This window comes from Drosophila obscura, unplaced genomic scaffold (genome assembly GCF_018151105.1).
Source record: "Drosophila obscura isolate BZ-5 IFL unplaced genomic scaffold, ASM1815110v1 contig_9, whole genome shotgun sequence".
In the NCBI taxonomy this organism is placed as follows: domain Eukaryota; kingdom Metazoa; phylum Arthropoda; class Insecta; order Diptera; family Drosophilidae; genus Drosophila; species Drosophila obscura.
In genome coordinates this window covers 2,709,327-2,853,505 of record NW_024542883.1, presented here as the reverse complement: position 1 = coordinate 2,853,505, position 144,179 = coordinate 2,709,327, and the positions used below count along the sequence as shown (strand labels likewise).

Below are 144,179 nucleotides of genomic sequence, written 5' to 3'. Positions count from 1 at the left end.
ACCGGGTGGACTTCGAACCTGAAGTCGACAACACACGTTACCGTCGTGGATACGTCCACGAACATAAAAATATATTGGGTGGATATATTTTCGACGGAACTGTGTTATTCTGCACAACTCAATTCAAGGTCAAGGAATTAGTGACAAAAAATCACGCAGGAGAGAATATTACCATCAAAATAAAGCATGTTGGTTCCGTTGAAGCAGCTGACAACCAGCAATTCCAAGTCCTGAATCTTATCTTACGAAGAGCAATGGAAGGGCTTAATCTACAGCTTGTATCCCGTAACTATTTTGATCCTAAGGCGAAGGTACGTCACATTACAAAAAAAAATTCAGTTACTTGAATTGCTTAATAATTTAATAACTTAATAACTTACCTATCGGCTGCCTGGCCTAATTTGCCCAAGGGCCGGTTTAAGCATAGACGTGAAGAAATTTCCTCACTGCAAAATTGTTCATAATTGTATTATTTAGCAAAATGGAACAAAAATATCAGGAAATATCTTTACTACCGGAAAAAAGAGAGTGACTAATGTTCAAAAGCTATTTAATGTTATTTTTTTATATGTGCTATAGATTAAACTTGATAATTACCGCATGGAATTGTGGCCTGGATATCATACATCGATTCGTCAACACGAGTCTGACATATTATTGTGTGCCGAGATCGCTCATAAGGTAATGAGAACGGATACCTTGTATAATATTTTATCTGAGGCGATTCGAGATAACGACGATTATCAAGACGCTTTTAAACGACAAGTTATGGGTGAGTTTTTGTATTTACATATATATGTAAGTGTGCATACAGACGTTCAAGACGTAAAAAGGTTTAAGAACTGTATAAAAGCAAAGACTACGATGCTGCATGAGGAACAAATGACCATTCAATTTTCGTTTGACGCTACATGGTACGGGTGCGCGGGGATATTTCTTCAATTCTCTTTTAGGCTCCCAAATGCTACTGTCTTCGTCAATGCTTAATAAGTCTTTGGCGCTGCACAGTTGGGGACTCAGCCGAAAAGAGGTTACACAAGTCAACAAATTTTATGAGCGCTTTGGATTAAATGAAAATACGCATCTAATAGAGAATTTTCCTGAGCTTTCAAAAATTGAATTTTGAAGATAAATATAGTTAACGAGATCTGATCACTCTAGGTCAGTGATGCCCAGGCCCATTGCCCTTCGAGCCCTTTTGTTTTTGTAATTGCCCTCAGCATAGGAAAACAAGAATTGGTTACTGTGCATACACAGTTTGTGCTTTGTACCAGCATACCGAAAGCCCAACACATGCAAACAACTTTGTTTGTATGCGATCCGTCCAGCAAAAACCCGTTTTGTCTCTTCTCTGATTGGTGTTACCCGACTTTTGTTATGAAGCGAATTACAACGTTCCATCTCGTTCTTATTTATTTCTTATTTTCCTGAGCAAATAAAGATGTACGGTGGATCATGAAGTACCTGTCTTTTTGATCCAAATCATTTACCGTCGAGCTATTTTTTAAGGATTAAAAACCGAAAATGGTCGAAAGCATCCCCATACTGGACGATTTGTTGGACATGGTCGAGTTTCAGAAATCTCGGAACCCTATCGCGCGATTATTCATAACAAATACTAATTTAAAATGTGTGTACCAGAGAGCTGCAACGAGTAATTGTTTTTCGGGCAAACTCGAACACTTACTCAGAGTTTTTGTGACTCTGATTCAGCAGCATGAAGTGATTGGTTTGCGCCGGTTTGAAACGAACGGGTAAAGCCCAATCACTCAAGGAATATATCATACGTGATTGCATATGAGCGTTCGTTTTGGTTCAGTCTGAACGTCTGATCGAACATGCTTTTCACAATCAAGCTTGTTCGAGACTGACTGTCCGTTTGTGCTCGTGCGCCACCCAACCCAAGTATCATCTGATAAAGAAAATGACGCTTTCTTTTTTGAATATTTAATAAATCAACCTGTTTCAAAAATCATAGAAATGCCTGAAGAGGAAATAGAAAGATATTGCAAGGAAAAAGTGAATATGAATGCAAATTTTAATTTGATGGAGTGGTGGCAAAACAATCAAAAGAAATACCCCTATTTATCAAAACTAGCTTTTGAAATTCACTCAATGCCAGCTAGCAGTGCAGCGGCTGAGCGCTCGTTTTCTTTGGCGGGCAACATTATAACAGAAAAACGTAATAGACTAGATCCAGGTTCGGTTGACAGCTTACTTTTCTTAAATTCCTTTCTTAAAAATTTTAATTCCTAAATGTACATATATAATTTAAATTTCTATATATATCTAGATATTTTGATCTCATAAAATTTTGTATATGTTAATTTCTGTTATTTTCTATAATTTGGTTTTTTAGTTTTGCTTTGTATATTTTTATAATATAAATGAAATAAAATGTTTATTTTCTAACTCCATTCCCATTTAAAATTTATTTTGATTTTTAATCAACTCGAGTTTTTTGGCTTCACTCCCAGTAAATTCATGTGCAAGAAACCCAAGGTCAAATATGTTATTTCTCTTTTCGGGACTTCGTCCACTTCGGTAACAATCATACATGCGTCCCATACCCGAAGGTTTTATCAAGCCTTTGAACGAAAACGCATCGAACCGGTGAACGGAAAATACCCGAAACTTCATTGTGTGTTCGAACCTGCCCGAACCCGAAAACTTGGCTTCGACTGAGTAAACCCGAACGAACATATTTCTGCTGAGCGTTTGAGTTGAGAATAATTTTTTGAAGGGGTATCGAACAGGCTCGACCATACTCATTGCCGTTCTCTGGTGTGTATCAAAGTCAGCATCTTACGCACTTTCTTTTTCTGATTGTCCAATATTTTCATTTGAAGTCGTGTATATTTAAAAATTTATTCTTTTCCATAGGTATGATATGTCTTACTGATTACAACAATAAAACATATCGCATCGATGATGTCGACTTTGGAGCATCGCCCATATCTAAATTTAACACTAAAGATGGAGATATATCGTATGTAGAATACTACAAAAAGGTAATTCAGTTTTTATAATGCTATAATATTAATATCGGTGCGAAAATAGATATATGTAGATATACTAGGCTGGGCCAAAATGTGACCATACATTTTTTTTTTCAAGTGTATTTTATTTAATAAAATTATACAATTTTTTGCAAATTTTTAGCTTAATGTTTGGGGGCTGCTACCACGAAAAGAAAATAAAAATTTTTACAAAACATTAAAAATATTAAAAACGAGAAGGAACTGCGCGAGTCGCTTCTGGGGACGTGACTCTACTTATACCCGTACTCATATGAGCATATGATTTTTTTGAATTTTAGAATTAAAAAAAAAAAAATTTACATATTACATATTTTTGCTACATCTGTTATCTACATACATCTACATATATTATGTATATTCTACATCGAACATGAAGATTGTACATGTACCATTTAGATTCGACATCTCCTCCGCTAGAGGTTGCTCGCGCACTGAACGCGGCAGAGTGTGCGAGCGAGAAAGAAAATGAGTTGCGTTGTCGTTGGAAGGAGTTGGCAGGGGAAGCAACTGAAAATTAATTTCGTCATTCAGGCTATAATTATGATCCGATCTAATTCAGATTCGGCAATCTGGTAGATATGGGCATTCTCTAAGATACTGCGTTTTTAGTTTTATCGTATCTTTAAAAATGTTTCTGCCACAGGTTTTCGTCCTTTGTGGTGGCGGAAGAGGGCAGGGCGAAATTTTGAAATACACTTGTAGCAGTGTGATATCACATGAGTCTGGAAACCAAATTTGGTTGCCCTAGCTCTTATAGTCTTTGAGATCTAGGCGCTCAACAAGACGGACAGACTGAAACACAGACAGAGACTCGGCTATCGATTCTGCTGAGATTGATTCGCAGTGCTCGGATTCGGTTTTTTAGTGATTCGGATGATTCGAATCTTACTGAAGGCATGATTCGTAATGATCGAACGCATTGAAGGGGCATGAGTATACTGTGATTTTATGAATCATGTGGATTCGTGCAGGGCTCTAAAAAGCAACAATATCCGAGTCGATATAGCCATGCCCGTCTCTCCGTCTACATTTTAGAGACTATAAGAGCTAGAGCAACCAAATTTTGTTTCCAGACTCATGTGATATCACACTGCTACAAGTGTATTTCAAAATTTCGCCCCGCCCCTTCCGCCCCACAAAAGACGAAAATCTGTGGCAGCCACAATTTTAAAGATACTACGATAATACTAAAAACGCAGTATCGTAGAGAATGACCATATCTACCAGATTGCCGAATCTGAATCAGATAGGATCATAATTATAGCCAGAATGAAAATATTAGATTTCAGTTGCTTTCCCCGCCTCCTACAGCAAGAGACCCGCTATTCATTCTCTTTCTCGCTTGCACACACTCTGCCCTGTGCAATGCTCGACCTTTGCGGATATGTAGAATCTACATTGTGTATGTATAATCTACATTTCATATGTGTAATCGACATTGTTGATGTAGATGAAGATAACAACTGTAGCAAACAAATGTAAAATATTTTAAAACTCTACTTAAATCATAAGTTCACAAATTGAATATACTGACTGAGTACGGGTATAAGAGTAGAGTCGCGTCCACAGAAGGGACTCACACGTTCCTTCTCGTTATCTCTTGTTTCAAGACATTTATGAATTAATTAGTTAATAAGTTAAGCTATCAAGATCCGAATTTGTTTTATTTTTAAAAACTATTTTTTAATTAAAAAAAGCATTCCATAGATTTAATATTTTTTTGTGCTATGGCTGTATATGGAACATCGGCTATATCTTTTGTTTATTTTTAGAAATCATTTACTATTCTACCATTTCTATTTTTTAGAGATATAATATCACAATTCGTGACCATAAGCAGCCATTGGTAGTGTCACGACCTACGGAGAAAAACATTCGTGGAGGCACGGATCAGCTTATTATGCTTGTTCCTGAATTGGCTCGAGCTACTGGAATGACTGATGCCATGCGTGCAAATTTTCAGTATGTCTTTAATGCTGATCACAACTTGTGATGTTAACATTATTGATTTCTTAAATATTCTTAAATTAGATTAATGAAAGCAATGAGCGAGTATACCAGATTAACTCCGGATCGTCGTATTGAACGTCTGCGTGTATTAAACCAGCGCTTGCAATCGTCGAAAGAGAGCATGGATGTGCTAAAATCGTGGAATATTGAACTTGATTCAGCTTTGGTGGAAATCCCAGCACGCGTTTTACCTCCTGAGAAAATTGTCTTTGGCGATCAAAAGCGTTTCTTATGCGATAGCCGAGCTGATTGGACTCAAGAATTCCGAAAAAACTTAATGTACTCGCATGTGGATATAAAGAGGTGGTATGTGATAACTCCACAGCGTAGTTTCCGGGAAACTGAAGAGTTTGTCAAGCTCTGCATCCGTGCTGCCAGTGGGATGAAAATGATTATTTCCGAGCCTCGATAGTATGTATTAATTAAAACTATATATTATTATAAATAGGAATACATTTAGTTCCGTATTTAATTTCAGCGATAAAATCCCTGATGATCGCAATGGGACATACTCGCAATCGATCGATAATGCAGTAGCCAAAGATCCACAAATTATAATGCTCGTGCTCAAGGCTCCAAACGAAGAGAAGTATGAGTAAATTGATTTCATAAAATGTGTGTATTAATTGGTTTTCATCATAAACAGGTATAGCTGTATTAAAAAGCGCACTTGTGTTGATCGACCGGTACCATCACAAGTTGTTACGCTGAAAACCATTGCTCCAAGAAAAGAGAAATCGAGTGGCCTCATGTCCATAGCCACAAAAGTGGTTATTCAGATGAACGCAAAACTGATGGGCGCGCCCTGGATGATAGAGTTACCTGTTCGCGGATTAATGACCGTTGGGTTTGATGTGTGTCATTCGTCAAAGAACAAAAACAAGTCATATGGTGCTCTTGTAGCTACGATGGATATGAAATCATCAACCCGCTACTATTCTTCAGTAACCGAACACATGAAAGGCCAGGAGTTGTCGGATCAGATGTCAATAAATATGACATGTGCCCTAAAAGCGTTCCGGGATCATCATGGTACTTTACCAGAGCGAATTCTGTTCTTCCGTGATGGTGTCGGTGATGGTCAACTTCATCAAGTTGTCAACACTGAAGTGAAGTTTTTGAAAACTAAACTAGATGAGATTTATAAATCTGCAGGCAAAGAAGACGGCTGTAGAATGGCATTTATTGTTGTAGCTAAGCGGATTAATACTCGGTACTTTGCCAACAAACGCAATCCCGTGCCAGGTACAGTAGTCGATGATGTCATAACGCTTCCTGAGCGATATGACTTCTTTTTAGTGTCGCAGGCTGTGCGTCAGGGAACGGTATCGCCTACTAACTACAATGTTATACACGATAACATGGGACTAAGTGCCGATAAACTGCAAATGTTGGCCTACAAAATGACCCACATGTATTATAATTATTCTGGGACTTGTCGTGTGCCTTCCGTGTGTCAATACGCTCACAAGTTGGCATTTCTTGTAGCCGAAAGTATTAATCGGTCTCCATCATCTGGTTTAGAAAATCAACTTTATTTTCTTTAAACGCTTTGTATGAGCAATACTATATTTAAAAAAAAAAAACAATACTTAATTATGTTTTACTTATGTAAAGTCAAATTTTTAATGTAATTGTTTGACAAATATAATTAAAAACCGATTTGTACACTTCTACCTCGTCGTACAATAAAAACAATTTAAAGAAATGAAATACATTTGTTGTTTTTAAATACATACACCCATAGACTTGCGCTAACATTTAGTGCTCCATGTAAACAGTGAATAACTTTGACATTTGTGAGCCAATTTGCATATTGGACACAGTAAAACATTCTTCGTTTTTTAATGCGTTTTCCATGACTTTTTCGAGAATGAAAAAAGGTCTGAACGGTTACTAGTTTCAACAAAACGGTGCTCCATGCCAAACTACACATCAAACAATGCAGATACTCCAACAAAAATTCCCTGGACGAATGGTATCCAAAAATGAAAATATTGAAAAGCCCAATCCATCCGCACTTATTTTTTTGGGGTTATTTGAAAAGTAAAGTTTAGGCCAGCAATTGTTATACCATTGTCGACCTCATGGCAAATATTCATGCCGGAATCATCGCTATACCGCCCGAGATGATAGAAAACGCTGCAAGAAAGGTACATTTTACTTTGTCCAATAAACTTGATTGATTTTGTTTTCTAAAATTAGTCTGAACAAATTCTGAAGGACCAAATTAAATAAAAAGACCTTATACGTACATGCAAATCGGTTCACAAATATCAAAGTTATTCAAGGTTTACATGGAAAGATGAAAGTAGTCTTCATACTAAATAAATATATGTGCATATCTAATTTTTTCTATTTTAATATAAATAACGGTAATGCAGCAATACTTTAGTACTCAATAAATCCAAGTAAAATTGGTATATCTTCATTTTTTTTTTTAATTTATAAAATATATGATGAATTCTTTGTATGACTTAGTATTTGAAGTTAACTGTTTATTTCTCTTGACATAATTTCACTATTTTCTTATTTTTACTCATCAAACCAAGCAAATTTTTTCCGATAGATTTTTTTTACATACTTAAGTAGCTTACATCTGGAAAGCTTTTTTCAGAGATAGCACTTCTTTTTTTTTTAGTTAACTCTAGTATCTTACGTCTGGTTGTAAAGAGCTTTAATGTTTTGAAAAGATAATTAAAACAGCTAGAAGTTAAGCCTAAACACTTTGTGATTTCAGCTTACCGTCTGGGAAATATAAAGCATTGAAATGCAAAAACTATGATTTTTTTGCGGTATTTTTAACGAAATTTTGACTTTAAAAACTCGGGAAAAGTCGAAAAAAATTATATCCTGTGACCTCTGTTTGTTTGTGCATAGGCGCATTTATTAGGCGTCGTTTAAGGTATTGTTCATTAAAATCTATGGAGAAACTGGAGCTTAAATTCGATAACCAAACCTAAAAAATGAACAAAAAATACCTTTTGGAAGGTTGCGGGCCGAAGTAGGACCCGATGGCAAAACATGGCATGGCCGATGGCAAGACCATAAAGCACGGTGGCGGATGCATTATGTGTTGTGGTGTATTTTCCTGGCATGGTGTGGGTCTGCTTTACCGAATCAATGGCATAATGGATCGTTTCATGTATGCTGATATTCTGAAAAATCAAATGGAACCATTTACATTTGAGAATATGCCTGTGAAATGGATATTTCAACACGATGGCGACCCAAAGCACACATCTTGCGTCATTAAAAAGTGCTTGAAGGACGAATCCATCGAAGTTCTGAAGTGGCCGGCTCAAAGCCCTGACCTAAATCCAATGATGTTAAGGTCATGATATCCAGAAAAAAAGTTGCAAATCTTAACGATTTGTGGACAGGTGTCAAAGAAGCTTGGAACTCCATACCGAGAGATGTCAGAAGCTTGTGGAAAGTATGGGATGGAGATCAAAAGCCGTTATTGAAAATCGTGGATATTAAACTAAATATTAAATTTGTCAAACAATTATAGCTTTTGAGCTTATTTTCTATGAACTATTGGAAACATTTTGAGATTGTGCTATTTCTGTGACAACCCATATATCGTTATTTTTTAATTTTTATCTCTTGTTTCAAGACATTTATGAATTAGTTAGTTAATAAGTTAAGCTATGAAGATCCAAATTTGTTTTATTTTTAAAAACAATTTTTTAATTAAAACGAGAAGGAACGTGTGAGTCGCTTCTGGGGACGCGACTCTACTTATACCCGTACTCAGTCAGTATATACATTTTTGAGCTTATGATTTTTAAGAATTTTACATTTCACATTTTTTTGCTACATATGATATCTACATCTACATATACAATGTATATTCTACATCTAACATGTAGATTTTACATGTGCCAATTAGATTCTACATTTCCTCCGCTAGGGGTTGCTCGCGCACTGAACGCGGCAGAATGTGCGAGCGAGAAGGAAAATGAGATGCGTTGTCAGTGTAGGGAGGGGGAGGGGAAGCAACAGAAAATGTATTTCTTCATTCTGGCTATAATTATGGTCCGATACGATTCAGATTCGGCAATCTGGTAGATATTCTCTACGATACTGCGCTTTCAGTTTTTGCGTATCTTTAAAATTCTGCCTGCCCCAGATTTTCGTCCTTTGTGGTGGCGGAAGGGGGCGGGGCGAAATTTTGAAATACACTTGTAGCAGTGTGATATCACATGAGTCTGGAAACCAAATTTGGTTTCTCTAGCTTTTATAGTCTCTGAGATCCAGGCGCTCATCAAGACGGACGGACGGACAGACGGACATGGCTATATAGACTCGGCTATTGATGCTGATCAAGAATATATATACTTTATGGGGTCGGAAACATTTCCTTCTCTGCCTTGCACACATCCACTTTTACCACAAATCTAATATACCCCTTAACTCTTTTTTGAGTACGGGTATAAAAAGCATTCCATAAATTTAATATTTTTTGTGCTATTTATATGACCAAGGCTGTATATGGAACATCGGCTATATTTTTTGTTTATTTTTGGAAATCATTTTACTATTCTACCATTTCTATTTTTTAGAGATATAATATCACAATTCGTGTCCATAAGCAGCCATTGGTATTATGCTTGTTCCTGAATTGGCTCGAGCTACTGGAATGACTGATTTTCAGTATGTCTTTAATGCTGATCCCAACTTTTGATGTTAACATTATTGATTTCTTAAATATTCTTAAATTAGATTGATGAAAGCAATGAGCGAGTATACCAGATTAGCTCCGGATCGTCGTATTGAACGTCTGCGGGTATTAAACCAGCGCTTGCAATCGTCGAAAGAGAGCATGGATGTGCTAAAATCGTGGAATATTAAACTTGATTCAGCTTTGGTGGAAATCCCAGCACGCGTTTTACCTCCTGAGAAAATTGTCTTTGGCGATCAAAAGCGTTTCTTATGCGATAGCCGAGCTGATTGGACTCAAGAATTCCGAAAAAACTTAATGTACTCGCATGTGGATATAAAGAGGTGGTATGTGATAACTCCACAGCGTAGTTTCCGGGAAACTGAAGAGTTTGTCAAGCTCTGCATCCGTGCTGCCAGTGGGATGAAAATGATTATTTCCGAGCCTCGATAGTATGTATTAATTAAAACTATATATTATTATAAATAGGAATACATTTAGTTCCGTATTTAATTTCAGCGATAAAATCCCTGATGATCGCAATGGGACATACTCGCAATCGATCGATAATGCAGTAGCCAAAGATCCACAAATTATAATGCTCGTGCTCAAGGCTCCAAACGAAGAGAAGTATGAGTAAATTGATTTCATAAAATGTGTGTATTAATTGGTTTTCATCATAAACAGGTATAGCTGTATTAAAAAGCGCACTTGTGTTGATCGACCGGTACCATCACAAGTTGTTACGCTGAAAACCATTGCTCCAAGAAAAGAGAAATCGAGTGGCCTCATGTCCATAGCCACAAAAGTGGTTATTCAGATGAACGCAAAACTGATGGGCGCGCCCTGGATGATAGAGTTACCTGTTCGCGGATTAATGACCGTTGGGTTTGATGTGTGTCATTCGTCAAAGAACAAAAACAAGTCATATGGTGCTCTTGTAGCTACGATGGCTATGAAATCATCAACCCGCTACTATTCTTCAGTAACCGAACACATGAAAGGCCAGGAGTTGTCGGATCAGATGTCAATAAATATGACATGTGCCCTAAAAGCGTTCCGGGATCATCATGGTACTTTACCAGAGCGAATTCTGTTCTTCCGTGATGGTGTCGGTGATGGTCAACTTCATCAAGTTGTCAACACTGAAGTGAAGTTTTTGAAAACTAAACTAGATGAGATTTATAAATCTGCAGGCAAAGAAGACGGCTGTAGAATGGCATTTATTGTTGTAGCTAAGCGGATTAATACTCGGTACTTTGCCAACAAACGCAATCCCGTGCCAGGTACAGTAGTCGATGATGTCATAACGCTTCCTGAGCGATATGACTTCTTTTTAGTGTCGCAGGCTGTGCGTCAGGGAACGGTATCGCCTACTAACTACAATGTTATACACGATAACATGGGACTAAGTGCCGATAAACTGCAAATGTTGGCCTACAAAATGACCCACATGTATTATAATTATTCTGGGACTTGTCGTGTGCCTTCCGTGTGTCAATACGCTCACAAGTTGGCATTTCTTGTAGCCGAAAGTATTAATCGGTCTCCATCATCTGGTTTAGAAAATCAACTTTATTTTCTTTAAACGCTTTGTATGAGCAATACTATATTTAAAAAAAAAAACAATACTTAATTATGTTTTACTTATGTAAAGTCAAATTTTTAATGTAATTGTTTGACAAATATAATTAAAAACCGATTTGTACACTTCTACCTCGTCGTACAATAAAAACAATTTAAAGAAATGAAATACATTTGTTGTTTTTAAATACATACACCCATAGACTTGCGCTAACATTTAGTGCTCCATGTAAACAGTGAATAACTTTGACATTTGTGAGCCAATTTGCATATTGGACACAGTAAAACATTCTTCGTTTTTTAATGCGTTTTCCATGACTTTTTCGAGAATGAAAAAAGGTCTGAACGGTTACTAGTTTCAACAAAACGGTGCTCCATGCCAAACTACACATCAAACAATGCAGATACTCCAACAAAAATTCCCTGGACGACTGGTATCCAAAAATGAAAATATTGAAAAGCCCAATCCATCCGCACTTATTTTTTTGGGGTTATTTGAAAAGTAAAGTTTAGGCCAGCAATTGTTATACCATTGTCGACCTCATGGCAAATATTCATGCCGGAATCATCGCTATACCGCCCGAGATGATAGAAAACGCTGCAAGAAAGGTACATTTTACTTTGTCCAATAAACTTGATTGATTTTGTTTTCTAAAATTAGTCTGAACAAATTCTGAAGGACCAAATTAAATAAAAAGACCTTATACGTACATGCAAATCGGTTCACAAATATCAAAGTTATTCAAGGTTTACATGGAAAGATGAAAGTAGTCTTCATACTAAATAAATATATGTGCATATCTAATTTTTTCTATTTTAATATAAATAACGGTAATGCAGCAATACTTTAGTACTCAATAAATCCAAGTAAAATTGGTATATCTTCATTTTTTTTTTAAATTTATAAAATATATGATGAATTCTTTGTATGACTTAGTATTTGAAGTTAACTGTTTATTTCTCTTGACATAATTTCACTATTTTCTTATTTTTACTCATCAAACCAAGCAAATTTTTTCCGATAGATTTTTTTTACATACTTAAGTAGCTTACATCTGGAAAGCTTTTTTCAGAGATAGCACTTCTTTTTTTTTTAGTTAACTCTAGTATCTTACGTCTGGTTGTAAAGAACTTTAATGTTTTGAAAAGATAATTAAAACAGCTAAAAGTTAAGCCTAAACACTTTGTGATTTCAGCTTACCGTCTGGGAAATATAAAGCATTGAAATGCAAAAACTATGATTTTTTTGCGGTATTTTTAACGAAATTTTGACTTTAAAAACTCGGGAAAAGTCGAAAAAAATTATATCCTGTGACCTCTGTTTGTTTGTGCATAGGCGCATTTATTAGGCGTCGTTTAAGGTATTGTTCATTAAAATCTATGGAGAAACTGGAGCTTAAATTCGATAACCAAACCTAAAAAATGAACAAAAAATACCTTTTGGAAGGTTGCGGGCCGAAGTAGGACCCGATGGCAAAACATGGCATGGCCGATGGCAAGACCGTAAAGCACGGTGGCGGATGCATTATGTGTTGTGGTGTATTTTCCTGGCATGGTGTGGGTCTGCTTTACCGAATCAATGGCATAATGGATCGTTTCATGTATGCTGATATTCTGAAAAATCAAATGGAACCATTTACATTTGAGAATATGCCTGTGAAATGGATATTTCAACACGATGGCGACCCAAAGCACACATCTTGCGTCATTAAAAAGTGCTTGAAGGACGAATCCATCGAAGTTCTAAAGTGTCCGGCTTAAAGCCCTGACCTAAATCCAATGATGTTAAGGTCATGATATCCAGAAAAAAAGTTGCAAATCTTAACGATTTGTGGACAGGTGTCAAAGAAGCTTGGAACTCCATACCGAGAGATGTCAGAAGCTTGTGGAAAGTATGGGATGGAGATCAAAAGCCGTTATTGAAAATCGTGGATATTAAACTAAATATTAAATTTGTCAAACAATTATAGCTTTTGAGCTTATTTTCTATGAACTATTGGAAACATTTTGAGATTGTGCTATTTCTGTGACAACCCATATATCGTTATTTTTTAATTTTTATCTCTTGTTTCAAGACATTTATGAATTAGTTAGTTAATAAGTTAAGCTATGAAGATCCAAATTTGTTTTATTTTTAAAAACAATTTTTTAATTAAAACGAGAAGGAACGTGTGAGTCGCTTCTGGGGACGCGACTCTACTTATACCCGTACTCAGTCAGTATATACATTTTTGAGCTTATGATTTTTAAGAATTTTACATTTCACATTTTTTTGCTACATATGATATCTACATCTACATATACAATGTATGTACAATGTAGAATGCAAAGCGAGAACACGTGTTCAATTTTTCAGCGCCGTTGCGTCAAGTTAACTTTTCGTCAAAACAAAAGTGCTTTTAAAAGTGGTCAGGCGTTCGAAAGAGTTCTCCTAATTTAATTATTTAAAATTAATTTTAAAGTTGAAGGTAGTTACTTTAGTGGTTGTTCTTGTAAAATTAATCTGATTGATTACATTTTTTTTGTGTATTTTAGATCGATTAAACCTTTTTTGTGTATTTTGTAAACGTATTTTTCATGTTTAGTTGGAGTTTTAGTTGTAATCCCACAAAATTCCACAATTCGTTTGTGTGTTACTGTGTGTTTGTCTGATTCTTAAGGTACAATAATCGTTAAAATTAGCTGCAGAAATTTGCAGATGTGTATATAATCGTAAATATACTGACGACGTCTGACGTTTTTCAAGGTTATGTTTTTGCGTATTTTGCTTTTGCTCTATCTTCGTCTTTCGTGTTTGTTGCTTTCTTACTTACTTATTTGTACCATTCTTATTCATTCATTTCATTGGAATTTACTCTCATAAATGTGTGTTTGCACGCCTATATATTTTTAATCTATGGTGCACACACCGCCCACAGTGCACAAAGTTTTAATCCATGGTGCAGAATTGGAAAATATCTCGAATTGCAATAAACACGGATTTAATAAACAGACTACTTTTGTCTTCCGATCCCTTTATTGCAGGACTAAGGAAATTACCATGCAAATATAATTCAAATTTAATGAAGTCTGCATTAGATTTGTTAGAAGAATCGGATTAATTATTATTTCTTCCCTTTTTTTTTTTTGATTATTTAATTTTTACCACGCCCATTTCTTTTGTTATGACTCCTATTTTGTTTGCATAAAAGTATGTTATTGTTATAATAAAATTACTAATATTTGAATCAATTGCAATTGCAATTGTTGCTATGGAAGCTATATGATATAGTATCCCGATTTTGACTACACTCGCTCGGGTTACATAAAGTTCTTATTTGTGCAGAAATATAATATTTAATTGCATTAAAATATAACAAAAAAAGTTTTTCATACAAACACTCGATTTCATACAAATGGTTTATATGGCAGCTATAGGATATAGTAGTCCGATCCGGCTGATTTTTATACGTCAATTTACAAAAAATAAAATAAAATTTTGTGCAAACTTTCAAGCCTCTACCTTAACTTTGAGTCTTTTTGGCCGCTCTCCCATAGAACGCCGCCCACTGTGCACTGTTCGGTAGGCACCCATCCCATTTGTTTAGGATTATTCCAATACCAGTGGAGCACGAAAAAGAATTAATAAAGGTAGATTTGAGCTCAAGATATTTAGTATATAATTTTGAAATTGATTCATATCATTCGATGACTGAGGCTACCTTGAATAAATGCCAAAAATGGCAGACAAATAAAAGAGTATGTGAAGGTAATTGGCCTTGGAGCAGCGCCAATGATAATGCTTGTGAGATAACTCCGTTCAAACCAAAAGGTCATTCAAATTGTGTTTATAGAAAAGTAGCAGAGACCAGGTCATTTTGGGTCGAATTAGAAAAGAAAGGTAGTTGGCTCTTCAAAGTTCCAGTAAACACTAAGAAGAATTAAAGTAGCAAGAAGACTGCAATCAATAGCTCTTCCCTACCCACTGTAAATTATCTAAAGTTATCATCAGTAATTATGATTCTAATAAATATAAGAAGGTAAAATAAAATTACTCTACCAAACCTTGCCACCTTCGGGCCTTTGCAGAATGTTCAAACATGAACATGTCGATGTACGAGTACATTAAGAAAAGATTCTGTACACAATCTATATATTTATAAATTTAAATGTAGTAGTACATACAGTCGATAATTTACGACCGTTTGAAAGAAAGGGCAAAGATGTGTGGTAATAAATACGCGACAAGCAATACACAAGTGGAGTTCCCACTGATCAAATGTAGAGCTAAGCATTAATGTTGTATGCAATGCGTTGCATGCACTCAAACAACCCCCACGGTAACTGTAGCCGTTCCATGGGTCTAGCGATAAGAATAGAATATCAATTGTACCACATACATTGTTTGTAAACTGATATAAGGCTCTGATTTTAGGAATAAAATAGTTTGAATTCGGACTTAAAATGGACTATTCATCGTTTTTAATTTTAAGACATATTTATTTAGGAATCAACTTTATAGTACAAAGTTTTTTGATTCGGAAAACTTCGTTCTAGCTGCTACATAAACACATAACATAACTAATATATGTTTTTATTCTACTACCGAAAAATATCAATCCAATGTGTACATTGTTTAATGAATTAATATTGTTTAATTTAAAATAGACACATAGTTTCTTGGAGAAAGATTCTTAGAAATCTTTGTAGATTCCGATTCTGGTGGACGCTTATATCTTTTTTTTTTTGTCCCTACCTAGTATACTTACAGTGGTGCTCATAGACTTAAGCCACAAGACTTCAACCAAGAATTTAAACGAAAATTAAGAAAAGTTGTTATTTCACAGCTCCAATTTTTTGTGTCACATTAGTTCTATATATCAGTGTTCTAATAGAAGAATAACAAAGTTATAAAAATATATAATCAACGAAAAACTAAAAAAATCTGAGACCATCTCCAAAATGTCCTGCTCACATACTTAAGCCACCTGGAAAAAATGGTTGAAAAAGTTAAAATTTGCCCAATATTCCTTATTCTTTTAATAAATTTACTTTAATATTGAGTGGGATGACCTTTCTGCTTAAGAACAGCGGAGCAACGCTTTGGCATTGAATCCACAAGACGTGCGCACTGTTGAGGGGTGATTTTCCTCCATTCTTCTTGCAAAATTCGTCACAAATCGTTTTTATTTGCTGGTTTTTTTTGGCCAACGACTTGTTTAAGAATTCCCCACAAGTTCTCTATAGGGTTCAAATCGGGGCTCTGCGGTGGCCATTGCAAAACATTGATTGCCTCTTGGTTAAGCCACGACTTGACTATCTTGCTGGTGTGTTTCGGGTCATTGTCCTGTTGAAATATCCAGGCAAGTGGCAAATTATCGGCATATTCTCCAGATAAATTGCTAATAAGGATGTCCCTGTACATTTCGCCGTTCATAATGCCTTCTATCTTCACTAGGCGACCTACGCCCGATGCGGTGAAACAGCCCCAGACCATAATCGAAGCGCCACCATGTTTAACGGTCTTCTTCGTGTATTTGGGGTCCAATTGTTTGTTGGGAGGACGTCGTACATATGGTTTACCATCACTCCCAAAGACATTAAACTTGGATTCGTCGCTCCAAACAATCATGTTCCAAAAATTGGGACGCTTTTTAACATTTTTAATGGACAGCAATGGTTTTTTTTGGGCAATGCGTCCATATAACCTGAATTCATTTAGCCGTCTTCTTATGGTCTGAGCTGACACATTCACGCCATAATCTGCCACCATTTGACCTCTGATTTGCGTCGAAGTCAAGAACGGATCGGCTTTACTGATTTTGGCAATCCGTCTATCGTCGTTTAAAGTGGTTTTTCTGGGCTTTTCACGTGGAATATTTTCCCAGGTTCCATGTTTCTTATAAAATGCAATGGCATTTCTGACTTTGCCACGCGAAAAATGTAAGGTCTTACAAATTTGTAAAATACTTGTGCTTTTTTCGTAATATTCCCAAATTAGCTTTCTTTCGGCCGGATTTGTATTTTTATTTTTAGCCATAGCGGTCAAATTGTTTTGGGAAACGTATTTAGTATTCAATATTTTAGTTTAGAAAATAACTAGCACAACTTTCCCGGAAAAAAACACAAGTTTGACGATCTTAGCTCAAGGTGGCCTAAGTATATGAGCGCAATACTCCTTTTTGACATTTAGTCAATTTTTTGAGAACCCCCGAATTCCTACTTGTCATTTTTTACTGTGATCAGCTGCTTAAATAACAGTGTTGCAATATGTAAAAATTTCAGGCCGAAATAAATACTGTAATGTCCTATTTCAGGCTGAGGTATGCATCAGTCTGTCCAGGGTCCTGAATTACAAGTTATTTATAATTCACGAGGACTTTATCGGGAAAACCAGCAACTTTGCCAGAAACTGAAATAGAAATCACAACACTTTTGGTTCTTTTAATTTCAATGTGTTTCTTTATTCTTCCGTATTCTTCCGTATGATTATTCTACCCGGTTATGTTATGTTTTAATTGTGCTACGACGCGTATGGTGGTTTGACTGACTGCCGCCCTACGATGGCTGGTGGACTGCCTCCGACGATGGCTGGTGGACTGCCCTTTTCTTCATGCAAGGCAGTGCCATTTATAGATCGGCCGGCCTTCGATTTTCCCATGAATGTCTTACAGATATCTTATTTCTACTCCAGAATGTGGGAAGGGTTCTTACATAAATATATATTGCCGAATTATAGTCTGCGCGTGCAGACGGGCTGATCGGTAACAGAAGGTTACCTAATCATTAGCCCTGCAGTCAGTGTCCAATATCCCCGGTAAGGAGAGTCGGAGACTGCTGACTGGCTTGCGCATGTGGGGGTTTTGCCCGGTAATCGAGGGTTACCTAAGCAATCGCCTCCCAAAAAGTGTCCAATGTCCCAGGTAAGGTGATCGGTGTGCACCAGTACCGTGGGAAAGGAATTTCGTTGGCACTTCGGGAATATATATTGTTAGGATATTTATTTATTTATTTATTTAATATTATTTTAGGTACTTATTGCGTAAGCCCCTTCTGCTGGTCTCCTGTGTTTTGGCGTGTGCTGAGTTTGCATTTTTGCTGGGTGTTGATCGCTTCACCTGGGAGTAGCGTTGGCTGCTTCATCTGCTTGTGACGAACCATGGGATCCATGGTTCGTTACAATACATATGTTCAAAAAAGTTATTAAGAAAACAGTTTATGGTAGTGGAGTCGGTCGGAAGCGTCTCCTCACCGCCGAGGAGCTGGAGACCGTGATGGTCGGAATCGAGTATGTGCTCAACTCGCGCCCGCTAGGCCCAGTCCCAAGCGACGGAGACGCGCTGACTCCCGGTAACCTGCTGACCGCTCATCGCACCCCCAGCACCCCCGACCAGGAGGGTTTTAGTTGCTTAAGGCGATGGCGTCTTGTCTCGTTAGCCAGGCGAATGTTTTGGCAGCGATAAAGCTCTCTCTCGCTCTTGGTTTAATAAGATATTATAACATAGAGAAAAATAGGTCGAAAAAGAACCTTGACATCGAGCGCACGTCCCTTTTATTTAACCCTAATTTCGTAGTAATAAACATATATTCATTTGTAGCCACCAAACTCAGTTTTCGTTGTTTATTAAATTTAGAAAAACTATTCTACTATTCTATTCTAAAGCTGTAGTTCGATCAAAAATTTAGAAATGTCGGCTGAATTTACCGATAAAACCCGCGAAACAGACATTTTACAACGCGTGCCACTTTCCATAATATACAAATAAACATCTTTCGACGAAACTTAGACTTAAATGTCAAAACTCATATAAAAAAGTGTGCAAACTTTTACATTTTTTTCAAAAGCACATCTGATTATGTTTACATTTTGTATGGGCAAAAATTAAGCTTTGAAATTTAATTTAAAACAAAACGACCGATCGCTAAATAATTTCTGCACGTAATTTCTTTATAAATCGAACATTTACCGAATTTTATAAGTGAAATGTGTTTTTTCCAAGTAGGATATTATTATTGGTACAGCATCAAGAAAGTTGAGCTAATTATCTGTTTATTAAAGTTTTTCGTAAATTAAGGTCAGTTATACAGTCATAATTTTATGAAAAAGGCGAATGGAGTAAAGTTGTCGGAGAATATGCCAATATTATCCTTAATCTGCGTACAAAAGTATTTGCGAAATATCCAATATTGGGGAAATTAGAATACTGTTCAAAAAATGTTTAAAAACAAAACAACAAATAAAGAATTTGGCTTAAAATACAGCGACTAGTAGTTGATGGAATATAACGGCTAAACTGTCTCTTAAGTTCAGCCCCCGTAGTATTGAGCAAATATTAAGTTTGGATTAAATATGGAAAAATGGTACGCAAACCTATGCTGCTACCAAGGCATAAAAACGCTCGTAAGCTATTTGCAGAAACGTTCAATTTTGTCTCTTACAGTATTACCGTTAAGCGAAAAAAACTGGGAGGAAAAGTGGATTTTTCAATCCACGTATCCAAAGCGACAAAGCAGTTCTTTGAGGAACGAAAAATGTATCTTGGCCTGCATGTTGTCCCGTTTTAAACCCAATCGAGAATGTTTTGGGAATACTCTCGGACAAAAATAATATACATATTTTCACCTTAAATTAAAAATTAAATTTCCTGAGTTTTTAAAGTCAAAATTTCGTAAAAAATACCGCACAAAATCAGAATTTTTGCATTTGAAGCCTTAATATTTCCCAAACGGCAAGCTGAGATCACTAAGTGCTTGGGTTTGTATAGCTGAATTTCTTAGGTTTTCAGAATGGCAAAGTTCAGAACAACCAAATGAAAGAAAAAAGCTTTAAAAAAACACAAGACCATAAATTCTTAAAAAAAGTTGACAGAAAATAAACATAATTCTTTAAAAAGGAAAACGACTACGTAGATCTAACGGTATCACAACGGAGCTTATTTAATTGTGCTAAGAAGCGGGCCGAGCGGATTATCTTTTCAGGTTGGGGAGGCGGAACGATAATGAAGGCAGCAGCCTAAACTTCGTAGCCGTCCTATTCCGTACTAATAACACACAATACTTCTCCAATTTCGTTACCAGTGAATCTGGCAGGCGATTTAATTTAACCTAACCTCAGTTTTTTCCCCATAACTAAGATATAATAAATACAAATACAACAGTTAGTTGTAATAAATATAGCAATATAGCATATAATTTTAGTAATTCACTCTTACTTGGCGTACTAATAACACACAATACTTCTCCAATTTCGTTACCAGTGAACCTGGCAGGCGACTTAATTTAACCTAACCTCAGTTTTTTCCGCATAACTAAGATATAATAAATACTAAAACAATTAGTTGTAATAAATATAGCAATATGACATATAATTTTAATAATTCACTCTTACTTGGCGTTTTCTATTTATCTTACATAATATATAAATTTCTTAGAGGCCGAACACATCGGCTACCTTTTTTTAAGCCTTAACACTAAATTTAAAAATTGGCTTAAATTTATTACGGTCCAAACGGTATTTGTTCTAAAGGAAAGCCAGGGTTAATGGTGTGTTTTTGATATGCTTTAAAAATAAAAAATGGAATTTATATTATTTTTTTACGCATTTACCTTCATATCCTTACCATCATCTTATTACGACGTTCTTTATGAGAATTTAAAAAATATTTGAATCGGTTGTGATCTTAAGCATTAGTTTCATCTTCTCGTAGAGATATTAAAGTCTTGAGATTGAGTTCATCACAACAATCGTTCGAAACCTACATTTAAATAAATTACAAACCAAAATATGAACATATAATAAAATGTATGGATGACTTAAATATAAATCGTATGTAAAAATAAAATAACTATCCTAGGGGCTCAAAATATTGATCCCTTCTAAGAAGTGTAAGTCTTTGCAGTGTGCAGTAAAAAACGAAAAATCCTTGACCCCTTAAACTATACCTGGTCGAAATAAATACGGGGACAATATAATAGTTATCTTTTAAAACTATTAAAAATTGTTGAGCATTTGTATAAAAATTTTAAATGTGCGTGCATATCAAAGTTTGAATTTAGGTGCAGAAATTATTTGGCGGTTGGATATGGTTCTTTTTTAATAGAATTTCAAAGTTTCGTCGAAAGATGCTCGGGTTGTAAAATGTCTGTTTCGCGGTTTTCACAGCTAAATTCACCTTTTATCCTCCTCGTCGTTCATAATACAAAAAAAATTCCCGCCTGCGTCGCATTACCTTTCACGTTTTACGAATGGCATTGCGACATTGACATTTACGAATTACATTGCACATCCTTACAATTCTTCTTTTTTTCTTATTACATGGAATAAGAGTACGATACCGGGATTTTGGCTAGAAAGTATCAGCTATGGAAACCGTACACATACTTTCACATTCTGGGAATGTTTTATCTGTTAAAAAATATTGTCGAGTTGATCCATAAAAACGAGCATTAAGAAGATATTGAAAGGGTTCGTAAAAGCACCATATTAGACCCCAGTCTTCAGAGTTTAAATCTCTTTATCAACGAAGAAATGGAGACTTGGTACTCTTTTTCGTTGTTGCGAGTTGGGGGGCGTCTACTTAATGCTCCTATGTCGTACAATGCCAAGTTTCCGCTGTTGACAAAACGCTCGCAGTTTGTGCAGACCAATAATGTATGTTCGCTAACTGCATCAAACGAATTTTCATGCCGGCCCACGAACACTTGAGAGCATCTTTAGGCAGCGTGTTTGGATAGGAGGACAGGAGGTTTGCCGGCGATAGTCAGGTCGTGTATTCGCTGCTTTAAATGCCAATTGCCAAATTTGTTTGTCTGTTATTTGTCTGTTTTGCGTCCAAAGCGGTTCATCTATAAATTGTCTTCGATCTGACCACTTACTCCTTTTTAGCTTTTCAAAGGTTCGTTGGTCATCGATGATGTCCAACAAAAGTGAACTGCGACAACGCGACAAATTTTGTCGGACGAGGATCGGGGCAAAACCGGACGCCATCCGCGAGTTTGCGGCAAAAATCGGGTGCGAGTTTCCCTTCCTGCAGCCTCGACCACCGCACATGGGCGGACTCTGGGATGCCGGAGTGAAGTCGGACAAAAACCTCCTGCTGAGGTCGGTCGGAAGCGTCTCCTCACCGCCGAGGAGCTGGAGACCGTAATGGTCGGAATCGAGTATGTGCTCAACTCGCGCCCGCTAGGCCCAGTCCCAAGCGACGGAGACGCGCTGACTCCCGGGAACCTGCTGACCGCTCATCGCACCCCCAGCACCCCCGACCAGGAGGGTTTAAGTTGCTTAAGGCGATGGCGTCTTGTCTCGTTAGCCAGGCGAATGTTTTGGCAGCGATAAAGCTCTCTCTCGCTCTTAGCTTAATAAGATATTATAACATAAAGAGAAAATTAGATCGAAAAAGAACCTTGACATCGAGCGCACGTCCCTTTTATTTAACCCTAATTTCGTAGTAGGTTAGGTTAGGTTGAAGCGGCTGTCGGGATTGTCAGAGACGCGACACACCTAGGCCGGTTTCGGCCCGTTGTGATACCGCATATTACGTTCCCTTCTTCCTCGTGAGACCCTATGTTATCCATTATCCCATCCGGATGCCCTTATGAAGCCTGCGATCCGTCTGGGACTGATTGTAGACATGTCCGAAATGTCAATTAGAAAAGGAGAGTTATGTAATTGGATGGTTTTTTCAAAGAAACAGCAACAATTTGTAACTTGGTTTTTTTTTTTTAATTTTTAAATTTTTGACTTTTTTTGTGGAGACTCTTTTATTAGTCTCTGGTCCGTTCTGCTGTCGACAATCGAATGAATGTCAGAAGTTGAACACCTGGACTTCTTCCTTTTTCTTCTTCTCTCTCTCCTTTTCTCCATTCCTTCTTATGTCATCGGTGTCTCCGTTTTGGCTTTATGTATGTCTATTGTTTAGGCAACTCTAGTCAATTGTTTAGGCAACTCTAGCCAACAACTTTACAGTGGGGTCTTCTTATAGTGTCCTCGTTGGACATTAGCTTAGAAGGTATTGGCTGGAGACATCTCGGGAAGAGTGTAGCATGTAACTCCTCCCCCCTGGATTGAAGAGACGGCCAGAGGGAACGAATGGTCGGAACGAAAACTTGAACTTTCCTTTAGTTTCAATACGATGTTGTTTCTTTTGAAGATTATGATTAGCGATTCTCCCAATGTGATAGTGTCGAGACCAATATGAATATATAAATAGATAAATATATATTTTTAATTAATAATATTTATTTGGTTAGTTTAATGTTTAAATGTAAGAATTCATTAATGTTCAGGGAACCTAATATGATATGGGTTAGTAAGTGTATGTTTACATCGATCTTCTGTGTAATAATTCTGTATATGTTTTGTATGTTTATATGATTATGTATTATTTTTTTTTTTGTTCAATCGTTTAACTTTTGATTTGTGTAATTTTTGTTTTTTATTCGTTATTAATGTCGGTCCTTTGTCTTCTAATACTAAGTGTTTGGTAAATCTGGGAGTCAATTTGTTTCTTCGGTTTTCTTTCCTGAAAATTATGTCATTTTCTTGTGTCGGTATCGGTTCATTCCTTTCATTATTTAGTTTCTGTGTTCTATTATTTTTTTTTGTCTGATTATCCTGCTGGACCTTATTGTAAAGTTTTTCCCTAAATTCATTTAGTTCGCTAAGGAATTCGTGTTCGTTATTGAATTTAATTTCCCTGTTGAATGTATGTGTCCGTCCGGTAAATAATTCGTATGGTGTCATTTTTGTTGCTGAGTGAATCGCATTATTATAGGTAATAAACGTTTCATTAAGTATATCTTCATGATCTATAGTTAGCTTCTTGTTTTTCTTGTTGGCTAAAATAATCCTATAAATTTCTGTTAATGAGGAATGTAGTCTCTCTACTGGAGAATTACTCGATGATTGTTGAAATGAATTAACATGAAGCTGTATATTATATTGGTCACAGAAATCCCTAAAGATTTTTCCAGAAAATTCTGCACCTTGGTCACAGAGAAGTTTTTCTGGAATTCCGTGTGTAGTAAGAAAATTCCTAAGTGCTCTTGTTACATTTGGACAGTCCCTGGCAGGTATAGTGTATCCAGTAGCAAACTTTGAAAATTTATCTATTACTGTTAACATAATTTTTCCGTTAATAAAATAAAGGTCAATGTGAACTATTGCTAACGGGTATGGAGGCGATTCAGTTTCCTGATATTTGATTTTTTGAGGTCTTCTGTCGTATTTGAGTGTTTGACAAAGCTCACAATTATTAATTATTTGTGAGATTTTTTGTTTCATTTGCGGGAAATAAATTGTTCTTTTAATATGATTATATGTTTCTTCAATGCCTCTGTGATTAGAATTTGTGTGATATTTCTTTATTTCTAATTCTTGTTCCTCAGTTGAACTTATATCTTTCAGCATATATTTACATCGAACTAATTTATACAAATCTGTACTTGCGAAATATTTTGTATATGCTTCTTTAATTAACTCAAATTCCATATCAGAAACTAATATTGCGTAAATTCTGTTAGCTTTTAAAATGTCTTTTAATATCTTTACAAATTTTTCTATGGTATAATTTTGTTCTGTAAATATTCTTCGTATTTTGTTTTTAAAAGGTGTCACAAATTCTACTTTTGAATTTTGATCAGTCTTAAAAATTATTTGGATGTTGAACTCGTTCAATGGGCTATCAGATACTTTTATTTCGTTTAATTTTTTTGCTGTATCTGATCTATGCATATTAATGTCTATTGATACACGACTTAATGCGTCGGCGACTGTGTTTTGTGACCCTTTCGTATATTCTATTTCATAATCGTATTCTAGAAGTTTTAGTTTCCAACGAACTAATTTCGAGTTTGGTTCTTTAAAATTCATTAACCATGTTAATGGTCTATGATCCGTCCTTATAGTAAACTTTTGGCCGAAAAGATATGGTCTGAAGTATTTAGTAGCCCATATTATAGCTAGCATTTCCTTTTCTACCGTGGAATAATTTAATTCAGTATCTGACAAGGTCCTGCTAGCAAAAGACACCGGTCTATCTGATCCTATGCCACCCTGTGACAATACGGCACCAATGGCTACGTTACTAGCATCCGTAGTCAATATAAATGGTTTAGTGAAATCTGGGTAACGCAGGATTGGGTCATTGCATAGCAAGGTCTTACATTTTTTGAAAGCTCTTTCATATTCCTCATCGATTTTTACTGCTGCTTTTCCTTTTAATTTTTGGGTCAGTGGTTTTGTTATCTTCGCAAAGTCCTGAATAAATTTTCTGTAATAACCCAGTAGGCCAAGAAATGACTTTATTTCCTTTCTTGTTTTTGGCATTGGAAATGCTTTTATGGTTTCGATTTTTTTTGGGTTGGGTTTAACACCTTCATTCGAAACAATGTGTCCCAGATATTCTATATCTTTTTTAAAGAACTCGGACTTATTTGGTTGGAGTTTAAACCCGGCTTTGGATAATTTTTCGAATATCTGCCCTAAGTGTGTATTATGTTCCTGTAACGAAGGTGAAAAAACTATTATATCGTCTAGATAAACCAGACAGCATTTTCCATTTAGATCTGCTAGGACATTATCCATTACTCTTTGGAACGTGGCTGGGGCGTTAGTCAAGCCGAATGGCATACGAATGAATTCGAAATGTCCGCCTTCTGCTGAGAAAGCGGTTTTTATCGTATCTGTAGGTTCCATTTCCACTTGATGGTACCCGCTAGCTAGATCTAGTGCCGTAAAATATTTTGCTCTACCGATCTTATCTAAAACTTCATTAATGTTAGGCATTGGGTATTTGTCTTTAACAGTTTTTTCGTTTAATTTTCTGTAATCTACCACTAATCTCCACTTCTTTTTGTTTGATGCATCCATCTTTTTTGATACTAGAAACACGGGAGCGCTCCAGGGACTGTGACTATGTTTGATAATATTTTGGTCTAACAGTTTATTTATATGATTTTTTATTTCTTGGGATTCAATTCGACTATATCTAAAAGGTTTTGTATATATTGGAATTTCGTCTGTGGTTTTAATCTTATGTTTGACTAGATTTGTGAATGAGAGATGATCGTTTTCTTCATAAAACAATTTTGGGAATTGTTTGCAAAGATTTTTTAGTTTCTTCCCTGTTCTGTCCTTAACAGTTTAAAGTTATCATTTTTGTCACCATTGTTTGGTGCTATTATATTTGGTAGGGGATTTGATTCCAAGTAATCAGATTCAAGGAATTCGTCTACTTTTGATTGTGAATCTAGAAATAATTTTTGCTTCTGTTCTGAATAGTTCACTACTTCCATTAGACTATGTCCATTCTCTGCTCTATATAACCCTCCGTTGATGATTAAATTTTCGCTAATTTTTATGCTGTCGCAGATAAACACACCATTAGGAATACTAACTGACAATCGAACAAGAGTCTTTGATTCTTCATCGATTATATGTAGTTCAGTAGCTGAATTAAATTGTTGATGTAAAGTGATTTCGAAATTTTTTGTTCGTAAAGTTTGTTTTGGAATGTTAACGATGGCTCCCACTTGTTTTAAAATATCCATTCCGATTAATCCATGAAAATATTCATGAAAGTGGAATAGCATTAATTGGAATTGTTGTGTCATTAAATTCGTTAAAAAGTGGAATGTAAGTTTTCTTACGTATATAATGTGTATTGAGAATTGTTTTTATGGTTACTGGAATATTGAGTTCTATATGATCATGGTTCGGTATTAATGATGGGTCAATAAATGAAATAGATGCGCCAGTATCTATTAAAAATCGAAGTGGTTCTTTGGATTGGCAAAGTTTTATTAAAATATATGGTAGATTAGGGCCATGATCATTTTTGTTTATGTATCCTGTCTGGGATGTGAGGCTTTTTCGCGAAAATTTGCGCCATCATCTATATTGTGAAGGTGTTCAGTTGCTTGCTGTGCATGTCCTAAAGTTTGAATATTATTTATATTATACCTAAATCTATTGTTAGGGTTACTTCCCTGTGGTGCAACTCCTTGATTGGGCATAATTGTTGGTCTATTTCTATTTTCTTGTAGGTTTGTACTATATCTATTGTAGTTGTGAGGTGAGTAACGGTTGTCATAGTTCTTGTGGTTGTAGTCTACATATTTTCTTTGCGAATTTCCTCGATAATATCTATCCTGTTCGTATTCTCCATTGGAATATCTTGAATATCTTTCGTTTGGACTAAAATTGTTTACGCGTCGCGTCATGTTATTCTCCTGTCTAATGTTATTGCCCTGCAGAAATATATTTCTTTCTTGAATAGCCCATTCATAGGCTTCTTGTAGATTAGTAGGCTTCATAGCTCGAATTGTTCCACCCAGCTGTCCCCTCATGCCTGATAAAAAAGTCTTTAAGCAGCTTCCTGCGAATATGGATTTCTTTGTCTTAATAATGTCAGGGTCAGTCTCTTTAGCGTCCGTGTATTTAAATAAGGTTGACTTAATTTCTGTAATTTGGTCGAATAGTTTTTGTACTGACAATTGCTTTTGGACTAGTCCGTGTAGTTCAATCAAAAGTGTTTGTTCATCTCTTTTGTCAGAGCAGTGTATGATCAAGGCTTCCTTGATCTCATTCCAATTGAGTCCAGCTTCTGATGCCGTAAGGGCGTCATTATCTTTTCCCACTATCTTATTTCTAATTGATCTTAACAAAAATTTCCCGTACGGCTTATTTTCAGTACCCGTGATGAGCGACACGATTTCTTCGACATTTTCCAAAAATTCATTAAGTTTTTTGGCGTCACCGTCATATTCGGGTAGGAATCTAATTGCGTCCAGAATACGTAAGGCTGAACATACATCTGCTGGATTATTTGGCACAGAGTTTGAGAAATCCATGGTGGAATAGTTTGCTTGTGGTCGTACAATTAGTTGATTTGGTTCCCTTATGGTTGGCGAACTGTTATTTAGCTTAGTTCTACTTCTAGTGTTAATGTTCATTTGGTGTTGTTTAATTGGTGTTTTGTATTGTTACATATAATTAATTCTATTAAGTGATACTTATGCATGTATGTGTGATGTGTTGATATTCTCTTTTCTTTTGTGGATGTGAAATTTGAGCTTTGTAGTTATATCAGGTTTGCAGTCTAGTTGTGCTGGAACCACCTCGCATGTAAATGAATTCAGCCAGCCACAGTCGGAACCGTATAGCTACCCAGTTTCAACACGCAACTTGCAGTTCGAGCCAACTTGGTTGGACGGCGTCTAGTTGTGCTGGAACCACCTCGCATGTAAATGAATTGAGCCAGCCACAGTCGGAACCGTATAGCTACCCAGTTTCAACACGCAACTTGCAGTTCGAGCCAACTTGTTTGGACGGCGTCTAGTTGTGCTGGAACCACCTCGCATGTAAATGAATTGAGCCAGCCACAGTCGGAACGGTATAGCTACTCAGCTTCATCACGCAACTTGCAGTTCGAGCCAACCTTGTTTGACCGCATCTACTGGTCGGAATGGATTTCGAGTAGTTTTACCTAATATTACAATATTATAAATTTAACATTAGTTTCTCAATTTATGTAATAATTATATTCAAAATTTTTTATTTTTTTATTTTAATTTTTTATTTATTTATTTTTTTTGTTGCATATTAATATACGTTAATTATTAACCGATTTTATTGTGGCTGGACAGACACACCTCAGTGACCGGTTCAGTCCAGTGTGTCTGTCTGAACCGTCGGTTGTTCTTGCCAGAGTGTTGCCGTCGTCCAATGTTCGCCCTGAACATGTTGGATTGGACTACACTCACAGCATTTTTTTTTTTTTTTTTTTTTGTGTATATTTTTACGAATTTCGTACTATATCCATATCTTTTGTTTTTTATAAATTGTTTTATTTTGTGTAATATTATGTTGAAATTTGTACTTAATACGCCGTTCGCACTGAACTGAACGAATCAATTGTACTTTTTCTTTGAATTCTTCTTTTTCTCTTTTCCTTTCTTCTTTAATTTTACCATTTTTCCTTCTTTGTGAGTGAGACAAAAAAAATGACGTCACCTAGTTCACGGCGTACCAAATCGAAGGCGTGCATGTGTGAGGGAGACAGATAGTGACGACACGCAGTCTACGAAGTCCTAAATTCGAGACCGTACCGCACTTTTCGAACCAGCAATATGGTTAGCGTGTGAGACCGAAAGAGACGGAAATACTCACACATATAAGCTTGCACACAATTTTCTAAGCATTCTTCTCAATTTAGTTAGTTTTTTAGTTTTTAGTTTAAATTATGGTATATTTCACATCCACTAATAAAATTATATAGTTTTTGTTCCACTTACGCAACTTTTGATTCCTTTTGGTTCTTTGTTTCACATATGTACATATATATGTATCTAAATTCTAGAATATATGTGGTACCGAGTTAGGAGCAAGATTCGAGCCTTTTCGGCTGCGCCAGTTATGTAATTGGATGGTTTTTTCAAAGAAACAGCAACAATTTGTAACTTGGTTTTTTTTTTTTTAATTTTTAAATTTTTGACTTTTTTTGTGGAGACTCTTTTATTAGTCTCTGGTCCGTTCTGCTGTCGACAATCGAATGAATGTCAGAAGTTGAACACCTGGACTTCTTCCTTTTTCTTCTTCTCTCTCTCCTTTTCTCCATTCCTTCTTATGTCATCGGTGTCTCCGTTTTGGCTTTATGTATGTCTATTGTTTAGGCAACTCTAGTCAATTGTTTAGGCAACTCTAGCCAACAACTTTAAAGTGGGGTCTTCTTATAGTGTCCTCGTTGGACATTAGCTTAGAAGGTATTGGCTGGAGACATCTCGGGAAGAGTGTAGCATGTAACTGGAGCGCTCAAGTATTGCAGTCTCCTTCTACTGAGAGCCGGACAGGAGCAGAACAGGTGTTCCACAGTCTCCTCCTCGTCGTCATTTCTACAGCTTCGACAGAAGTCGTTATATGGGGCGCCCAGCCTGCTTGCATGTGTGCCTATTAGCCAGTGTCCCGTGAGGGAGCGTATGACTGAGCTGCACCTACTCCTACTGAGTTTGCAAAGCTCATCGGTGCGCTTCCTATTAATTTTAGGCCATGTTTGCCGAGTTATGCGACATAGTGACACGGTTTGCCATCTGTCATTTATTAATCGCTTAAAATGTTATTTTATTTTGAGCTTGCAGGTGGCCATTGGCATATGAATATCCTCCTTATCATGGAGAAGGGGGATTGTTGTGCCAGCTCTGGCCAGCTCGTCCGCTATGCAGTTGCCTTCAATGTCCTGGTGGCCCGGGACCCATATTAGGCTGATGACGAACTGATAAGCCATCTCATGAAGAGATTTGCGACAGTTTGCCACGGTGGCCGAGCTTGTTGTTATCGCATTCAGCGATTTGATCGCAGCTTGGCTGTCACTGTAGATATTTATATGAGTTGCCGCAGGGGCTGTTTCCTGAAGACAGCTCAAAGCCTCCTTGATCGCTATGACTTCTGCTTGGAAGACACTGCAGTGATCCGGGAGCCTGAAGGACTGTCTTATGTTCAGCTGTTCGGAGTAGATTCCTCCTCCGACCTTGTTGTCCAGCTTTGAGCCATCAGTAAAGATTCGAATGGCTCCCTTTGGACCAGGTGGTCCCTCAAGCCAGATGTTTCTGTGAGGGATGATTGTTTCGAAGGGGGTATCTGTATACTCCCTCGGAACGCAGTAGTCCGTTTTTGTGGGGACGATTTTGTTTCCATTTAGGATGGACGCATGACCGGTGTGATGTGACACCCATTGGTCAGAGTCTCTAAGACGGATTGCTGCCATTTCTGCCTGCTCCTTACCTGCAAGGTCAAGGCTCTGCAAGCATAGGATAGCATTTAGCGCATCCGTTGGTGTTGTGCTTAGAGCTCCACTGATGCATAGGGCTGCAGTGCGCTGCACCTTGCCCAGTTGTATAGTGATGGTCCCCTTCGATAGGGCAGTCCACCACACTGCGACTCCGTAGAGTAGTATTGGTCTGACTATTGCCAGGTAAATCCATTGGACTATTCTTGGGTTCATGCCCCATTTTAGCCCAATGGCTTTCTTGCAAGTGTAGAGGGCTATCGTAGCCTTCTTCACTCTGTCTTTGATGCTCAGGTTCCAGCTAAGTTTTTTGTCAATTACCAACCCTAAGTAACTGGCACTGTCGCTGAAGGAGAGCCTACATCCGTTTAGTATTGGGGGGTTGAGGGACGGGATTTTGTATTTGGTTGTAAACAATACAAGTTCCGTTTTAGAGGGATTGATTCCCAGTCCACGCGACTCTGTCCATTCTGAGAGTCGCGCGAGCTTTGCTGTCATTAGATCGCAGAGTGTTTGAGGGAATTTTCCCGAGAAAATAATGGCAACGTCGTCCGCGTATGCTACCACCTTGCAGCCCCCCCCCCCCACTGTCCTGCATGTGAGAAATTGATCTATGAGCATCACCAAGTGACGATCCACTCCCAGGTCAGTCAGGGCCTCTGTGATGGCTCCTGGTATGACGTTGTTAAAAGCTCCCTCAATGTCTAGGAAAGCGATTAAGGAGTATTCGTTGACGTGTAGAGATTTCTCTACCGCCGAGATTACTTCATGGAGTGCCGTTTCCGTGGATTTTCCTTTTCGGTAGGCATGTTGTGCGCCAGACAGCCACTGAGGATTTATGGTTGTCCTCAGCTGCAGACCGACTAGTCTCTCAAAGGTTTTGAGAAGAAAGGACGATAGACTTATTGGTCTAAAGTCTTTTGGGGTTGTGTGTTAGGGTTTCCCTGCTTTGGGGATAAAGACTATTTTAGCCTTTAGCCAAGCTCGGGGGATTTTTCCCACTGTCAGTATCTTCCTGAAGATACTTTGCAGCCAGTTGATGGCCATGTCCCCGGCTTTTTGTAACTGAGCCGGAATGACTTGGTCCGGGCCAGGCGATTTGAAGGATTTAAAGCTGTTTACTGCCCAGCTAATATTCCGTTTTGTGAGGATGTGCACCATCGAGGTTTCCGGGCCTTCACTTGGGGTGTCTGCCGGCTCGATGGTCGTACACCCAGGAAAATGAGTATCGAGTAGAATGTGTAGGGAGTCCTCACTAGAGTTTGTCCACGTACCATCCGTTCTCTTGAGATATCCCACCGAGGGGGATGTTTTTGACAGGATCTTGCGTAGCCTTGCGGCTTCTGACGTGTCTTCAATTTCGGAGCAAAATTTTTGCCAAGAGGCCCTTTTTGCTCTCCTTGTTTCTTTTTTGTATAGGGTTAGCTTACTTTTGTAATTTTCCCAGTGCGCTTCCTCGCTGCTGCTTTTGGCTCTGTTAAAGAGAGTCCTGCAGTCTTTCCGGAGGGTATCTATATGTTTAGACCACCAGGGGGGTTTCTTGGTTTGGTTGAGGGGCAAGCTGCCATGAAGGCCTTATTGCAAGCTTCCGTGAAATTGTCCACAAGACGATTAAGATCGTCTTGTGTGTCCGGGCATTTTGGGCTAGGGGGGGGGGAGTAATTCCTTCATTTTTGCACTATACATATCCCAGTTGGCTTTCCTTGGATTTATATAGCTAGTGGGTATGGTGCTTTCGAGCGATAGGATTGTCTTGATGTACCTGTGGTCGGAGAAGGAGTGGTCCTCTAGGACTCTCCAACTTTCCATTATGTCTGACAGTTTGTGAGACAATAGAGTGAGGTCAATAACCTCTTGACGGTTTTTTATGATAAAAGTGGGGTCATTACCCCGATTACCGATAACTAGGTTGGAGTTCAGGATGAAGCTGAAAAGTGACTCACCCCTTACATTTGTATCCGAGCTCCCCCATTGGGTGTGATGAGCGTTGGCATCGCAGCCTATTAGTAGGCTTGTATCCGACCTCTCGCTGTGGCTGGCAATCTTGCGAACGAGGTCACTGGGAGGATCACTTTCCTCGTGAGCCATGTAGGACGACACCAGGTTCAGGCGTGTCCCTTGTAGCTCTGGGCTAGCTGCCGTATTGTCGCCATTGCTAAAATTGTGGAGCAGAAAGATATTTAGGTGCTTTCTTGCTAATATGCAGGTTCTAATTTTACCTTCAGTTTGGGCTACAATCAGCTTAAAGTCCTTCGTCGCTAATCCACAGACCCTGCCTCCTACCAGGGCTCTTGGATTAGGACTATGTCCCCTCCGCTTGCGACTAAGCGGAGTATCAGGGCAGCGGATGCTGCTTTACAGTGGTGGAGATTTATCTGCAGAAGCCTCAGAGACTTCATTAGAAACGTTCTCTACCACTGTTATGTCGGCGTCAGAGTCGTCGAGTATCTCGTCCCGACACAACGCCTCAAAATCGAGCATCAGCTCCGTCTCCGAGGAGTAGCTCTCCAGGGCCGGCTCCGGGTCTACTTCGGGTGCCTCGATCTCCAAGGCAACGTCCTGCTCAACTGGGTTGTTTACAGAACGCGCCTCGGTCGCTGCGTCCGACTTATAGACCTTCATGGTCACCGAGCTGAACCCGAAGTTAAGCTCTCCCCTGGCTGCCTCGATCGGGGCTAGCGATTCTTTGTTCAGCACAACCACCGCCTGATTTGTGGGGCCCTTTGATGCCTCCACTTTGACCACCCTCCAATCTGAGGTTGGCAGTGTGGGGTTGCATCTCTGCAACATCGTGAGGATCCGCTCGGGCTCCTTGAAAGTGGCCGGTACCCATATACGGGCCCTTGGCCTACTGGGCACCTCGCTCCAGTCCACAGCGACGAGCTTTGCCCCGGCGTAGACCTCACCGATTTGCGCCACCGCAGCTTTGTATAGCTTTACGGAGCGCTCATCCTCGCAGGCTACCACCTTGATGCTTCCCTGGAACCATCCCATGTCTTTGCAGACTGGGGGTGGCCCGGGATCCTTCTCTAGAAGCTCGAAGCAGCGGTCGGCCAGTGCCGCTTCCACCCACTTCCACTGGCTTCTGGGTATTTTCCCCTCCGCGCTGCCTTTGTCGAGAACGCCTATCAGCGTCCTCTCCTTGGCAATCTGCGCGAAGGATACATTCGGTATAACCCTGGATCGCTTCGCGACAGGTCCGGGCGTCTCTTGAGAGCGCTGCCTCTTCGGTTGGGCGGCCACCTTCTGTGGCTCCACACTGAAGTTTGGCAACACTACCGAGGCCCATTCCACTTTCTTCAGCCAGTCTGCTGTTGGACTGACTTCCTGGCTTGCGTTCTGCCGACGGAGTATGTGCCCAGCACTCCTCTTTTCGGCATAACTGAATTTTTTGGTTTGGACGCTGGTTGATGGTAAGCCATCACCCGCCGCTTCACCAGAAGGTTGAGCAGACGCAATATTGCTTAGCTGCCCTACCATGGTATCAGTTTTGGGTGTTGTCTTTCCACCCATCCCAGGCGTGGGATGGGACCCACCCGGATTCATACCCGCGTCCTTCACCGTGCAGGTCTTTCCTGCTTCTGAGCGGATTTGGCCAGGCCTTTGGGTCGTTGCCTTCTCTCGCTTGGGATTGCTCCCTGTAGGCATTTGGGGAGTGCCTCTCTCGTTTTTGTTTTTGTTGTTGTTTATATTATTGAATTTGTCCATATAATTCCCACGAGCTGCAGAGAAGGGGAACGGTCCACCCCGGCAGAGCTCTGCGTTACCCGGGTAAATTTCGTAGTAATATACATATACTAATATGTAGCCACCAAACTCAGCTTTCGTTGTTTATTAAATTTAGAAAAACTATTCTACTATTCTATTCTAAAGCTGTAGTTCGATCAAAAATTTAGAAATGTCGGCTGAATTTACCGATAAAACCCGCGAAACAGACATTTTACAACGCGTGCCACTTTCCATAATATAAAAATAAACATCTTTCGACGAAACTTAGACTTAAATGTCATTTTTTTCAAAAGCACATCTGATTATGTTTACATTTTGTATGGGAAAAAATTAAGCTTTGAAATTTAATTTAAAACAAAACGACCGATCGCTAAATAATTTCTGCACGTAAATTCTTTATAAATCGAACATTTACCGAATTTTATAAGTGAAATGTGTTTTTTCCAAGTAGGAAATTATTATTGGTACAGCATCAAGAAAGTTGAGCTAATTATCTGTTTATTAAAGTTTTTCGTAAATTAAGGTCAGTTATACAGTCATAATTTTATGAAAAAGGCGAATGGAGTAAAGTTGTCGGAGAATATGCCAATATTATCCTTAATCTGCGCACAAAAGTATTTGCGAAATATCCAATATTGGGGAAATTAGAATACTGTTCAAAAAATGTTTAAAAACAAAACAACAAATAAAGAATTTGGCTTCAAATACAGCGACTAGTAGTTGATGGAATATAACGGCTAAACTGTCTCTTAAGTTCAGCCCCCGTAGTATTGAGCAAATATTAAGTTTGGATTAAATATGGAAAAATGGTACCTATGCTGCTACCAAGGCATAAAACCGCTCGTATGCTATTTGCAGAAACGTTCAATTTTGTCTCTTCAGTGATGAATTACAGTATTACCGTTAAGCGAAAAAAAATGGGAGGAAAAGTGGATTTTTCAATCCACGTATCCAAAGCGACAAAGCAGTTCTTTGAGGAACGAAAAATGTATCTTGGCCTGCATGTTGTCCCGTTTTAAACCCAATCGAGAATGTTTTGGGAATACTCTCGGACAAAAATAATATAAATATTTACAACCAACTGAAAGAAAAAAGCTTTAAAACGAGAAGGAACGTGTGAGTCGTACTTAGTCAGTATATATGTACATTTTTGAGCTTATGATTTTTTAGAATTGAAAAATAAAAAAAAAAAATTTTACATTTTACATTTTTTTGCTTCATCTGTTATCTACAGCTACATCTACAATGTATATTCTACATCTAACATGTAGATTGTACATGTACCATTTAGATTCTCATCTCCTCCGCTAGGGGTTGCTCGCGCACTGAACGCGGCAGAGTGTGCGAGCGAAAAAGAGAATCAGTAGCGTCAGCAGCGCTGGAGAAGGAGAGGGAACCAACAGAAAATTTCATCATTTTGGCTATAATTATGATCCGATCTAGTTCAGAGTCGGCAATCTGGTAGATATGGGCATTCTCTACGATACTGCGTTTTTAGTTTTATCGTATCTTTAAAAATGTGCCTGCCACAGATTTTCGTCCTTTGTGGTGGCGGAAGGGGGCGGGGCAAAATTTTGAAATACACTTGTAGCAGTGTGATATCACATGAGTCTGGAAACCAAATTTGGTTTCTCTAGCTCTTATAGTCTCTCAGATCTAGGCGCTCATCAAGACGGACAGACGGACGGACAGACGAGCATGGCTATATCGACTCGGCTATTGATGCTGATCAAGAATATATATACTTTATGGGGTCGGAAACGTTTCCTTCTCTGCGTTGCACACATCCACTTTTACAACAAATCTAATATACCCCTTAACTCTTTTTTGAGTACGGGTATAAAAACACAAGACCATAAATTCTTAAAAAAAGTTGACAGAAAATAAACATAATTCTTTAAAAAGGAAAACGACTACGTAGATCTAACGGTATCACAACGGAGCTTATTTAATTGTGCTAAGAAGCGGGCCGAGCGGATTATCTTTTCAGGTTGGGGAGGCGGAACGATAATGAAGGCAGCAGCCTAAACTTCGTAGCCGTCCTATTCCGTACTAATAACACACAATACTTCTCCAATTTCGTTACCAGTGAACCTGGCAGGCGACTTAATTTAACCTAACCTCAGTTTTTTCCCCATAACTAAGATATAATAAATACTAAAACAGTTAGTCGTAATAAATATAGCAATATAACATATAATTTTAATAATTCACTCTTACTTGGCGTTTTCTATTTATCTTACATAATATATAAATTTCTTAGAGGCCGAACACATCGGCTACCTTTTTTTAAGCCTTAACACTAAATTTTAAAATTGGCTTTAATTTACGGTCCAAACGGTATTTGTTCTAAAGGAAAGCCAGGGTTAATGGTGTGTTTTTTATATGCCTTAAAAATAAAAAATGGAATTTATATTATTTTTTTACGCATTTACCTTCATATCCTTACCATCATCTTATTACGACGTTCTTTATGAGAATTTAAAAAATATTTGAATCGGTTGTGATCTTAAGCATTAGTTTCATCTTCTCGTAGAGATATTAAAGTCTTGAGATTGAGTTCATCACAACAATCGTTCGAAACCTACATTTAAATAAATTACAAACCAAAATATGAACATATAATAAAATGTATGGATGACTTAAATATAAATCGTATGTAAAAATAAAATAACTATCCTAGGGGCTCAAAATATTGATCCCTTCTAAGAAGTGTAAGTCTTTGCAGTGTGCAGTAAAAAACGAAAAATCCTTGACCCCTTAAACTATACCTGGTCGAAATAAATACGGGGACAATATAATAGTTATCTTTTAAAACTATTAAAAATTGTTGAGCATTTGTATAAAAATTTTAAATGTGCGTGCATATCAAAGTTTGAATTTAGGTGCAGAAATTATTTGGCGGTTGGATATGGTTCTTTTTTAATAGAATTTCAAAGTTTCGTCGAAAGATGCTCGGGTTGTAAAATGTCTGTTTCGCGGTTTTCACAGCTAAATTCACCTTTTATCCTCCTCGTCGTTCATAATACAAAAAAAATTCCCGCCTGCGTCACATTACCTTTCACGTTTTACGAATGACATTGCGACATTGACATTTACGAATTACATTGCACATCCTTACAATTCTTCTTTTTTTTCTTATTACATGGAATAAGAGTACGATACCGGGATTTTGGCTAGAAAGTATCAGCTATGGAAACCGTACACATACTTTCACATTCTGGGAATGTTTTATCTGTTAAAAAATATTGTCGAGTTGATCCATAAAAACGAGCATTAAGAAGATATTGAAAGGGTTCGTAAAAGCACCATATTAGACCACAGTCTTCAGAGTTTAAATCTCTTTATCAATGAAGAAATGGAGACTTGGTACTCTTTTTCGTTGTTGCGAGTTGGGGGGCGACTACTTAACGCTCCTATGTCATACAATACCAAGTTTCCGCTGTTGACAAAACGCTCGCAGTTTGTGCAGACCAATGTATGTTCGCTAACTGCATCAAACGAATTTTCATGCCGGCCCACGAGCACTTGAGAGCATCTTTAGGCAGAGTGTTTGGATAGGAGGACTGGAGGTTTGCCGGCGATAGTCAGGTCGTTCATTCGCTGCTTTAAATGCCAATTGCCAAATTTGTTTGTCTGTTATTTGTCTGTTTTTCGTCCAAAGCGGTTCATCTATAAATTGTCTCCGATCTGACCACTTACTCCTTTTTAGCTTTTCAAAGGTTCGTTGGTCATCGATGATGTCCAACAAGAGTGAACTGCGACAACGCGACAAATTTTGTCGGACGAGGATCGGGGCAAAATCGGACACCATCCGCGAGTTTGCTGCAAAAATCGGGTGCGAGTTTCCCTTCCTTCAGCCTCGACCACCGCACATGGGCGGACTCTGGGATGCCGGAGTGAAGTCGGACAAAAACCTCCTACTGAGGTCGGTCGGAAGCGTCTCCTCACCGCCGAGGAGCTGGAGACCGTGATGGTCGGAATCGAGTATGTGCTCAACTCGCGCCCGCTAGGCCCAGTCCCAAGCGACGGAGACGCGCTGACTCCCGGGAACCTGCTGACCGCTCATCGCACCCCCAGCACCCCCGACGAGGAGGGTTTGAGTTGCTTAAGGCGATGGCGGCTTGTCTCGTTAGCCAGGCGAATGTTTTGGCAGCGATAAAGCTCTCTCTCGCTCTTGGCTTAATAAGATATTATAACAGAGAAAAATAGGTCGAAAAAGAACCTTGACATCGAGCGCACGTCCCTTTTATTTAACCCTAATTTCGTAGTAATATACATATACTAATATGTAGCCACCAAACTCAGTTTTCGTTGTCTATTAAATTTAGAAAAACTATTCTACTATTCTATTCTAAAGCTGTAGTTCGATCAAAAATTTAGAAATGTCGGCTGAATTTACCGATAAAACCCGCGAAACAGACATTTTACAACGCGTGCCACTTTCCATAATATAAAAATAAACATCTTTTGACGAAACTTAGACTTAAATGTCATTTTTTTCAAAAGCACATCTGATTATGTTTACATTTTGTATGGGAAAAAATTAAGCTTTGAAATTTAATTTAAAACAAAACGACCGATCGCTAAATAATTTCTGCACGTAAATTCTTTATAAATCGAACATTTACCGAATTTTATAAGTGAAATGTGTTTTTTCCAAGTAGGAAATTATTATTGGTACAGCATCAAGAAAGTTGAGCTAATTATCTGTTTATTAAAGTTTTTCGTAAATTAAGGTCAGTTATACAGTCATAATTTTATGAAAAAGGCGAATGGAGTAAAGTTGTCGGAGAATATGCCAATATTATCCTTAATCTGCGCACAAAAGTATTTGCGAAATATCCAATATTGGGGAAATTAGAATACTGTTCAAAAAATGTTTAAAAACAAAACAACAAATAAAGAATTTGGCTTCAAATACAGCGACTAGTAGTTGATGGAATATAACGGCTAAACTGTCTCTTAAGTTCAGCCCCCGTAGTATTGAGCAAATATTAAGTTTGGATTAAATATGGAAAAATGGTACCTATGCTGCTACCAAGGCATAAAACCGCTCGTATGCTATTTGCAGAAACGTTCAATTTTGTCTCTTCAGTGATGAATTACAGTATTACCGTTAAGCGAAAAAAAATGGGAGGAAAAGTGGATTTTTCAATTCACGTATCCAAAGCGACAAAGCAGTTCTTTGAGGAACGAAAAATGTATCTTGGCCTGCATGTTGTCTCGTTTTAAACCCAATCGAGAATGTTTTGGGAATACTCTCGACAAAAATAATATAAATATTTTCACCTTAAATTAAAAATTAAATTTCCTGAGTTTTTAAAGTCAAAATTTCGTAAAAAATACCGCACAAAATCAGAATTTTTGCATTTGAAGCCTTAATATTTCCCAAACGGCAAGCTGGGATCACAAAGTGCTTGGGTTTGTATAGCTGAATTTCTTAGGTTTTCAGAATGGCAAAGTTCAGAACAACCAAATGAAAGAAAAAAGCTTTAAAACGAGAAGGAACGTGTGAGTCGCTTCTGGGGACGCGACTCTACCTTATACCCGTACTTAGTCAGTATATATGTACATTTTTGAGCTTATGATTTTTTAGAATTGAAAAAAAAAAAAAATTTTACATTTTACATTTTTTTGCTACATCTGTTATCTACAGCTACATCTACAATGTATATTCTACATCTAGCATGTAGATTGTACATGTACCATTTAGATTCTCATCTCCTCCGCTAGGGGTTGCTCGCGCACTGAACGCGGCAGAGTGTGCGAGCGAGAAAGAGAATCAGTAGCGTCAGCAGCGCTGGAGAAGGAGAGGGAACCAACAGAAAATTTCATCATTTTGGCTATAATTATGATCCGATCTAGTTCAGAGTCGGCAATCTGGTAGATATGGGCATTCTCTACGATACTGCGTTTTTAGTTTTATCGTATCTTTAAAAATGTGCCTGCCACAGATTTTCGTCCTTTGTGGTGGCGGAAGGGGGCGGGAAAAATTTTGAATACACTTGTAGCAGTGTGATATCACATGAGTCTGGAAACCAAATTTGGTTTCTCTAGCTCTTATAGTCTCTCAGATCTAGGCGCTCATCAAGACGGACAGACGGACGGACAGACGAGCATGGCTATATCGACTCGGCTATTGATGCTGATCAAGAATATATATACTTTATGGGGTCGGAAACGTTTCCTTCTCTGCGTTGCACACATCCACTTTTACAACAAATCTAATATACCCCTTAACTCTTTTTTGAGTACGGGTATAAAAACACAAGACCATAAATTCTTAAAAAAAGTTGACAGAAAATAAACATAATTCTTTAAAAAGGAAAACGACTACGTAGATCTAACGGTATCACAACGGAGCTTATTTAATTGTGCTAAGAAGCGGGCCGAGCGGATTATCTTTTCAGGTTGGGGAGGCGGAACGATAATGAAGGCAGCAGCCTAAACTTCGTAGCCGTCCTATTCCGTACTAATAACACACAATACTTCTCCAATTTCGTTACCAGTGAACCTGGCAGGCAACTTAATTTAACCTAACCTCAGTTTTTTCCCCATAACTAAGATATAATAAATACTAAAACAGTTAGTCGTAATAAATATAGCAATATAACATATAATTTTAATAATTCACTCTTACTTGGCGTTTTCTATTTATCTTACATAATATATAAATTTCTTAGAGGCCGAACACATCGGCTACCTTTTTTTAAGCCTTAACACTAAATTTTAAAATTGGCTTAAATTTATTACGGTCCAAACGGTATTTGTTCTAAAGGAAAGCCAGGGTTAATGGTGTGTTTTTTATATGCCTTAAAAATAAAAAATGGAATTTATATTATTTTTTTACGCATTTACCTTCATATCCTTAACATCATCTTATTACGACGTTCTTTATGAGAATTTAAAAAATATTTGAATCGGTTGTGATCTTAAGCATTAGTTTCATCTTCTCGTAGAGATATTAAAGTCTTGAGATTGAGTTCATCACAACAATCGTTCGAAACCTACATTTAAATAAATTACAAACCAAAATATGAACATATAATAAAATGTATGGATGACTTAAATATAAATCGTATGTAAAAATAAAATAACTATCCTAGGGGCTCAAAATATTGATCCCTTCTAAGAAGTGTAAGTCTTTGCAGTGTGCAGTAAAAAACGAAAAATCCTTGACCCCTTAAACTATACCTGGTCGAAATAAATACGGGGACAATATAATAGTTATCTTTTAAAACTATTAAAAATTTTTGAGCATTTGTATAAAAATTTTAAATGTGCGTGCATATCAAAGTTTGAATTTAGGTGCAGAAATTATTTGGCGGTTGGATATGGTTCTTTTTTAATAGAATTTCAAAGTTTCGTCGAAAGATGCTCGGGTTGTAAAATGTCTGTTTCGCGGTTTTCACAGCTAAATTCACCTTTTATCCTCCTCGTCGTTCATAATACAAAAAAAATTCCCGCCTGCGTCACATTACCTTTCACGTTTTACGAATGACATTGCGACATTGACATTTACGAATTACATTGCACATCCTTACAATTCTTCTTTTTTTCTTATTACATGGAATAAGAGTACGATACCGGGATTTTGGCTAGAAAGTATCAGCTATGGAAACCGTACACATACTTTCACATTCTGGGAATGTTTTATCTGTTAAAAAATATTGTCGAGTTGATCCATAAAAACGAGCATTAAGAAGATATTGAAAGGGTTCGTAAAAGCACCATATTAGACCACAGTCTTCAGAGTTTAAATCTCTTTATCAATGAAGAAATGGAGACTTGGTACTCTTTTTCGTTGTTGCGAGTTGGGGGGCGACTACTTAACGCTCCTATGTCATACAATACCAAGTTTCCGCTGTTGACAAAACGCTCGCAGTTTGTGCAGACCAATGTATGTTCGCTAACTGCATCAAACGAATTTTCATGCCGGCCCACGAGCACTTGAGAGCATCTTTAGGCAGAGTGTTTGGATAGGAGGACTGGAGGTTTGCCGGCGATAGTCAGGTCGTTCATTCGCTGCTTTAAATGCCAATTGCCAAATTTGTTTGTCTGTTATTTGTCTGTTTTTCGTCCAAAGCGGTTCATCTATAAATTGTCTCCGATCTGACCACTTACTCCTTTTTAGCTTTTCAAAGGTTCGTTGGTCATCGATGATGTCCAACAAGAGTGAACTGCGACAACGCGACAAATTTTGTCGGACGAGGATCGGGGCAAAATCGGACACCATCCGCGAGTTTGCTGCAAAAATCGGGTGCGAGTTTCCCTTCCTTCAGCCTCGACCACCGCACATGGGCGGACTCTGGGATGCCGGAGTGAAGTCGGACAAAAACCTCCTACTGAGGTCGGTCGGAAGCGTCTCCTCACCGCCGAGGAGCTGGAGACCGTGATGGTCGGAATCGAGTATGTGCTCAACTCGCGCCCGCTAGGCCCAGTCCCAAGCGACGGAGACGCGCTGACTCCCGGGAACCTGCTGACCGCTCATCGCACCCCCAGCACCCCCGACGAGGAGGGTTTGAGTTGCTTAAGGCGATGGCGGCTTGTCTCGTTAGCCAGGCGAATGTTTTGGCAGCGATAAAGCTCTCTCTCGCTCTTGGCTTAATAAGATATTATAACAGAGAAAAATAGGTCGAAAAAGAACCTTGACATCGAGCGCACGTCCCTTTTATTTAACCCTAATTTCGTAGTAATATACATATACTAATATGTAGCCACCAAACTCAGTTTTCGTTGTCTATTAAATTTAGAAAAACTATTCTACTATTCTATTCTAAAGCTGTAGTTCGATCAAAAATTTAGAAATGTCGGCTGAATTTACCGATAAAACCCGCGAAACAGACATTTTACAACGCGTGCCACTTTCCATAATATAAAAATAAACATCTTTTGACGAAACTTAGACTTAAATGTCATTTTTTTCAAAAGCACATCTGATTATGTTTACATTTTGTATGGGAAAAAATTAAGCTTTGAAATTTAATTTAAAACAAAACGACCGATCGCTAAATAATTTCTGCACGTAAATTCTTTATAAATCGAACATTTACCGAATTTTATAAGTGAAATGTGTTTTTTCCAAGTAGGAAATTATTATTGGTACAGCATCAAGAAAGTTGAGCTAATTATCTGTTTATTAAAGTTTTTCGTAAATTAAGGTCAGTTATACAGTCATAATTTTATGAAAAAGGCGAATGGAGTAAAGTTGTCGGAGAATATGCCAATATTATCCTTAATCTGCGCACAAAAGTATTTGCGAAATATCCAATATTGGGGAAATTAGAATACTGTTCAAAAAATGTTTAAAAACAAAACAACAAATAAAGAATTTGGCTTCAAATACAGCGACTAGTAGTTGATGGAATATAACGGCTAAACTGTCTCTTAAGTTCAGCCCCCGTAGTATTGAGCAAATATTAAGTTTGGATTAAATATGGAAAAATGGTACCTATGCTGCTACCAAGGCATAAAACCGCTCGTATGCTATTTGCAGAAACGTTCAATTTTGTCTCTTCAGTGATGAATTACAGTATTACCGTTAAGCGAAAAAAAATGGGAGGAAAAGTGGATTTTTCAATTCACGTATCCAAAGCGACAAAGCAGTTCTTTGAGGAACGAAAAATGTATCTTGGCCTGCATGTTGTCTCGTTTTAAACCCAATCGAGAATGTTTTGGGAATACTCTCGGACAAAAATAATATAAATATTTTCACCTTAAATTAAAAATTAAATTTCCTGAGTTTTTATAGTCAAAATTTCGTAAAAAATACCGCACAAAATCAGAATTTTTGCATTTGAAGCCTTAATATTTCCCAAACGGCAAGCTGGGATCACAAAGTGCTTGGGTTTGTATAGCTGAATTTCTTAGGTTTTCAGAATGGCAAAGTTCAGAACAACCAAATGAAAGAAAAAAGCTTTAAAACGAGAAGGAACGTGTGAGTCGCTTCTGGGGACGCGACTCTACTACCCGTACTTAGTCAGTATATATGTACATTTTTGAGCTTATGATTTTTTAGAATTGAAAAAAAAAAAAATTTTACATTTTACATTTTTTTGCTACATCTGTTATCTACAGCTACATCTACAATGTATATTCTACATCTAGCATGTAGATTGTACATGTACCATTTAGATTCTCATCTCCTCCGCTAGGGGGTTGCTCGCGCACTGAACGCGGCAGAGTGTGCGAGCGAGAAAGAGAATCAGTAGCGTCAGCAGCGCTGGAGAGGAGAGGGAACCAACAGAAAATTTCATCATTTTGGCTATAATTATGATCCGATCTAGTTCAGAGTCGGCAATCTGGTAGATATGGGCATTCTCTACGATACTGCGTTTTTAGTTTTATCGTATCTTTAAAAATGTGCCTGCCACAGATTTTCGTCCTTTGTGGTGGCGGAAGGGGGCGGGGCAAAATTTTGAAATACACTTGTAGCAGTGTGATATCACATGAGTCTGGAAACCAAATTTGGTTTCTCTAGGTCTTATAGTCTCTCAGATCTAGGCGCTCATCAAGACGGACGGACGGACAGACGGACGGACAGACGAGCATGGCTATATCGACTCGGCTATTGATGCTGATCAAGAATATATATACTTTATGGGGTCGGAAACGTTTCCTTCTCTGCGTTGCACACATCCACTTTTACAACAAATCTAATATACCCCTTAACTCTTTTTTGAGTACGGGTATAAAAACACAAGACCATAAATTCTTAAAAAAAGTTGACAGAAAATAAACATAATTCTTTAAAAAGGAAAACGACTACGTAGATCTAACGGTATCACAACGGAGCTTATTTAATTGTGCTAAGAAGCGGGCCGAGCGGATTATCTTTTCAGGTTGGGGAGGCGGAACGATAATGAAGGCAGCAGCCTAAACTTCGTAGCCGTCCTATTCCGTACTAATAACACACAATACTTCTCCAATTTCGTTACCAGTGAACCTGGCAGGCAACTTAATTTAACCTAACCTCAGTTTTTTCCCCATAACTAAGATATAATAAATACTAAAACAGTTAGTCGTAATAAATATAGCAATATAACATATAATTTTAATAATTCACTCTTACTTGGCGTTTTCTATTTATCTTACATAATATATAAATTTCTTAGAGGCCGAACACATCGGCTACCTTTTTTTAAGCATTAACACTAAATTTTAAAATTGGCTTAAATTTATTACGGTCCAAACGGTATTTGTTCTAAAGGAAAGCCAGGGTTAATGGTGTGTTTTTTATATGCCTTAAAAATAAAAAATGGAATTTATATTATTTTTTTACGCATTTACCTTCATATCCTTACCATCATCTTATTACGACGTTCTTTATGAGAATTTAAAAAATATTTGAATCGGTTGTGATCTTAAGCATTAGTTTCATCTTCTCGTAGAGATATTAAAGTCTTGAGATTGAGTTCATCACAACAATCGTTCGAAACCTACATTTAAATAAATTACAAACCAAAATATGAACATATAATAAAATGTATGGATGACTTAAATATAAATCGTATGTAAAAATAAAATAACTATCCTAGGGGCTCAAAATATTGATCCCTTCTAAGAAGTGTAAGTCTTTGCAGTGTGCAGTAAAAAACGAAAAATCCTTGACCCCTTAAACTATACCTGGTCGAAATAAATACGGGGACAATATAATAGTTATCTTTTAAAACTATTAAAAATTGTTGAGCATTTGTATAAAAATTTTAAATGTGCGTGCATATCAAAGTTTGAATTTAGGTGCAGAAATTATTTGGCGGTTGGATATGGTTCTTTTTTAATAGAATTTCAAAGTTTCGTCGAAAGATGCTCGGGTTGTAAAATGTCTGTTTCGCGGTTTTCACAGCTAAATTCACCTTTTATCCTCCTCGTCGTTCATAATACAAAAAAAATTCCCGCCTGCGTCACATTACCTTTCACGTTTTACGAATGACATTGCGACATTGACATTTACGAATTACATTGCACATCCTTACAATTCTTCTTTTTTTCTTATTACATGGAATAAGAGTACGATACCGGGATTTTGGCTAGAAAGTATCAGCTATGGAAACCGTACACATACTTTCACATTCTGGGAATGTTTTATCTGTTAAAAAATATTGTCGAGTTGATCCATAAAAACGAGCATTAAGAAGATATTGAAAGGGTTCGTAAAAGCACCATATTAGACCACAGTCTTCAGAGTTTAAATCTCTTTATCAATGAAGAAATGGAGACTTGGTACTCTTTTTCGTTGTTGCGAGTTGGGGGGCGACTACTTAACGCTCCTATGTCATACAATACCAAGTTTCCGCTGTTGACAAAACGCTCGCAGTTTGTGCAGACCAATGTATGTTCGCTAACTGCATCAAACGAATTTTCATGCCGGCCCACGAACACTTGAGAGCATCTTTAGGCAGAGTGTTTGGATAGGAGGACTGGAGGTTTGCCGGCGATAGTCAGGTCGTTCATTCGCTGCTTTAAATGCCAATTGCCAAATTTGTTTGTCTGTTATTTGTCTGTTTTTCGTCCAAAGCGGTTCATCTATAAATTGTCTCCGATCTGACCACTTACTCCTTTTTAGCTTTTCAAAGGTTCGTTGGTCATCGATGATGTCCAACAAGAGTGAACTGCGACAACGCGACAAATTTTGTCGGACGAGGATCGGGGCAAAATCGGACACCATCCGCGAGTTTGCTGCAAAAATCGGGTGCGAGTTTCCCTTCCTTCAGCCTCGACCACCGCACATGGGCGGACTCTGGGATGCCGGAGTGAAGTCGGACAAAAACCTCCTGCTGAGGACGGTCGGAAGCGTCTCCTCACCGCCGAGGAGCTGGAGACCGTGATGGTCGGAATCGAGTATGTGCTCAACTCGCGCCCGCTAGGCCCAGTCCCAAGCGACGGAGACGCGCTGACTCCCGGGAACCTGCTGACCGCTCATCGCACCCCCAGCACCCCCGACCAGGAGGGTTTGAGTTGCTTAAGGCGATGGCGGCTTGTCTCGTTAGCCAGGCGAATGTTTTGGCAGCGATAAAGCTCTCTCTCGCTCTTGGCTTAATAAGATATTATAACAGAGAAAAATAGGTCGAAAAAGAACCTTGACATCGAGCGCACGTCCCTTTTATTTAACCCTAATTTCGTAGTAATATACATATACTAATATGTAGCCACCAAACTCAGTTTTCGTTGTCTATTAAATTTAGAAAAACTATTCTACTATTCTATTCTAAAGCTGTAGTTCGATCAAAAATTTAGAAATGTCGGCTGAATTTACCGATAAAACCCGCGAAACAGACATTTTACAACGCGTGCCACTTTCCATAATATAAAAATAAACATCTTTTGACGAAACTTAGACTTAAATGTCATTTTTTTCAAAAGCACATCTGATTATGTTTACATTTTGTATGGGAAAAAATTAAGCTTTGAAATTTAATTTAAAACAAAACGACCGATCGCTAAATAATTTCTGCACGTAAATTCTTTATAAATCGAACATTTACCGAATTTTATAAGTGAAATGTGTTTTTTCCAAGTAGGAAATTATTATTGGTACAGCATCAAGAAAGTTGAGCTAATTATCTGTTTATTAAAGTTTTTCGTAAATTAAGGTCAGTTATACAGTCATAATTTTATGAAAAAGGCGAATGGAGTAAAGTTGTCGGAGAATATGCCAATATTATCCTTAATCTGCGCACAAAAGTATTTGCGAAATATCCAATATTGGGGAAATTAGAATACTGTTCAAAAAATGTTTAAAAACAAAACAACAAATAAAGAATTTGGCTTCAAATACAGCGACTAGTAGTTGATGGAATATAACGGCTAAACTGTCTCTTAAGTTCAGCCCCCGTAGTATTGAGCAAATATTAAGTTTGGATTAAATATGGAAAAATGGTACCTATGCTGCTACCAAGGCATAAAACCGCTCGTATGCTATTTGCAGAAACGTTCAATTTTGTCTCTTCAGTGATGAATTACAGTATTACCGTTAAGCGAAAAAAATGGGAGGAAAAGTGGATTTTTCAATTCACGTATCCAAAGCGACAAAGCAGTTCTTTGAGGAACGAAAAATGTATCTTGGCCTGCATGTTGTCCCGTTTTAAACCCAATCGAGAATGTTTTGGGAATACTCTCGGACAAAAATAATATAAATATTTTCACCTTAAATTAAAAATTAAATTTCCTGAGTTTTTATAGTCAAAATTTCGTAAAAAATACCGCACAAAATCAGAATTTTTGCATTTGAAGCCTTAATATTTCCCAAACGGCAAGCTGGGATCACAAAGTGCTTGGGTTTGTATAGCTGAATTTCTTAGGTTTTCAGAATGGCAAAGTTCAGAACAACCAAATGAAAGAAAAAAGCTTTAAAACGAGAAGGAACGTGTGAGTCGCTTCTGGGGACGCGACTCTACTTATACCCGTACTTAGTCAGTATATATGTACATTTTTGAGCTTATGATTTTTTAGAATTGAAAAAAAAAAAAAAATTTTACATTTTACATTTTTTTGCTACATCTGTTATCTACAGCTACATCTACAATGTATATTCTACATCTAACATGTAGATTGTACATGTACCATTTAGATTCTCATCTCCTCCGCTAGGGGTTGCTCGCGCACTGAACGCGGCAGAGTGTGCGAGCGAGAAAGAGAATCAGTAGCGTCAGCAGCGCTGGAGAAGGAGAGGGAACCAACAGAAAATTTCATCATTTTGGCTATAATTATGATCCGATCTAGTTCAGAGTCGGCAATCTGGTAGATATGGGCATTCTCTACGATACTGCGTTTTTAGTTTTATCGTATCTTTAAAAATGTGCCTGCCACAGATTTTCGTCCTTTGTGGTGGCGGAAGGGGGCGGGAAAAATTTTGAAATACACTTGTAGCAGTGTGATATCACATGAGTCTGGAAACCAAATTTGGTTTCTCTAGCTCTTATAGTCTCTCAGATCTAGGCGCTCATCAAGACGGACAGACGGACGGACAGACGAGCATGGCTATATCGACTCGGCTATTGATGCTGATCAAGAATATATATACTTTATGGGGTCGGAAACGTTTCCTTCTCTGCGTTGCACACATCCACTTTTACAACAAATCTAATATACCCCTTAACTCTTTTTTGAGTACGGGTATAAAAACACAAGACCATAAATTCTTAAAAAAAGTTGACAGAAAATAAACATAATTCTTTAAAAAGGAAAACGACTACGTAGATCTAACGGTATCACAACGGAGCTTATTTAATTGTGCTAAGAAGCGGGCCGAGCGGATTATCTTTTCAGGTTGGGGAGGCGGAACGATAATGAAGGCAGCAGCCTAAACTTCGTAGCCGTCCTATTCCGTACTAATAACACACAATACTTCTCCAATTTCGTTACCAGTGAACCTGGCAGGCAACTTAATTTAACCTAACCTCAGTTTTTTCCCCATAACTAAGATATAATAAATACTAAAACAGTTAGTCGTAATAAATATAGCAATATAACATATAATTTTAATAATTCACTCTTACTTGGCGTTTTCTATTTATCTTACATAATATATAAATTTCTTAGAGGCCGAACACATCGGCTACCTTTTTTTAAGCCTTAACACTAAATTTTAAAATTGGCTTAAATTTATTACGGTCCAAACGGTATTTGTTCTAAAGGAAAGCCAGGGTTAATGGTGTGTTTTTTATATGCCTTAAAAATAAAAAATGGAATTTATATTATTTTTTTACGCATTTACCTTCATATCCTTACCATCATCTTATTACGACGTTCTTTATGAGAATTTAAAAAATATTTGAATCGGTTGTGATCTTAAGCATTAGTTTCATCTTCTCGTAGAGATATTAAAGTCTTGAGATTGAGTTCATCACAACAATCGTTCGAAACCTACATTTAAATAAATTACAAACCAAAATATGAACATATAATAAAATGTATGGATGACTTAAATATAAATCGTATGTAAAAATAAAATAACTATCCTAGGGGCTCAAAATATTGATCCCTTCTAAGAAGTGTAAGTCTTTGCAGTGTGCAGTAAAAAACGAAAAATCCTTGACCCCTTAAACTATACCTGGTCGAAATAAATACGGGGACAATATAATAGTTATCTTTTAAAACTATTAAAAATTGTTGAGCATTTGTATAAAAATTTTAAATGTGCGTGCATATCAAAGTTTGAATTTAGGTGCAGAAATTATTTGGCGGTTGGATATGGTTCTTTTTTAATAGAATTTCAAAGTTTCGTCGAAAGATGCTCGGGTTGTAAAATGTCTGTTTCGCGGTTTTCACAGCTAAATTCACCTTTTATCCTCCTCGTCGTTCATAATACAAAAAAAATTCCCGCCTGCGTCGCATTACCTTTCACGTTTTACGAATGACATTGCGACATTGACATTTACGAATTACATTGCACATCCTTACAATTCTTCTTTTTTTCTTATTACATGGAATAAGAGTACGATACCGGGATTTTGGCTAGAAAGTATCAGCTATGGAAACCGTACACATACTTTCACATTCTGGGAATGTTTTATCTGTTAAAAAATATTGTCGAGTTGATCCATAAAAACGAGCATTAAGAAGATATTGAAAGGGTTCGTAAAAGCACCATATTAGACCACAGTCTTCAGAGTTTAAATCTCTTTATCAATGAAGAAATGGAGACTTGGTACTCTTTTTCGTTGTTGCGAGTTGGGGGCGACTACTTAACGCTCCTATGTCATACAATACCAAGTTTCCGCTGTTGACAAAACGCTCGCAGTTTGTGCAGACCAATGTATGTTCGCTAACTGCATCAAACGAATTTTCATGCCGGCCCACGAACACTTGAGAGCATCTTTAGGCAGAGTGTTTGGATAGGAGGACTGGAGGTTTGCCGGCGATAGTCAGGTCGTTCATTCGCTGCTTTAAATGCCAATTGCCAAATTTGTTTGTCTGTTATTTGTCTGTTTTTCGTCCAAAGCGGTTCATCTATAAATTGTCTCCGATCTGACCACTTACTCCTTTTTAGCTTTTCAAAGGTTCGTTGGTCATCGATGATGTCCAACAAGAGTGAACTGCGACAACGCGACAAATTTTGTCGGACGAGGATCGGGGCAAAATCGGACACCATCCGCGAGTTTGCTGCAAAAATCGGGTGCGAGTTTCCCTTCCTTCAGCCTCGACCACCGCACATGGGCGGACTCTGGGATGCCGGAGTGAAGTCGGACAAAAACCTCCTGCTGAGGACGGTCGGAAGCGTCTCCTCACCGCCGAGGAGCTGGAGACCGTGATGGTCGGAATCGAGTATGTGCTCAACTCGCGCCCGCTAGGCCCAGTCCCAAGCGACGGAGACGCGCTGACTCCCGGGAACCTGCTGACCGCTCATCGCACCCCCAGCACCCCCGACCAGGAGGGTTTGAGTTGCTTAAGGCGATGGCGGCTTGTCTCGTTAGCCAGGCGAATGTTTTGGCAGCGATAAAGCTCTCTCTCGCTCTTGGCTTAATAAGATATTATAACAGAGAAAAATAGGTCGAAAAAGAACCTTGACATCGAGCGCACGTCCCTTTTATTTAACCCTAATTTCGTAGTAATATACATATACTAATATGTAGCCACCAAACTCAGTTTTCGTTGTCTATTAAATTTAGAAAAACTATTCTACTATTCTATTCTAAAGCTGTAGTTCGATCAAAAATTTAGAAATGTCGGCTGAATTTACCGATAAAACCCGCGAAACAGACATTTTACAACGCGTGCCACTTTCCATAATATAAAAATAAACATCTTTTGACGAAACTTAGACTTAAATGTCATTTTTTTCAAAAGCACATCTGATTATGTTTACATTTTGTATGGGAAAAAATTAAGCTTTGAAATTTAATTTAAAACAAAACGACCGATCGCTAAATAATTTCTGCACGTAAATTCTTTATAAATCGAACATTTACCGAATTTTCTAAGTGAAATGTGTTTTTTCCAAGTAGGAAATTATTATTGGTACAGCATCAAGAAAGTTGAGCTAATTATCTGTTTATTAAAGTTTTTCGTAAATTAAGGTCAGTTATACAGTCATAATTTTATGAAAAAGGCGAATGGAGTAAAGTTGTCGGAGAATATGCCAATATTATCCTTAATCTGCGCACAAAAGTATTTGCGAAATATCCAATATTGGGGAAATTAGAATACTGTTCAAAAAATGTTTAAAAACAAAACAACAAATAAAGAATTTGGCTTCAAATACAGCGACGAGTAGTTGATGGAATATAACGGCTAAACTGTCTCTTAAGTTCAGCCCCCGTAGTATTGAGCAAATATTAAGTTTGGATTAAATATGGAAAAATGGTACGCAAACCTATACTGATACCAAGGCATAAAACCGCTCGTATGCTATTTGCAGAAACGTTCAATTTTGTCTCTTTAGTGAAGAATTACAGTATTACCGTTAAGCGAAACATACTGTGAGGAAAAGTGGATTTTTCCAGTTCTTTGAGGACCGGAAAATGTCTCTTGGCCTGCATGTTGTCCCGTTTTAAACCCAATCGAGAATGTTTTGGGAATACTCTCGGACAAAAATAATATACATATTTTCACCTTAAATTAAAAATTAAATTTCCTGAGTTTTTAAAGTCAAAATTTCGCAAAAAATACCGCACAAAATCAGAATTTTTGCATTTAAAGCCTCAATAATATGCTTGGGTTTGTATAGCTGAATTTCTTAGGTTTTCAGAATGGCAAAGTTCAGAACAACCAAATGAAAGAAAAAAAGCTTTAAAAAAACACAAGACCATAAATTCTTTAAAAAAGTTGACAGAAAATAAACATAATTCTTTAAAAAGGAAAACGACTACGTAGATCTAACGGTATCACAAAGCTTATTTAATTGTGCTAAGAAGCGGGCCGAGCGGATTATCTTTTCAGGTTGGGAGGCGGAACGATAATGAAGGCAGCAGCCTAAACTTCGTAGCCGTCCTATTCTTATCACCGTACTAATAACACACAATACTTCTCCAATTTCGTTACCAGTGAACCTGGCAGGCGACTTAATTTAACCTAACCTCAGTTTTTTCCCCATAACTAAGATATAATAAATACTAAAACAGTTAGTCGTAATAAATATAGCAATATAACATATAATTTTAATAATTCACTCTTACTTGGCGTTTTCTATTTATCTTACATAATATATAAATTTCTTAGAGGCCGAACACATCGGCTACCTTTTTTTAAGCCTTAACACTAAATTTTAAAATTGGCTTAAATTTATTACGGTCCAAACGGTATTTGTTCTAAAGGAAAGCCAGGGTTAATGGTGTGTTTTTTATATGCCTTAAAAATAAAAAATGGAATTTATATTATTTTTTTACGCATTTACCTTCATATCCTTACCATCATCTTATTACGACGTTCTTTATGAGAATTTAAAAAATATTTGAATCGGTTGTGATCTTAAGCATTAGTTTCATCTTCTCGTAGAGATATTAAAGTCTTGAGATTGAGTTCATCACAACAATCGTTCGAAACCTACATTTAAATAAATTACAAACCAAAATATGAACATATAATAAAATGTATGGATGACTTAAATATAAATCGTATGTAAAAATAAAATAACTATCCTAGGGGCTCAAAATATTGATCCCTTCTAAGAAGTGTAAGTCTTTGCAGTGTGCAGTAAAAAACGAAAAATCCTTGACCCCTTAAACTATACCTGGTCGAAATAAATACGGGGACAATATAATAGTTATCTTTTAAAACTATTAAAAATTGTTGAGCATTTGTATAAAAATTTTAAATGTGCGTGCATATCAAAGTTTGAATTTAGGTGCAGAAATTATTTGGCGGTTGGATATGGTTCTTTTTTAATAGAATTTCAAAGTTTCGTCGAAAGATGCTCGGGTTGTAAAATGTCTGTTTCGCGGTTTTCACAGCTAAATTCACCTTTTATCCTCCTCGTCGTTCATAATACAAAAAAAATTCCCGCCTGCGTCGCATTACCTTTCACGTTTTACGAATGACATTGCGACATTGACATTTACGAATTACATTGCACATCCTTACAATTCTTCTTTTTTTCTTATTACATGGAATAAGAGTACGATACCGGGATTTTGGCTAGAAAGTATCAGCTATGGAAACCGTACACATACTTTCACATTCTGGGAATGTTTTATCTGTTAAAAAATATTGTCGAGTTGATCCATAAAAACGAGCATTAAGAAGATATTGAAAGGGTTCGTAAAAGCACCATATTAGACCACAGTCTTCAGAGTTTAAATCTCTTTATCAATGAAGAAATGGAGACTTGGTACTCTTTTTCGTTGTTGCGAGTTGGGGGGCGACTACTTAACGCTCCTATGTCATACAATACCAAGTTTCCGCTGTTGACAAAACGCTCGCAGTTTGTGCAGACCAATGTATGTTCGCTAACTGCATCAAACGAATTTTCATGCCGGCCCACGAACACTTGAGAGCATCTTTAGGCAGAGTGTTTGGATAGGAGGACTGGAGGTTTGCCGGCGATAGTCAGGTCGTTCATTCGCTGCTTTAAATGCCAATTGCCAAATTTGTTTGTCTGTTATTTGTCTGTTTTTCGTCCAAAGCGGTTCATCTATAAATTGTCTCCGATCTGACCACTTACTCCTTTTTAGCTTTTCAAAGGTTCGTTGGTCATCGATGATGTCCAACAAGAGTGAACTGCGACAACGCGACAAATTTTGTCGGACGAGGATCGGGGCAAAATCGGACACCATCCGCGAGTTTGCTGCAAAAATCGGGTGCGAGTTTCCCTTCCTTCAGCCTCGACCACCGCACATGGGCGGACTCTGGGATGCCGGAGTGAAGTCGGACAAAAACCTCCTGCTGAGGACGGTCGGAAGCGTCTCCTCACCGCCGAGGAGCTGGAGACCGTGATGGTCGGAATCGAGTATGTGCTCAACTCGCGCCCGCTAGGCCCAGTCCCAAGCGACGGAGACGCGCTGACTCCCGGGAACCTGCTGACCGCTCATCGCACCCCCAGCACCCCCGACCAGGAGGGTTTGAGTTGCTTAAGGCGATGGCGGCTTGTCTCGTTAGCCAGGCGAATGTTTTGGCAGCGATAAAGCTCTCTCTCGCTCTTGGCTTAATAAGATATTATAACAGAGAAAAATAGGTCGAAAAAGAACCTTGACATCGAGCGCACGTCCCTTTTATTTAACCCTAATTTCGTAGTAATATACATATACTAATATGTAGCCACCAAACTCAGTTTTCGTTGTCTATTAAATTTAGAAAAACTATTCTACTATTCTATTCTAAAGCTGTAGTTCGATCAAAAATTTAGAAATGTCGGCTGAATTTACCGATAAAACCCGCGAAACAGACATTTTACAACGCGTGCCACTTTCCATAATATAAAAATAAACATCTTTTGACGAAACTTAGACTTAAATGTCATTTTTTTCAAAAGCACATCTGATTATGTTTACATTTTGTATGGGAAAAAATTAAGCTTTGAAATTTAATTTAAAACAAAACGACCGATCGCTAAATAATTTCTGCACGTAAATTCTTTATAAATCGAACATTTACCGAATTTTCTAAGTGAAATGTGTTTTTTCCAAGTAGGAAATTATTATTGGTACAGCATCAAGAAAGTTGAGCTAATTATCTGTTTATTAAAGTTTTTCGTAAATTAAGGTCAGTTATACAGTCATAATTTTATGAAAAAGGCGAATGGAGTAAAGTTGTCGGAGAATATGCCAATATTATCCTTAATCTGCGCACAAAAGTATTTGCGAAATATCCAATATTGGGGAAATTAGAATACTGTTCAAAAAATGTTTAAAAACAAAACAACAAATAAAGAATTTGGCTTCAAATACAGCGACGAGTAGTTGATGGAATATAACGGCTAAACTGTCTCTTAAGTTCAGCCCCCGTAGTATTGAGCAAATATTAAGTTTGGATTAAATATGGAAAAATGGTACGCAAACCTATACTGATACCAAGGCATAAAACCGCTCGTATGCTATTTGCAGAAACGTTCAATTTTGTCTCTTTAGTGAAGAATTACAGTATTACCGTTAAGCGAAACATACTGTGAGGAAAAGTGGATTTTTCCAGTTCTTTGAGGACCGGAAAATGTCTCTTGGCCTGCATGTTGTCCCGTTTTAAACCCAATCGAGAATGTTTTGGGAATACTCTCGGACAAAAATAATATACATATTTTCACCTTAAATTAAAAATTAAATTTCCTGAGTTTTTAAAGTCAAAATTTCGCAAAAAATACCGCACAAAATCAGAATTTTTGCATTTAAAGCCTCAATAATATGCTTGGGTTTGTATAGCTGAATTTCTTAGGTTTTCAGAATGGCAAAGTTCAGAACAACCAAATGAAAGAAAAAAAGCTTTAAAAAAACACAAGACCATAAATTCTTTAAAAAAGTTGACAGAAAATAAACATAATTCTTTAAAAAGGAAAACGACTACGTAGATCTAACGGTATCACAACGGAGCTTATTTAATTGTGCTAAGAAGCGGGCCGAGCGGATTATCTTTTCAGGTTGGGGAGGCGGAACGATAATGAAGGGCTACTTCGTAGCCGTCCTATTCCGTACTAATAACACACAATACTTCTCCAATATCGTTACCAGTGAACCTGGCAGGCGACTTAATTTAACCTAACCTCAGTTTTTTCCCCATAACTAAGATATAATAAATACAAATACAACAGTTAATTGTAATAAATATAGCAATATAACATATAATTTTAATAATTCACTCTTACTTGGCGTACTAATAACACACAATACTTCTCCAATTTCGTTACCAGTGAACCTGGCAGGCGACTTAATTTAACCCAACCTCAGTTTTTTCCCCATAACTAAGATATAATAAATACTAAAACAGTTAGTTGTAATAAATATAGCAATATGACATATAATTTTAATAATTCACTCTTACTTGGCGTTTTCTATTTATCTTACATAATATATAAATTTCTTAGAGGCCGAACACATCGGCTACCTTTTTTTAAGCCTTAACACTAAATTTTAAAATTGGCTTAAATTTATTACGGTCCAAACGGTATTTGTTCTAAAGGAAAGCCAGGGTTAATGGTGTGTTTTTTATATGCCTTAAAAATAAAAAATGGAATTTATATTATTTTTTTACGCATTTACCTTCATATCCTTACCATCATCTTATTACGACGTTCTTTATGAGAATTTAAAAAATATTTGAATCGGTTGTGATCTTAAGCATTAGTTTCATTTTCTCGTAGAGATATTAAAGTCTTGAGATTAAGTTCATCACAACTATCGTTCGAAACCTACATTTAAATAAATTACAAACCAAAATATGAACATATAATAAAATGTATGGATGACTTAAATATAAATCGTATGTAAAAATAAAATAACTATCCTAGGGGCTCAAAATATTGATCCCTTCTAAGAAGTGTAAGTCTTTGCAGTGTGCAGTAAAAAACGAAAAATCCTTGACCCCTTAAACTATACCTGGTCGAAATAAATACTGGGACACTATAATAGTTATCTTTTAAAACTATTAAAAATTGTTGAGCATTTGTATAAAAATTTGTATAAAAATTTTAAATGTGCTTGCATATCAAAATTTGAATTTAGGTGCAGAAATTATTTGGCGGTCGGATATGGTTCTTTTTTAATTGAATTTCAAAGTTTCGTCGAAAGATGCTCGGGTTGTAAAATGTCTGTTTCGCGGTTTTCACAGCTTAATTCACCTTTTATCCTCCTCGTCGTTCATAATACAAAAAAAATTCCCGCCTGCGTCGCATTACCTTTCACGTTTTACGAATGACATTGCGACATTGACATTTACGAATTACATTGCACATCCTTACAATTCTTCTTTTTTTTCTTATTACATGGAATAAGAGTACGATACCGGGATTTTGGCTAGAAAGTATCAGCTATGGAAACCGTACACATACTTTCACATTCTGGGAATGTTTTATCTGTTAAAAAATATTGTCGAGTTGATCCATAAAAACGAGCATTAAGAAGATATTGAAAGGGTTCGTAAAAGCACCATATTAGACCACAGTCTTCAGAGTTTAAATCTCTTTATCAATGAAGAAATGGAGACTTGGTACTCTTTTTCGTTGTTGCGAGTTGGGGGCGACTACTTAACGCTCCTATGTCATACAATACCAAGTTTCCGCTGTTGACAAAACGCTCGCAGTTTGTGCAGACCAATGTATGTTCGCTAACTGCATCAAACGAATTTTCATGCCGGCCCACGAACACTTGAGAGCATCTTTAGGCAGAGTGTTTGGATAGGAGGACTGGAGGTTTGCCGGCGATAGTCAGGTCGTTCATTCGCTGCTTTAAATGCCAATTGCCAAATTTGTTTGTCTGTTATTTGTCTGTTTTTCGTCCAAAGCGGTTCATCTATAAATTGTCTCCGATCTGACCACTTACTCCTTTTTAGCTTTTCAAAGGTTCGTTGGTCATCGATGATGTCCAACAAGAGTGAACTGCGACAACGCGACAAATTTTGTCGGACGAGGATCGGGGCAAAATCGGACACCATCCGCGAGTTTGCTGCAAAAATCGGGTGCGAGTTTCCCTTCCTTCAGCCTCGACCACCGCACATGGGCGGACTCTGGGATGCCGGAGTGAAGTCGGACAAAAACCTCCTGCTGAGGACGGTCGGAAGCGTCTCCTCACCGCCGAGGAGCTGGAGACCGTGATGGTCGGAATCGAGTATGTGCTCAACTCGCGCCCGCTAGGCCCAGTCCCAAGCGACGGAGACGCGCTGACTCCCGGGAACCTGCTGACCGCTCATCGCACCCCCAGCACCCCCGACCAGGAGGGTTTGAGTTGCTTAAGGCGATGGCGGCTTGTCTCGTTAGCCAGGCGAATGTTTTGGCAGCGATAAAGCTCTCTCTCGCTCTTGGCTTAATAAGATATTATAACAGAGAAAAATAGGTCGAAAAAGAACCTTGACATCGAGCGCACGTCCCTTTTATTTAACCCTAATTTCGTAGTAATATACATATACTAATATGTAGCCACCAAACTCAGTTTTCGTTGTCTATTAAATTTAGAAAAACTATTCTACTATTCTATTCTAAAGCTGTAGTTCGATCAAAAATTTAGAAATGTCGGCTGAATTTACCGATAAAACCCGCGAAACAGACATTTTACAACGCGTGCCACTTTCCATAATATAAAAATAAACATCTTTTGACGAAACTTAGACTTAAATGTCATTTTTTTCAAAAGCACATCTGATTATGTTTACATTTTGTATGGGAAAAAATTAAGCTTTGAAATTTAATTTAAAACAAAACGACCGATCGCTAAATAATTTCTGCACGTAAATTCTTTATAAATCGAACATTTACCGAATTTTCTAAGTGAAATGTGTTTTTTCCAAGTAGGAAATTATTATTGGTACAGCATCAAGAAAGTTGAGCTAATTATCTGTTTATTAAAGTTTTTCGTAAATTAAGGTCAGTTATACAGTCATAATTTTATGAAAAAGGCGAATGGAGTAAAGTTGTCGGAGAATATGCCAATATTATCCTTAATCTGCGCACAAAAGTATTTGCGAAATATCCAATATTGGGGAAATTAGAATACTGTTCAAAAAATGTTTAAAAACAAAACAACAAATAAAGAATTTGGCTTCAAATACAGCGACGAGTAGTTGATGGAATATAACGGCTAAACTGTCTCTTAAGTTCAGCCCCCGTAGTATTGAGCAAATATTAAGTTTGGATTAAATATGGAAAAATGGTACGCAAACCTATACTGATACCAAGGCATAAAACCGCTCGTATGCTATTTGCAGAAACGTTCAATTTTGTCTCTTTAGTGAAGAATTACAGTATTACCGTTAAGCGAAACATACTGTGAGGAAAAGTGGATTTTTCCAGTTCTTTGAGGACCGGAAAATGTCTCTTGGCCTGCATGTTGTCCCGTTTTAAACCCAATCGAGAATGTTTTGGGAATACTCTCGGACAAAAATAATATACATATTTTCACCTTAAATTAAAAATTAAATTTCCTGAGTTTTTAAAGTCAAAATTTCGCAAAAAATACCGCACAAAATCAGAATTTTTGCATTTAAAGCCTCAATAATATGCTTGGGTTTGTATAGCTGAATTTCTTAGGTTTTCAGAATGGCAAAGTTCAGAACAACCAAATGAAAGAAAAAAAGCTTTAAAAAAACACAAGACCATAGATTCTTTAAAAAAGTTGACAGAAAATAAACATAATTCTTTAAAAAGGAAAACGACTACGTAGATCTAACGGTATCACAACGGAGCTTATTTAATTGTGCTAAGAAGCGGGCCGAGCGGATTATCTTTTCAGGTTGGGGAGGCGGAACGATAATGAAGGGCTACTTCGTAGCCGTCCTATTCCGTACTAATAACACACAATACTTCTCCAATATCGTTACCAGTGAACCTGGCAGGCGACTTAATTTAACCTAACCTCAGTTTTTTCCCCATAACTAAGATATAATAAATACAAATACAACAGTTAATTGTAATAAATATAGCAATATAACATATAATTTTAATAATTCACTCTTACTTGGCGTACTAATAACACACAATACTTCTCCAATTTCGTTACCAGTGAACCTGGCAGGCGACTTAATTTAACCCAACCTCAGTTTTTTCCCCATAACTAAGATATAATAAATACTAAAACAGTTAGTTGTAATAAATATAGCAATATGACATATAATTTTAATAATTCACTCTTACTTGGCGTTTTCTATTTATCTTACATAATATATAAATTTCTTAGAGGCCGAACACATCGGCTACCTTTTTTTAAGCCTTAACACAAAATTTTAAAATTGGCTTAAATTTATTACGGTCCAAACGGTATTTGTTCTAAAGGAAAGCCAGGGTTAATGGTGTGTTTTTTATATGCCTTAAAAATAAAAAATGGAATTTATATTATTTTTTTACGCATTTACCTTCATATCCTTACCATCATCTTATTACGACGTTCTTTATGAGAATTTAAAAAATATTTGAATCGGTTGTGATCTTAAGCATTAGTTTCATTTTCTCGTAGAGATATTAAAGTCTTGAGATTAAGTTCATCACAACTATCGTTCGAAACCTACATTTAAATAAATTACAAACCAAAATATGAACATATAATAAAATGTATGGATGACTTAAATATAAATCGTATGTAAAAATAAAATAACTATCCTAGGGGCTCAAAATATTGATCCCTTCTAAGAAGTGTAAGTCTTTGCAGTGTGCAGTAAAAAACGAAAAATCCTTGACCCCTTAAACTATACCTGGTCGAAATAAATACTGGGACACTATAATAGTTATCTTTTAAAACTATTAAAAATTGTTGAGCATTTGTATAAAAATTTGTATAAAAATTTTAAATGTGCTTGCATATCAAAATTTGAATTTAGGTGCAGAAATTATTTGGCGGTCGGATATGGTTCTTTTTTAATTGAATTTCAAAGTTTCGTCGAAAGATGCTCGGGTTGTAAAATGTCTGTTTCGCGGTTTTCACAGCTTAATTCACCTTTTATCCTCCTCGTCGTTCATAATACAAAAAAAATTCCCGCCTGCGTCGCATTACCTTTCACGTTTTACGAATGACATTGCGACATTGACATTTACGAATTACATTGCACATCCTTACAATTCTTCTTTTTTTCTTATTACATGGAATAAGAGTACGATACCGGGATTTTGGCTAGAAAGTATCAGCTATGGAAACCGTACACATACTTTCACATTCTGGGAATGTTTTATCTGTTAAAAAATATTGTCGAGTTGATCCATAAAAACGAGCATTAAGAAGATATTGAAAGGGTTCGTAAAAGCACCATATTAGACCACAGTCTTCAGAGTTTAAATCTCTTTATCAATGAAGAAATGGAGACTTGGTACTCTTTTTCGTTGTTGCGAGTTGGGGGGCGACTACTTAACGCTCCTATGTCATACAATACCAAGTTTCCGCTGTTGACAAAACGCTCGCAGTTTGTGCAGACCAATGTATGTTCGCTAACTGCATCAAACGAATTTTCATGCCGGCCCACGAACACTTGAGAGCATCTTTAGGCAGAGTGTTTGGATAGGAGGACTGGAGGTTTGCCGGCGATAGTCAGGTCGTGCATTCGCTGCTTTAAATGCCAATTGCCAAATTTGTTTGTCTGTTATTTGTCTGTTTTGCGTCCAAAGCGGTTCATCTATAAATTGTCTCCGATCTGACCACTTACTCCTTTTTAGCTTTTCAAAGGTTCGTTGGTCATCGATGATGTCCAACAAGAGTGAACTGCGACAACGCGACAAATTTTGTCGGACGAGGATCGGGGCAAAATCGGACACCATCCGCGAGTTTGCTGCAAAAATCGGGTGCGAGTTTCCCTTCCTTCAGCCTCGACCACCGCACATGGGCGGACTCTGGGATGCCGGAGTGAAGTCGGACAAAAACCTCCTGCTGAGGACGGTCGGAAGCGTCTCCTCACCGCCGAGGAGCTGGAGACCGTGATGGTCGGAATCGAGTATGTGCTCAACTCGCGCCCGCTAGGCCCAGTCCCAAGCGACGGAGACGCGCTGACTCCCGGGAACCTGCTGACCGCTCATCGCACCCCCAGCACCCCCGACCAGGAGGGTTTGAGTTGCTTAAGGCGATGGCGGCTTGTCTCGTTAGCCAGGCGAATGTTTTGGCAGCGATAAAGCTCTCTCTCGCTCTTGGCTTAATAAGATATTATAACAGAGAAAAATAGGTCGAAAAAGAACCTTGACATCGAGCGCACGTCCCTTTTATTTAACCCTAATTTCGTAGTAATATACATATACTAATATGTAGCCACCAAACTCAGTTTTCGTTGTCTATTAAATTTAGAAAAACTATTCTACTATTCTATTCTAAAGCTGTAGTTCGATCAAAAATTTAGAAATGTCGGCTGAATTTACCGATAAAACCCGCGAAACAGACATTTTACAACGCGTGCCACTTTCCATAATATAAAAATAAACATCTTTTGACGAAACTTAGACTTAAATGTCATTTTTTTCAAAAGCACATCTGATTATGTTTACATTTTGTATGGGAAAAAATTAAGCTTTGAAATTTAATTTAAAACAAAACGACCGATCGCTAAATAATTTCTGCACGTAAATTCTTTATAAATCGAACATTTACCGAATTTTCTAAGTGAAATGTGTTTTTTCCAAGTAGGAAATTATTATTGGTACAGCATCAAGAAAGTTGAGCTAATTATCTGTTTATTAAAGTTTTTCGTAAATTAAGGTCAGTTATACAGTCATAATTTTATGAAAAAGGCGAATGGAGTAAAGTTGTCGGAGAATATGCCAATATTATCCTTAATCTGCGCACAAAAGTATTTGCGAAATATCCAATATTGGGGAAATTAGAATACTGTTCAAAAAATGTTTAAAAACAAAACAACAAATAAAGAATTTGGCTTCAAATACAGCGACGAGTAGTTGATGGAATATAACGGCTAAACTGTCTCTTAAGTTCAGCCCCCGTAGTATTGAGCAAATATTAAGTTTGGATTAAATATGGAAAAATGGTACGCAAACCTATACTGATACCAAGGCATAAAACCGCTCGTATGCTATTTGCAGAAACGTTCAATTTTGTCTCTTTAGTGAAGAATTACAGTATTACCGTTAAGCGAAACATACTGTGAGGAAAAGTGGATTTTTCCAGTTCTTTGAGGACCGGAAAATGTCTCTTGGCCTGCATGTTGTCCCGTTTTAAACCCAATCGAGAATGTTTTGGGAATACTCTCGGACAAAAATAATATACATATTTTCACCTTAAATTAAAAATTAAATTTCCTGAGTTTTTAAAGTCAAAATTTCGCAAAAAATACCGCACAAAATCAGAATTTTTGCATTTAAAGCCTCAATAATATGCTTGGGTTTGTATAGCTGAATTTCTTAGGTTTTCAGAATGGCAAAGTTCAGAACAACCAAATGAAAGAAAAAAAGCTTTAAAAAAAAACACAAGACCATAGATTCTTTAAAAAAGTTGACAGAAAATAAACATAATTCTTTAAAAAGGAAAACGACTACGTAGATCTAACGGTATCACAACGGAGCTTATTTAATTGTGCTAAGAAGCGGGCCGAGCGGATTATCTTTTCAGGTTGGGGAGGCGGAACGATAATGAAGGGCTACTTCGTAGCCGTCCTATTCCGTACTAATAACACACAATACTTCTCCAATATCGTTACCAGTGAACCTGGCAGGCGACTTAATTTAACCTAACCTCAGTTTTTTCCCCATAACTAAGATATAATAAATACAAATACAACAGTTAATTGTAATAAATATAGCAATATAACATATAATTTTAATAATTCACTCTTACTTGGCGTACTAATAACACACAATACTTCTCCAATTTCGTTACCAGTGAACCTGGCAGGCGACTTAATTTAACCCAACCTCAGTTTTTTCCCCATAACTAAGATATAATAAATACTAAAACAGTTAGTTGTAATAAATATAGCAATATGACATATAATTTTAATAATTCACTCTTACTTGGCGTTTTCTATTTATCTTACATAATATATAAATTTCTTAGAGGCCGAACACATCGGCTACCTTTTTTTAAGCCTTAACACTAAATTTTAAAATTGGCTTAAATTTATTACGGTCCAAACGGTATTTGTTCTAAAGGAAAGCCAGGGTTAATGGTGTGTTTTTTATATGCCTTAAAAATAAAAAATGGAATTTATATTATTTTTTTACGCATTTACCTTCATATCCTTACCATCATCTTATTACGACGTTCTTTATGAGAATTTAAAAAATATTTGAATCGGTTGTGATCTTAAGCATTAGTTTCATTTTCTCGTAGAGATATTAAAGTCTTGAGATTAAGTTCATCACAACTATCGTTCGAAACCTACATTTAAATAAATTACAAACCAAAATATGAACATATAATAAAATGTATGGATGACTTAAATATAAATCGTATGTAAAAATAAAATAACTATCCTAGGGGCTCAAAATATTGATCCCTTCTAAGAAGTGTAAGTCTTTGCAGTGTGCAGTAAAAAACGAAAAATCGTTGACCCCTTAAACTATACCTGGTCGAAATAAATACTGGGACACTATAATAGTTATCTTTTAAAACTATTAAAAATTGTTGAGCATTTGTATAAAAATTTGTATAAAAATTTTAAATGTGCTTGCATATCAAAATTTGAATTTAGGTGCAGAAATTATTTGGCGGTCGGATATGGTTCTTTTTTAATTGAATTTCAAAGTTTCGTCGAAAGATGCTCGGGTTGTAAAATGTCTGTTTCGCGGTTTTCACAGCTTAATTCACCTTTTATCCTCCTCGTCGTTCATAATACAAAAAAAATTCCCGCCTGCGTCGCATTACCTTTCACGTTTTACGAATGACATTGCGACATTGACATTTACGAATTACATTGCACATCCTTACAATTCTTCTTTTTTTCTTATTACATGGAATAAGAGTACGATACCGGGATTTTGGCTAGAAAGTATCAGCTATGGAAACCGTACACATACTTTCACATTCTGGGAATGTTTTATCTGTTAAAAAATATTGTCGAGTTGATCCATAAAAACGAGCATTAAGAAGATATTGAAAGGGTTCGTAAAAGCACCATATTAGACCACAGTCTTCAGAGTTTAAATCTCTTTATCAATGAAGAAATGGAGACTTGGTACTCTTTTTCGTTGTTGCGAGTTGGGGGGCGACTACTTAACGCTCCTATGTCATACAATACCAAGTTTCCGCTGTTGACAAAACGCTCGCAGTTTGTGCAGACCAATGTATGTTCGCTAACTGCATCAAACGAATTTTCATGCCGGCCCACGAACACTTGAGAGCATCTTTAGGCAGAGTGTTTGGATAGGAGGACTGGAGGTTTGCCGGCGATAGTCAGGTCGTTCATTCGCTGCTTTAAATGCCAATTGCCAAATTTGTTTGTCTGTTATTTGTCTGTTTTTCGTCCAAAGCGGTTCATCTATAAATTGTCTCCGATCTGACCACTTACTCCTTTTTAGCTTTTCAAAGGTTCGTTGGTCATCGATGATGTCCAACAAGAGTGAACTGCGACAACGCGACAAATTTTGTCGGACGAGGATCGGGGCAAAATCGGACACCATCCGCGAGTTTGCTGCAAAAATCGGGTGCGAGTTTCCCTTCCTTCAGCCTCGACCACCGCACATGGGCGGACTCTGGGATGCCGGAGTGAAGTCGGACAAAAACCTCCTGCTGAGGACGGTCGGAAGCGTCTCCTCACCGCCGAGGAGCTGGAGACCGTGATGGTCGGAATCGAGTATGTGCTCAACTCGCGCCCGCTAGGCCCAGTCCCAAGCGACGGAGACGCGCTGACTCCCGGGAACCTGCTGACCGCTCATCGCACCCCCAGCACCCCCGACCAGGAGGGTTTGAGTTGCTTAAGGCGATGGCGGCTTGTCTCGTTAGCCAGGCGAATGTTTTGGCAGCGATAAAGCTCTCTCTCGCTCTTGGCTTAATAAGATATTATAACAGAGAAAAATAGGTCGAAAAAGAACCTTGACATCGAGCGCACGTCCCTTTTATTTAACCCTAATTTCGTAGTAATATACATATACTAATATGTAGCCACCAAACTCAGTTTTCGTTGTCTATTAAATTTAGAAAAACTATTCTACTATTCTATTCTAAAGCTGTAGTTCGATCAAAAATTTAGAAATGTCGGCTGAATTTACCGATAAAACCCGCGAAACAGACATTTTACAACGCGTGCCACTTTCCATAATATAAAAATAAACATCTTTTGACGAAACTTAGACTTAAATGTCATTTTTTTCAAAAGCACATCTGATTATGTTTACATTTTGTATGGGAAAAAATTAAGCTTTGAAATTTAATTTAAAACAAAACGACCGATCGCTAAATAATTTCTGCACGTAAATTCTTTATAAATCGAACATTTACCGAATTTTCTAAGTGAAATGTGTTTTTTCCAAGTAGGAAATTATTATTGGTACAGCATCAAGAAAGTTGAGCTAATTATCTGTTTATTAAAGTTTTTCGTAAATTAAGGTCAGTTATACAGTCATAATTTTATGAAAAAGGCGAATGGAGTAAAGTTGTCGGAGAATATGCCAATATTATCCTTAATCTGCGCACAAAAGTATTTGCGAAATATCCAATATTGGGGAAATTAGAATACTGTTCAAAAAATGTTTAAAAACAAAACAACAAATAAAGAATTTGGCTTCAAATACAGCGACGAGTAGTTGATGGAATATAACGGCTAAACTGTCTCTTAAGTTCAGCCCCCGTAGTATTGAGCAAATATTAAGTTTGGATTAAATATGGAAAAATGGTACGCAAACCTATACTGATACCAAGGCATAAAACCGCTCGTATGCTATTTGCAGAAACGTTCAATTTTGTCTCTTTAGTGAAGAATTACAGTATTACCGTTAAGCGAAACATACTGTGAGGAAAAGTGGATTTTTCCAGTTCTTTGAGGACCGGAAAATGTCTCTTGGCCTGCATGTTGTCCCGTTTTAAACCCAATCGAGAATGTTTTGGGAATACTCCCGACAAAAATAATATACATATTTTCACCTTAAATTAAAAATTAAATTTCCTGAGTTTTTAAAGTCAAAATTTCGCAAAAAATACCGCACAAAATCAGAATTTTTGCATTTAAAGCCTCAATAATATGCTTGGGTTTGTATAGCTGAATTTTTTAGGTTTTCAGAATGGCAAAGTTCAGAACAACCAAATGAAAGAAAAAAAGCTTTAAAAAAAACACAAGACCATAGATTCTTTAAAAAAGTTGACAGAAAATAAACATAATTCTTTAAAAAGGAAAACGACTACGTAGATCTAACGGTATCACAACGGAGCTTATTTAATTGTGCTAAGAAGCGGGCCGAGCGGATTATCTTTTCAGGTTGGGGAGGCGGAACGATAATGAAGGGCTACTTCGTAGCCGTCCTATTCCGTACTAATAACACACAATACTTCTCCAATATCGTTACCAGTGAACCTGGCAGGCGACTTAATTTAACCTAACCTCAGTTTTTTCCCCATAACTAAGATATAATAAATACAAATACAACAGTTAATTGTAATAAATATAGCAATATAACATATAATTTTAATAATTCACTCTTACTTGGCGTACTAATAACACACAATACTTCTCCAATTTCGTTACCAGTGAACCTGGCAGGCGACTTAATTTAACCCAACCTCAGTTTTTTCCCCATAACTAAGATATAATAAATACTAAAACAGTTAGTTGTAATAAATATAGCAATATGACATATAATTTTAATAATTCACTCTTACTTGGCGTTTTCTATTTATCTTACATAATATATAAATTTCTTAGAGGCCGAACACATCGGCTACCTTTTTTTAAGCCTTAACACTAAATTTTAAAATTGGCTTAAATTTATTACGGTCCAAACGGTATTTGTTCTAAAGGAAAGCCAGGGTTAATGGTGTGTTTTTTATATGCCTTAAAAATAAAAAATGGAATTTATATTATTTTTTTACGCATTTACCTTCATATCCTTACCATCATCTTATTACGACGTTCTTTATGAGAATTTAAAAAATATTTGAATCGGTTGTGATCTTAAGCATTAGTTTCATTTTCTCGTAGAGATATTAAAGTCTTGAGATTAAGTTCATCACAACTATCGTTCGAAACCTACATTTAAATAAATTACAAACCAAAATATGAACATATAATAAAATGTATGGATGACTTAAATATAAATCGTATGTAAAAATAAAATAACTATCCTAGGGGCTCAAAATATTGATCCCTTCTAAGAAGTGTAAGTCTTTGCAGTGTGCAGTAAAAAACGAAAAATCGTTGACCCCTTAAACTATACCTGGTCGAAATAAATACTGGGACACTATAATAGTTATCTTTTAAAACTATTAAAAATTGTTGAGCATTTGTATAAAAATTTGTATAAAAATTTTAAATGTGCTTGCATATCAAAATTTGAATTTAGGTGCAGAAATTATTTGGCGGTCGGATATGGTTCTTTTTTAATTGAATTTCAAAGTTTCGTCGAAAGATGCTCGGGTTGTAAAATGTCTGTTTCGCGGTTTTCACAGCTTAATTCACCTTTTATCCTCCTCGTCGTTCATAATACAAAAAAAATTCCCGCCTGCGTCGCATTACCTTTCACGTTTTACGAATGACATTTGCGACATTGACATTTACGAATTACATTGCACATCCTTACAATTCTTCTTTTTTTCTTATTACATGGAATAAGAGTAGGATACCGGGATTTTGGCTAGAAAGTATCAGCTATGGAAACCGTACACATACTTTCACATTCTGGGAATGTTTTATCTGTTAAAAAATATTGTCGAGTTGATCCATAAAAACGAGCATTAAGAAGATATTGAAAGGGTTCGTAAAAGCACCATATTAGACCACAGTCTTCAGAGTTTAAATCTCTTTATCAATGAAGAAATGGAGACTTGGTACTCTTTTTCGTTGTTGCGAGTTGGGGGCGACTACTTAACGCTCCTATGTCATACAATACCAAGTTTCCGCTGTTGACAAAACGCTCGCAGTTTGTGCAGACCAATGTATGTTCGCTAACTGCATCAAACGAATTTTCATGCCGGCCCACGAACACTTGAGAGCATCTTTAGGCAGAGTGTTTGGATAGGAGGACTGGAGGTTTGCCGGCGATAGTCAGGTCGTGCATTCGCTGCTTTAAATGCCAATTGCCAAATTTGTTTGTCTGTTATTTGTCTGTTTTGCGTCCAAAGCGGTTCATCTATAAATTGTCTTCGATCTGACCACTTACTCCTTTTTAGCTTTTCAAAGGTTCGTTGGTCATCGATGATGTCCAACAAGAGTGAACTGCGACAACGCGACAAATTTTGTCGGACGAGGATCGGGGCAAAATCGGACGCCATCCGCGAGTTTGCTGCAAAAATCGGGTGCGAGTTTCCCTTCCTTCAGCCTCGACCACCGCACATGGGCGGACTCTGGGATGCCGGAGTGAAGTCGGACAAAAACCTCCTGCTGAGGTCGGTCGGAAGCGTCTCCTCACCGCCGAGGAGCTGGAGACCGTGATGGTCGGAATCGAGTATGTGCTCAACTCGCGCCCGCTAGGCCCAGTCCCAAGCGACGGAGACGCGCTGACTCCCGGGAACCTGCTGCTCATCGCACCCCCAGCACCCCCGACCAGGAGGGTTTGAGTTGCTTAAGGCGATGGCGGCTTGTCTCGTTAGCCAGGCGAATGTTTTGGCAGCGATAAAGCTCTCTCTCGCTCTTGGCTTAATAAGATATTATAACTTAGAGAAAAATAGGTCGAAAAAGAACCTTGACATCGAGCGCACGTCCCTTTTATTTAACCCTAATTTCGTAGTAATTTACATATACTAATATGTAGCCAGCAAACTCAGTTTTCGTTGTTTATTAAATTTAGAAAAACTATTCTACTATTCTATTCTAAAGCTGTAGTTCGATCAAAAATTTAGAAATTTCGGCTGAATTTACCGATAAAACCCGCGAAACAGACATTTTACAACGCGTGCCACTTTCCATAATATAAAAATAAACATCTTTTGACGAAACTTAGACTTAAATGTCATTTTTTTCAAAAGCACATCTGATTATGTTTACATTTTGTATGGGAAAAAATTAAGCTTTGAAATTTAATTTAAAACAAAACGACCGATCGCTAAATAATTTCTGCACGTAAATTCTTTATAAATCGAACATTTACCGAATTTTCTAAGTGAAATGTGTTTTTTCCAAGTAGGAAATTATTATTGGTACAGCATCAAGAAAGTTGAGCTAATTATCTGTTTATTAAAGTTTTTCGTAAATTAAGGTCAGTTATACAGTCATAATTTTATGAAAAAGGCGAATGGAGTAAAGTTGTCGGAGAATATGCCAATATTATCCTTAATCTGCGCACAAAAGTATTTGCGAAATATCCAATATTGGGGAAATTAGAATACTGTTCAAAAAATGTTTAAAAACAAAACAACAAATAAAGAATTTGGCTTCAAATACAGCGACGAGTAGTTGATGGAATATAACGGCTAAACTGTCTCTTAAGTTCAGCCCCCGTAGTATTGAGCAAATATTAAGTTTGGATTAAATATGGAAAAATGGTACGCAAACCTATACTGATACCAAGGCATAAAACCGCTCGTCTGCTATTTGCAGAAACGTTCAATTTTGTCTCTTTAGTGAAGAATTACAGTATTACCGTTAAGCGAAACATACTGTGAGGAAAAGTGGATTTTTCCAGTTCTTTGAGGACCGGAAAATGTCTCTTGGCCTGCATGTTGTCCCGTTTTAAACCCAATCGAGAATGTTTTGGGAATACTCTCGGACAAAAATAATATACATATTTTCACCTTAAATTAAAAATTAAATTTCCTGAGTTTTTAAAGTCAAAATTTCGCAAAAAATACCGCACAAAATCCGAATTTTTGCATTTAAAGCCTCAATAATATGCTTGGGTTTGTATAGCTGAATTTCTTAGGTTTTCAGAATGGCAAAGTTCAGAACAACCAAATGAAAGAAAAAAGCTTTAAAAAAACACAAGACCATAAATAAAGACCATAAAGTTGACAGAAAATAAACATAATTCTTTAAAAAGGAAAACGATTACGTAGATCTAACGGTATCACAACGGAGCTTATTTAATTGTGCTAAGAAGCGGGCCGAGCGGATTATCTTTTCAGGTTGGGGAGGCGGAACGATAATGAAGGGCTACTTCGTAGCCGTCCTATTCCGTACTAATAACACACAATACTTCTCCAATATCGTTACCAGTGAACCTGGCAGGCGACTTAATTTAACCTAACCTCAGTTTTTTCCCCATAACTAAGATATAATAAATACAAATACAACAGTTAATTGTAATAAATATAGCAATATAACATATAATTTTAATAATTCACTCTTACTTGGCTTACTAATAACACACAATACTTCTCCAATTTCGTTACCAGTGAACCTGGCAGGCGACTTAATTTAACCTAACCTCAGTTTTTTCCCCATAACTAAGATATAATAAATACTAAAACAGTTAGTTGTAATAAATATAGCAATATGACATATAATTTTAATAATTCACTCTTACTTGGCGTTTTCTATTTATCTTCATAATATATAAATTTCTTAGAGGCCGAACACATCGGCTACCTTTTTTTAAGCCTTAACACTAAATTTAAAAATTGGCTTAAATTTATTACGGTCCAAACGGTATTTGTTCTAAAGGAAAGCCAGGGTTAATGGTGTGTTTTTGATATGCTTTAAAAATAAAAAATGGAATTTATATTATTTTTTTACGCATTTACCTTCATATCCTTACCATCATCTTATTACGACGTGTCTTTATGAGAATTTAAAAAATATTTGAATCGGTTGTGATCTTAAGCATTAGTTTCATTTTCTCGTAGAGATATTAAAGTCTTGAGATTAAGTTCATCACAACTATCGTTCGAAACCTACATTTAAATAAAATACAAACCAAAATATGAACATATAATAAAATGTATGGATGACTTAAATATAAATCGTATGTAAAAATAAAATAACTATCCTAGGGGCTCAAAATATTGATCCCTTCTAAGAAGTGTAAGTCTTTGCAGTGTGCAGTAAAAAACGAAAAATCCTTGACCCCTTAAACTATACCTGGTCGAAATAAATACTGGGACACTATAATAGTTATCTTTTAAAACTATTAAAAATTGTTGAGCATTTGTATAAAAATTTTAAATGTGCTTGCATATCAAAGTTTGAATTTAGGTGCAGAAATTATTTGGCGGTCGGATATGGTTCTTTTTTAATTGAATTTCAAAGTTTCGTCGAAAGATGCTCGGGTTGTAAAATGTCTGTTTCGCGGTTTTCACAGCTAAATTCACCTTTTATCCTCCCCGTCGTTCATAATAAAAAAAAAAATTCCCGCCTGCGTCGCATTACCTTTCACGTTTTACGAATGACATTGCGACATTGACATTTACGAATTACATTGCACATCCTTACAATTCTTCTTTTTTTCTTATAACATGGAATAAGAGTACGATACCGGGATTTTGGCTAGAAAGTATAAGCTATGGAAACCGTACACATACTTTCACATTCTGGGAATGTTTTATCTGTTAAAAAATATTGTCGAGTTGATCCATAAAAACGAGCATTAAGAAGATATTGAAAGGGTTCGTAAAAGCACCATATTAGACCCCAGTCTTCAGAGTTTAAATCTCTTTATCAATGAAGAAATGGAAACTTGGTACTCTTTTTCGTTGTTGCGAGTTGGGGGCGTCTACTTAACGCTCCTATGTCATACAATGCCAAGTTTCCGCTGTTGACAAAACCCTCGCAGTTTGTGCAGACCAATAATGTATGTTCGCTAACTGCATCAAACGAATTTTCATGCCGGCCCACGAACACTTGAGAGCATCTTTAGGCAGCGTGTTTGGATAGGAGGACAGGAGGTTTGCCGGCGATAGTCAGGTCGTGTATTCGCTGCTTTAAATGCCAATTGCCAAATTTGTTTGTCTGTTATTTGTCTGTTTTGCGTCCAAAGCGGTTAATCTATAAATTGTCTCCGATCTGACTACTTACTCCTTTTTAGCTTTTCAAAGGTTCGTTGGTCGTCGATGATGTCCAACAAGAGTGAACTGCGACAACGCGACAAATTTTGTCGGACGAGGATCGGGGCAAAATCGGACGCCATCCGCGAGTTTGCGGCAAAATCGGGTGCGAGTTTCCCTTCCTTCAGCCTCGACCACCGCACATGGGCGGACTCTGGGATGCCGGAGTGAAGTCGGACAAAAACCTCCTGCTGAGGTCGGTCGGAAGCGTCTCCTCACCGCCGAGGAGCTGGAGACCGTGATGGTCGGAATCGAGTATGTGCTCAACTCGCGCCCGCTAGCCCGGGAACCTGCTGACTTGCTTAAGGCCATGGCGGCTTGTCTCGTTAGCCAGGCGAATGTTTTGGCAGCGATAAAGCTCTCTCTCGCTCTTGGCTTGATAAGATATTATAACATAGAGAAAAATAGGTCGAAAAAGAACCTTGACATCGAGCGCACGTCTCTTTTTTTAACCCTAATTTCGTAGTAATATACATATACTAATATGTAGCCACCAAACTCAGTTTTCGTTGTTTATTAAATTTAGAAAAACTATTCTACTATTCTATTCTAAAGCTGTAGTTCGATCAAAAATTTAGAAATTTCGGCTGAATTTACCGATAAAACCCGCGAAACAGACATTTTACAACGCGTGCCACTTTCCATAATATAAAAATAAACATCTTTTGACGAAACTTAGACTTAAATGTCAAAACTCATATAAAAAAGTGTGCAAACTTTTACATTTTTTTCAAAAGCACATCTGATTATGTTTACATTTTGTATGGGCAAAAATCAAGCTTTGAAATTTAATTTAAAACAAAACGACCGATCGCTAAATAATTTCTGCACGTAAATTCTTTATAAATCGAACATTTACCGAATTTTATATGTGAAATGTGTTTTTTCCAAGTAGGAAATTATTATTGGTACAGCATCAAGAAAGTTGAGCTAATTATCTGTTTATTAAAGTTTTTCGTAAATTAAGGTCAGTTATACAGTCATAATTTTATGAAAAAGGCGAATGGAGTAAAGTTGTCGGAGAATATGCCAATATTATCCTTAATCTGCGCACAAAAGTATTTGCGAAATATCCAATATTGGGGAAATTAGAATACTGTTCAAAAAATGTTTAAAAACAAAACAACAAATAAAGAATTTGGCTTCAAATACAGCGACGAGTAGTTGATGGAATATAACGGCTAAACTGTCTCTTAAGTTCAGCCCCCGTAGTATTGAGCAAATATTAAGTTTGGATTAAATATGGAAAAATGGTACGCAAACCTATACTGATACCAAGGCATAAAACCGCTCGTCTGCTATTTGCAGAAACGTTCAATTTTGTCTCTTTAGTGAAGAATTACAGTATTACCGTTAAGCGAAACATACTGTGAGGAAAAGTGGATTTTTCCAGTTCTTTGAGGACCGGAAAATGTCTCTTGGCCTGCATGTTGTCCCGTTTTAAACCCAATCGAGAATGTTTTGGGAATACTCTCGGACAAAAATAATATACATATTTTCACCTTAAATTAAAAATTAAATTTCCTGAGTTTTTAAAGTCAAAATTTCGCAAAAAATACCGCACAAAATCCGAATTTTTGCATTTAAAGCCTCAATAATATGCTTGGGTTTGTATAGCTGAATTTCTTAGGTTTTCAGAATGGCAAAGTTCAGAACAACCAAATGAAAGAAAAAAGCTTTAAAAAAACACAAGACCATAAATAAAGACCATAAAGTTGACAGAAAATAAACATAATTCTTTAAAAAGGAAAACGATTACGTAGATCTAACGGTATCACAACGGAGCTTATTTAATTGTGCTAAGAAGCGGGCCGAGCGGATTATCTTTTCAGGTTGGGGAGGCGGAACGATAATGAAGGGCTACTTCGTAGCCGTCCTATTCCGTACTAATAACACACAATACTTCTCCAATATCGTTACCAGTGAACCTGGCAGGCGACTTAATTTAACCTAACCTCAGTTTTTTCCCCATAACTAAGATATAATAAATACAAATACAACAGTTAATTGTAATAAATATAGCAATATAACATATAATTTTAATAATTCACTCTTACTTGGCTTACTAATAACACACAATACTTCTCCAATTTCGTTACCAGTGAACCTGGCAGGCGACTTAATTTAACCTAACCTCAGTTTTTTCCCCATAACTAAGATATAATAAATACTAAAACAGTTAGTTGTAATAAATATAGCAATATGACATATAATTTTAATAATTCACTCTTACTTGGCGTTTTCTATTTATCTTACATAATATATAAATTTCTTAGAGGCCGAACACATCGGCTACCTTTTTTTAAGCCTTAACACTAAATTTAAAAATTGGCTTAAATTTATTACGGTCCAAACGGTATTTGTTCTAAAGGAAAGCCAGGGTTAATGGTGTGTTTTTGATATGCTTTAAAAATAAAAAATGGAATTTATATTATTTTTTTACGCATTTACCTTCATATCCTTACCATCATCTTATTACGACGTTCTTTATGAGAATTTAAAAAATATTTGAATCGGTTGTGATCTTAAGCATTAGTTTCATTTTCTCGTAGAGATATTAAAGTCTTGAGATTAAGTTCATCACAACTATCGTTCGAAACCTACATTTAAATAAAATACAAACCAAAATATGAACATATAATAAAATGTATGGATGACTTAAATATAAATCGTATGTAAAAATAAAATAACTATCCTAGGGGCTCAAAATATTGATCCCTTCTAAGAAGTGTAAGTCTTTGCAGTGTGCAGTAAAAAACGAAAAATCCTTGACCCCTTAAACTATACCTGGTCGAAATAAATACTGGGACACTATAATAGTTATCTTTTAAAACTATTAAAAATTGTTGAGCATTTGTATAAAAATTTTAAATGTGCTTGCATATCAAAGTTTGAATTTAGGTGCAGAAATTATTTGGCGGTCGGATATGGTTCTTTTTTAATTGAATTTCAAAGTTTCGTCGAAAGATGCTCGGGTTGTAAAATGTCTGTTTCGCGGATTTCACAGCTAAATTCACCTTTTATCCTCCCCGTCGTTCATAATAAAAAAAAAAATTCCCGCCTGCGTCGCATTACCTTTCACGTTTTACGAATGACATTGCGACATTGACATTTACGAATTACATTGCACATCCTTACAATTCTTCTTTTTTTCTTATAACATGGAATAAGAGTACGATACCGGGATTTTGGCTAGAAAGTATAAGCTATGGAAACCGTACACATACTTTCACATTCTGGGAATGTTTTATCTGTTAAAAAATATTGTCGAGTTGATCCATAAAAACGAGCATTAAGAAGATATTGAAAGGGTTCGTAAAAGCACCATATTAGACCCCAGTCTTCAGAGTTTAAATCTCTTTATCAATGAAGAAATGGAAACTTGGTACTCTTTTTCGTTGTTGCGAGTTGGGGGGGCGTCTACTTAACGCTCCTATGTCATACAATGCCAAGTTTCCGCTGTTGACAAAACCCTCGCAGTTTGTGCAGACCAATAATGTATGTTCGCTAACTGCATCAAACGAATTTTCATGCCGGCCCACGAACACTTGAGAGCATCTTTAGGCAGCGTGTTTGGATAGGAGGACAGGAGGTTTGCCGGCGATAGTCAGGTCGTGTATTCGCTGCTTTAAATGCCAATTGCCAAATTTGTTTGTCTGTTATTTGTCTGTTTTGCGTCCAAAGCGGTTAATCTATAAATTGTCTCCGATCTGACTACTTACTCCTTTTTAGCTTTTCAAAGGTTCGTTGGTCGTCGATGATGTCCAACAAGAGTGAACTGCGACAACGCGACAAATTTTGTCGGACGAGGATCGGGGCAAAATCGGACGCCATCCGCGAGTTTGCGGCAAAATCGGGTGCGAGTTTCCCTTCCTTCAGCCTCGACCACCGCACATGGGCGGACTCTGGGATGCCGGAGTGAAGTCGGACAAAAACCTCCTGCTGAGGTCGGTCGGAAGCGTCTCCTCACCGCCGAGGAGCTGGAGACCGTGATGGTCGGAATCGAGTATGTGCTCAACTCGCGCCCGCTAGCCCGGGAACCTGCTGACTTGCTTAAGGCCATGGCGGCTTGTCTCGTTAGCCAGGCGAATGTTTTGGCAGCGATAAAGCTCTCTCTCGCTCTTGGCTTGATAAGATATTATAACATAGAGAAAAATAGGTCGAAAAAGAACCTTGACATCGAGCGCACGTCTCTTTTATTTAACCCTAATTTCGTAGTAATATACATATACTAATATGTAGCCACCAAACTCAGTTTTCGTTGTTTATTAAATTTAGAAAAACTATTCTACTATTCTATTCTAAAGCTGTAGTTCGATCAAAAATTTAGAAATTTCGGCTGAATTTACCGATAAAACCCGCGAAACAGACATTTTACAACGCGTGCCACTTTCCATAATATAAAAATAAACATCTTTTGACGAAACTTAGACTTAAATGTCAAAACTCATATAAAAAAGTGTGCAAACTTTTACATTTTTTTCAAAAGCACATCTGATTATGTTTACATTTTGTATGGGCAAAAATCAAGCTTTGAAATTTAATTTAAAACAAAACGACCGATCGCTAAATAATTTCTGCACGTAAATTCTTTATAAATCGAACATTTACCGAATTTTATATGTGAAATGTGTTTTTTCCAAGTAGGAAATTATTATTGGTACAGCATCAAGAAAGTTGAGCTAATTATCTGTTTATTAAAGTTTTTCGTAAATTAAGGTCAGTTATACAGTCATAATTTTATGAAAAAGGCGAATGGAGTAAAGTTGTCGGAGAATATGCCAATATTATCCTTAATCTGCGCACAAAAGTATTTGCGAAATATCCAATATTGGGGAAATTAGAATACTGTTCAAAAAATGTTTAAAAACAAAACAACAAATAAAGAATTTGGCTTCAAATACAGCGACGAGTAGTTGATGGAATATAACGGCTAAACTGTCTCTTAAGTTCAGCCCCCGTAGTATTGAGCAAATATTAAGTTTGGATTAAATATGGAAAAATGGTACGCAAACCTATACTGATACCAAGGCATAAAACCGCTCGTATGCTATTTGCAGAAACGTTCAATTTTGTCTCTTTAGTGAAGAATTACAGTATTACCGTTAAGCGAAACATACTGTGAGGAAAAGTGGATTTTTCCAGTTCTTTGAGGACCGGAAAATGTCTCTTGGCCTGCATGTTGTCCCGTTTTAAACCCAATCGAGAATGTTTTGGGAATACTCTCGGACAAAAATAATATACATATTTTCACCTTAAATTAAAAATTAAATTTCCTGAGTTTTTAAAGTCAAAATTTCGCAAAAAATACCGCACAAAATCCGAATTTTTGCATTTAAAGCCTCAATAATATGCTTGGGTTTGTATAGCTGAATTTCTTAGGTTTTCAGAATGGCAAAGTTCAGAACAACCAAATGAAAGAAAAAAGCTTTAAAAAAACACAAGACCATAAATAAAGACCATAAAGTTGACAGAAAATAAACATAATTCTTTAAAAAGGAAAACGATTACGTAGATCTAACGGTATCACAACAGAGCTTATTTAATTGTGCTAAGAAGCGGGCCGAGCGGATTATCTTTTCAGGTTGGGGAGGCGGAACGATAATGAAGGGCTACTTCGTAGCCGTCCTATTCCGTACTAATAACACACAATACTTCTCCAATATCGTTACCAGTGAACCTGGCAGGCGACTTAATTTAACCTAACCTCAGTTTTTTCCCCATAACTAAGATATAATAAATACAAATACAACAGTTAATTGTAATAAATATAGCAATATAACATATAATTTTAATAATTCACTCTTACTTGGCTTACTAATAACACACAATACTTCTCCAATTTCGTTACCAGTGAACCTGGCAGGCGACTTAATTTAACCTAACCTCAGTTTTTTCCCCATAACTAAGATATAATAAATACTAAAACAGTTAGTTGTAATAAATATAGCAATATGACATATAATTTTAATAATTCACTCTTACTTGGCGTTTTCTATTTATCTTACATAATATATAAATTTCTTAGAGGCCGAACACATCGGCTACCTTTTTTTAAGCCTTAACACTAAATTTAAAAATTGGCTTAAATTTATTACGGTCCAAACGGTATTTGTTCTAAAGGAAAGCCAGGGTTAATGGTGTGTTTTTGATATGCTTTAAAAATAAAAAATGGAATTTATATTATTTTTTTACGCATTTACCTTCATATCCTTACCATCATCTTATTACGACGTTCTTTATGAGAATTTAAAAAATATTTGAATCGGTTGTGATCTTAAGCATTAGTTTCATTTTCTCGTAGAGATATTAAAGTCTTGAGATTAAGTTCATCACAACTATCGTTCGAAACCTACATTTAAATAAAATACAAACCAAAATATGAACATATAATAAAATGTATGGATGACTTAAATATAAATCGTATGTAAAAATAAAATAACTATCCTAGGGGCTCAAAATATTGATCCCTTCTAAGAAGTGTAAGTCTTTGCAGTGTGCAGTAAAAAACGAAAAATCCTTGACCCCTTAAACTATACCTGGTCGAAATAAATACTGGGACACTATAATAGTTATCTTTTAAAACTATTAAAAATTGTTGAGCATTTGTATAAAAATTTTAAATGTGCTTGCATATCAAAGTTTGAATTTAGGTGCAGAAATTATTTGGCGGTCGGATATGGTTCTTTTTTAATTGAATTTCAAAGTTTCGTCGAAAGATGCTCGGGTTGTAAAATGTCTGTTTCGCGGTTTTCACAGCTAAATTCACCTTTTATCCTCCCCGTCGTTCATAATAAAAAAAAAAAATTCCCGCCTGCGTCGCATTACCTTTCACGTTTTACGAATGACATTGCGACATTGACATTTACGAATTACATTGCACATCCTTACAATTCTTCTTTTTTTCTTATAACATGGAATAAGAGTACGATACCGGGATTTTGGCTAGAAAGTATAAGCTATGGAAACCGTACACATACTTTCACATTCTGGGAATGTTTTATCTGTTAAAAAATATTGTCGAGTTGATCCATAAAAACGAGCATTAAGAAGATATTGAAAGGGTTCGTAAAAGCACCATATTAGACCCCAGTCTTCAGAGTTTAAATCTCTTTATCAATGAAGAAATGGAAACTTGGTACTCTTTTTCGTTGTTGCGAGTTGGGGGGCGTCTACTTAACGCTCCTATGTCATACAATGCCAAGTTTCCGCTGTTGACAAAACCCTCGCAGTTTGTGCAGACCAATAATGTATGTTCGCTAACTGCATCAAACGAATTTTCATGCCGGCCCACGAACACTTGAGAGCATCTTTAGGCAGCGTGTTTGGATAGGAGGACAGGAGGTTTGCCGGCGATAGTCAGGTCGTGTATTCGCTGCTTTAAATGCCAATTGCCAAATTTGTTTGTCTGTTATTTGTCTGTTTTGCGTCCAAAGCGGTTAATCTATAAATTGTCTCCGATCTGACTACTTACTCCTTTTTAGCTTTTCAAAGGTTCGTTGGTCGTCGATGATGTCCAACAAGAGTGAACTGCGACAACGCGACAAATTTTGTCGGACGAGGATCGGGGCAAAATCGGACGCCATCCGCGAGTTTGCGGCAAAATCGGGTGCGAGTTTCCCTTCCTTCAGCCTCGACCACCGCACATGGGCGGACTCTGGGATGCCGGAGTGAAGTCGGACAAAAACCTCCTGCTGAGGTCGGTCGGAAGCGTCTCCTCACCGCCGAGGAGCTGGAGACCGTGATGGTCGGAATCGAGTATGTGCTCAACTCGCGCCCGCTAGCCCGGGAACCTGCTGACTTGCTTAAGGCCATGGCGGCTTGTCTCGTTAGCCAGGCGAATGTTTTGGCAGCGATAAAGCTCTCTCTCGCTCTTGGCTTGATAAGATATTATAACATAGAGAAAAATAGGTCGAAAAAGAACCTTGACATCGAGCGCACGTCTCTTTTATTTAACCCTAATTTCGTAGTAATATACATATACTAATATGTAGCCACCAAACTCAGTTTTCGTTGTTTATTAAATTTAGAAAAACTATTCTACTATTCTATTCTAAAGCTGTAGTTCGATCAAAAATTTAGAAATTTCGGCTGAATTTACCGATAAAACCCGCGAAACAGACATTTTACAACGCGTGCCACTTTCCATAATATAAAAATAAACATCTTTTGACGAAACTTAGACTTAAATGTCAAAACTCATATAAAAAAGTGTGCAAACTTTTACATTTTTTTCAAAAGCACATCTGATTATGTTTACATTTTGTATGGGCAAAAATCAAGCTTTGAAATTTAATTTAAAACAAAACGACCGATCGCTAAATAATTTCTGCACGTAAATTCTTTATAAATCGAACATTTACCGAATTTTATATGTGAAATGTGTTTTTTCCAAGTAGGAAATTATTATTGGTACAGCATCAAGAAAGTTGAGCTAATTATCTGTTTATTAAAGTTTTTCGTAAATTAAGGTCAGTTATACAGTCATAATTTTATGAAAAAGGCGAATGGAGTAAAGTTGTCGGAGAATATGCCAATATTATCCTTAATCTGCGCACAAAAGTATTTGCGAAATATCCAATATTGGGGAAATTAGAATACTGTTCAAAAAATGTTTAAAAACAAAACAACAAATAAAGAATTTGGCTTCAAATACAGCGACGAGTAGTTGATGGAATATAACGGCTAAACTGTCTCTTAAGTTCAGCCCCCGTAGTATTGAGCAAATATTAAGTTTGGATTAAATATGGAAAAATGGTACGCAAACCTATACTGATACCAAGGCATAAAACCGCTCGTATGCTATTTGCAGAAACGTTCAATTTTGTCTCTTTAGTGAAGAATTACAGTATTACCGTTAAGCGAAACATACTGTGAGGAAAAGTGGATTTTTCCAGTTCTTTGAGGACCGGAAAATGTCTCTTGGCCTGCATGTTGTCCCGTTTTAAACCCAATCGAGAATGTTTTGGGAATACTCTCGGACAAAAATAATATACATATTTTCACCTTAAATTAAAAATTAAATTTCCTGAGTTTTTAAAGTCAAAATTTCGCAAAAAATACCGCACAAAATCCGAATTTTTGCATTTAAAGCCTCAATAATATGCTTGGGTTTGTATAGCTGAATTTCTTAGGTTTTCAGAATGGCAAAGTTCAGAACAACCAAATGAAAGAAAAAAGCTTTAAAAAAACACAAGACCATAAATAAAGACCATAAAGTTGACAGAAAATAAACATAATTCTTTAAAAAGGAAAACGATTACGTAGATCTAACGGTATCACAACGGAGCTTATTTAATTGTGCTAAGAAGCGGGCCGAGCGGATTATCTTTTCAGGTTGGGGAGGCGGAACGATAATGAAGGTATACTTCGTAGCCGTCCTATTCCGTACTAATAACACACAATACTTCTCCAATATCGTTACCAGTGAACCTGGCAGGCGACTTAATTTAACCTAACCTCAGTTTTTTCCCCATAACTAAGATATAATAAATACAAATACAACAGTTAATTGTAATAAATATAGCAATATAACATATAATTTTAATAATTCACTCTTACTTGGCTTACTAATAACACACAATACTTCTCCAATTTCGTTACCAGTGAACCTGGCAGGCGACTTAATTTAACCTAACCTCAGTTTTTTCCCCATAACTAAGATATAATAAATACTAAAACAGTTAGTTGTAATAAATATAGCAATATGACATATAATTTTAATAATTCACTCTTACTTGGCGTTTTCTATTTATCTTACATAATATATAAATTTCTTAGAGGCCGAACACATCGGCTACCTTTTTTTAAGCCTTAACACTAAATTTAAAAATTGGCTTAAATTTATTACGGTCCAAACGGTATTTGTTCTAAAGGAAAGCCAGGGTTAATGGTGTGTTTTTGATATGCTTTAAAAATAAAAAATGGAATTTATATTATTTTTTTACGCATTTACCTTCATATCCTTACCATCATCTTATTACGACGTTCTTTATGAGAATTTAAAAAATATTTGAATCGGTTGTGATCTTAAGCATTAGTTTCATTTTCTCGTAGAGATATTAAAGTCTTGAGATTAAGTTCATCACAACTATCGTTCGAAACCTACATTTAAATAAAATACAAACCAAAATATGAACATATAATAAAATGTATGGATGACTTAAATATAAATCGTATGTAAAAATAAAATAACTATCCTAGGGGCTCAAAATATTGATCCCTTCTAAGAAGTGTAAGTCTTTGCAGTGTGCAGTAAAAAACGAAAAATCCTTGACCCCTTAAACTATACCTGGTCGAAATAAATACTGGGACACTATAATAGTTATCTTTTAAAACTATTAAAAATTGTTGAGCATTTGTATAAAAATTTTAAATGTGCTTGCATATCAAAGTTTGAATTTAGGTGCAGAAATTATTTGGCGGTCGGATATGGTTCTTTTTTAATTGAATTTCAAAGTTTCGTCGAAAGATGCTCGGGTTGTAAAATGTCTGTTTCGCGGTTTTCACAGCTAAATTCACCTTTTATCCTCCCCGTCGTTCATAATAAAAAAAAAAATTCCCGCCTGCGTCGCATTACCTTTCACGTTTTACGAATGACATTGCGACATTGACATTTACGAATTACATTGCACATCCTTACAATTCTTCTTTTTTTTCTTATAACATGGAATAAGAGTACGATACCGGGATTTTGGCTAGAAAGTATAAGCTATGGAAACCGTACACATACTTTCACATTCTGGGAATGTTTTATCTGTTAAAAAATATTGTCGAGTTGATCCATAAAAACGAGCATTAAGAAGATATTGAAAGGGTTCGTAAAAGCACCATATTAGACCCCAGTCTTCAGAGTTTAAATCTCTTTATCAATGAAGAAATGGAAACTTGGTACTCTTTTTCGTTGTTGCGAGTTGGGGGGCGTCTACTTAACGCTCCTATGTCATACAATGCCAAGTTTCCGCTGTTGACAAAACCCTCGCAGTTTGTGCAGACCAATAATGTATGTTCGCTAACTGCATCAAACGAATTTTCATGCCGGCCCACGAACACTTGAGAGCATCTTTAGGCAGCGTGTTTGGATAGGAGGACAGGAGGTTTGCCGGCGATAGTCAGGTCGTGTATTCGCTGCTTTAAATGCCAATTGCCAAATTTGTTTGTCTGTTATTTGTCTGTTTTGCGTCCAAAGCGGTTAATCTATAAATTGTCTCCGATCTGACTACTTACTCCTTTTTAGCTTTTCAAAGGTTCGTTGGTCGTCGATGATGTCCAACAAGAGTGAACTGCGACAACGCGACAAATTTTGTCGGACGAGGATCGGGGCAAAATCGGACGCCATCCGCGAGTTTGCGGCAAAATCGGGTGCGAGTTTCCCTTCCTTCAGCCTCGACCACCGCACATGGGCGGACTCTGGGATGCCGGAGTGAAGTCGGACAAAAACCTCCTGCTGAGGTCGGTCGGAAGCGTCTCCTCACCGCCGAGGAGCTGGAGACCGTGATGGTCGGAATCGAGTATGTGCTCAACTCGCGCCCGCTAGCCCGGGAACCTGCTGACTTGCTTAAGGCCATGGCGGCTTGTCTCGTTAGCCAGGCGAATGTTTTGGCAGCGATAAAGCTCTCTCTCGCTCTTGGCTTAATAAGATATTATAACATAGAGAAAAATAGGTCGAAAAAGAACCTTGACATCGAGCGCACGTCTCTTTTATTTAACCCTAATTTCGTAGTAATATACATATACTAATATGTAGCCACCAAACTCAGTTTTCGTTGTTTATTAAATTTAGAAAAACTATTCTACTATTCTATTCTAAAGCTGTAGTTCGATCAAAAATTTAGAAATTTCGGCTGAATTTACCGATAAAACCCGCGAAACAGACATTTTACAACGCGTGCCACTTTCCATAATATAAAAATAAACATCTTTTGACGAAACTTAGACTTAAATGTCAAAACTCATATAAAAAAGTGTGCAAACTTTTACATTTTTTTCAAAAGCACATCTGATTATGTTTACATTTTGTATGGGCAAAAATCAAGCTTTGAAATTTAATTTAAAACAAAACGACCGATCGCTAAATAATTTCTGCACGTAAATTCTTTATAAATCGAACATTTACCGAATTTTCTAAGTGAAATGTGTTTTTTCCAAGTAGGAAATTATTATTGGTACAGCATCAAGAAAGTTGAGCTAATTATCTGTTTATTAAAGTTTTTCGTAAATTAAGGTCAGTTATACAGTCATAATTTTATGAAAAAGGCGAATGGAGTAAAGTTGTCGGAGAATATGCCAATATTATCCTTAATCTGCGCACAAAAGTATTTGCGAAATATCCAATATTGGGGAAATTAGAATACTGTTCAAAAAATGTTTAAAAACAAAACAAAAAATAAAGAATTTGGCTTCAAATACAGCGACGAGTAGTTGATGGAATATAACGGCTAAACTGTCTCTTAAGTTCAGCCCCCGTAGTATTGAGCAATCAATCCACGTATCCAAAGCGACAAAGCAGTTCTTTGAGGAACGAAAAATTTATCTTGGCCTGCATGTTGTCCCGTTTTAAACCCAATCGAGAATGTTTTGGGAATACTCTCGGACAAAAATAATATACATATTTTCACCTTAAATTAAAAATTAAATTTCCTGAGTTTTTAAAGTCAAAATTTCGTAAAAATACCGCACAAAATCAGAATTTTTGCATTTGAAGCCTTAATATTTCCCAAACGGCAAGCTGGGATCACAAAGTGCTTGGGTTTGTATAGCTGAATTTCTTAGGTTTTCAAATGAAAGAAAAAAGCTTTAAAACGAGAAGGAACGTGTGAGTCGCTTCTGGGGACGCGACTCTACTTATACCCGTACTCAGTCAGTATATATGTACATTTTTGAGCTTATGATTTTTTAGAATTGAAAAATTAAAAAAAAAAATTTTACATTTTAAATTTTTTTGCTACATATGTTATCTACATCTACATCTACAATGTATATTCTACATCTAACATGTAGATTGTACATGTACCATTTAGATTCTCATCTCCTCCGCTAGGGGTTGCTCGCGCACTGAACGCGGCAGAGTGTGCGAGCAAGAAAGAGAATCAGTAGCGTCAGCAGCGCTGGAGAAGGAGAGGGAACCAACAGAAAATTTCTTCATTTTGGCTATAATTATGATCCGATCTAGTTCAGAGTCGGCAATATGGGCATTCTATACGATACTGCGTTTTTAGTTTTATCGTATCTTTAAAAATGTGCCTGCCACAGATTTTCGTCCTTTGTGGTGGCGGAAGGGGGCGGGGCAAAATTTTGAAATACACTTGTAGCAGTGTGATATCACATGAGTCTGGAAACCAAATTTGGTTTCTCTAGGTCTTATAGTCTCTCAGATCTAGGCGCTCATCAAGACGGACGGACGGACAGACGAGCATGGCTATATCGACTCGGCTATTGATGCTGATCAAGAATATATGTATATACTTAATGGGGTCGGAAACGTTTCCTTCTCTGCGTTGCACACATCCACTTTTACCACAAATCTAATATACCCCTTAACTCTTTTTTGAGTACGGGTATAAAAACACAAGACCATAAATTCTTAAAAAAAAGTTGACAGAAAATAAACATAATTCTTTAAAAAGGAAAACGATTACGTAGATCTAACGGTATCACAACGGAGCTTATTTAATTGTGCTAAGAAGCGGGCCGAGCGGATTATCTTTTCAGGTTGGGGAGGCGGAACGATAATGAAGGCAGCAGCCTAAACTTCGTAGCCGTCCTATTCCGTTCTAATAACACACAATACTTCTCCAATTTCGTTACCAGTGAACCTGGCAGGCGACTTAATTTAACCTAACCTCAGTTTTTCCCCATAACTAAGATATAATAAATACAAATACAACACTTAGTTGTAATAAATATAGCAATATAACATATAATTTTAATAATTCACTCTTACTTGGCGTTTTCTATTTATCTTACATAATATATAAATTTCTTAGAGGCCGAACACATCGGCTACCTTTTTTTAAGCCTTAACACTAAATTTAAAAATTGGCTTAAATTTATTACGGTCCAAACGGTATTTGTTTTAAAGGAAAGCCAGGATTAATGGTGTGTTTTTGATATGCCTTAAAAATAAACAATGGAATTTATATTATTTTTTTTCGCATTTACCTTTATATCCTTACCATCATCTTATTACGACGTTCTTTATGAGAATTTAAAAAATATTTGAATCGGTTGTGATCTTAAGCATTAGTTTCATCTTCTCGTAGAGATATTAAAGTCTGAGATTGAGTTCATCACAACTATCGTTCGAAACCTACAGTTAAATAAATTACAAACCAAAATATGAACATATAATAAAATGTATGGATAACTTAAATATAAATCGTATGTAAAAATAAAATAACTATCCTAGGGGCTCAAAATATTGATCCCTTCTAAGAAGTGTAAGTCTTTGCAGTGTGCAGTAAAAAACGAAAAATCCTTGACCCCTTAAACTATACCTGGTCGAAATAAATACTGGGACACTATAATAGTTATCTTTTAAACCTATTAAAAATTGTTGAGCATTTGTACAAAAATTTTAAATGTGATTGCATATCAAAGTTTGAATTTAGGTGCAGAAATTATTTGGCGGTCGGATATGGTTCTTTTTTAATTGAATTTCAAAGTTTCGTCGAAAGATGCTCGGGTTGTAAAATGTCTGTTTCGCGGTTTTCACAGCTAAATTCACCTTTTATCCTCCTCGTCGTTCATAATACAAAAAAAAATTCCCGCCTGCGTCGCATTACCTTTCACGTTTTACGAATGACATTGCGACATTGACATTTACGAATTACATTGCACATCCTTACAATTCTTCTTTTTTTCTTATTACATGGAATAAGAGTACGATACCGGGATTTTGGCTAGAAAGTATCAGCTATGGAAACCGTACACTCTATCCGAGAGACGCTTTTATCGGCAAGGGGTCCCGAATACGGGGTGGGTGGCAAAAGAGCTATCAAAGCTGATACCCAGAGAAGGAAGCAAAACAACATTGTGACACTATATCTACATCTCTCTTATTACACCTCTGCCAGAGGGCGCACACTGCACAAGGCAGAGTGTGTGAACAAGCGGGAGAATGAGTAGCGCTAGAAGGGAGTGGGTAAGCTACTGAAAATTAATCGCTTTATTCTGGCTATAATAATGATCAAATCTGAATCAGATTCGGCAATATGATAGTTAGGGTTATATCCTACGATACTGCGTTTTTTGTTTTTTCGTATCTTCAAAATTGTGGATGCCACAGATTTTCGTTCTTTGTGGAGGCGGAAGAGGCGGGCGAAATTTTTAAATACACTTGGAACAGTGTGATATCACATGAGTCTGGAAACAAAATTTGGTTGCTTTAGCTTTTATAGTTCCTGAGACCTTGGCGACAATCAAGACGGACGGATAGACAGAAATAGCTACGTCGACTCAGCTATTGATGCTTATCAAGAATATGGGGAAACGGAAACGTTTTCTTCTCTGTTTTCTTGCTGTTTTCTTTTCTTACACACATATACTTCCATCACAAATCTAATACTCCTGAACTTTTAAAGTAGAGGTTTAATGAGGGGCGTGTGTGTCTGTGTGTTAGAGAAAGATGAGGTTCAATAAAATAAAATATAGGGCGGAATATCACTGCTGTACTAATAGATGCTTCTATTAACATTACACCAGGGCTCGGCACAGCCCAATCTAATGGGTATACGAAAAGGAGCTGCTGATGAGCTGCCGATCACGTACACGTAGTTGACCCAATAAAATGTTCCGCTGTCTACGCACACAAACGCATTGCAAACCATATGAATGTGTGTGTGCCGACCACTGAATTAGACGATGACAGTATCAATGGCCTCGATGTTATCAATTTTTTTTGTTGCCTATGTAATTCGTACTAATCATCCACTTCAGTATCAATGCAAAATTAAGGTGTGTTAATAAGGCGAAGTGCGTGAACGGTTGTGTGAGCGATCGAAGCGACTAAATGGGTTTGGCTTATATCATATATCATATCATATATTTTCTTAAGCTCTAAATAAACATGTTTTATTTGATTGAATACGTTATTTACTTAAAGGTTTCAGCGAAAACATAACACGTTCGCAAAATTTGCTGCGAATACTAACACGTGGGTTGCGGTTTTATTACCTCGGACACTAACTAAAATATTGGTAAGACATGAAAAAAGAGCGAAGATATTAAAAAAAATTTAATTGGATTTAAATTCCTTCCACGCCTTTTTGTCCCACTGAGATATAGAGTTTTTTGTTCATACGTGCTAAACATAAATTTGTCTTTAACTTTGATATCTTTTTAATGGATTGGGAACGATCCCTGTTGTCAAACAGGGATACCTTTTGCCTTTATTTAAATATTTCCAAAATGTTAAACTTAGAGATATGATCAATCTAGTCTAAGACCAACATAGTAAACTTTATTTTGATTTGATATTATTTATAAATGTTTTCTTATAAGTATGTAAAAGCCGACATAAAACGCTCGGCAGTTCAGTATCTGTCTAAGACTTTAACTTTGAGGACACATGAAAGTATTAATACTATCAAAAAGGAATACGTATAAATAAAGCGACTTCACAATTAATTAACAAATCATTAATCAAATCACGTAATAACATTTCTTTTTTTGTAAAATAAATATATTATATATTTTGGTAGCCCAATTATATAAATTATACACATTGAATCCCGATATATAAAGATGCTATTACTAAAGTAATATCATAGCGATATATATATATATACTATAGCGACTACTAAGAATACGGTGGCAGCCAATGTTACTTTAAAATCCATCTCATAAATTTGATGAAGTAATCCTGCAATTTTACAATTACAAACAAAACATATTGAATTATTTGGTTATTAGCGTTATGAAAACAAACATAATATCACGCAATACAGTTTTGTGTGTAGTCTTATAACTACATTACACCAGGGCTTTCCGCAGGGGCCACAGCTTTTTATACCCGTACTCAAAGAGTTAAGGTAGAGTTATTGTATTTGCGGTAAAAGTGGATGTGTGGAACGTACAGAAAGCAACGTTTCCGACCTCACAAAGTAAGCATATTCTTGATGGGCATCAAAAGCTCAGTCGATATAGCCATGTTTGTCTATTTAAATATTTAAAAAATTTCGCCCCGCCCCCTACCGCCCCCACAAAGGACGAAAATATGTGGCATCCATCATTTTGAAGATACATACAAGAAAACGGAAAATGCAGTATCGTAGACAATGACCATATCTATCAGATCGTCGAATCTACAGATCGGATTATTATTATAGCCAGAATGAAGAAATTAATTTTCAGTTGCTTACCACACCCCTCTCTCTACTGCAGCCGTTACTTATTCTCTTTGTCGCTCGCACACACTCTGAAATACAAGAGATGTTCAATAAGTCCGAGACTTTTTAAATTTTCAGCCTCTTAATATGGAATTACTTTTTCTATCAAAAACATAGCTCGCAAAAAAACGGTCAACACTTTCAGGGTGTCTAAAAAAACACAGTGGACACATTGGGAATGGAGCCAAAAAAGACACGATCAGATCTGTCTTTGCTCATTTCGCTCAAGCAAATACTCGATTTCGCAATACGGTTTTGTTACTGTTTTTCACTGAGCAATGACGCCACGAGCGAACAAAAAAGTATCTTTTGTGTTTATATGCGTGTTAGTGTGTGGTGCCGCCTATGGCAACGAAAATCTAATATCCTTATAAGTGGTTAAGCTAAACTCTTTTTAATAAAAAATTTACCAGCACAATAATATGAATAATCGATTTTCCAGAAATTATTGGGGCATAAATACGAACAAAACTAAAACACTTTCCACAGACCGTTTTTTTTATCTGCTCATTTACAGAAACTTTTTTTGCGAGCGCTTGATGAAATGTGCCTCTTTAAATTGTTATTGTGAGACACAAGCGTGTCTCGGCTCAACCCGAAGACACGAAACAGATAACACAAGCGAAGACACTAAAAGTGTTCTGCTCAGAGCGGGAGCGAGTGTCCGTGGTTTTATTCTGTTTTTTCAGAGACCAGACCGCAATGGAAAAAAGTGTTGTCAGTTATCTGCGAGCTATGATCAAAAAGCTGATTCCTGTCAAAATTTGAAGAAGCTGCGTGAGCTGACCGTTGGGTTTGATGTGTGTCATTCGTCAAAGAACAAAAACAAGTCGTACGGTGCTCTTGTGGCTACGATGAACATGAAATCATCAACACGCTACTATTCTTCAGTAACCGAACACATGAAAGGCCAGGAGTCGTCTGATCAGATGTCAACGAATATGACATGTGCCCTAATAGCGTTCCGGGATCATAACGGTAATTGCCTAATAGCCTTTTCACACTGGCGACCATCCAATATAATATAATACAATAATTATAATACAATTATTCTGGGACTTGTCGTGTGGCATTAGAAAATTGGCATTTCTTGTAGCCGAAAGGTCTGAACGGTTACTAGTTTCAACAAAACGGTGCGCCATGCCAAACTGCACATGAAACAATACATATTTTACAACAAAAATTCCATGGCCGACTGGAAAGTTGAAAGTAGTCTTCATACTAAATAATTATATGTGCATATCTAATTTTTTCTATTTTAATATAAATAACGGTAATGCAGCAATAATTTAGTACTTAATAAATCCAAGTAAAATTGGTATATCTTCATTTTTTTTTTAAATTTATAAAATATATGATGAATTCTTTGTATGACTTAGTATTTGAAGTTACCTGTTTATTTCTCTTGACATAATTTCACTAGATTCTTCTTTTAATCATCAAACCAAGCAAATTTTTTCCGATAGATTTTTTTTACATACTTAAGTAGCTTACATCTGGAAAGCTTTTTTCAGAGATAGCACTTCTTTTTTTTAGTTAACTCTAGTATCTTACGTCTGGTTGTAAAGAACTTTGCTGTTTTGAAAAGATAATTAAAACAGCTAGAAGTTGAGCCTAAACACTTTGTGATTTCAGCTTACCGTCTGGGAAATATAAAGCATTGAAATGTAAAAACTATGATTTTTTTGCGGAATTTTTAACGAAATTTTGACTTTAAAAACTCGGGAAAAGTCGAAAAAAAAAATTATATCCTGTGTTCTCTATTTTTTTGTGTATAGGTGCATTAATTAGGCATCGTTTAAAGCAGAGATGGGCACGCCGTGGCTCTTTCAGCTCCCGCGGCTCTTTCCAAAATGTTTTTCGGGAGGCGCCAGCAAGTCGGCTCAGACGGTCATCGCTCGCGTTCAGCGATCCGTGAATTTTTACAAAAACAATGCCACAGAAATTTGACGTCAAAGAGACGGCAAAAATGCTTCGAAGGCGCGATCTCGAGATTGCAACAACACATCATGTGTCTTGGGCTACGCACATGAAAATCAGAGCAACAACACTTTGCTCGCCCATTCTGACTGGCTCATGACTGCAACGCGTCGCGACGGGGGTTGTTTTGTTTTTTCTGTCTGGCTCTTTCCTTTAGTTTTCGTGCCCATCACTGGTTTAAAGTATTGCTCATTAAAATCTATGGAGAAACTTTGGAGCTAAAATCGAAAATGGACGGACGGACGGACAAAGCTATATCGACTCGGCGATTGATGCTGATCAAGAGTATATGTATATACTTTATGGTTTCGGAAAGGTTGCATTCTGTGCGTTACACACATCCACTTCGAACACAAAACTAATATATCCCTAAACGGTTCGAGTACCGTGTATAAAAATAGATTTTAAATATTTTGTTTGCTTTTCAAATACATTTTATATTCTTAGTAGGATAAAGTGTTTCCCTTTTATGGCTCTACCAGCTTTAACTTTCGGGGCATTGAGTTTATTATGTTTTGTAGGACGGTTATATCAATATTTGCCAATTCCTGTACAAAAGCATTGTTAGAATTTTTTAATCCGACTGGCTTCGGTTATCACATTCACTTTGTGTTTTAATATTCAGCCAAAAATCATAATTTTCGTTTTCAGGCGCTCTGGAATACCCAAAAGTCGATTTGTTTACTCCTGTAATGTTAAGCGCAAAATTTACTGCCGTTATACCAATGCGTTGCTGCCACAACAAAATCGGGCTGCGACAGCTGTTCGCACGAACTTACTAATTGTTTGTTGCGCTAAGTAATTTTTTATTTAGGTTTTACAGTAGCGGACATTGAAATGTGGACACTCTTGTTACTTAACTTTAAGCCGATGGCGAGAATTCAAAAACATCTAAGTCAGTCGGGAAATATATTAATTGCATAGATACATTCAAATTTAAAAAATTTCGAAAAAAACTGAAGCCATTTGTGTTAGCGAGAAATTGCCTGCACAGTGAAATTGTAAAATGAGAACACACGACGAACGATGTGAACACGACGAACGTTTTATTAAGAGTGAGTGATAAAGTGAAAAGAGTAATACAAAAGAAGATACGATAGAGATGGAACTCTTTAAACTTCTAAATGAACATAATATATCGAGTATGATAAATCGTAGTTTAACTTGAATAACTTCAACACTTCTTCTCAAGTTAAATTTAACATTTACATTTCTTCTTAATTATACATTCCAAGGTATTTTATAAACTTATGGTGCTTTTCTTTTTGCAAGTTCTTCGTAAATATGTCAGCTACATTTTCATTAGTTGGTACATAGTTAATTGAAATTACATTTTTTTAAATAACTTCTCTGATGTGATGGTGCCTTATGTCTATATGATTGGTTCTCTTATGGTGCACTGGATTTGTTGCTATCTGTTGTGCACTTAAATTGTCACCATTAATTTTAACTGGGTCTGTTAAAGGATGGCAGCCAATCAGTCACGTTCACCTTGGCGCATTTGTCATCATTGCAGCTAATTTGAAAGCCGGGATCCAATGGCGTTGATAATGATCTACATATATTCATTTTATACTTTTCCAGCAGACATTTTATGAATTGTTTCTGGCAAATGGAAATCGGTCCTACTTCTTCTTGACGTTGTATTTCTATCCCTAGAAAGTTATTTATTTCTAAACAATCATTTATGTATTTTTTAGCTGTGCTACCAAATAAACAATATTATTTTTCCTTGAACAGGCTATTATGAGGTCATCTACATATACCGCTATTAAACTATATGAATTCTCACTAATCTTTTTATATAAACATGGTTCATTGTTAGTAGCTTTGAATCCAAGACTTTTTAATACCTCATCTAGTGTACTATTCCAAGCCCTACCAGATTGCTTTAGTCCATATAAAGCTTTTTGTAATTTTAAAACGCGTTGTGGATGATTTTTACTAACAAAATATTCTGGTTGACTCATGTATACTGTTTCATCTAATTTACTATTTAAATAGGCATTCGAAACATCTACCTGATGGAGATACAAATCCTTTTCCGCAGCAATGGCTAACAAAAGTCTAATATTTTCGTATCGTATTACTGGTGAGAAAGTTTCTACGTAATTTATCCCATACTTCTGGCTACAGCCCTTGGCGACTAATCTCGACTTGAACTTTTTTATGTTGCCTTGATTACACTAGTCAACACGATTTTTCCTCAAGGAACAAAACGAACTTTTTCTTAAAGATTTGGGGCTTAGAAATGGTTTGATAATATTTTGTGTTTTTTCTATGGCAGAACTTTTTTTTGAAGAATTTTTGAAAACTGGTATTTTTTTTTAAAGCTTTTTTCAGAGGTAGCGCTTGTTTTTTTCACATAGCTCTAGTATCTTACGTCTGGTTGTAAAGAACTTTGCTATTTTGAAAAGATAATTAAAACAGCTAGAAGTTAAGCCCAAACACTTTGTGATTACAGCCTACCGTCTGGGAAATATAAAGCATTGAAATGCAAAAATGATGATTTTTGTACGGTATTTTTTACGAAATTTTATTTATTTATTTATTTTGACTTTAAAAACTCAGGAAAAGTCGAAAAAAAATTATATCCTGTGTCCTCTATTTTTTTGTGTATAGGTGCATTAATTTGGCGTCGTTCCAGGTATCGCTCATTAAAATCTATGGAGAGACTTTGGAGCTAAAATTCGTTAACTAAACCTAAAATATGGAAAAAATTAACAAAAAATACCTTTTCGATGGTTGCGAGCTCAACTGCCCATTGGGAATTGGGATCGCGATCAGGTACCAAATGTACAACCCTTTTTCGATTGCTTTTTTCCCAATTGGCAGTTGGGCCCGCCGCCTTCAAAAAGGTATTTTTTGTTCATTTTTTCCATTTTTTAGGTTTGGTTAACGAATTTTAGCTCCAAAGTCTCTCCATAGATTTTAATGAGCGATACCTTAAACGACGCCAAATTAACGCACCTATACACAAAAAAATATAGGACACAAGATATAATTTTTTTTCGACTTTTCCTGAGTTTTTAAAGTCAAAATTTCGTTAAAAATACCGCACAAAAATCATCATTTTTGCATTTCAATGCTTTATATTTCCCAGACGGTAGGCTGTAATCACAAAGTGTTTGGGCTTAACTTCTAGCTGTTTTAATTATCTTTTCAAAATAGCAAAGTTTTTTACAACCAGACGTAAGATACTAGAGCTATGTGAAAAAAACAAGCGCTACCTCTGAAAAAAGCTTTAAAAAAAAATACCAGACTTCAAAAATTCTTCAAAAAAAAGTTCTGCCATAGAAAAAAAACCATAATTCTTTAAAAAATTTTAAAGCCCCATATCTATCAGAAAAAGTCGGTTTGGATCCTTGAGGAAAAAAAAAGTTCGATTTTGTCGAGTAGTGTTATTAAAGGGCACAACTCATTTGGCTGGTAATGGTGTCAATGCATCAACAGGCAATCTATTTTTTCCTTTTTATACCCGTACTCAAAAAAGAGTTAAGAGGTGTATAGTATTTGTAGTAAAAGTGGATGTGTGCAACGCAGAGAAGGAAACGTTTCCGACCCCATAAATTATATATATTCTTGCTCAGCATCAAAAGCCGAGACGATATAGCCATGTCCGTCAGTCCGTCCGTCCGTCTGTCCGTCTTGATGAGCTCCTAGATCTCAGAGACTATAAGAGCTAGATAAACCAAAATTAGTTTCCAGACTCATGCGATATCACACTGCTACAAGAGTATTTCTAAATTTCGCCCCGCCTCCTTCCGCCCCCACAAAGGACGAAAATCTGTGGCAAGCATAATTTTAAAGATTCGATAAAACTAAAAACGCAGTATCGTAAAGAATGACCATATCTACCAGATTCTTGAATCTGAATCAGATCGGATCATAATTAAAACCAGAATGAAGAAATTCATTTTCAGTTGATTCCCCCCGCCTTTCTCGTCACACACTCGTTATTTACGCGAGCGCTCTCTAGCGGAGGAGATGTAGAATCTAAATGGTACATATAGAATCTGCATGTTAGATGTAAAATATACATTGAAGATGTAGATTTAGATAACAGATGTAGCAAAAAAATGTAAAATTTTTTTTATTTTTAATATTCTAAAAAATCATGCTTAAATATGTATATACTGACTGAGTACGGGTAAAAGTAGAGTCGCGTCCCCAGAAGCGACTCGCACGTTCCTTCTCGTTTATTTTTCATTTTAGTTTTAGTTACAGTTTTATGAAAGTGTCGTTTTCAAAGTAATACGCAAATTTTGTATGAAAGTTAAAACCGGAGCCTGTCTCAATGATTCGACTTGTCGTCCACCTACAAAAACTTTGGCTGAACAGATGCAGGCCAATGAGCTTTCTTTCACGACTCGTAAAACTTTTTTAAAAAACATAAAGAAAAAATCCACTTAACTTTTAGATTACTAACTTACAGTACAAAATAAAAAAATGTAACATAAGCAATTTTCGCTTCAAATATATAGTTTCTGATGAATTTGATTTAAAAACCATAAACAAGGGGCGGTCAAAATTATAAGTACAGCAATTCTACAAAGCCAAAAACTCAAAGCATATCAAACTTTTCCACTTTTTTCTTATTATTAGTAGTCCTACGATAGTATCTGATATAGCCACCCTTATTTTCTTTAACTTTGGCGATTATTTTTTGCATACCAGCAATAATTTTCCCACAATTCTTCGAAGTTTTGAAATGTATATACAATTCAAAACGTTTACCTTGCCCTCCGTAAACCAAGCCTTGACCAGCCTTGCGGTGTGTTATGAGTCGTTGTCCTGTTGAAAGGCCCACCTCAAGGATATATTTTCCTTAGCATATGGTTGCATAATGTCAGTTAATATGTTTTTATACATGAATTTAACCATAGGATCAGTTTTACAATGTATCGGCTCAACGACATGCAAAAAAAAAAAAAACAGCCTTAGACCATAAGGCAGCACCCTCGGTGGTTAAACATTCTTCAAATTTTTTTCTCGGAGTAAGGAACCTTTTAGGGCTATGCGTTCTGATAAGTCTGAATATTGACGTCTACGAGGAATGGTCTGAGATGATATTTCATTTCCAATTTGAGCGGAAATGGCTTTGTAAGACATGAACGAATAATTTTTTGCTAGACTGGCGATGCGGGTGTCCGTTGTTTGTGAAGATTTCTTCTTCCTTCTTCGATTTTCAGTAACAAATCTTAAATTTAAGGCAAAATATACCGAGCGAGCAAAGACTTTTTCCTTATTTTTGAAAATTCAGGAAACAAGCTTTTTCGGCCCATTTAGGGAAATTTTTTTAACTCTCATGTACTTCAATATGCAAGGAGTCAATAAAAACCAACAATCCTTTGACCAAATCCCAATCAAATCCTTAAAAATTCATAAATATTTTTTTGTATTTTTTGTTCATTTTTTCCATTTTTTAGGTTTGGTTAACGAATTTTAGCTCCAAAGTCTCTCCATAGATTTTAATGAGCGATACCTTAAACGACGCCAAATTAACGCACCTATACACAAAAAAATATAGGACACAAGATATAATTTTTTTTCGACTTTTCCTGAGTTTTTAAAGTCAAAATTTCGTTAAAAATACCGCACAAAAATCATAATTTTTGCATTTCAATGCTTTATATTTCCCAGACGGTAGGCTGTAATCACAAAGTGTTTGGGCTTAACTTCTAGCTGTTTTAATTATCTTTTCAAAATAGCAAAGTTTTTTACAACCAGACGTAAGATACTAGAGCTATGTGAAAAAAACAAGCGCTACCTCTGAAAAAAGCTTTAAAAAAAATACCAGACTTCAAAAATTCTTCAAAAAAAAGTTCTGCCATAGAAAAAAAACCATAATTCTTTAAAAAATTTTAAAGCCCCATATCTATCAGAAAAAGTCGGTTTGGATCCTTGAGGAAAAAAAAGTTCGATTTTGTCGAGTAGTGTTATTAAAGGGCACAACTCATTTGGCTGGTAATGGTGTCAATGCATCAACAGGCAATCTATTTTTTCCTTTTTATACCCGTACTCAAAAAAGAGTTAAGAGGTGTATAGTATTTGTAGTAAAAGTGGATGTGTGCAACGCAGAGAAGGAAACGTTTCCGACCCCATAAATTATATATATTCTTGCTCAGCATCAAAAGCCGAGACGATATAGCCATGTCCGTCAGTCCGTCCGTCCGTCCGTCCGTCTGTCCGTCTTGATGAGCTCCTAGATCTCAGAGACTATAAGAGCTAGATAAACCAAAATTAGTTTCCAGACTCATGCGATATCACACTGCTACAAGAGTATTTCTAAATTTCGCCCCGCCTCCTTCCGCCCCCACAAAGGACGAAAATCTGTGGCAAGCATAATTTTAAAGATTCGATAAAACTAAAAACGCAGTATCGTAAAGAATGACCATATCTACCAGATTCTTGAATCTGAATCAGATCGGATCATAATTAAAACCAGAATGAAGAAATTCATTTTCAGTTGATTCCCCCCGCCTTTCTCGTCACACACTCGTTATTTACGCGAGCGCTCTCTAGCGGAGGAGATGTAGAATCTAAATGGTACATATAGAATCTGCATGTTAGATGTAAAATATACATTGAAGATGTAGATTTAGATAACAGATGTAGCAAAAAAATGTAAAATTTTTTTTATTTTTAATATTCTAAAAAATCATGCTTAAATATGTATATACTGACTGAGTACGGGTAAAAGTAGAGTCGCGTCCCCAGAAGCGACTCGCACGTTCCTTCTCGTTTATTTTTCATTTTAGTTTTAGTTACAGTTTTATGAAAGTGTCGTTTTCAAAGTAATACGCAAATTTTGTATGAAAGTTAAAACCGGAGCCTGTCTCAATGATTCGACTTGTCTTCCACCTACAAAAACTTTGGCTGAAAAGATGCAGGCCAATGAGCTTTCTTTCACGACTCGTAAAACTTTTTTAAAAAACATAAAGAAAAAATCCACTTAACTTTTAGATTACTAACTTACAGTACAAAATAAAAAAATGTAACATAAGCAATTTTCGCTGCAAATATATAGTTTCTGATGAATTTGATTTAAAAACCATAAACAAGGGGCGGTCAAAATTATAAGTACAGCAATTCTACAAAGCCAAAAACTCAAAGCATATCAAACTTTTCCACTTTTTTCTTATTATTAGTAGTCCTACGATAGTATCTGATATAGCCACCCTTATTTTCTTTAACTTTGGCGATTATTTTTTGCATACCAGCAATAATTTTCCCACAATTCTTCGAAGTTTCGAAATGTATATACAATTCAAAACGTTTACCTTGCCCTCCGTAAACCAAGCCTTGACCAGCCTTGCGGTGTGTTATGAGTCGTTGTCCTGTTGAAAGGCCCACCTCAAGGATATATTTTCCTTAGCATATGGTTGCATAATGTCAGTTAATATGTTTTTATACATGAATTTAATCATAGGATCAGTTTTACAATGTATCGGCTCAACGACATGCAAAAAAAAAAAAAAAAACAGCCTTAGACCATAAGGCAGCACCCTCGGTGGTTAAACATTCTTCAAATTTTTTTCTCGGAGTAAGGAACCTTTTAGGGCTATGCGTTCTGATAAGTCTGAATATTGACGTCTACGAGGAATGGTCTGAGATGATATTTCATTTCCAATTTGAGCGGAAATGGCTTTGTAAGACATGAACGAATAATTTTTTGCTAGACTGGCGATGCGGGTGTCCGTTGTTTGTGAAGATTTCTTCTTCCTTCTTCGATTTTCAGTAACAAATCTTAAATTTAAGGCAAAATATACCGAGCGAGCAAAGACTTTTTCCTTATTTTTGAAATTATTCAGGAGAACAAGCTTTTTCGGCCCATTTAGGGAAATTTTTTTAACTCTCATGTACTTCAATATGCAAGGAGTCAATAAAAACCAACAATCCTTTGACCAAATCCCAATCAAATCCTTAAAAATTCATAAATACCTCCAGTGTACTTATTATTTTGACCACACTAAAAATGCACAGCCAGCACAAATTTAAGCTTAGAATTAAATTAAGGGTGCTCACAACTTTCATTTTTGATTTAAATGCTTGCCAAAACTGTAATCTTTAAAATTATAAACAATTGGCAGTCATAAGGCCGGCGAAAATCCTCCAGCTGAACCCGCCCCGAGGGTGCCGGCCGGTCAATGGGCACTGCATTATTCCGGATCGGGTGATGCACTGTCGCTTGCCCTGTCCGGGGTAATGCAGTGTCTAGCCAAGGCCGGGTCATGGTCCTCCCGACCAAAAATCGGGGGAACTAAACCATGGGCATGGCGGGAGGTGCCTGGCGGGTAGGCATAAAACGCTAGGGGGTGGTTCCCCCGAAAAACATCAACTACGTATGGACCTTCGGGCCTAATATGGAGCGGACAGACGGTCAAACACGAGTTGGGATGTCAACCCAAACGTCGGTGGAAAGCGTGACTGCTACCACCGGCGGGCACGGGGAGGAGCAATCCTCTCTGCGTGTCGCCAGCGGTCACACCTCTGATATGGCGGGAGCAGGTCATGTCAGTTGCAATGCCACTGTCACAAAACGGACTCACTCCAAGCTGGGCCAAAGCGTTCTAGGGAGGGGATGAAGGCTAAGGCCCAATACAAGGCGGCGCTCAAGATCCGAAGCACGCTCCAAGGCAGAGAAGACATCTCCCAAGAGGAGAAGTCCAAGCTAGGCTGGGCCGAGCAGAACGTAGAGGAGGGCCGCCTACACTTTGCACAAATGCCGCAAATGAAAGCGACGAAGAGGGAATTTGCCAACAAGGTGGAGGAGATTCTCGCCACCAAAAGGCAACGCTCGACCGAGAGCGTCAGTAAGGACACTCCGGCGAGCAAGCGGCAACGCGGGCCCAAGGGGGGGGGACCTCCACCCAAAACGGCAAAGAAGCCCAAATCCAAGGCGAAGGTCAATGAGGTGACCAAACGACACCTGATCGTGGCACTCATTGACCGGAGCGATGAGAATGGCAAGATGACGGAGGCGCGGTGGAAGATGGTGCACGCGCAGCTCGTAGAGTCGCTGCTCGGAAGAATGGAGGAGGAGGAGGAACAGCCCCCATGCCCACGTTCGATGGTGCTGGGTGGCTTAACGGGGTCAAAATACTGAAATGTATGGACGACCCCACACTCAAGTGGCTGACGCAAACGGTCTGCCAAATGGAGGCGATGTGGGAGGGGGAAAGGGAGCTAATCCCGTCCATACCAAGGGCGAAGGTACTCTTCCCCATCGCAATCCAAGGAGACCGTGCGCTGAGGCTGCTACAGCGGCAGAACCCAGACGTGCCAACGGCGAACTGGAGGATCTTGCACATTGGGAGCCCACTACCCAACGGGGACCAGAGTGCGATCCTCCAAATCAGCAAGGAGGCAGATGATCTGCTGTACCCCAGATTCGGGAAGCTGGCGTGGGGCATGGGTAGCGTATACCTTCGCCTCAAAAAGCGCCACCCCGAAGACAAGGACACGCACACCCTGCAGGCAGGCGAGGTGGAGAAGGACCTCGGTCTGGAGTCCATCGTGGAGGCCGCTCAGGGTATGGCGCTAGACGACTCCGAAGAGGAGGAGGACGGAGACCTGACAGTAATTGTCAACCCGTCGAGTGTAGTTGAGCCAGCCTCCCATGTCAGTGAGGGTGCTGCAGCTCAACCTCCATAAAAGCAAACTCGCGTTGACGGAGCTCCTCATCGCCATGGAGCAAGGGCCCGTCGACATAGCTCTGGTCCAGGAGCCATGGATTGCCTCTGGCAACGCTGTGGCCGGACTAAAGTCCTCTAACTACAACCTTTTCCACTCACCATCGGTAAGCAGGACCAGAACCGCCGTACTCGTACGGAAGGGCATCCATGCTTACCTTTTGTCTCATTACAGCACTGATGACCTGACTGCTGTGATGCTAGAAAGCGAGGAAAAGCACCTTATGGTAGCTTCCTGCTATATGGCACAAGACAGGCCAGCTCCACCGGAAGAGCTAAGGAGTCTGGTGGCGGATGCCAGCCCGAAAGACCAGCAACTTCTGGTTGGTACGGACGCCAATGCCCACCACAGCGTGTGGGGAAGCCCCGACATCAACGACAGAGGTGAGTCATTTCTAGACTTCATACTATCAACTAACCTAGATGTAGCAAACGTAGGGGAGGAACACACCTTCGTAGGTCCCACCTCGTCCAACGTACTAGATCTAACACTCGTAACGGGAAAGAGTACTTTGGTATCTGGCTGGAGAGTCCTTGAAAGACCATCCTTCTCAGACCACAAGTACATTCAATTCAAGTGCGAATTTAAACACTCTCCGAAGATAACTGTTTATAAAAACCCCCGGAACACAAACTGGGAAAAGTTAAAAAAAACAGTTACTTCGAAGCTCACGACTCGCCCGGGCACAGTGAAATCCCCGGAAGACATAGAAACGTCCCTAGAGACCCTGTCAAAGGAACTACTGGATGCGTACCACGCATCATGCCCACCCTCGAGAACGAAAAAGAGGACCAAACCACTCTGGTGGAACTGGGACTTATCGCTTCAAAGAAACAACCTCAAAGAATTCTTCAAAATCGCCAAACGGGCGAACGAGGAGATAATCAATGAGGAATACAAAATCCTACTCAGGGAGTACAAGAAGGAAATACGCAGGGCACAAAGAAACTGGAGGAACTTCTGCTCCAATATCGAGAAAGTCTCAGAAACGGCTAGATTCCGGAAACTGCTATCAAAGCAACCTACCATACAGAGTCAGCTGAAGCGAGAAGATGGACAGTGGACTGAGGGCAGTGAAGAAGCCCTAACAGCACTAATGGAAGCTCACTTCCCAGGATGCACCGAGGTTGCTGACGCTACAACGCATCAGGACCTAGTAACTGAGGAAGAGCATCCCCCAACAGGTCTCATATCGTCTAAGAAAATCCACTGGGCTATAGACTCCTTTGCGGGTACAAAAGCACCTGGACTAGACGGTATATTCCCAGCCATGCTACAGGTGACCAAAGACGTGATCACCCCAGGGCTCTCTGCAATATACTCAGCTTGCCTGAGCACAGGCTATATCCCTATCCAATGGAGGACCTCGAGGATTGTCTTCCTTCCAAAGGCAGGAAAGTGCAGCCATATGAGCCCCAAGGATTATAGACCGATAAGCCTTACATCCTTTCTACTCAAAACACTAGAAAAGCTGCTGGATCTACACATCAGGAATGATGTAGGGAGACTGATGTCAACCAACCAGCATGCCTACACCAAAGGGAAATCGGTAGAGACGGCACTGCACTCGCTAGTAGCCACCATCGAGAGAGCCCTCCATAATAAAAAGTATGCTCTAGGAGTGTTCGTAGACATATCCGGAGCATTCAACAACGTCACTACGAACTCTATTATGGACCGCCTAGAAGCGACCAACACACATCCCGCAATCAACCTCTGGATAAAGAACCTTCTAAGTTGCAGACGGGTGCAATCAGAGTGGGGCACCGCTTCCATGGTGAGGGGGGCGCATAGAGGCACACCACAAGGTGGGGTCCTGTCGCCCCTCCTGTGGAACCTGGTGGTCGACGACTTAATAAAGAGATTCGAGAGGAGAGCCCCAAAAATAACAGCCTATGCAGATGACATAAGCATAATTATTACGGGAGTATGTCCATCGACCCTCAGCTCCATAATGGAATCAACACTCAGGGAGATATGTGAGTGGGCAGGAAAAGTAGGACTCAGTATCAACGCGGACAAGACGGACCTCATCCTCTTTACCAAGAGATACAAGGTACCGGCATGGATCCCCCCGAAAATTGATAAAACCAGGCTGACCCCGAAAGCACAAGTCAAATACCTCGGCATAGTACTGGATAGCAAGCTGGCATGGAGGCCCAATGTAGTGGAAAGGGTGAAGAAGGCCACCATTGCGCTATACGCATCCAAGAAGATGCTTAGCAGCACGTGGGGCCTGTCACCTGCTCTAATGCACTGGATCTACATCTCGGTGGTGCGACCGACTCTGCTGTACGGAGTCTTAGTGTGGTAGCAAGCGACAGAAAAGAAGACGTACAATAAGCTTATGGAAAGGACCCAGCGGCAGGCACTGCTCTGCATTACGGGGGCGCTGAGGTCAACCCCAACAAAAGCTCTCGAAACCATAATCGGAATCGACCCCCTGGACATCCACGCTCAACTGACTGCAGGAAAGGCGGCACAACGCTTAGTAGCATCAGGCAATATGTCTCTACAAGGATTCGGGCACAGTTCAATTGGCCGAGACATGACCAGTATATCTGACTACATGATCCCCCAAACTGGCCTGGATGTAAAAACAACCACATACATGGGGCCCGACGATTGGAAAAGGGGTCGGGACCAGACTCAACACCTCAACATCTACACTGACGGCTCCAAGATGGAAGGAGGAGTAGGAGCAGGCATATACTGTACAGACCCTGAGATAAGGCTGTCCTATAAGCTACCGGACCAATGCAGCATATTCCAGGCGGAAGTATTTGCCATACGGAAAGCGTCAGGGGCTGCTCAGTCTACGGATCGTCCACACGACGTGATCAACCTGTTCGTGGACAGCCAGGCAGCGATAACATCCATGCAGTCGTCGGCGGTCAGCTCGAGAAATGTCTTGGCAAGCAGGGAGGCACTAGATATCCTAAGCACGACAAAGTCAGTGCGGATCTACTGGGTTCCCAGCCACCAAGGCATCGATGGCAACGAGATGGCGGACGGTCTGGCTAAGGACGGCGTCGGGCTGGAAAACGATAGAACTGAGAACGTGCCTGTCTGCCTTAGAACGCTCCAAAGCGATTTAGAGAAACGGGCCGACACACAGGCAAGAAGCAGGTGGAGCAGAACCACCACCTGCAGAACCTCAAAAACCATGTGCAAGGAGCGCAACAGGAAACTCAGCCACTACAGCCCCCCGTTTGATGTTTCTCTTTTTGTTTTTAATTTTTTTTATATTTTGAAGTTTTATTTCTGTCATTGTGGGGTGCAAGTGTGGCCGTAATAGGGCCGCTACTGGAACCTCCCACGGAAGGACTGCAGAATGTTGGTGGGAATACTCACAGCTCACTGTCTGGCCGCGGCACATGCTGTCAAACTAGGCATCACCAACAGTGGCCACTGCAGGAAATGCGAGGAATCCGGGGCAACTGAAACCCTGGAACATCTCATCTGCAACTGCCCGGCTCTCTCAAGGGCTAGGAGAATATACCTGGGCGCCCCGGTACTGGCATCACTGGAAGATGCCTCCAAGAGGACGCCAGGGGAACTGCTAGCCTTTGCCAAAAACACCTCGATCCTTAAGGACTTCAAAACCTCATAAATATTTTCGAAAGGTTCATACACCCCAATCCGGACAACTAAGGGCCATATTGGCCTATGCGTGGCCCCGTGAGGGCCGTCTGGGTTAACCTAACCTAACCTAACCTGGCAGTCATAAATTCAAAAATATTTGAGATATTTCATAAAAAATCAGCACAATGCATCTGTACCTTTTATTTTGACCACTAGTGTATCTGCGCATTCATCCAACCTGGTACAAAGCACATTCGAGACTTGCCAAGAGAGCTAAAGGCGGCCCAGACCATGAGTGAGCCATGGTTGCGCCTGTGGTTACCGTCTAAATTAAACTTTGTCTCATCGTTAAAAATACTTTTTCAAATTTGCAGTTCCAAAATTTATATTTTTCATAAAAGTCAAGTCGGGCCATTTTATATCGGTACAATAGTTTTGTTGTTGCCACCTGTGCATTATATTGTAGTTGCGTCTCCTTTTTGTAAATTTATTGCACCAGCTGTCGATTTATTGGCCACTAACCCTGAAACAGCCGATTTACAATTGTTTGTATTTTTTGTGACTGTATTTCGATGCCGCTTTAAGTTTCTATTATATTTCACTTTTAGCCTTATTAGAACCCAATGGTCATTTGCATAAAAAAGTTTGGTATTTTACGACCACGTTTAATATCGATTAGCGATAAGCGAATAGTTCAGCTCAGGAAAAACAAAAATGAACACAAACATTTTTGTCTCATGATATTCTACTTTGTACGACGAATTTCGTGAAGGTTATTTAAAATCAGTTGTTGTGCTATAAAATATCGATTATGTGCTCGAAATGATTAAGTCAGGTCTTCAGGTCCCCTAGAGCAATTTTGGGTACTAGTATGACGTCCATCAGCAAGGTTTTTCATGATCAACTCGTGGTCAAACGAGAAGGAACGTGTGAGTCGCTTCTAAAAACGCGACTCTACTTATACCCGTCCTCGATCAGTATTTACATTTTTGAGCATATGATTTTTTAGAATTTTAGAAATAAAAAAAAGAAAATTTTACATTTTTTTTACTACATCTGTTATCTACATCTACATATGTATATTATGTATATTCTACATCTAACATGTAGATTATACATGTACCATTTAGATTCTACATCTTCTCCGCTAGGGATTGCTCGCGCACTGAACGCGGCAGAGTGTGCGAGCGAGAAGGAAAATGAGTTGCGTTATCGTGTGCAGGAGGGGGCAGGGGAAGCAACTGAAAATTAATTTCTTCATTCTGGCTATAATTATGATCCGATCTGATTCAGATTCGGCAATCTGGTAGATATGGTCATTCTCTATGGCGGAAGGGGGCGGGACGAAATTTTGAAATACACTTGTAGCAGTGGGATATCACATAAGTCTGGAAACCAAATTTGGTTGCCCTAGCTTTTATAGTCTCTGAGATCTAGGGGCTCATCGAGACAGACAGACGGACAGACAGACATGGCTATATCGACTCGGCTATTGATGCTGATCAAGAATATATATACTTTATGGGGTCGGAAACGTTTCCTTCTCTGCGTTACACACATCCACTTTTAACACAAATCTAATATACCACATAACTCTTTTTGAGTACGGGTATAAAAATTATCAATAAGCTTTGAAGCCCCAATCTATCAAAAATGTTGGTTTGGCTGGAATCCGAAAAATAGTGTCGGGTAGTGTTATTAATTTAATATAGGGCAAAAAATCTTAAAAAGCTCGGAAAAGTAAAATTTAAAAAAAACTAACTTTAGTGGCCGCACTATTTCGCTTCCTTTTTTTAATTGCCTAAAGTAATAAGAAACTTTAGGAATTGGAAGCACACTTCTATCAAAGAAACATGTAAACCTAAATGATATTACAGTAGAGGGCAAATTATCTTGGTTATGAAAACATATCCTAAATCTAAATGAAGGTTATCTAATATGGCCACAATTCTATAATATTAAAAAATGTGTTTCCGAGGAACAGAGCACGCCACATCGCATAAGTTCGACAAATAAATTAATGGAAAAAAAAACGTTTCTGTCATCGGGAGTTTGAAAAAATAATCTAAATGCAACAGTCAGTAGCACACTAGTGTACCGTGATCATCAAAGAAACATGTAAACCTAAATGATATTACAGTAGAGGGCAAATTATCTTGGTTATGAAAACATATCCTAAATCTAAATGAAGGTTATCTAATATGGCCACAATTCTATAATATTAAAAAATGTGTTTCCGAGGAACAAAGCACGCCACATCGCATAAGTTCGACAAATAAATTAATGGAAAAAAAAACCGTTTCTGTCATCGGGAGTTTGAAAAAATAATCTAAATGCAACAGTCAGTAGCACACTAGTGTACCGTGATCATCAGTTGGTGTGCCGCGGAAAAAAGTCAAGGTTTTGTGAAGGTAATACACCTGAAAAAAACTGAGAGCTATAAAAGCAAAGCGCGGGAGAGCATCCTCCACGTGCCGCGCCTCGCCCACAAGCTATCGCCGAAAGCTACACGCATGCGAATCGACAATAACCATATATTATTATACATATATGTATATATGTGGATGTTCATACAACAAATTTATAGCCGTCGAATTTTTTGGATTGGCTCCCAGGTCTTCGGTTCAGGCGTTAGGCTCGTCGGCCGCGTCATCCTGAGACAGCCAGCCCCGAAGCGCATTTAAATGTGTGTGTAACATTTTTCATTTTAAAGCGCTTAAAATTTTTTGTTTATGTTTTTTCTTAAGGTTTATTCTGCGTTTATAGGTTTTAGGATTGCTGGAATTTGTGCACTTCTTCGGTTGGGGTCACTCCTTCCCAAGCATACACTGGGCTCCCCAATATTTTATTGGCAAAGAAATGTGTCTCGCTATCAGCAGCATCAGATGGCGACGCACCCGCGCAACCGACAGCGACCACCGTGAAGAATACATGTTTTCAAAACAATACTTGTTTAATATTCATAAAAATTAATAAAAATAATAATTAGCCTTAATTAGATTCTATTTGTCTTCATTATTTGAATATTTCATTTGGTTTTTTGTTCCCATTTTGAAATGTTTATGTTTGTGTTTTCTAGGGTACCTGGCGGAAGAAAGAACAGCGATATTTTTTTCGAGCGGCCAGCAACATACCAACGAATACCAGCAAATACCATCGGCTGCTTTTCTGGTATCTTTCGATATTTTTTTCTTGAACTGAGTACTGCCCTCCGTACAGACCCTAGAAAACAGTTTGGCCGAAAAAATTTCTTATCAGTTTCTAGGAGACCTGTTTGATCATAAGCTATGCTTTAACAGCCAAATTGCTTTAACGGTGAACAAAGCTAAGGAAGTTCTAGCGTTCATTAAGCGTTGGTCAAACGAGTTTGACGACCCGTATATAACAAAATCACTGTACGTCTCATTGGTACGCCCTATGTTGGAGTACTGTTCTTGTGTATGGATCCCTCCATACAAAGAGCAACAAATTCAAATTGAATTTGGACTCTGGCAGATGGTTGCCTCCATACCGATCCAGGCTTAAACTACTCGACCTACCCTCCTTACACCATAGCAGAATTTGCAATGGCGTCTTATTCATTCACAAGCTCATTCTCGGGCTTGTGGACTCCCAAACTATTTTGGGACAGATACATTTTACAGTTCCTTCGAGACCAACCCAAACTTTCCTGCCTATCCGTTTACCCTTCTGCAGATCTAACTTCGCGCAGCACGAACCTTTCCGTGTTCTTTGCAATAATTACAATTCCTTTTACAATACAATATCTCCCGAAGTATCCCTTGATACGATTGTACGTAATGTTTACCATCACCTTAACCTAGCAAATTTGTAAAACCTTTATTTTCTTCCTCTATTATATTTTTCTTTAAGTATGTATATTCCTATTATAGTTCTTAGTTAGCAGATAATTGTTAATTAATTGAAATAAATAAATACAAATATGAACCCTGATTCTGTTTGCGAGCTGATTTTTCGGATCTGATTACTAAGATTTAAGTTTTATTTGTTTAGTTAAAATTTGGGTGCCATAATAAATAAATTTATTAAACAAATTTGGATATACGAAAATAAATTTTAAATGATATAAATATAAACTTAAAACATCATCAGTTGTTTATATTTTTTTCCCGCTCATACAAGTTTTTAATCAGGTGATATGTGCAATTCGTTTTGAAATCGCGAGCTCATTAGCAACCGGTTTCGAATCGTAAAAATCGGAACATGCTTTTTTGTGATTTAACTGTCAATTCGAAACTTTTTGCGATTTACGATAACCGGAGCATGGCTGATTATAACAATTTTTGAAGAAGCCTGTCAAACAAAATCAAAATAACTGTTATTTTCCTAAGTGTGATCTGTAATTTATAGCCTAGGTACGAACCATTCTCGGATAACATTTTCCTTGGAAGAACTCATGGAGTTTAAAACTGATCGGAAATTAAAACAAAAAATGTACCGTACTGTGATTAAAAAAATTAGTACCCATTACTTACTTTCGAAGCGTGCTGTTTCAATTCTATTACCATTTGCTACAACCTACTTATGCCCCTACTCGCATAAGTAGGTTGTAGCAAATGGTAATAGAATTGAAATTTTCAACTCTCACTATTATTAAATCGAACAAAGAGAACTCCTGATGACGATCAATAAAGAGATGAGAGCAGCCTTATCAATGATTGCTCCAAATTTTGCATTTTTGGAGAATGCGAAACTGACATGGTAAGATTTGAAAGTGTTGCAGCTGCGAGGAGCGTTAAGGCGAGAGAACCAAAACAAAGTAATATTTTTGTTATTAGACTAAAATTTAACCCAAGCAAAACCGTGTACGTGTACATTGAAAGTTTGGAATATAATAACGACAAAAAAAAAGGAATTCAAATTTTCCTAAACAAAATTGTGTTAATGGCAACATCGCACCGATAAATAGAATAAGTAAATATATGTATACTATATAAAACACATGATTTCAATAATTTAATTTAAAGCTGCTTTATTTATGTCAAATGTCCGAACGAAGAAAAACGATGCATTTTGACACAAATTGATCTTTTTTATAGACAATACTATAGTTTATCAAACTATTTATTTACATATCGTACTTTGACCATAATATACTGGTAATGAAAACTAGGCCTTTTTGAGCAACAAATTATTTGTATACTACCAATTTGTATCTACAGATATTCGAGTTCTATAGATACGATTGATCAGTATCTGGTTGGAACTTACGCTGGTAAAGAGCACGGCAGCGCCAAAGGAACGATTGCATAACACTCCAACATCCCTCAAAATTTAAGAAGAGTCAAGAATATTAAATCTGATTTTAATATATCCCTTTTATTGTTTTAAAAAACTAGTGGCTATATTTTAGATATATGTAATACATATACGTATATCCACAATAATTAAAGTGGACTACGAATAGAACAAATTATAAAATAAAATATGGAAATAAATATAAAATTATGCCGATCCTATCCATAACTTTTTAACATACATATATACACGTACATATATATATCCAAGCTTATCACGCGAAAAAACTTACCTTTTTGTTTGGACATGTTGGAACTTGAAGATGATACTTGTTTTGACAATAATCGCGTAACAATGCGATGCCTTCCGCACGATTGTTTGCGTAGCGAGACTCCCAGGCATCTAACAGACGATTGTAATATCGTGGAGTATCATTGTATTTTAGGTACTTATGAGTCTGATCCGTTGGGAAGATACGTTCTAGTGGTGCGCATCGCGCCAACTCATCTTCCGCAATGATGAGGCATCGAACATCATCAGGAGTTAGCTTATGCAGAATTGAGTTTGTGTACTATTCAAAAATATTATATTTTGAAAATTTGTGCTAAAAGGAACCTGAAAGTTATCCGTACCTCATTCCTATCGTCTATAGACTTTCGTGTGAATGTGATATGCTTTTCCTTCTCTTCGCGAGATAAATAGTTTATGTAGAGTCGCTTATCGTAACACATTTGTGTGCCACTTGGAAATGAAAGTTCCGCAGCTAGTTCTTTTTGCTTCTCTTGAGATAGTTTTGGAGGCACCTACAATGTTTGGTTAGGGGAATGCAGATTTTAAAAAGTCAATTTTATAGCTTACGTTATACAGTGCCGTGTTTAGCACACCTTGTACAAGGGGGGCCTTGACATGGGAGTCCAATGGCAATTCAGAGTGTAAACTTGGAGATATATTAACTTCTAATAGCCACGGAACTAAATCTGAATCCAAAATTACATCAAAGCCAAACAGCTCAAAGCAGCTGTATTTTGACTCAACATTGGCTCTAATCATACTATTTATACCATTCTCGCCAGCTAGAATAGTCCGCAGGACTAAACTTCTTAAGGCTTCCCACAGACAGTCTGTTCGAACCCCTCGGTTAGCTAAATATGTCCACAGTGACTTTATGGTCCACTTATGACCATGGCAGGCATTTACATCTTCATTTTTTGAGTAATTAGAAGAAAACTTGTTGATGCTATAATTTGTCAAATGCATGCACCTATCGCCTAAAGTGTCTGCCCTGGAACTGTACTTTACTGTGGATACGAAAAGCAATCAAATCAAATATACTCCTTAAGGGGTTTGTGGAAGGTACATACCTGAAGCGAATCGAGCCAAGCCGTTATGATACATGAAAACTCTCAGCGGGTTTACGGAAGTAACGAGGACATAGAGACGCAAGTCAAATTTACTACCATTAATAAGTAGCGGACGTTCTATATACCTATAAATCAACAAAAAACCATTATTTAGATATAATATTTCTGTTCATTGTTTGGCATACTTTTGCACAATAAGTGGTCTTCGCTTTGGGATCTGTCCCCATCTATTAATAACGCGAATACCAGCCCCTCGTGCACTGGCCGGTGGCTTGATAATCCACTTAGTATTACGCTGTGAGTATTTTGGCCAATGACGGCGTAATGCACATAGATCGTTGGGGATAATATATGTCCGCGGCATGAAGCCAAACTCTTTATTGCTGTGTTTGCTCATCTGTCTTTGCAAATTTTTCCAGCAGGAATCCTTTCTGCCGATACGAAAGGAGCCAGGCAGATGGTTTATTTTCTGATATGAACGGATGGTCTTGAAACACGGTGACCTTAAATGCTTGCCCCACACTCCCATCCAATCATTGGTTTCTGTTAATTTTTTTAATTAATTTTTTTAATTTGATTATAATGAAGTACAAATATAACTTACTCTTTAACATTCGCATTCCGCTGTTGGCTAAAATCAGGCGCACAACTTTTGGCATTATGTTGGTAACCCGCCACTTGAGCACTCTATGAAGCTCCGGCGGAACACTTGGGCCCTTTGATGTGTTCGATGAGAACGACAAATACGGTGGTACATAGGGAAATAAACTGGGTACCAGGAGCGACTCTGGATTCTTAAGGTCATATTCTGAAGACTGAGCCGACAAGCTTGGTGTGCTTTGGGGGGATGAAAATCTATCAACAGAATGCGTAAGCTTATAGGCATGAGCCCGGTAGCCATCTTCAGCGTCGGAGATCAAGCTTTCTGTGTCGCTTTCGTCGAAATTTGAAACTAATAATTTAACATTGAAAAGAGATATCACATGAAAGTAACTAGCTTTGAATATATGTACTTACTATTGTCCAAGTCGTCGTCATCGTTGAAATCAGGGTTCCGATCAGAGTCTGTGTGACTTTGATATATTTCATCTTTAGATTCAGGCTCAACTAATAGAACAGTGGGAAGACGAGTGTCTTCGGGTTCTAGCGTTTTGGAGATTTGGTTTTTTAAGTTTAAATTGCGATGTGTCGCGAACTGTTGCTTGCGCCCCATTCGCGGACTTTGAGTACTGTACAACAAGACTCTGTGAACAGTGGGCAATGACTTTTTAACGGAAGTTATAGTTCCTTTGATTCTTTTTTGGTTCGTGGGAAAACATGGTGGCGACTCATCTAAAGGTTCGTTTTTACTTGCACTGTTATTGGCTGAATCAACTCCTGATGAATCTATAGCACTATTCTCAGACAATTTAAGGCGCCGATGTACCGGGTCGAATTGAGTTTCGATTATAGCCTCGGAGTCATATAAATCTTTCATATCAAGATATTCTTCACCAGCCTTCTTCAGCATTGATTCATGATAGTCTTCAGCTTCTCCCCATCCATTGTCACTATAATTTTTACACAAATAATTACTGGGTAATTTTTCCTTTAGTATGTGTTTTTCGAACGTCGAATTATGACATCCCGCTCCCTTTAATGGCTCTCTTTGCCCGGTAGTGGTCGCGTTAACGTCTCGCAAGTCTCGTCGACTTAAGGAGTTTTTAAATTCAGTCATTGGCAAATTTCGATTACTTGTGACTGAGGGAAGATTCGACACTTTTTCAGTTCCACGGTTATAAAAATATGAAAAATAGTGTTCGTAGTGCTGGTTAGTCGTATGGTGCTGCGTAGGTACTTCTGATCTGAAATATATATATAAAAGCAAGTGACATTAATTTCACAAAATGAATGCATATTTGAGAATTTAGCGAACATCATATATGTATGTGTATGTATGTGTATATACATTTATTTGTATATGTGGCTTGTATGTTTGGAAATGTGTGTGCATTCAAAAGATTTACTTTTACTCGAAGATATTTCTGGTCTAGGATTTTTCAGCGTATATTAAGTGGACAATTCCCAACGAAATAATAGTGTGTGCGTGTATTGGAGGAATGTAATTACAAGCAGGACAATAACAGAAAATCAATTTCAAAATTACAGTATAGAATCCCATGTTGGCTCTGGCGAATGAGAATTTAGGCTGTTATCTCTGTCTGGTATATTTTCCAGATATTCAGTTCTACGAGTTATTCTTTCTTTCCAGTTCTTTTGTTCCTGTTCTTCGAAAATATCTGTTTTTAGCGCCCTCGGTTGATCTTTGCCCGCATTATATAAAAGCATGTTGTGCTGTGTACCATTTAAATATTCGTCTGCTTGACGAACTTGCTGGTAGACATATCCTCGACTCTTGTTTGATAACGCACCACTGATATTACTTCGTTGATCGCAAAGTGACTTTGTAAATACATCAGAACAGCACGCAGATTTAAGCGCCCAATTGGCAGGTGTCTGACGGCAGTTCGATCTGGATATTTTTTTGAGAACGGCCTCCTTTGTTATTTCTTGGTTTGCTAGTAGACAGCTAGGACCACTTATGTTTGATTTATTGTAATAGTTAAATGTATTGTCCACACTACAGTAACGTGGTGCTGATTTTTCTTTCTTGGTACTGTTTTTATTAAAATGTACATTATTTTCCAAATAATAATCGCTGTTGTTACGCATGTCGAATTGTAGTCGTATAGTTATGAGGCGAAAGAAAACGTGTAAATAACCACGTAGGAACAATAGGCTGTCCTTTGATGCCGTAAATCAATATATAAATATATCTTTTATGCGCATATTTTGTTCCTAAAATTAATTAATGTGAATGATTTATTGGAGCATATTTATAATTTGGTATTAAGATATCTGTGAATCAAATAATGTAAAATCATCGCCGATAATCTAATCTATGTACAATTAGCACAATTTGATATGTATGTTTAATTGATATTATTGGTTACCATTAAGTCAGTCATCGATTCCAAACTATAATCAGGTCAAATATACAAAAACTTACTTGATATAAGGTAAGTGACCTTAACTTTTGTTGTGTGACACTGTGTGGTGGAAGTCTGATAAACGCCGCGCTATGGTATGGTTCGCTGTGGTATTTCTTTTAGGAACTCCACTCATCAATGTACATATGTATGTTGGTCAATGGCACATATTCCAAACAAGGCTGCAGAAAATCCAACCTAAAAACACGATTATATCCTCGATTATATGGTAAAGATAAAAAATGAATATTAGCTTACCTAAATGATATGATTCAACACTAATGAAAACTCTGTAGAAAATAGTAACTAATTTTCAATATTTTTGTTTAATAAATGTAAATAACGATTTTTTCCGAAATTCTACAAATCAAAAACACCGCACACTATGAAACAAAAAATTAAAATACTGTATTTGGAAATTCAAAATTGGAATATCCATGTGCAGCAAAATACTCGATAACACAAATATGAGCTGAATTGTATGGAATGAAAGTTATCGGTATATGGTATTCCTGAAATGGACGTATTCCACTACACTTCACTACCGGCATAGTTTTATGGTTGGGGTTTTATTGGTTCACCAACAGGTATTTGTGATACATACGGCAAATTATATCTCTCTTATAAAAATTGGTCGTCGCCCGGGGGGTAAAAGTGGATGTGTGCAACGGAGAGAAGGAAACAACCCCATAAAGTATATGCACATATTCTTGATCAGCATCAATAGCCGAGTCGATATAGCCATGTCCGTCTGTCCGTCTTGTTTGTCGCCTAGTTCTCAGAGACTATAAGAGCTAGAGCAACCCTATTTTGTTTTCATACTCATGGGATATCACACTGCTACAAGTGTTTTTCAAAATTTCGCCCCGCCCCTTCCAAAATTGTGAGTCCAAATGCGAGCATTTTGTCGGGTTAAGTCTTACATTTGACACGTATGCGATATCATTTGCGAGAGTTTGGTTTGCTGGGAGAGGACGAAAATCTGTCGCATCCACAATTTTGAAGGTACGAGAAAACAAAAAACGCAGTATCGTAGAGAATGATACCATCTACCATATCTATTATAGTCGGAATGAAAAAATTGATTTGCAGTGGCTACCCCCACCTCATTCAGCGCTGCTGAAGCTACTGATTCTCTTTCCCGCTCGCACAGACTCTGCCTTGTGCAGTGCGCGACCTTTTTGGAGAAGATGTAGAAGCTACATTGTGTATGTAAAATTTACATTTTAGATGTGTAGTCGACTTTATACATGTAGTTGTATATAAGAGATGTAGAAAAAAATGTAAAAAATATAAAAATTTTTAAAATTTAACATAAATCTTAAGCTCACAAATTTATATACTGACTGAGTAGGGGTATAAAAGTAAAGTCGCGTCCACAGAAGCTACTCACACGTTCCTTCTCGTTTTTTATAACTATGATTTTAGTACTTTGTGAATGTGTTGAAGTGGTCTATTTTGATTGATATTTGGCAATAGTATATTAAGGATTTGCAGTGACCTCGGAAGAATTCCCATGTTTATATGGTAATGACATATCATTCGTATATCTCCGCCTCGTCAAATTTATAAATTTTGTACCTATTAATGCAGGCTCCGATTTCCGATTGACTTCGTGCTCCCTTTTTAATATAAATTTTTTTTTTTACCCAACCTCAAGTTTGGATCTTCAAAAATTGGTAAGTACATATGTACATATATGCAACAAAACTTTTCGTTTTTTTGTGAAAAGCTTTAGCAGCCAGATTTTGATGTAGATGCATCATATGGATCGATGGATCAGCTCCAACTTTGTTGCAGCGTCGACGCTGTTGATGTTTGTCGTGATACATTAGTCGAAGGGGTTTCGTGGGGGCCAGTGTGAGGGTAGGTGCTGAGGTGGTAACTCCTCCTCCCTTAGTCAGAACTACAGACCATAATGGTGGTATGGTTTGTGTGAAGGTGGGAGTTGGGGTGACAGTAGCAGTTGGCGTAGTCGCTGCGTAGATGGTCGTAATTTTTGAGAGTCAAGCGGAGCATAACACACCCACCAGTAGTACTCAGCCGACAGCATACTTTGCTGTTGCGTGTATCATCATTCCGGTTCGCATTTTGCCGATATCCATGTTAGTCTTAATGTCCTACATCTTTATATCGTGGACTCCCCATTCTTGAGTTGTTCTGTTTTTCTTCATTGACCTTATTTGGGGAATTTCCAGTTTCAGTTTTACAGTTGCTAGTTGCTCCAATGCCTCGTATTGGATATTGTTGACCACTGCTCCGCATTCGTTGAAAATTATCATCGCTGACCCGCTACATATCTCTTTTGATTCGCACTCCTTTTGTATCTTAACGTTCTCGCCATTGAAGGTTTTTCTGGTTCGAAAATTTCGCTGCGGAATTTTATATCCCTTGTCTCGCACTCCGCTGCATCTCCATTCATCAGACATTGTTTGTTTCGTTGCATAAAAAGCCGTTTTCTTTTCATTTCGGCGAGGAATTTGTTGCCGTTTTGAAAACGGAAAAGTCCTGAGTTTTAAAAGTGCGGGATTTTGAAATTTTTCGATTTGAAAAGTAAATCACATTTTTTTGTGAAAGTGAAAACCGTAGACTGGCTGATTATGTCTGTATTGTTCATTATAGCATTTAGCTCTAGAAATTTCTGAACTCTTTGGTCCTCTAAGTTTTAAGTAATTCTTTGCAATTATTCCTTATTAAATATGAATTTAGGAATTATTCCTACCCTTGCTAAAAGTAGGCTTTCCGCTAAATCATTAATTCATTTCCATTGTGACCGAAAACCTGTCAATGTATTCTAGCCTATAAATTCTCTTGTCTTCCTTGACAAATGATTTACTTATACCATTCTTATATTTATTTATGAAGGAGTTCACTTTAACCTTTTCTTCATTAATACGTTGTGTTAAGTTCTTAAACATTATAATGAACTTATTGTCCATGTTTTGCTGTGTACTTATATTATCGTGCAGCTTCCTATCCTCCTCTTTCTGCATGCCATGCATCTTGATTTCATGTTATTGCGTTTACCATTGATCCCAATCCGTTAACCAGAGGAGAAACCTCTTGGGGCTTATTTTCTTGGGGCGATCAGCAACAACAAGCTCCTTCATTTCTCATCTGTGTAATGTGCAAGTCCGCCGAGCACCCTGCCGCCCGGTGCGAGAAATTTCAGATGTTGACCGTCGAGGAGAGACAGCACATTATCAACGACACCAAGGCGTGCTATAGATGTCTGAAGAACCTAACCTTCTCTAAACGAGATTGTGGCGTCGATAACTGCCAATCTAAGCATCACCCACTTCTTCATAGAGAAGCACCCATGGCCGAACTCGTCAGTGTCCACCTTAAGGAAAGCAGCATAGAAGAACAATGCTTCCGAACTTTGCCCATCACACTACACGGAAACGGAATTAAGTTTGACACCTACGCCTTTTTGGATGAAGGCTCATCCGTCACACTTATTGATGACAGCATTATGGGAATTCTTCAGGTTTCCTCGACTCCCGATCCTCTTTGCCTGCAATGGACCAGCGAAACCACTCGAATGGAGAATACATCCGCTAGAGCTCACATTAAAGTATCAGAACTGGGAAGCCAAAAAATTCTATGGCTCAATAAGGTACGTTCAGTCAAAAATCTCGCGCTACCGAAACAAAGCGTCGATGTCATCAAACTGTGCAACAAATATTCCCACCTATAAGGGTTGCCAATAAAATCGTACTCAAACGCACAACCAATGCTGCTAATTGGTGCCAATAACTGGACTTTGGCAGTACCCTGTAAATCGAAGTGTACACTAGGATGGAGCATCCAAGGAACAATTAATATAAGCTGACATATTTCCTTGCATCATTGTAGCTGTCGACACGAGTTTTCCTCAAGGAACAAAACCAACTTTTTCTTAAAGATTTTGGGCTAAGAAGTGGTTTAATGATATTTTTGTTTTCTATGGAATTTTTGAAAATTTCTATTTTTTTTTAATGCTTTTTTCAGAGCTATCGCTTCCTTTTTTCACATAACTCTAGCCAAAAACTCTGGCGAGCTGGTATAACATAGGACGAAGAGCTTCCAAATACACTCATTTTTTGGACACAATGGAAAAGCGTACTTCTTCAAGCTGGAGAACTGGAACTCCCTCGCTACTACTCATACCTGCTGCCAAGTGCAGACTAGATCGACTTGCATACATTCGTAGGTGCAAGTCAAGACGCCTATGCCGCAGTCACCTACCTTCGCATAAAGAGAGGAGTATTAGTTGCAGCCAAGTGTAAAGTCGCACCATTGAAACCCGTCTCAATACCACGCATGGAACTTTTGGCAGCCGTAATGGGAGTGGAACTAGCACTCGAGGACTTAGAATTAATTCAAGCACATACTGGTCCGACTCTAAAAGCGTTCTTCAATGGTTAACTATGGACCCTCGAAAATTTCAATCCTTCGTTATGCATAGAGTTGGTGAGATCATAGATAACACGAGCCGTATACAGTTGCGCTGGATTCCTACGAAGGAAAACGTTGTAGACTCAGTTACAAAATTCTTCCAAACTCCCGTTGCATCCAGGTGGATCTAAGGCACACAATTCTTTTGTGAGGACCTATCTCAGGCTTTGCTATGCATCAGTCCGTCCAGGGGTCCTGAATTACAAGGTATTTGTAATTCACGAGGACTTTATCGGGAAAGAACCAGGAACTTTGCCAGAAACTGAAAGAGAACGATTAGCTATTCACAACACTTTTTGTTCATTTGAGTTTTAATATTTTTATTAATTTGTCGGGTTATTATTATGGCTACTTAGTTAGTGTGTTTGTTTGATTGACTGAGACGTGTTATTGCTCCCGATCGACTGCTGATCGACTATGGCTGATCGACTGCCTATCGACTCGAAAGCGAACTAGAAAGTTAACTGCGGATTTGCGAACTGCTGGCGAACTCCAAGTGAACTCCTAGCGAACTGATTTAGTACAGGAAGAACTCAGATATATATAGCGTTTTCCCTTTCTTGATAGGGCCAGTGCTGCTATGTATGGGACATTGCTCCGAGCCGGGCTCGGGTTTCTCTTTACGGGTTGATCGGCCCTTTTCCATGCTATTGGTTGTATTTTGCTGCGTGGGGTGATCGCATTTTGATGGCACGTGTGCTAAGTCTTCGGTTTTCCTGTCTTCTGGTCGCGCGTGTAGTTAGTTATTAGTAGTTATTTTTCTTTATTTTGTCTCTAGCTGTTCCCATTTTCGTGAATTTTGGTGGAGCTGAGTTTTCATTTCGTTGGGTGTTGACCTCTTCATGTGAGAGCTTTGGTTACTTTGTTTTGCTGTGGTGGGGGCTGGTTTTATAATCTTGTCCCGCGCCTTTCCGTCGATTGGCCGCGTCGGTCGACGTCTTTCTATCTTTCGACCTGTGCTGCATCTTCGAATTCGTTGGTGCTGATATATTCACCTGGGGGAAGCGTTGGTTGCACCGACTGCTTGTGACGAACCATGGGATCCATGGTTCGTTACACGCGCTGGGTGGTTCGATTCTGCGTGGGAATTCGCTGATGTGGGCGGCTCGTTTGGAACCAACGACTGGCACGGTCTGTGAGAAGTTCGGCCATGGCCCGCGGCATAGGCTGGGCCAAAATTTTACCAACAAATTTTTTGTTTGTTTTTTTTTTAAGGGGACACCCCCCAGTTCTGTTCTTTGTTATTCAATAAAATTATACAATTTTTTTAAAATTTGTAGTTTAATGTTTGGGGGTTGCTACCGCGGAAAGAAAATAAAAATTTTTGGGTAAATATACATTACAAAAAATCGAATTCGTCAGTTTTTTTCAAATAATATTGAAATTTAGAAACTAGTTCATATTGATAATAAGGTATTTTTTTTTTTTTTTTAGTTAATGTTAAAAAATTAACGATTGGTGAAAATCAAGAAGTTCAGCTGAGGTTGATATATTTAGTTAACTAGTTCGCAAAAACTTGTGCAGTTTTTTTACTGCCAATAACTGATTAGTGACGATATGAATGGTATCAATATATATGCAATAGATTTCACCAATTATCCAACTCATTCAGCAAACATTTTTTTTTTAATTTCTTGATTAAATTTTTTTTTAATTCGGTAGCAAGCTCTAAAAAATAAAAAAAAAAATAAAATAAAAACATGTAAATTACTATTAAATGCAAGGTAACAAAACTAGGGGGTGTCCCGTTTGCATTTCGAAAAAGAAATTGTTTGGCCCAGCCTACCCGTGGCAGCTGGTGTGTGTCCACCCCATACGAGAGCGCGCGTTCTTCTAGCAGTTCAATGAATGATAGTGGTGCAGCGTGGTTGTAGTGGTGCCCTTCCATGCCTTCCATGTGCTGAGTCTTCGGTTTTCCTGTCTTCTGGCCGCGCGTGTGCTGAAGTTGGTAGTTATTTTTCTTTATTTTGTCTCTAGCTGTTCCCATTTTCGTGGATTTTGGTGGCGCGTGTGCTGAGTTTTCATTTCATTGGGTGTTGCCTCGACATTTGAGAGCTTTGGTTTCTTGGTTTTCCTGTGGTGGGGGTTGGCTATATAATCTGGTCTCGCGCCTTTCCGTCGATTCTGTCTTTCCACATGTGCTGCATCTTCGAATTCGTTGGTGTTGATATCTTCACCTGGGGGTAGCGTTGGCTGAACCGACTACTTGTGACGAACCTTGGGATCAATGGTTCGTTACACCTTAGACAATGGGCACGCCAAGATGTCGTTTTTTATCAAAATAACGACCAATCCGAATTACGTAAGCATGTTTTCATAATAACGAAACTAAAGCATTTTGATTTTTCAGTGGATTACTTTTCGGACTGGAGACGTCTATATAGAGCCGTAGCTACCTTCATCCTATACATCCAAAGGCTGAAAGCAAAATGCGCCAGAAAATCACTGCCAAAATTCCTAAGTGCTGAAATCATACATGCAGCAAAGTCGTGACTATTTAAACAGTCGCAGTCAAAGGCATATTGTATGGAAATCAGCACCTTTAAATATAGTTCAGCTATGGACAAGTCAAGCCCATTAAATGCTCTGAACGTTTACCTAGACGCTGAAGACATCCTACGTGTACAAGGAAGAGCAGATCGCCTGAATCCAAAAGAAAACGCTATCGTATTGCCAAAAGAGTGCAGAGTCGCCTTTTTAGTTGAAAAGTACTAACACGAAAAATCTCACCACATGTTCCACGAGTCAAGTATCAGCCTAATTCGAAGCACATTTTATATACCACGTCTACAAGTATTGTATAAAACTGTGCGTAAGGAATGTCATAAAATGCAAAATCGCCAATTCGACACCAAAAGTACCCCAAATGGCACCAGTACCAGCTGCCAGACTGGCTTGATTCGAAGGACCATTTACATACCCAGGTGTCGATTATTTCGGCCTCACATTAGTGAACCTTGGAAGGCACAAGGAAAAGCGTTGGGGAGTTCTATTTACATGCCTCACATTAAGAGCAGTACACTTAGAAGTGGCACACAAGCTTGACGTAAGCTCTTGTATAGTGTGCCTGAAGAACTTCATGGCCCTCCGTGGAACTCCAAAAGAAATTCTCCGACAATGGGATCAGCTTCAAAGCCACTGAAAAGATCATAAAGGAGGAACTGAAGCAAATCGACTTTGATGAAATCACCATCCGCTACGAAGCTACTAAATGGCGCTTCAACCCACCAGTTGTACCCCACATGGGCGGAGCGTGGGAACGACTAGTTAGATCTGTGAAGACTGTCCAAAATCGATCTGCCCATCAAATAATTTGAATGACTTCGAGCCGCTCTAATGGTAGCTGAAACCTTTATTAACTCCAGAGCACTAACCTTTGTCGCCCTAGATTCAGCAGACGATGATGCCCTTACTCAAAATCACATGCTTCTTGGACCACCAAATGGCTAAAAACCAATGGCAGAAGACAACACTGATCTAAGGCTGCGCTGGCATCAATAGCAGCTGTTCGCCGACAAATTCTGGAAGCGTTGGGTAAAGGAAAACACACCAACTCTTACTAGACGCAGCAAGTGGCTCACCAAACGCCCGCCAGTAGCTATAGGAGATATAGTCATCGTTATTGACGACCAGCTGCCTAGGAACCTGTTGCCGACGAAATGTGCAAACACGAAGCAAACACTGCAATAAGAGAACAAAAAACCAAATGAAATATTTTAATAATGAAGAAAAATAGAATCTAATTAATGCAGCATTATATAAAGGACAATTATATGGATATTATAATATAATATTTTTATTAATTTTCATTAATATAAAACAAATATTGCTTTCAAAACAGTTTGTCTTCAAGGTGGTCGGCACGGGTGGCGTCGCCATCTGCTGCAGCTGATAGTCAGACACATTACCTTGCCAATCAAATATTGGGGAGCCCAGGATATGCCTGGGGAAGAGCGGCCCCAGCCGAAGAAGTGCATTTTGTTAACTTTAAACAAAACCAAACAGCGTTCTGAGCAGTGTAGCCGTTCGGAATTCAGTGCACACCTCTAGTCACACCATTGGACGCTCGAAAAATATATGACATCTGTTTGCTAGCAAAAAGTTTTTCGATCTGAGTACTAGGCTTTAGGCAGAACTTTTTGTTGAAGAATTTTTGAAATCTGGTATTTTTTTTAAAGCTTTTAGCGCTTCTTTTTTCACGCAACTCTAGTATCTTACGTCAGGTTGTATGCTATTGCTATTGCTATTTTGAAAAGACAATAAAAACAGCTAGAAGTTATCACTTTGTGATTTTAGCTTACCGTCTTGGAAATATAAAGCATTGAAATGCAAAAATTATGATTTTTGTGTGGTATTTTTTACGAAATTTTAACATTAAAAACTCAGGAAAAGTCGGAAAAAAAATATTTAAAATTTTTTTTTTTTTGGTGTATAAGTGCATTAATTAGGCGTCGTTTGAGGTATAGTTCATTAAAATCTATGGAGAAACTTTGGACCCTAACCTAAAAAATTAAAAAAATTAACAAAAAATACCTTTTGGAAGGTTGCGGGCCCAATTAATTAACCGACCCAACTTTTGCTATTACCTTCTGCGATGCAGAGTTAGCAAAGACCAATTCTAAACCCAATGCCAAACTGCAGCCCGCACCTGATTCGATGCAGTCACAGCAAAACACTTCCTCAACACTACTGACCCACTAGCCAATTGTCAACGAACCTCCAAAACTTCGACCTACTTACTACGCACCAAAATTATTGTCACCCAATAATCATAAGTTAGCAATTATTAATTATTTCCGGGTCAAAGACAGACCGTGGAAAATCCTGGTCGCAGGTGCGATCGCCAGCTGCTTAAAAAGCCCAAGCTCGGCCAAAGAAGCAAGCAGTCCACCAGCTCGAACGCAAGACACTGCACTAGGCAGTCCACCAGCCCGCAACACAAGTGGGAAGACAAGCAGGTTCCAAATTTTACACTGGCGGGCTTGTGTAAAATTTGGAACCTGCCAATAAAATGATTAAATAACACTACCCGACAAAATCGAACTTTTTTTTCCTCAAGGATCCAAACCGACTTTTTCTGATAGATATGGGGCTTTTAAATTTTTTATTCTATTCTATTCTTCTATTTTTTTGTGCATAGGTGCATTAATATGTCGTCGTTTAAGGTATCGCTCATTAAAATCTATGGAGAGACTTTGGAGCTAAACTTCGTTAACCAAACCTAAAAAATGAAAAAATTTAACAAAAAATACATTTTGGAATGTTGCGGGCCCGACTGCCAGTTGGGAACAAAGCAAACGAAAAAGAGTTTTACATTTGGTACCTGATCGCGTTCCTTTGGTATGAAATGTTGTTGACAGTTACTTTTTTCATTATCTGAGGTAGGACACCCATTCAGGTCAAATGTTTCCTTTTTATTCTCACAAGTGCAGGTCCACACAAATTGGATCTCGTCGCGTCTACCTAATCATATTTCAATAAAACCAAAGTAGAAATACCTGAGATATGGGATTTCATTCCTTAACCCATACAAAAATCAGTAATTTTTAGTTTTTTCAGTCAATTATCTTTTCAAAATAGAAAAGTTCTTTACAACCAGACGTAAGATACTAGAGTTATGTGAAAAAAACAAGCGCTACCTCTTAAAAAAGGTTAAAAAATACCAGTTTTCAAAAATTAAAAAAAAAAAGTTCTGCCATAGAACAAAAATATCATCAAACCATTTCTAAGCCCCAAATCTTTAAGAAAAAGTTGGTTTTGTTCTTTGAGGAAAAATCGTGTCGGGTAGTGTAATCAACAAATAACCAAAACAAAACGACAGAAGTTCTTGAGTCGTCCAATTTCCCACCTTGCCTACCACTCTTTCGGTCACTCAAGGCCAGCCCCGAACCTTAAGTTCCAGCAGATCTACAAATTTCTTGTAGAGGAACTCTCGACAGTCTGATGCATATCCCAGCCTAAAATAAGGTATCTTACAAATGTAATTTTTTTGTTTTATGAAATACAAATTTTTAGTCTAACTTTATGAACTGTTTGTTTCTTATGTTTCTCATTGGAGATTACTATGTTATCTCTGCCATCTATATTTTCTACCTTATAGGTAGAGTCTAATTTATGTCCTACTTCATTTTTTAATAGTACCTTGTCTCCTATTGATATATCTATGTCTTTAGTTTTTAAATCGCATAGTTCCTTTCTCTTATTTTCTTCTAACATATTTCTAGCTCTTTGGTATGCTATTTCTAGTTTATATTATAGATGGGTTCTATGTTGTCTGCACTATTTAATTGTTTCGGTAAGTAGCTGGTCTTGCCAAATACTAATTCGTATGGACAATAGTTATGTGCTGTGGATGTGGTTGTATGAAAACAGTATACGAAATATTGTAGCCATACGTCCCAATCAGTTTTATCAACTGATATATACGAACGTATTTACTCATTAAAAGTTCTATGACTTCTTTCTATTGTTCCAACTGTCTGATGATGGTGTGCAGTTGATGTTATATTCGTAATGTTTAGGTATTTGCATAGGTCGATAATTATTGAGTTTTTATATTCTGTTCCCATGTCCGTAATGAACGTCTTCATTGGACCGTACTTTAGAATAAAAGACTCAAATATGGCTTTTGCGACAGTGTTTGCGCTTTTATTTGCAACTGGTATGGCAATTAAATATTTTGTTAAATCACATATTAAAGTGACTGCATATTCATTGCCGTTGTCTGATCTGGGTAGTGGACCAATGGTATCCACTATCACTCTGTCGAAAGCATGTAAAGGTAGGTGTATCAGTTATTGTTAGTGGAGTTCTAGTGTGCGTAGTTATTTTTGCTTTTTGGCATTTTCGATATTTTCGTATGTACTCAGTTATATCTCGAGTTAAACCTTTCCAGAAATAATGTCTTTTGACCTTGGCCAAGGTTTTTGTGATGCCTGTGTGACCTCGTTGTGTGGGATCGTCATGGTATGTAGACATGATATCTTCTTTTTCTTGTTCATTTTTTTTTACGGTCACCGGGTTGAGTAGCGCTACTCTTAATGATTTCAATATTTTATTGCCCATTTTTATAAAATTATCAATTGAAACGTGTTCAAAGATATTTTCCCACGGTGCCACTTTGAGTTGGCTGATTTTGTGTATACCGGCTTGCATTTCAAGCCTTTGGAAAAACTGTCCTAAGTCAATAGTTCCATTAGTATATACGATGTGCTTGTGGTGCCGCCTCTCATCAAGTAGCTCACACACTCCCATCCCTACACATACCTAACCACATCCCAACCCCAACACTCACCTCACACCGGGCAGGACTAAGGTGTCATTCGACCCGTGCTAAGAGTCAGCCTGGCTGTGGGCCCGGTATAAAAACAAGCCCAGTCGCGAACGGAAAGCTCAGGGACTTGGCAGCCCCCTGTTCTAATTATTCCTTACCCTGGTAAAGTGGAGCTCTGACGGGGTGGACCGTTCCCCTTCTTTGCAGCTCGTGGGAATTATATGAAAAAATACGAAAATACAAATAAAAACATAAATGAGAAAGGCACTACCCAAATGCCGGCTGGGAGAAATCCCAAGCGGGAGAAGGCAGCGGCCCAAAGGCCTGGCCCGATCCGCTCAGATGTAGAAAAGACATGCACGGTGGAAGACGCGGGTATGAACCCGGGTGGGTCCCATCCCAAATCTGGGATGGGTGGAAAGTCAACACCCAAAACTGATACCATGGTAGGGCAGCTAAGCAATATTGCGGCTGCCCAACCTTCCGGTGAAGCTGCGGGTGATGGCTTGCCATCAACAAGTGTCCAAGCCAACAAATTTAGTTATGCCGAAAAGAGGAGGGTACATACTCCGTTGGCAGAACACCAGTAAAGAAGTCAGTCCAACAGCAGACTGGCTGAAAAAGGTGGAATGGGCCTCGGCGGTGCTGCCCAACTTCGGTGTGGAGCCACAGAAGGTGGCTGCACAACCGAAAAGGCAGCGCTCGCAAGAGACGCCCGGACCGGCCGCAAAGTGCTCCAGAGTACTACCAAATGTATCCTTCGCGCAGATTGCCAATGCCAATGCCAGAAGCCAATGGAAGTGGGTGGAAGCGGCACTGGCCGACCGCTGCTTCGAGCTTCTCGAGAAAGATCCCGGGCCACCTCCAGTCTGCAAAGACATGGGATGGTTCCAGGGGAGCATTAAAGTGATAGCCTGCGAAGATGAGCGCTCCGTGAAGCTATACAAAGCTGCGGTGGCGCAAATCGGAGAAGTCTACGCTGGGGCGAAGCTCGTTGCTGTTCACTGGAGCGAGGTGCCCAGCAGACCAAGTGCTCGTATATGGGTGCCGGCCAATTTTAAGGAGCAAAAGGATGTTGCAGAGATGCAACCCAGCACTGCCAACCTCAGACTGGAAGGTGGTCAAAGTTGAGGCATCAAAAGGCCCCACTAACCAGGCAGTGATAATCCCAAATAAGGAGTCACTAGCCCCGATCGAGGCAGCCAAGGGAAAGCTCAACTTCGGGTTCAGCTCGGTGACCATGAAGGTCTACAAGTCCGTGCAGCAGCCGAGGCGCGTCCTGTCAACAACCCAGTTGAGCAGGAAGTTGCCTCGGAGATCGAGGCACCCGACGTAGACCTGGAGCCGGCACTGGAGAGCTACTCCTCGGAGACGGAGCTGATGCTCGATTTTGAGGCGTTGTGTCGTGACGAGATTCTCGACGACTCCGACGCCGATATAACAGTGGTGGAGAATGATTCTAACGAAGTCTCTGAGGCTTCTGCAGATAAATCTCCACCACTGTAAAGCAGCATCAGCTGCCCTAATACTCCGCTTAGCCGCAAGCGGAGGGGACATAGTCCTAATCTAAGAGCCCTGGGTGGTAGGAGGCAGGGTCTGTGCATAAGCGACGAAGGACTGCAAGCTGATTGAAGCCCAAACTGAAGGTAAAATTAGAACCTGCATACTAGCAAGAAAGCACCTAAATATCTTTCTGCTCCACAATTTTAGCAATGGCGACAACACGATGGCTAGGCTAGAGCTACAGGGGACACGCCTAACACTGGTGTCGTCTTACATGGCTCACGAGGAAAGCGATCCTCCCAGTGACCTCGTTCGCAAGATAGCCAGCGACAGCGAAAGGTCGGATACAAGCCTAATAATAGGCTGCGATGCCAACGCTCACCACACCCAATGGGGGAGCTCGGATACAAATGTAAGGGGTGAGTCACTTTTCAGCTTAATCCTAAACTCCAACCTAGTTATTGGTAATCGGGGTAATGACCCCACACTCATTATAAAAAACCGTCAAGAAGTTATTGACCTCACTCTATTGTCTCACAAACTGTCAGACATAATGAAGAGTTGGAGAGTCCTAGAGGACCACTCCTTCTCCGACCACAGGTACATCGAGACAGTCATATCGCTCGAAAGCACCAAACATACTAACTATATTAACCCCAGGAAAGCCAACTGGGCTATATATAGTGCAAAAATGGAGGAATTACTCCCCCCCCCTAGCAACAAAATGCCCGGACACACAAGACGATCTTAATCGTCTTGTGGACAGTTTCACGGAAGCTTGCAATAAGGCCTTCGTGTCAGCTTGCCCCTCAACCAAACCAAGAGGGAAAAAGAAACCCCCCTGGTGGTCTAAACAAAAAGATATCCTCCGGAAAGACTGCAGGACTTTCTTTAACAGAGCCAAAAGCAGTAAGCGCACTGGGAAAATTACAAAAGTAAATTAACCCTATACAAAAAAGAAACTAGGAGAGCAAAAAGGGCCTCTTGGCAAAAATTTTGCTCCGAAATTGAAGACACGTCAGAAGCCGCTAGGCTACGCAAGATCCTGTAAAAAACATCCTCCTCGGTGGGATATCTCAAGAGAATAGATGGTACGTGGACAAACTCTAGTGAGTATTCTACTCGATACTCATTTTCCTGGGTGCACGACCATCGAGCCGGCAGACACCCCAAGTGAAGGCCCGGACAGCTTTAAATCCTTCAAATCACCTGGCCCGGACCAAGTCATTCCGGCTCAGTTACAAAAAGCCGGGGACATGGCCATCAACTGGCTGCAAAGTATCTTTAGGAAGATACTGACAGTGGGAAAAATCCCCCGCGCTTGGCTAAAGGCTAAAATAGTCTTTATCCCCAAAGCAGGGGAACCCTCACACACAACCCCAAAAGACTTCAGACCAATAAGTCTACCGTCCTTTCTTCTCAAAACCTTTGAGAGACTAGTCGGGCTGCAGCTGAGAACAACCATAAATCCTCAGTGGCTGTCAGGCGCACAACATGCCTACCGAAAAGGAAAATCCACGGAAACGGCACTCCATGAAGTAATCTCGACGGTAGAGAAATCCCTACACGTCAAAGAATACTCCTTAATAGCTTTCCTAGATATCGAGGGTGCTGTTAACAACGTCATACCAGAGGCTATCACGGAGGCCCTGACTGACCTGGGGGTGGATCGTCACATGGTGATGCTCATTGATCAATTGCTTACATGCAGGACGGTGACTTCATCAATGGGTTCGTCCACTCAGTCAAGGTATGTCAACAGAGGCACCCCGCCAGGTGGTGTCCTGTCTCCCCTTCTATGGAACATAGCAGTTAACAAGATTCTGTGTGACCTGGAAGGGGAGGGCTGCAAAGTGGAAGCATACGCGGACGACGTTGCCATTATCTTCTCGGGAAAATTCCCTCAAACACTTTGCGATCTAGTGACCGCAAAGCTCGCGCGACTGTCAGAATGGACAGAGTCGCGTGGACTGGGAGTTAATACCTCTAAAACGGAACTTGTCCCGTCTCTCAACCCACCAATACTAAACGGATGCAGGCTCTCCTTCAGCGACAGTGCCAGTTACTTTGGGTTGGTAATTGACAAAAAGCTTAGCTGGAACCTGAGCATCAAAGACAGAGTGAAGAAGGCTACGATAGCCCTCTACACTTGCAAGAAGGCCATTGGGCTAAAATGGGGCATGAACCCAAGAATAGTCCAATGGATATACCTAGCAATAGTAAGACCAATACTACTCTACGCAGTCGCAGTGTGGTGGCCTGCCCTATCGAAAAGGACCATCACTAAACAACTGGGCAAGGTGCAGCGCACTGCAGCCCTATGCATCAGTGGAGCTCTGAGCACCACACCAACGGATGCGCTAAATGCTATCCTACGCCTGCAGAGCCTTGACCTTGCAGGTAAGGAGCAGGGCAGCAATGGCAGCAATCCGTCTTAAAGACTCTGACCAATGGATGTCACAGCACACCGGTCATGCATCCATCCCAAATGGAAAAAAAATCGTCCCCACAAAAACGGACTACTGCGTTCCGAGGGAGTACACAGATACCCCTTTCGAAACAATCATCCCTCACAGAATCAACTGGCTCGAGGGACCACCTGGCCCAGATGGAGCCATTCAAATCTTTACTGATGGCTCAAAGCTGGACAACAAGGTCGGAGGAGGAATCTACTCCGAACAGCTTAACATAAGACACTCTTTCAGGCTCCCAGATCACTGCAGTGTCTTCCAAGCGGAAGTCATAGCGATCAGGGAAGCTTTGAGCTGCCTTCAGGCAGCTTCCCTACGGCAACTCATATAAATATTTATAGTGATAGCCAAGCTGCGATCAAATCGCTGAATGCGATAACATCAAGCTCGGCTACCGTGGCAAACTGTCGCAAATCCCTCCATGAGATGGCTTATCAGTTTGTTATCAGCCTAATATGGGTCCCGGGCCACCAGGACATTGAAGGCAACTGTATAGCAGACGAGCTGGCCAGAACTGGTACAACAATCCCCCTTTTCCACGATAAGGAGGATATTCGTATGCCAATGGCCACCTGCAAGCTCAAAATAAAAGAACATTTTAAGCGATTAATAAATGACAGATGGCAAACAGTGCCACTATGTCGCATAACTCGGCAAACATGGACTAACATTACTAGGAAGCGCACCGATGAGCTTTACAAACTCAGTAGGAATAAGTGCAGCTCAGTCATACGCTCCCTTACGGGACATTGGCTAATAGGCACCCATGCAAACAGGCTGGGTGCCCCCTATAACGACTTCTGTCGGAGCTGTAGAGATGAGGACGAGGAGGAGACTGTGAAACATCTGTTCTGCTTGGTATTGGTATTTTTTTTTAAGCTTTTTTCAGAGGTAGCGCTATTTTTTTCACATAACTGTAGTATCTTCCGTCTGGTTGTAAAGAACTTTGCTATTTTGAAAAGATAATTAAAACAGCTAGAAGTTAAGTTCAAACACTTTGTGATTTCAGCTTACCGTCTGGGAAATATAAAGCATTGAAATGCAAAAATTATGATTTTTGTGCGGTATTTGTTACGAAATTTTGACTTTCAAAACTCAGGAAAAGTCGAAAAAAATTATATCCTGTGTCCTTTATTTTTTTGTGTATAGGTGCATTAATTTGGCGTCGTTTAAGGTATCGCTCATTAAAATCTATTGGGAATTGGGATCGCGATCAGGTACCAAATGTACAACCCTTTTTCGTTTGCTTTGTTCCCAATTGGCAGTTGGGCCCGCAACCTTCCAAAAGGTATTTTTTGTAAAATTGTTTCATTTTTTAGGTTTGGTTAACGAATTTTAGCTCTAAAGTCTCTCCATAGATTTAAATGAGCGATACCTTAAGCGACGCCAAATTAATGCACCTAAGCGATACCTCTGAAAAAAGCTTAACAAAAAATACTAGACTTCAAAAATTCTTCAAAAAAAAGTTCTGCCATAGAAAAAAAAACATAATTCTTTGAAAAATTTTAAAGAAAAAGTCGGTTTGGATCCTTGAGGAAAAAAAAGTTAGATTTTGTCGAGTAGTGTTATTGGTCAAATTACGATCAAACATAATATCAGTAAAAGGGAGGTATAATTTAGATATATCGATACCGACAATCTTAAATACCCATTTGTCAGTCGAAACTGGCGGAGAATCAGATTCAATACCACAAGAATTGGAATCGGCAGATGACTCTGATACAGAGATAGAAGAAAAAGATACCGAACTTGCCGTTCCAGATGATGAATCAGCTGTAGGTCAGGAATCAGAAATTGAAGAAAAAGATCTGCACGATCTAACAATACATGCGGTACTAAACATACCAGAGGTACAAGAACAAGAATTGTCAGATTCTGACTCATTCAATAGTGTGGTGGAACAAAAACCCGTCACAATGGCAGACGAAACTGTAGGCCAACGGGCATATATCAAAGATATTTCGCACTCCATCCCAGAATTTAATGGGCAAAAACTGCATCTACAACGCTTTATTACAGCAGTCAATTTTGGTCAATCTAACGAAAGGACCATACGAGAGTCTAGCGATAGAGGTAATTAAATCCAAAGTTGTAGGGACCACTTTGTATAAAATCCAGGATGAGACCACCATAAACGCAATTGTAAAAAAATTACAAGACACAATTGTCGGTGAGTCTTCCGATGTTGTATGCCAAAAAGGCAAAACCGCCGCTCAATTTACAACAGAAATCGACAATTTGCGTAAGCAACTAGAAGCTTCAGACATAGATGAGGGTCTGCCAGTAGAGCACGCTGATAAATTCAGCTGTAAAGAAGCCATTGGAACAATGGTTAAAAATTGCGAACATGGCAGGCTAAAAAAATGCAGCACGGAGATGACAGGTAGTCCTAGTTCAATATAGTATACCAGACGCGGACAGGCCTACCGCGGTAGTAACTATAGAAGTAACTATCGTGGTAGAGGAAATGGTCGTGGTAACTATAATAACAACAACTACAACCGTAACTGCAATAACTACAACCAAAACAATAATAACAACTATAGAGGTCGTGGTAGTTATAGAGGAAATAACCGTGGAACGGCACATCCTATAACAACCAAAATAACGACAGAACCGGGAACACAAGACACAACAACAACGTCCGTGTTACCCAAGCGACTTCGGGAAACTCCCAAGCACCCTTAGATATTAAAAATTAAATATTCCAACGGTTCAACGGTTCTCAATATCTTCGTACAATTTCTCAATGCTAAAGCAGGGAAACAATAAACATTCCTTGTAGATACAGGAGCGAATATAAGAAACTTCAGATGTCTTTAACGACATCCAAATAAATAATAAAATATATATTCAAGGTATAGGTGAAGGTATTATAAAATCCCAAGGCCTTGCCCCAATAGAGCTGCAGACAAATAAATACATAATAAAAACTTCGCAATCCCATGTGATGGAATAATAGGGATTGATTTTGTAAAAGCATTAAATTGTCAAATTTATCTGAAGCATTCTGAAGACTGGTTTATAATACGACCAGATAATATAGACATTCACATTTATGTTCCAATAACATACAGTTCTGGTAACAATACAATACTTCTACCAGCAAGATCACAAGTTATCCGAAAAATAGAACTAACTTCAAGTGAAGATAATTTTCTAATTCCAAACCAGGAAATCCAAACTGGTATTTTTGTTGCAAACACAGTTGCAACCACTCAAAATGCATTTGTCCGATTACTGAATACAACCAGTACCGACCAATTAATTAATATAAATAATTTAAAATATGAACCACTTTCGAATTACAATGTAGTTCAAACAACTTCTAAAATCAGGGAACAAACTGTCCTAGCTCAGCTCACAAAGAATTTTCCAGCTCCATTCAAACAACCATTAACGGAATTATGTTCCAAATATAGTGACATATTCGGGCTTGACACCGAATCAATAACAACAAATAATTTTTATAAACAAAAATTGAGATTGAAGGATGACGAACCAGTATACATAAAAAATTATCAAAGCCCGCATAGCCAAGTTGAGGAAATCCAAAAACAAGTAGGAAAGTTAATAGACGACAAAATAGTGGAACCTTCCATATCAGAGTATAACAGCCCCCTATTACTTGTACCAAAGAAAGCCCTTCCGGGCACAGAGCAAAAGAAATGGCGATTAGTAGTTGACTATCGTCAAATAAATAAAAAACTCCTGTCAGATAAATTTCCACTACCTAGAATTGATGACATTTTAGATCAACTAGGTAGAGCAAAATACTTCTCATGCCTTGACTTAATGTCCGGTTTTCATCAAATTCAACTAGAAGAAAGTTCACGTAATATAACGTCTTTTGCAACGAGCAATGGCTCTATCGCTTCACGCGACTACCATTTGGTTTAAAAATAGCGCCAAATTCATTTCAGAGAATGATGACTATTGTATTCTCCGGACTTGAAGCTTCGCAAGCATTCCTATATATGGACGATCTTATAGTCATTGGTTGTTCCGAAAAGCATATGCTCAAAAACCTAAAAGATATTTTTGAGATATGTAGGAAACACAAACTAAAATTACACCCACAAAAATGTAAGTTTCCTTCTACTGAGAGCCGGACAGGAGCAGAACAGATGTTCCACAGTCTCCTCTTCGTCCTCATCTCTACAGCTCCGACAGAAGTCGTTATAGGGGGCACCCAGCCTGTTTGCATGTGTGCCTATTAGCCAGTGTCCCGTAAGGGAGCATATGACAGCTGCACTTATTCCTACTGAGTTTGTAAAGCTCATCGGTGCGCTTCCTAGTAATGTTAGGCCATGTTTGCCGAGTTATGCGACATAGTGGCACTGTTTGCCATCTGTCATTTATTAATCGCTTAAAATGTTCATTTATTTTGAGCTTGCAGGTGGCCATTGGCATACGAATATCCTCCTTATCGTGGAAAAAGGGGGATTGTTGTACCAGTTCTGGCCAGCTCGTCTGCTATACAGTTGCCTTCAATGTCCTGGTGGCCCGGGACCCATATTAGGCTGATAACAAACTGATAAGCCATCTCATGGAGGGATTTGCGACAGTTTGCCACGGTAGCCGAGCTTGATGTTATCGCATTCAGCGATTTGATCGCAGCTTGGCTATCACTATAAATATTTATATGAGTTGCCGTAGGGAAGCTGCCTGAAGGCAGCTCAAAGCTTCCCTGATCGCTATGACTTCCGCTTGGAAGACACTGCAGTGATCTGGGAGCCTGAAAGAGTGTCTTATGTTAAGCTGTTCGGAGTAGATTCCTCCTCCGACCTTGTTGTCCAGCTTTGAGCCATCAGTAAAGATTTGAATGGCTCCATCTGGGCCAGGTGGTCCCTCGAGCCAGTTGGTTCTGTGAGGGATGATTGTTTCGAAAGGGGTATCTGTGTACTCCCTCGGAACGCAGTAGTCCGTTTTTGTGGGGACGATTTTTTTTCCATTTGGGATGGATGCATGACCGGTGTGCTGTGACATCCATTGGTCAGAGTCTCTAAGACGGATTGCTGCCATTGCTGACTGCTCCTTACCTGCAAGGTCAAGGCTCTGCAGGCATAGGATAGCATTTAGCGCATCCGTTGGTGTGGTGCTCAGAGCTCCACTGATGCATATGGCTGCAGTGCGCTGCACCTTGCCCAGTTGTTTAGTGATGGTCCCCTTCGATAGGGCAGGCCTCCACACTGCGACTCCGTAGAGTAGTATTGGTCTTACTATTGCTAGGTATATCCATTGGACTATTCTTGGGTTCATGCCCCATTTTAGCCCAATGGCCTTCTTGCAAGTGTAGAGGGCTATCTTAGCCTTCTTCACTCTGTCTTTGATGCTCAGGTTCCAGCTAAGCTTTTTGTCAATTACCAACCCAAAGTAACTGGCACTGTCGCTGAAGGAGAGCCTGCATCCGTTTAGTATTAGGCATGTTGTGCGCCTGACAGCCACTGAGGATTTATGGTTGTTCCCAGCTGCAGCCCGACTAGTCTCTCAAAGGTTTTGAGAAGAAAGGACGATAGACTTATTGGTCTGAAGTCTTTTGGGGTTGTGTGTGAGGGTTTCCCTGCTTTCGGGATAAAGACAATTTTAGCCTTTAGCCAAGCGCGGGGGATTTTTCCCACTGTCAGTATCTTCCTAAAGATACTTTGCAGCCAGTTGATGGCCATGTCCCCGGCTTTTTGTAACTGAGCCGGAATGACTTGGTCCGGGCCAGGTGATTTGAAGGATTTAAAGCTGTCCGGGCCTTCACTTGGGGTGTCTGCCGGTGTGATGGTCGTGCACCCAGGAAAATGAGTATCGAGTAGAATATGTAGGGAGTCCTCACTAGAGTTTGTCCACGTACCATCCATTCTCTTGAGATATCCCACCGAGGGGGATGTTTTTGGGAGGATCAGTCAGTCAGCAGTCTTTCTTGAGGGTATCTATTTGTTTAGACCACCAGGGGGGTTTCTTTTTCCCTCTTGGTTTGGTTGAGGGACAAGCTGCCATGAAGGCCTTATTGCAAGCTTCCGTGAAACTGTCCACAAGACGATTAAGATCGTCTTGTGTGTCCGGGCATTTTGTTGCTAGGGGGGGGAGTAATTCCTCCATTTTTGCACTATATATATCCCAGTTGGCTTTCCTGGGGTTAATATAGTTAGTATGTTTGGTGCTTTCGAGCGATATGACTGTCTCGATGTACCTGTGGTCGGAGAAGGAGTGGTCCTCTAGGACTCTCCAACTCTTCATTATGTCTGACAGTTTGTGAGACAATAGAGTGAGGTCAATAACTTCTTGACGGTTTTTTATAATGAGTGTGGGGTCATTACCCCGATTACCAATAACTAGGTTGGAGTTTAGGATTAAGCTGAAAAGTGACTCACCCCTTACATTTGTATCCGAGCTCCCCCATTAGGTGTGGTGAGCGTTGGCATCGCAGCCTATTATTAAGCTTGTATCCGACCTTTCGCTGTCGCTGGCTATCTTGCGAACGAGGTCACTGGGAGGATCGCTTTCCTCGTGAGCCATGTAAGACGACACCAGGTTTAGGCGTGTCCCCTGTAGCTCTAGCCTAGCCATCGTGTTGTCGCCATTGCTAAAATTGTGGAGCAGAAAGATATTTAGGTGCTTTCTTGCTAGTATGCAGGTTCTAATTTTACCTTCAGTTTGGGCTTCAATCAGCTTGCAGTCCTTCGTCGCTTATGCACAGACCCTGCCTCCTACCACCCAGGGCTCTTAGATTAGGACTATGTCCCCTCCGCTTGCGGCTAAGCGGAGTATTAGGGCAGCTGATGCTGCTTTACAGTGGTGGAGATTTATCTGCAGAAGCCTCAGAGACTTCGCTAGAATCATTCTCCACCACTGTTATATCGGCGTCAGAGTCGTCGAGGATATCGTCCCGACACAGCGCCTCAAAATCGAGCATCAGCTCCGTCTCCGAGGAGTAGCTCTCCAGGGCCGGCTCCGGTGACCTTCATGGTCACCGAGCTGAACCCGAAGTTGATCTCTCCCTTGGCTGCCTCGATCGGGGCTAGTGACTCCTTATTTAGGATTATCACTGCCTGGTTAGTGGGGCCTTTTTATGCCTCAACTTTGACCACCTTCCAGTCTGAGGTTGGCAGTGCTGGGTTGCATCTCTGCAACATCCTTTTGCTCCTTAAAAGTGGCCGGCACCCATATACGAGCCCTTGGTCTGCTGGGCACCTCGCTCCAGTGAACAGAAACGAGCTTCACCCCTGCGTAGACTTCTCCGATTTGCGCCACCGCAGCTTTGTATAGCTTCACGAAGCGCTCATCTTCGCAGGCTATCACTTTAATGCTCCCCTGGAACCATCCCATGTCTTTGCAGACTGGAGGTGGCCCGGGATCCTTCTCGAGAAGCTCGAAGCAGCGGTCGGCCAGTGCCGCATCCACCCACTTCCATTGGCTTCTGGGTATTTTCCCTTCCGCGCTGCCGTTGTCGAGAACGCCTATCAGCGTCCTCTCCTTGGCAATCTGCGCGAAGGATACATTTGGTAGCACTCTGGAGCACTTTTCGGCCGGTCCGGGCGTCTCTTGCGAGCGCTGCCTTTTCGGTTGTGCAGCCACCTTCTGTGGCTCCACACCGAAGTTGGGCAGCACCGCCGAGGCCCATTCCACCTTTTTCAGCCAGTCTGCTGTTGGACTGACTTCTTTACTGGTGTTCTGCCAACGGAGTATGTACCCTCCTCTTTTCGGCATAACTAAATTTGTTGGCTTGGACACTTGTTGATGGCAAGCCATCACCCGCAGCTTCACCGGAAGGTTGGGCAGCCGCAATATTGCTTAGCTGCCCTACCATGGTATCAGTTTTGGGTGTTGACTTTCCACCCATCCCAGATTTGGGATGGGACCCACCCGGGTTCATACCCGCGTCTTCCACCGTGCATGTCTTTTCTGCATCTTAGCGGATCGGGCCAGGCCTTTGGGCCGCTGCCTTCTCCCGCTTGGGATTTCTCCCAGCCGGCATTTGGGGAGTGCCTTTCTCATTTATGTTTTTATTTGTATTTTCGTATTTTTTCATATAATTCCCACGAGCTGCAGAGAAGGGGAACGGTCCACTCCGTCAGAGCTCCACTTTACCAGGGTAAGGAATAATTAGAACAGGGGGCTGCCAAGTCCCTGAGCTCTCCATTCGCGACTGGGCTTGTTTTTATACCGGGCCCACAGCCAGGCTGACTCTTAGCACGGGTCGAATGACACCTTAGTCCGGCCCGGTGTGAGGTGAGTGTTGGGGTTGGGATGTGGGTAGGTATGTGTAGGGATGGGAGTGTGTGAGCTACTTGATGAGAGGCGGCACCACAAGCGCATCGTCAGTGTTGCTGCTTCGCGAATACCCTCTGGCTGTCCGGGACTGATTATTTCCGGTACTCTTCCTCAGAGCCAACCTAGTTGATTCTCTTTGGGATGCCCGCTTATTCGCAGCTGACCTCCCCACTAGGGTAGGCCGTTCGCTATCCGCAACCTGCGACCCGTCCGGTGGCCTCAGCTAGGCCCCCTCTGAGCCACCTCAAAGCCCAATAGGATCATCGGAAAGTTCTGCCATAGAAAACAAAAAAATATGAAACCATTTCTAAGCCACAAATCTTTAAGAAAATGTTGGTTTTGTTCCTTGAAGAAAAAATCGTGTCGAGTAGTGTAATTTGGAGATTTTTGACTAGTGTGATCGATTTATTTTTTTTCGTGTACTAGAATTCTTGCCTCATTAAAAGATTCTATAGGTATTTTAGCATGTTTATTTATTGTTTCTGACTGTATCGTCGTATTTTGACTTATACATTTGTATGATTTTTCAAAAGTATTTCTTATTTTAATGATTTGGGCACTCAATTGTTCCCATTCCATTCTTAATTATTACATCTCATCTCTATTATCCTGATCGTCTATCCACCGTATTTTGTGGCTGGGGAATCTGCCTAATTTAGGGATGTTTTCGAATCTCGAAGAAACTCTGCAATTTGGAATTGTATTTAATATTTTTGCTTTTTGCACTAATGAACATTGGGGAAAATCTATATTGGGTCTATATTCAATGTTTCCTCAATTGTCCATTGTTCATATTGAAGACATACTTGTATGGTGGCAGCTTGCCATTGAGCTAGCATGATGCTGTTTCAACTAGTTTTCTCCTTGCGTTTTGCGAAAATATAGAATATTTAATTTATTTGTATTTCATAATGTATTCCTTTGAAGAATATGTTAAATTTTATCAAGGTCTGTTGCCCTGCTTTGGTATCTTTTTTTGATACATTTCGTGCGCAATTTATATAGTTTGTAAACCATTTTTGCTGTTAATATGATTGTTATAATAATTAGTAGTACTTTCTACTTTATTTATTACGTTTGCGGTGGAATTCACCGTTTTTGTATCTATTAAACCCATTTTGGGTGTGAATCCTATATTTCTTTGAATAAGTATACCATTTATAAATGGTTTTTTAGTATTTTCTTCATATGATTTACCTATTATATTGTCCCTCATTCATGTAAGTTAAATGATAATATTTTAAATTTCTATAAATCTCATGTTCCCTATTCGTAATTCCTCTTTTTTTTTTAAATTTGAAAAATTATAGCTTTATATGATCTATTTACATTTATTTTCTTTATACAATTAAAATATCGATCATATGTTTTAGTAATAGCCTATTGGTTTTGGTTAGTTTTTTTCAAGCAGCATTTTCACGCATCGACTTGGGGGTAATTTTAAAATATATGTTTGTAATATATGCCATGTAATAAGTGTGTAACAATGGCAAATTAAGGCATTGGCATAAATGCAGCCTTATTTTCGTTGTTTTGCACCTTTGCAAAGTTCTTTTTCGATCTCCTGTAGCGCTCGTGCGTGGATGGCTTTCGTCTCGTCGTTTGTTGCGGCGCGCACCATTTCCTTTGCTAAATGTCGTTGGCGGAGGAGTTTTATCCTCTTTCCTCCCCGCTTCCTCTTTGGCTTTAATTGTTGTGGCTGCTGCCGGGCCCGGTACTCAGCTATTGTGAGTGGGCGTGGTCCATCGATTGGACAAGTCTCTAATGTCTCCTGTAGGCTTGGCTTGTCCCTTTGCTCGATAGGAGCAGCATTCACTATGTCTGTTTCCAGCGTGTATCCAACGAAGGCGCAAGGGGCGACAGGCCTCTCACGCGTATATCTAGTCTGCTGCTGTTGTCCGTGGCCTATTAGCTCAGGCGGCGCCGGTGACGGTCATCGCACAGGTCGGTAGTTGTTGAAATCTTACGCTCTTTGTAGCGTTGTCGGTGCCTATTTTTAGGTCTTTATCTTCTATGTTTTCTTTTATTTTTGTGTTGGGGCCTTGCATTATCCTTGCACTGAGATTTTATATTTTATATTGGTTTTTTCATATTGTTTTGTCGTCGGCATTTCACGTTATTCATTTCAACTTTTTCACGTACTCAATTTTCTTTCGGGTGTTTTCTATTTTCACGTGAACAATATTTCCGTTTTTTGTATATACCACTGTCACGGTCGCCATGTAAGAATAGGTTCCAAGAGATAAGTTATTTAATTAAGAGAGAAGACATCCGTCTTGTTTGAAATAAGTTAATTCAATCATATTCCGATATTGTTCTTATGGTAACTTAAGCTAAAGCCGCGCAGCTGCGCTGCCAGGAACGCCGGCAGCGGAGCGGCCGCATTTATATATTCGTTATATATATGCCCAGCGCTGCTGATAGCGGGGGAGCGAGGGGAATCGTATGCGCGTGTACTTTATGTATCGTCAAGCTATGAGAATATGCTGACGATACATTTATGTCGCTCGAGGCACAGCTTAAGTGATCGTATTATGTTTCACCCGAGTTATGTCTGGGACTTGTTTACGTAACTGCAACAAAGTGTTACAGTGCATATTCTTTAAGTATCGTTGGTACAGTGGGTACCAACTATGTAAGCATTAAAACTCTGAGTTATTATTGGCTTCAAGTGTGGAAATCATATGCTTCTCTTCATATGGGCTAATGTTTCTTTTATTCCCCTATGGTTTTTTCTCTCATGGTAATCTTTGAATGCCTTTTCTTGCTGGTCTATTTCTATTACTTCTGGTACATCTTACCTCCTTAAATCCTTACAGCAAGCATTCTGTATAACTATGACCAGCTCATCTGGTATAAATATTGATACCGTCCTATTGGGCTTCAGAATCTCCTTAAGCCTACGGCCTAATGTTTCTTCTTCAAAGTTGTCTTCCGTCCATGTTATCCTAATCTTGTTTCTAAAGGGCACCTTCTTTACTATTCTAGCTAGAGTTCCCTCTCTACGACTATTCGAATATTATAGTCGTTTAGCGGTTTTTCTGATAAAGGAAACCCGAGGTGTAAGTCTTTCTCGGCAGAATGCATGGTTTCCCCATTAGTTGCTACTTCCGACATGTTTTTTAGCCTGTTAACTTCTGGCTGTATCCTACTTAGAGCGTCAGCCACTACATTAATGGATCCTTTCTTGTACAGGATTTCGTAGTCGTACTCTAACAACTGCAATTTCCACCTAACTAGCTTTGAATCTGATTCCTTTATACTCATTAGCCAGGTTAGCGGCCTGTGGTCCGTGACTATTTTAAAATTCTGTCCGAATAAGTAGTGCTGGAAATGCTTTATCGCTCAAATAATGGCAAGCATCACTTTTTCTATTGTCGCGTGTTTTTATACAAGTACTCGAAGAGTTAAGGGGTATTTGTGGTAAAAGTGGATGTGTGCAACACAGAGAAGGATTCGTTTCCGACCCCATAAAGTATATATATTCTTGATCAGCATCAATAGCCAAGTCGATATAGCCATTTCC

The 144,179-nt window shown here is 38.3% G+C and overlaps 3 protein-coding genes and 3 long non-coding RNA genes across 41 annotated transcripts in view; 3 read left to right on the top strand and 3 right to left on the bottom strand.

Moving 5' to 3' along the window:
- Positions 1–6,750, top strand: part of LOC111080972 (protein aubergine) — an 11,196-nt gene extending 4,446 nt beyond the window's left edge. Inside the window, exons 3-9 of the mRNA XM_041595958.1 lie at positions 1–311; positions 580–772; positions 2,884–3,011; positions 4,849–5,003; positions 5,073–5,462; positions 5,530–5,640; positions 5,698–6,750. The exon at positions 1–311 is cut by the window's left edge and continues 162 nt beyond it. Coding sequence (XP_041451892.1) covers positions 1–311; positions 580–772; positions 2,884–3,011; positions 4,849–5,003; positions 5,073–5,462; positions 5,530–5,640; positions 5,698–6,598 — 2,189 coding nt within the window. The 3' untranslated portion in view covers positions 6,599–6,750. The remainder of the gene's footprint in view (positions 312–579; positions 773–2,883; positions 3,012–4,848; positions 5,004–5,072; positions 5,463–5,529; positions 5,641–5,697) is intronic.
- Positions 6,751–9,663: 2,913 nt separating this feature from the next.
- LOC111081883 (protein aubergine-like) lies at positions 9,664–11,458 on the top strand. Its single transcript, XM_041596032.1, has 4 exons — positions 9,664–9,710; positions 9,780–10,169; positions 10,237–10,347; positions 10,405–11,458. The coding sequence occupies exons 1-4, from the start codon at positions 9,664–9,666 to the stop codon at positions 11,303–11,305; spliced, it is 1,449 nt and encodes a 482-aa protein (XP_041451966.1). The 3' UTR covers positions 11,306–11,458.
- A 9,143-nt stretch (positions 11,459–20,601) lies between these two features.
- LOC121405298 lies at positions 20,602–21,241 on the bottom strand. The gene is made up of 3 exons (XR_005968511.1): positions 21,223–21,241; positions 20,901–21,035; positions 20,602–20,839 (listed from the first exon to the last, which is right to left on the bottom strand). It is a non-coding gene; the product is annotated as an uncharacterized LOC121405298 (long non-coding RNA).
- A 15,875-nt stretch (positions 21,242–37,116) lies between these two features.
- LOC121405297 lies at positions 37,117–39,215 on the bottom strand. 2 transcript variants are annotated; one of them, XR_005968509.1, is made up of 3 exons: positions 39,193–39,215; positions 37,240–37,374; positions 37,117–37,179 (listed from the first exon to the last, which is right to left on the bottom strand). It is a non-coding gene; the product is annotated as an uncharacterized LOC121405297 (long non-coding RNA). The 2 variants fall into 2 exon arrangements; XR_005968510.1 differs by lacking the exon at positions 39,193–39,215 and adding an exon at positions 37,562–37,580.
- A 2,456-nt stretch (positions 39,216–41,671) lies between these two features.
- LOC111077395 (tubulin polyglutamylase TTLL4) lies at positions 41,672–117,085 on the bottom strand. 35 transcript variants are annotated; one of them, XR_005968480.1, is made up of 17 exons: positions 116,963–117,085; positions 116,725–116,902; positions 115,822–116,513; positions 114,693–115,519; positions 114,280–114,627; positions 113,861–114,218; positions 113,676–113,800; positions 113,173–113,612; positions 112,947–113,117; positions 112,607–112,885; positions 84,377–84,511; positions 84,145–84,315; positions 80,625–80,759; positions 80,393–80,563; positions 76,873–77,007; positions 76,641–76,811; positions 73,150–73,258 (listed from the first exon to the last, which is right to left on the bottom strand). XR_005968480.1 is itself a non-coding variant. In XM_041595917.1 (11 exons), exons 3-11 carry the CDS (start codon positions 116,385–116,387, stop codon positions 84,437–84,439), a joined length of 3,189 nt encoding a protein of 1,062 aa, XP_041451851.1. In that variant the 5' UTR covers positions 116,388–116,513; positions 116,725–116,902; positions 116,963–117,085; the 3' UTR covers positions 84,363–84,436. The 35 variants fall into 35 exon arrangements, 3 of the variants coding, with proteins under 3 accessions (XP_041451851.1, XP_041451852.1, XP_041451853.1); XR_005968481.1 differs by having other exon boundaries at positions 76,664–76,811; XR_005968485.1 differs by lacking the exon at positions 76,641–76,811.
- Positions 111,791–112,502, top strand: LOC111077396. Its single transcript, XR_002608154.2, has 3 exons — positions 111,791–111,990; positions 112,044–112,175; positions 112,239–112,502. It is a non-coding gene; the product is annotated as an uncharacterized LOC111077396 (long non-coding RNA).
- Positions 117,086–144,179: the final 27,094 nt, after the last annotated feature.

Coding starts and splice junctions, on each gene's coding strand:
- LOC111081883 (XM_041596032.1), top strand. CDS start 9,664: ATGCTTGTTCCTGAATTGGCTCGAGCTACTGGAATGACTGATTTTCA. Junction 10,170..10,236: donor ATTATTTCCGAGCCTCGATA/GTATGTATTAAT, acceptor ATTTAATTTCAG/CGATAAAATCCCTGATGATC. Junction 10,348..10,404: donor AAGGCTCCAAACGAAGAGAA/GTATGAGTAAAT, acceptor CATCATAAACAG/GTATAGCTGTATTAAAAAGC.
- LOC111077395 (XM_041595917.1), bottom strand. CDS start 116,387: ATGCGTAACAACAGCGATTATTATTTGGAAAATAATGTACATTTTAAT. Junction 115,520..115,821: donor CCAACATGGGATTCTATACT/GTAATTTTGAAA, acceptor TATATATTTCAG/ATCAGAAGTACCTACGCAGC. Junction 113,801..113,860: donor AGACCACTTATTGTGCAAAA/GTATGCCAAACA, acceptor GTTGATTTATAG/GTATATAGAACGTCCGCTAC.